We start from the raw sequence: 123,482 nt of genomic DNA, 5'->3' as shown, positions 1-123,482 counted from the left end.
AAACATCTACAACAACAGAGCCCTCCACAATCAAAACAACATCTACTGCAGAAACATCTACCACTACTTCAGCAGAAACATCTACAAGAACTACAGCAGAAACATCTACACTAGTGCAGAAGAAACATCTACAACAACAGAGACTTCCACAATTAAGAAACAACTCCAGTTGAAACATCCACCACTATCACAGCAGAAATATCTACAGCAACAGAGCCCTCCACAATCACAACAACTAGTGCAGAAAGAAACATCTACACCAGTGCAGCAGAAATGTCTACAAGAACTACAGCAGAAACATCTACAACTAGTGCAGCAGAAATCTACAAGAACTACAGCAGAAACATCTACCACCAGTGCAGCAGAAATGTCTACAAGAACTACAGCAGAAACATCTACAACAGAGACTTCAATAATAATTTACAACAACTCCAGTTGAAACATCCACCATTATCAAAGCAGAAACATCTACAACAACAGAGCCCCTCCACATCACAATAAACTACTGCAGAACATCTTACCACTAGTGCAGCAGAAACATCTATCACTAGTGTTGCAGAAACATCTACAACAATAGAGACTTCAATAATTACAACAAGTCCAGTTGAAACAATCCACCATTATCACAGCAGAAAACATCTACAACAACCAGAGCCCTCCACAATCACAACATCCACGCAGAAACATCTATCACTAGCGTTGCAGAACTCTACAACAAAAGAGACTTGACAATTACAACAACTCCAGTTGAAACACTCCACCATTAACACAGCAGAAACATAATACAAACAACAGAGCCCTCCACAATCACAATAACTCCTGCAGAAACATCTACCACTAGGCAGCAGAAACATCTTCAACAACAGAGATCTCCACAATCACCACAATCCTGCAGGAAACATCTATCACTAGTGTTGCAGAACATCTACAAACAACAGAGCCTCCACAATCACAACAATTAGTGCAGAAAACATCCTAACCACCAGTGAGCAACAGAAATGTCTACAAGAACTACAGCAGAAACATCTACAACTAGTGCAGCAGAAACATCTACAACAACAGAGCCCTCCACAATCACAACCAACTTCTGCAGAAACATCTATCACAAGTACAGCAGAAACATCTACAACAACAGAGACTTCAATAATTACAACAACTCCAGTAGAAACATCCACCATTATCACAGCAAGAAATATATACAACAAACAGAGCCCTCCACAATCACAACAACTTCTGCAAGAAACATCTATGACAAAACAGAAACTTCCCACGATCAACAACACCTTCTGCTGAAACACCCACTTCCATTGCAGCAGAAACATCTTACAACAATAGAGACTTCCACAATTCACACAACTCCTATAGAAACATCTATCACTAGTACAGCAGAAACATCTACAACAATAAAGACTTCCACAATCATAACAACTTCTGCTGAAACATTCACAACTAGTGTAGCAGAAACATCAACAACAACAGAAACTTCCACGTTCACAACAACTCCTGCAGAAACATTTACAAACAACAGAGCCCTCCACAATCACAACAACTTCCTGCTGAAACATTCACAACTAGTGTAGCAGAAACATCTACAACAACAGAGCCCTCCACAATCACAGCAACTACTACTGCAGAAACATCTACCACTAGATCAGCAAGAAACGTCTACAAGAACTACAGCAGAAACATCCACCATTAGTGCAGCAGAAACATCTACAACAGAGCCCTCAACAATCACCAACAACTTCTGAGGGAAACATCTATCACTAGTGTTGCAGAAACATCTACAACATAGAGGACTTCAATAATTACAACAAGTCCAGTTGAAACATCCACCATTATCACAGCAGAAACATCTACAACAACAGAGATCTCCACAATCACAACAACTCCTGTTGAAATAACCCACTTCCGTTGCAGCAGAACCATCTACAACAATAGAGACTTCGATAATTACAACAACTCCAGTTGAAACATCCACCATTATCACAACAGAAACATCTACAACAACAGAGCCCTCCACAATCAGAATAACTACTGCAGAAACATATATCACTAGTACAGCAGAAACATCTACAACAACAGAGATCTCCACAATCACCACAACTCCTGCAAAAACATCTATCACTAGTGCAGCAGAAACATCTACAACAAAAGAGACTTCGACAATTACAACAATTCCTGCAGAAACATCCACCATTATCACAGCAGAAACATCTACAACAACAGAGCCCTCCACAATCACAATATCTTCTGCAGAAACATCTATCACTAGTACAGCAGAAAACATCTACAACAACAGAGATCTCCCACAATCACCACAACTCCTGCAGAAACATCTATCACTACAGAAACTTCCACATTCACAAAAACTCCTGCAGAAACAGCTACAACAACAGAGTCCTCCACAATCACAACAACTCCTGCAGAAACATCTATCACTAGTGTTGCAGAAACATTTACAACAAAAGAGACTTCAACAATTACAACAACTCCAGTTGAAACATCCACCATTATCACTGCAGAAACATCTACAACAACAGAGCCTTCCTCAATCACAACAACTCCTGTAGAAACATCTATCACTAGTACAGCAGAAACATCTACAACAATAGAGACTTCCACAATCACAACAACTTCTGCTGAAACATTCACAACTAGTGTAGCAGAAACATCTACAACAATAGAGACTTCGATAATTACAACTCCAGTTGAAACATCCACCATTATCACAGCAGAAACATCTACAAAAACAGAGCCTTCCACAATCACAGCAACTCCTGCAGGAACATATATCACTAGTGCAGCAGAAACATCTACAACAACAGAGCCCTCCACATTCACAACAACTTCTACAGAAACATATATCACTAGTACAGCAGAAACATCTACAACAACAGAGATCTCCACAATCACCACAACTCCTGCAGAAACATCCACCACTAGTGCAGCAGAAACATCTATGACAACAGAGACTTTGATAATTACAACAACTCCAGTTGAAACATCCACCATTATCGCAACAGAAACATCTACAACAACAGAGCCCTCCACAATCACAATTACTACTGCAGAAACATCTATCACTAGTACAGCAGAAACATCTACAACAACAGAGCCTTCCACAATCACAACAACTTCTGCAGAAACATCTACAACAACAGAGATCTCCACAATCACCACAACTCCTACAGAAACATCTATCACTAGTGTTGCAGAAACATCTACAACAAAAGAGACTTCGACAATTACAATAATTCCTGAAGAAACATCCACAACTATTGTAGCAGAAACATCTACAACAATAGAGCCTTCAACAATTACAACAACTCCATTTGAAACATCCACCATTATCACAGCAGAAACATCTACAACAACAGAGCCCTCCACAATCACAACAACTCATGTTGAAACACCCACTTCCATTGCAGCAGAAACATCTACAACATTAGAGACTTCGATAATTACAACAACTCCAGTTGAAACATCCACCATTATCACAGCAGAAACATCTACAACAACAGAGCCTTCCACAATCAAAACAACTACTACTGCAGAAACGTCTACCACTAGTTCAGCAGAAACATCTACAAGAACTACAGCAGAAACATCTATCACTAGTACAGCAGAAACATTTACAACAACAGAGCCCTCCACAATCACAAGAACTCCTGCAGAAAAATCTACAACAACAGAAACTTCCACGATCACAACATCTTCTGCTGAAACATTCACAACTAGTGTAGCAGAAACATCTTCAGCAATAGAGACTTCAATACTTACATCAACTCCGGTTGAAACATCCACCATTATAACAGTAGAAACATCTACAACAACAGAGATCTCCACAATCACAACAACTCCTGTTGAAACATCCACCATTATCACAGCAGAAACATCTACAAAAACAGAGCCTTCCACAATCACAACAACTCCTGCAGAAACATCTATCACTAGTGTTGCAGAAACATCTACAACAAAAGAGACTTCGACAATTACAACAATTCCTGCAGAAACATCCACAACTATTGTAGCAGAAACATCTATCACAACAGAGCCTTCCACAATCACAACAACTTCTGCAGAAACATCTATCCCAAGTACAGCTGAAACATCTACAACAACAGAGCCCTCCACAATCACAACAACTTCTACAGAAACATCTATCACTAGTACAACCGAAACATCTACAACAACAGAGATCTCCAAAATCACCACAACTCCTGCAGAAACATCTATCACTAGTGTTGCAGAAACTTCTACAACAAAAGAGACTTCGACAATTACAATAATTCCTGAAGAAACATCCACAACTATTGTAGCAGAAACATCTACAACAAAAGAGCCTTCAACAATTACAACTCCATTTGAAACATCCACCATTATCACAGCAGAAACATCGACAACAACAGAGCCCTCCACAACCACAACAACTCATGTTGAAACACCCACTTCCATTGCAGCAGAAACATCTACAACATTAGAGACTTCGATAATTACAACAACTCCAGTTGAAAGATCCACCATTATCACAGCAGAAACATCTACAACAACAGAGCCTTCAACAATCAAAACAACAACTACTGCAGAAACGTCTACCACTAGTTCAGCAGAAACGTCTACAAGAACTACAGCAGAAACATCTATCACTAGTACAGCAGAAACATCTACAACAACAGAGCCCTCCACAATCACAAGAACTCCTGCAGAAAAATCTACAACAACAGAAACTTCCACGATCACAACATCTTCTGCTGAAACATTCACAACTAGTGTAGCAGAAACATCTTCAGCAATAGAGACTTCAATACTTACATCAACTCCGGTTGAAACTTCCACCATTATAACAGTAGAAACATCTACAACAACAGAGATCTCCACAATCACAACAACTCCTGTTGAAACACCCACTTCCATTGCAGCAGAAACATCTACAATATTAGAGACTTTGATAATTACAACAACTCCAGTTGAAACATCCACCATTATCACAGCAGAAACATCTACAACAACAGAGCCTTCCACAATCACCACAACTCCTGCAGAAACATCTATCACTAGTGTTGCAGAAACATCTACAACTACAGGAACTTCCACATTCACAAAAACTCCTGCAGAAACAGCTACAACAACAGCGCCCTCCACAATCACAACAAATCCTGCAGAAACATCTATCACTAGTATTGCAGAAACATCTACAACAAAAGAGACTTCGACAATTACAACAACTCCAGTTGAAACATCCACCATTATCACAGTAGAAACATCTACAACAACAGAGCCCTCCACAATCACCACAATTCCTGCAGAAACGTCTACCACTAGTTCAGCAGAAACGTCTACAAGAACTACAGCAGAAACATCTATCAATAGTGTTTCAGAAACATCTACAACAATAGAGACTTCAATAATTACAACAACTCCAGTTGAAACATCCACCATTATCACAGCAGAAACATCTACAACAACAGAGATCTCCACAATCACAACAACTACTACTGCAGAAACATCTACCACTAGTTCAGCAGAAACGTCTACAACAACAGAGACTTCTGCAATTACAACAACTCCAGTTGAAACATCCACCATTATCACAGAAGAAACATCTACAACAACAGAGCCCTCCACAATCACAACTACTACAGCAGAAACATCTACCATTAGTGCAGCAGAAACATCTATGACAACAGAGCACTCCACAATCACAACAACTCCTGCAGAAACATCTACCACTAGTGCAGCAGAAACATCTATGACAACAGAGCCCTCCACAATCACAACTTCTGGAGAAACATCTACCACTAGTGTAGCAGAAACATCAACAACAACAGAAACTTCCACGTTCACAACAACTTCTGCAGAAACATTTACAACAACAGAGCCCTCCACAATCACAACAACTTCTGCTGAAACATTCACAACTAGTGCAGCAGAAACAGCTACAACAACAGAGCCCTCCACAATCACAACAGCTTCTGCTGAAACATCCACCACTAGTGTAGCAGAAACATCTACAACAGAGCCCTCCACAATCACAACAACTTCTGCAGAAACATCTATCACTAGTACAGCAGAAACATCTACAGCAACAGAGACTTTGATAATTACAACAACTCCAGTTGAAACATCCACCATTATCACAGCAGAAACATCTACAACAACAGAGCCCTCCACAATCACAACAACTCCTGTAGAAACATCTATCACTAGTACAGCAGAAACATCTACAACAACAGAGATCTCCACAATCACCACAACTCCTGCAGAAACATCTATCACTAGTGTTGCAGAAACATCTACAACAAAAGAGACTTCGACAATTACAACAATTCCTGCAGAAACATCCACCACTAGTGTAGCAGAAACATCTACAACAATAGAGACTTCGATAATTACAACAACTCCAGTTGAAACATCCACCATTATCACAGCAGAAACATCTACTACAACAGAGCCCTCCACAATCACAACTTCTGGAGAAACATCTACCACTAGTGAAGCAGAAACATCTACAACAACAGAAACTTCCACGATCAAAACAACTTTTGCTGAAACATTCACAACTAATGTAGCAGAAACATCTACAACTAGTGCAGCAGAAACAGCTACCACTAGTGCAGCAGAAACATCTATGACAACAAAGACTTCGATAATCACAACAGCTCCTGTTGAAACACCCACTTCCATTGTAGCAGAAACATCTACAACAAAAGAGACTTCGACAATTACAACAACTCCCGCAAAAACATCCAAAACTATTGTAGCAGAAACATCTACAACAATAGAGACTTCTGCAATTACAACAACTCCAGTTGAAAAATCCACCATTATCACAGCAGAAACATCTACAACAACAGAGCCCTCCACAATCACAACAATTACTACTGCAGAAACATCTACCACTAGTGCAGCAGAAACATCTATGACAACAGAGCACTCCACAATCACAACAACTCCTGCAGAAACATCTATCACTAGTACAGCAGAAACATCTACAACAACAGAGACTTCTGCAATTACAATAACTCCAGTTGAAACATCCACTATCACAGCAGAAACATCTACTACAACAGAGCCCTCCACAATCACAACTTCTGGAGAAACATCTACCACTAGTGAAGCAGAAACATCTACAACAACAGAAACTTTCACATTCACAACAACTACTCCAGAAGCATCTATCACTAGTACAGAAACATCTACAACAACAGAAACTTCCACGATCAAAACAACTTCTGCTGAAACATTCACAACTAATGTAGCAGAAACATCTACAACAATAGAGACTTCAACAATTACAACAACTCCAGTTGAAATATCCACCATTATCACAGCAGAAACATATACAACAACAGAGCCCTCCACAATCACCACAACTCCTGCAGAAACATCTATCACTAGTATTGCAGAAACATCTACAACAAAAGAGACTTCGACAATTACAACAACTCCAGTTGAAACATCCACCATTATCACAACAGAAACAGCTACGACAACAGAGCCCTCCACGATCACAACAACTTCTGCAGAAACATCTACCACTAGTGAAGCAGAAACATCTACAACAACAGAGATCTCCACAATCACCACAACTCCTGCAGAAACATCTATCACTAGTGTTGCAGAAACATCTACAACAACAGAGCCCTCCACAATCACAACAATTAGTGCAGAAACATCTACCACCAGTGCAACAGAAATGTCTACAAGAACTACAGCAGAAACATCTACAACTAGTGCAGCAGAAACATCTACAACAACAGAGCCCTCCACAATCACAACAACTTCTGCAGAAACATCTATCACAAGTCCAGCAGAAACATCTACAACAACAGAGACTTCAATAATTACAACAACTCCAGTAGAAACATCCACCATTATCACAGCAGAAATATATACAACAACAGAGCCCTCCACAATCACAACAACTTCTGCAGAAACATCTATGACAACAGAAACTTCCACGATCACAACACCTTCTGCTGAAACACCCACTTCCATTGCAGCAGAAACATCTACAACAATAGAGACTTCCACAATCACAACAACTCCTATAGAAACATCTATCACTAGTACAGCAGAAACATCTACAACAATAAAGACTTCCACACTCATAACAACTTCTGCTGAAACATTCACAACTAGTGTAGCAGAAACATCAACAACAACAGAAACTTCCACGTTCACAACAACTCCTGCAGAAACATTTACAACAACAGAGCCCTCCACAATCACAACAACTCCTGCAGAAACATCTATCACTAGTATTGCAGAAACATCTACAACAAAAGAGACTTCGACAATTACAACAACTCCAGTTGAAACATCCACCATTATCACAGTAGAAACATCTACAACAACAGAGCCCTCCACAATCACCACAATTCCTGCAGAAACGTCTACAAGAACTACAGCAGAAACATCTATCAATAGTGTTGCAGAAACATCTACAACAACAGAGCCCTCCACAATCACAACAACTTCTACAGAAACATATATCACTAGTACAGCAGAAACATCTACAACAACAGAGATCTCCACAATCACAACAACTCCTGTTGAAACACCCACTTCCATTGCAGCAGAAACATCTACAACAATAGAAACTTCCACAATCACAACAACTCCAGTTGAAACATCCACCATTATCACAGCAGAAACATCTACAACAACAGAGCCTTCCACAATCAAAACAACTACTACTGCAGAAACGTCTACCACTAGTGCAGCAGAAACATCTACAACAACAGAGATCTCCACAATCACCACAACTCCTGCAGAAACATCCACCACTAATGCAGCAGAAACATCTATGACAACAGAGACTTCGATAATTACAACAACTCCAGTTGAAACATCCACCATTATCGCAACAGAAACATCTACAACAACAGAGCCTTCCACAATCACAACAACTTCTGCAGAAACATATATCACTAGTAGAGCAGAAACATCTACAACAACAGAGATCTCCACAATCACCACAACTCCTACAGAAACATCTATCACTAGTGTAGCAGAAACATCTACAACAATAGAGCCTTCAACAATTACAACAACTCCATTTGAAACATCCACCATTATCACAGCAGAAACATCTACAACAACAGAGCCCTCCACAATCACAACAACTCATGTTGAAACACCCACTTCCATTGCAGCAGAAACATCTACAACATTAGAGACTTCGATAATTACAACAACTCCAGTTGAAACATCCACCATTATCACAGCAGAAACATCTACAACAACAGAGCCTTCCACAATCACCACAACTCCTGCAGAAACATATATCACTAGTGTTGCAGAAACATCTACAACTACAGGAACTTCCACATTCACAAAAACTCCTGCAGAAACAGCTACAACAACAGAGCCCTCCACAATCACAACAACTCCTGCAGAAACATCTATCACTAGTATTGCAGAAACATCTACAACAAAAGAGACTTCGACAATTACAACAACTCCAGTTGAAACATCCACCATTATCACAGTAGAAACATCTACAACAACAGAGCCCTCCACAATCACCACAATTCCTGCAGAAACGTCTACCACTAGTTCAGCAGAAACGTCTACAAGAACTACAGCAGAAACATCTATCAATAGTGTTGCAGAAACATCTACAACAACAGAGCCCTCCACAATCACAACAACTTCTACAGAAACATATATCACTAGTACAGCAGAAACATCTACAACAACAGAGATCTCCACAATCACAACAACTCCTGTTGAAACACCCACTTCCATTGCAGCAGAAACATCTACAACAATAGAAACTTCCACAATCACAACAACTCCAGTTGAAACATCCACCATTATCACAGCAGAAACATCTACAACAACAGAGCCTTCCACAATCAAAACAACTACTACTGCAGAAACGTCTACCACTAGTTCAGCAGAAACATCTACAAGAACTACAGCAGAAACATCTATCACTAGTACAACAGAAACATTTACAACAACAGAGCCCTCCACAATCACAAGAACTCCTGCAGAAAAATCTACAACAACAGAAACTTCCACGATCACAACATCTTCTGCTGAAACATTCACAACTAGTGTAGCAGAAACATCTTCAGCAATAGAGACTTCAATACTTACATCAACTCCGGTTGAAACATCCACCATTATAACAGTAGAAACATCTACAACAACAGAGATCTCCACAATCACAACAACTCCTGTTGAAACACCCACTTCCATTGCAGCAGAAACATCTACAACAATAGAGACTTCGATAATTACAACAACTCCAGTTGAAACATCCACCATTATCACAGCAGAAACATCTACAACAACAGAGCCTTCCACAATCACAACAACTCCTGCAGAAACATCTATAACTAGTGTTGCAGAAACATCTACAACAAAAGAGACTTCGACAATTACAACAATTCCTGCAGAAACATCCACAACTATTGTAGCAGAAACATCTATAACAACAGAGCCTTCCACAATCACAACAACTCCTGCAGAAACATCTATCACTATTGTTGCAGAAACATCTACAACAAAAGAGACTTCGACAATTACAACAATTCCTGTTGAAACATCCACCATTATCACAGTAGAAACATCTACAACAACAGAGCCCTCCACAATCACCACAATTCCTGCAGAAACGTCTACCACTAGTTCAGCAGAAACGTCTACAAGAACTACAGCAGAAACATCTATCAATAGTGTTGAAGAAACATCTACAACAATAGAGACTTCAATAATTACAACAACTCCAGTTGAAACATCCACCATTATCACAGCAGAAACATCTACAACAACAGAGATCTCCACAATCACAACAACTCCTGCAGAAACATCCACCACTGGTGCAGCAGAAACATCTACAACAACAGAGCCCTCCACAATCACAATAACTACTGCAGAAACATCTATGACAACAGAGACTTCGATAATTACAACAACTCCAGTTGAAACATCCACCATTATCGCAGCAGAAACATCTACTACAACAGAGCCCTCCACAATCACAATAACTATTGCAGAAACATCTACCACTAGTGCAGCAGAAACATCTACAACAACAGAGATCTCCACAATCACCACAACTTCTGCAGAAACGTCTACAAGAACTACAGCAGAAACATATACAACAACAGAGCCCTCCACAATCACAACAACTCCTGCTGAAACATCCACCACTAGTGTAGCAGAAACATCTACAACAATAGAGACTTCAATAATTATAACAACTCCAGTTGAAACATCCACCATTATCACAGTAGAAACATCTACAACAACAGAGCCCTCCACAATCACAATAACTACTGCAGAAACATCTACCACTAGTGCAGCAGAAACATCTACAACAACAGAAACTTCACAGATCAAAACAACTTCTGCTGAAACATTCACAACTAGTGTAGCTGAAACATCTACAACAACAGAGCCCTCCACAATCACAACAACAACTGAGGCTGAAACATCAGTTACTACTGCTTCAGAAACATCTACAATGACAGAGACTTCCACATTCACAACTACTGCTGAAATATCCACTACTAGTGTAGCAGAATCATCTACAACATTGGAGCCAGTAAATGAAGTGAAAATTAAGCTGGAATTCCGCTCTAAAGATTCTTTCATAGATGACCTCAATGATCCACAGTCTCCTGCTTTCAAAAACAGGGCTAGGCTTGTTGAGGATATTGTGAGTTCAAACCCACATACTGTATTCACTATATAATCATTCAAATTATGAACGTATGAATTGTTTACATTTAATGAATTATAAATAGTTTCATCGTAACTTTCTGTACTTTATTACAGCTTACACTTAATTTGAAGAAGTTCCATTCCTTCCTCAGAGTCAATGTGCTACTATTCAGGTAAATACTGAATACTTCACTTCTGATCATTTTAAATGCAATGGCTTTGTGTATGTTTTCAAATGTGAGAGATAACTCATACATGCGATTAACCAATTTATTAGTCCGATATGACAGTATTTCTAAAAATGTATTTCAGCAAGGGATCGGTCATCACCACATCAGAACTTGCTTTCAACTCTATGCAGACTGTGCCATCAGAACTCCAAATTGCAGAAGCATTACTGAGTGATGATGCAACTCTCAATGCCCTGAACATAACTTCATTTTCAGTTAATAATACAGGTTTGTCTGACAATATATTTAAAGCAAAAGGTTTGAAAAACGTTGTATTGTACTTAGGTGAGACATTGAACAGACTGTAAAAAATTTCAGATTAGACATGAATTTACATAAACTTTGGTGTTTCAGAAATATTCTATTAAAATATGCATTCAAAATGTACACACAATTTATTTATTTTGTCTTTACTTTGGAGAGTACCTTCTAAATTGATAAGCATTTTTTATAAACCACAACAGAATACCTATCATTGACAACAACTCCTGCTACAACATCTAAAGCAACAACAGAGCTGTCCACAATCACAACTACTGCAACTGAAACATCCACTACTAGCGCAGAAGAAACATCTACAACAGCAGACACTTCCTCAATCACAATAACTCCTGCTGAAACATCTATCACTAGTGCAGCAGAAACATCTACAACAACAGAGACTTCCACAATCACAACAACTTCTACTGCAGAAACATCTACCACTACTTCAGCAGAAACGTCTACAAGAACTACAGCAGAAACATCTACCACTAGTGAAGCAGAAACATTTACAACAACAGAGCCCTCCACAATCACAACAACTCCTGCTTCAACATCCACAACTAGTGTAGCAGAAACATCTACAACAATAGATACTTCGACAATCACAACAACTCCTGTTGATACACCCACTTCCATTGCAGCAGAAACATCTACAACAATAGAGACTTCCACATTGACAACAGCTCCTGCTTTAACATCAACAACTATTGTAGCAGAAACATCTACAACAAAAGAGACTTTGACAATTACAACAACTCCAGTTGAAGCATCCACCATTAACACAGCAGAAACATATACAACAACAGAGCCCTCCACAATCACAACAACTTCTGCTGAAACATTCACAACTAGTGTAGCAGAAACATCTACAACAACAGAGCCCTCCACAATCAAAACAACTACTACTGCAGAAACATCTACCACTAGATCAGCAGAAACGTCTACAAGAACTACAGCAGAAACATCCACCATTAGTGCAGCAGAAACAGCTACAACAACAGAGCCCTCCACAATCACAACAACTTCTGCAGAAACATCTATCACTAGTACAGCAGAAACATCTACAAAAACAGAGCCTCCCACAATCACAACAACTTCTACAGAAACATCTATCACTAGTGTTGCAGAAACATCTACAACAAAAGAGACTTCGACAATTACAATAATTCCTGAAGAAACATCCACAACTATTGTAGCAGAAACATCTACAACAATAGAGCCTTCAACAATTACAACAACTCCATTTGAAACATCCACCATTATCACAGCAGAAACATCTACAACAACAGAGCCCTCCACAATCACAACAACTCATGTTGAAACACCCACTTCCATTGCAGCAGAAACATCTACAACATTAGAGACTTCGATAATTACAATAATTCCTGAAGAAACATCCACAACTATTGTAGCAGAAACATCTACAACAATAGAGCCTTCAACAATTACAACAACTCCAGTTGAAACATCCACCATTATCAAAGCAGAAACATCTACAACAACAGAGCCCTCCACAATCACCACAACTCCTGCAGAAACATATATCACTAGTGTTGCAGAAACATCTACAACTACAGGAACTTCCACATTCACAAAAACTCCTGCAGAAACAGCTACAACAACAGAGCCCTCCACAATCACAACAACTCCTGCAGAAACATCTATCACTAGTATTGCAGAAACATCTACAACAAAAGAGACTTCGACAATTACAACAACTCCAGTTGAAACATCCACCATTATCACAGTAGAAACATCTACAACAACAGAGCCCTCCACAATCACCACAATTCCTGCAGAAACGGCTACCACTAGTTCAGCAGAAACGTCTACAAGAACTACAGCAGAAACATCTATCAATAGTGTTGCAGAAACATCTACGACAATAGAGACTTCAATAATTACAACAACTCCAGTTGAAACATCCACCATTATCACAGCAGAAACATCTACAACAACAGAGCCCTCCACAATCACAACAACTTCTACAGAAACATATATCACTAGTACAGCAGAAACATCTACAACAACAGAGATCTCCACAATCACAACAACTCCTGTTGAAACACCCACTTCCATTGCAGCAGAAACATCTACAACAATAGAAACTTCCACAATCACAACAACTCCAGTTGAAACATCCACCATTATCACAGCAGAAACATCTACAACAACAGAGCCTTCCACAATCACAACAACTCCTGCAGAAACATCTATCACTAGTGTTGCAGAAACATCTACAACAAAAGAGACTTCGACAATTACAACAATTCCTGCAGAAACATCCACAACTATTGTAGCAGAAACATCTATCACAACAGAGCCTTCCACAATCACAACAACTTCTGCAGAAACATCTATCACAAGTACAGCTGAAACATCTACAACAACAGAGCCCTCCACAATCACAACAACTTCTACAGAAACATCTATCACTAGTACAACCGAAACATCTACAACAACAGAGATCTCCAAAATCACCACAACTCCTGCAGAAACATCTATCACTAGTGTTGCAGAAACTTCTACAACAAAAGAGACTTCGACAATTACAATAATTCCTGAAGAAACATCCACAACTATTGTAGCAGAAACATCTACAACAATAGAGCCTTCAACAATTACAACTCCATTTGAAACATCCACCATTATCACAGCAGAAACATCGACAACAACAGAGCCCTCCACAACCACAACAACTCATGTTGAAACACCCACTTCCATTGCAGCAGAAACATCTACAACATTAGAGACTTCGATAATTACAACAACTCCAGTTGAAACATCCACCATTATCACAGCAGAAACATCTACAACAACAGAGCCCTCCACAATCACCACAACTCCTGCAGAAACATCTATCACTAGTATTGCAGAAACATCTACAACAAAAGAGACGTCGACAATTACAACAACTCCAGTTGAAACATCCACCATTATCACAGTAGAAACATCTACAACAACAGAGCCCTCCACAATCACGACAATTCCTGCAAAAACGTCTACCACTAGTTCAGCAGAAACGTCTACAAGAACTACAGCAGAAACATCTATCAATAGTGTTTCAGAAACATCTACAACAATAGAGACTTCAATAATTACAACAACTCCAGTTGAAACATCCACCATTATCACAGCAGAAACATCTACAACAACAGAGCCCTCCACAATCACAATAACTATTGCAGAAACATCTACCACTAGTTCAGCAGAAACGTCTACAACAACAGAGACTTCTGCAATTACAACAACTCCAGTTGAAACATCCACCATTATCACAGAAGAAACATCTACAACAACAGAGCCCTCCACAATCACAACTACTACAGCAGAAACATCTACCACTAGGGCAGCAAAAACATCTATGACAACAGAGCACTCCACAATCACAACAACTCCTGCAGAAACATCTACCACTAGTGCAGCAGAAACATCTATGACAACAGAGCCCTCCACAATCACAACTTCTGGAGAAACATCTACCACTAGTGAAGCAGAAACATCTACAACAACAGAAACTTTCACATTCACAACAACTACTCCAGAAACATCTATCACTAGTACAGAAACATCTACAACAACAGAAACTTCCACGATCAAAACAACTTCTGCTGAAACATTCACAACTAATGTAGCAGAAACATCTACAACAATAGAGACTTCTGCAATTACAACAACTCCAGTTGAAACATCCACCATTATCACAGCAGAAACATCTACTACAACAGAGCCCTCCACGATCACAACTTCTGGAGAAACATCTACCACTAGTGAAGCAGAAACATCTACAACAACAGAAACTTCCACGATCAAAACAACTTCTGCTGAAACATTCACAACTAATGTAGCAGAAACATCTACAACAATAGAGACTTTGATAATTACAACAACTCCAGTTGAAACATCCACCATTATCACAGCAGAAACATCTACAACTAGTGCAGCAGAAACAGCTACCACTAGTGCAGCAGAAACATCTATGACAACAAAGACTTCGATAATCACAACAGCTCCTGTTGAAACACCCACTTCCATTGCAGCAGAAACATCTACAACAAAAGAGACTTCGACAATTACAACAACTCCCGCAAAAACATCCAAAACTATTGTAGCAGAAACATCTACAACAATAGAGACTTCTGCAATTACAACAACTCCAGTTGAAAAATCCACCATTATCACAGCAGAAACATCTACAACAACAGAGCCCTCCACAATCACAACAATTACTACTGCAGAAACATCTACCACTAGTTCAGCAGAAACGTCTACAAGAACTACAGCAGAAACATCCACCACTAGTGAAGCAGAAACATCTACAACAACAGAGACTTCAACAATTACAACAACTCCAGTTGAAACATCCACCATTATCACAGAAGAAACATCTACAACAACAGAGCCCTCCACAATCACAACTACTACAGCAGAAACATCTACCACTAGTGCAGCAGAAACATCTATGACAACAGAGCACTCCACAATCACAACAACTCCTGCAGAAACATCTATCACTAGTACAGCAGAAACGTCTACAACAACAGAGACTTCTGCAATTACAACAACTCCAGTTGAAACATCCACTATCACAGCAGAAACATCTACTACAACAGAGCCCTCCACAATCACAACTTCTGGAGAAACATCTACCACTAGTGAAGCAGAAACATCTACAACAACAGAAACTTTCACATTCACAACAACTACTCCAGAAACATCTATCACTAGTACAGAAACATCTACAACAACAGAAACTTCCACGATCAAAACAACTTCTGCTGAAACATTCACAACTAATGTAGCAGAAACATCTACAACAATAGAGACTTCTGCAATTACAACAACTCCAGTTGAAACATCCACCATTATCACAGCAGAAACATCTACTACAACAGAGCCCTCCACAATCACAACTTCTGGAGAAACATCTATCACTAGTGTTGCAGAAACATCTACAACAAAAGAGACTTCGACAATTACAACAACTCCAGTTGAAACATCCACCATTATCACAGCAGAAACAGCTACGACAACAGAGCCCTCCACGATCACAACAACTTCTGCAGAAACATCTACCACTAGTGCAGCAGAAACATCTACAACAACAGAGATCTCCACAATCACCACAACTCCTGCAGAAACATCTATCACTAGTGTTGCAGAAACATCTACAACAACAGAGCCCTCCACAATCACAACAATTAGTGCAGAAACATCTACCACCAGTGCAACAGAAATGTCTACAAGAACTACAGCAGAAACATCTACAACTAGTGCAGCAGAAACATCTACAACAACAGAGCCCTCCACAATCACAACAACTTCTGCAGAAACATCTATCACAAGTCCAGCAGAAACATCTACAACAACAGAGACTTCAATAATTACAACAACTCCAGTAGAAACATCCACCATTATCACAGCAGAAATATATACAACAACAGAGCCCTCCACAATCACAACAACTTCTGCAGAAACATCTATGACAACAGAAACTTCCACGATCACAACACCTTCTGCTGAAACACCCACTTCCATTGCAGCAGAAACATCTACAACAATAGAGACTTCCACAATCACAACAACTCCTATAGAAACATCTATCACTAGTACAGCAGAAACATCTACAACAATAAAGACTTCCACACTCATAACAACTTCTGCTGAAACATTCACAACTAGTGTAGCAGAAACATCAACAACAACAGAAACTTCCACGTTCACAACAACTCCTGCAGAAACATTTACAACAACAGAGCCCTCCACAATCACAACAACTTCTGCTGAAACATTCACAACTAGTGTAGCAGAAACATCTACAACAACAGAGCCCTCCACAATCACAGCAACTACTACTGCAGAAACATCTACCACTAGATCAGCAGAAACGTCTACAAGAACTACAGCAGAAACATCCACCATTAGTGCAGCAGAAACATCTACAACAGAGCCCTCAACAATCAAAACAACTTCTGAGGAAACATCTATCACTAGTGTTGCAGAAACATCTACAACAATAGAGACTTCAATAATTACAACAAGTCCAGTTGAAACATCCACCATTATCACAGCAGAAACAACTACAACAACAGAGCCCTCCACAATCAGAATAACTACTGCAGAAACATCTATCACTAGTACAGCAGAAACATCTACAACAACAGAGATCTCCACAATCACCACAACTCCTGCAGAAACATCTATCAATACAGAAACTTCCACATTCACAAAAACTCCTGCAGAAACAGCTACAACAACAGAGTCCTCCACAATCACAACAACTCCTGCAGAAACATCTATCACTAGTGTTGCAGAAACATTTACAACAAAAGAGACTTCAACAATTACAACAACTCCAGTTGAAACATCCACCATTATCACAGCAGAGACATCTACAACAACAGAGCCCTCCACAATCACAACAACTCATGTTGAAACACCCACTTCCATTGCAGCAGAAACATCTACAACAATAGAGACTTCGATAATTACAACAACTCCAGTTGAAACATCCACCATTATCACTGCAGAAACATCTACAACAACAGAGCCTTCCTCAATCACAACAACTCCTGTAGAAACATCTATCACTAGTACAGCAGAAACATCTACAACAATAGAGACTTCCACAATCACAACAACTTCTGCTGAAACATTCACAACTAGTGTAGCAGAAACATCTACAACAATAGAGACTTCGATAATTACAACTCCAGTTGAAACATCCACCATTATCACAGCAGAAACATCTACAAAAACAGAGCCTTCCACAATCACAGCAACTCCTGCAGGAACATATATCACTAGTGCAGCAGAAACATCTACAACAACAGAGCCCTCCACAATCACAACAACTTCTACAGAAACATATATCACTAGTACAGCAGAAACATCTACAACAACAGAGATCTCCACAATCACCACAACTCCTGCAGAAACATCCACCACTAGTGCAGCAGAAACATCTATGACAACAGAGACTTCGATAATTACAACAACTCCAGTTGAAACATCCACCATTATCGCAACAGAAACATCTACAACAACAGAGCCCTCCACAATCACAACAACTTCTGCAGAAACATCTATCACTAGTAGAACAGAAACATCTACAACAACAGAGATCTCCACAATCACCACAACTCCTACAGAAACATCTATCACTAGTGTTGCAGAAACATCTACAACAAAAGAGACTTCGACAATTACAATAATTCCTGAAGAAACATCCACAACTATTGTAGCAGAAACATCTACAACAATAGAGCCTTCAACAATTACAACAACTCCATTTGAAACATCCACCATTATCACAGCAGAAACATCTACAACAACAGAGCCCTCCACAATCACAACAACTCATGTTGAAACACCCACTTCCATTGCAGCAGAAACATCTACAACATTAGAGACTTCGATAATTACAACAACTCCAGTTGAAACATCCACCATTATCACAGCAGAAACATCTACAACAACAGAGCCTTCCACAATCACCACAACTCCTTCAGAAACATATATCACTAGTGTTGCAGAAACATCTACAACTACAGGAACTTCCACATTCACAAAAACTCCTGCAGAAACAGCTACAACAACAGAGCCCTCCACAATCACAACAACTCCTGCAGAAACATCTATCACTAGTATTGCAGAAACATCTACAACAAAAGAGACTTCGACAATTACAACAACTCCAGTTGAAACATCCACCATTATCACAGTAGACACATCTACAACAACAGAGCCCTCCACAATCACCACAATTCCTGCAGAAACGTCTACCACTAGTTCAGCAGAAACGTCTACAAGAACTACAGCAGAAACATCTATCAATAGTGTTGCAGAAACATCTACAACAACAGAGCCCTCCACAATCACAACAACTTCTACAGAAACATATATCACTAGTACAGCAGAAACATCTACAACAACAGAGATCTCCACAATCACAACAACTCCTGTTGAAACACCCACTTCCATTGCAGCAGAAACATCTACAACAATAGAAACTTCCACAATCACAACAACTCCAGTTGAAACATCCACCATTATCACAGCAGAAACATCTACAACAACAGAGCCTTCCACAATCAAAACAACTACTACTGCAGAAACGTCTACCACTAGTTCAGCAGAAACATCTACAAGAACTACAGCAGAAACATCTATCACTAGTACAGCAGAAACATTTACAACAACAGAGCCCTCCACAATCACAAGAACTCCTGCAGAAAAATCTACAACAACAGAAACTTCCACGATCACAACATCTTCTGCTGAAACATTCACAACTAGTGTAGCAGAAACATCTTCAGCAATAGAGACTTCAATACTTACATCAACTCCGGTTGAAACATCCACCATTATAACAGTAGAAACATCTACAACAACAGAGATCTCCACAATCACAACAACTCCTGTTGAAATACCCACTTCCATTGCAGCAGAAACATCTACAACAATAGAGACTTCGATAATTACAACAACTCCAGTTGAAACATCCACCATTATCACAGCAGAAACATCTACAACAACAGAGCCTTCCACAATCACAACAACTCCTGCAGAAACATCTATAACTAGTGTTGCAGAAACATCTACAACAAAAGAGACTTCGACAATTACAACAATTCCTGCAGAAACATCCACAACTATTGTAGCAGAAACATCTACAACAATAGAGCCTTCAACAATTACAACTCCATTTGAAACATCCACCATTATCACAGCAGAAACATCGACAACAACAGAGCCCTCCACAACCACAACTCATGTTGAAACACCCACTTCCATTGCAGCAGAAACATCTACAACATTAGAGACTTCGATAATTACAACAACTCGAGTTGAAACATCCACCATTATCACAGCAGAAACATCTACAACAACAGAGCCCTCCACAATCACCACAACTCCTGCAGAAACATCTATCACTAGTGCAGCAGAAACATCTACAACAAAAGAGACTTCGACAATTACAACAACTCCAGTTGAAACATCCACCATTATCACAGTAGAAACATCTACAACAACAGAGCCCTCCACAATCACCACAATTCCTGCAGAAACGTCTACCACTAGTTCAGCAGAAACGTCTACAAGAACTACAGCAGAAACATCTATCAATAGTGTTGAAGAAACATCTACAACAATAGAGACTTCAATAATTACAACAACTCCAGTTGAAACATCCACCATTATCACAGCAGAAACATCTACAACAACAGAGATCTCCACAATCACCACCACTCCTGCAGAAACATCCACCACTGGTGCAGCAGAAACATCTACAACAACAGAGCCCTCCACAATCACAATAACTACTGCAGAAACATCTATGACAACAGAGACTTCGATAATTACAACAACTCCAGTTGAAACATCCACCATTATCGCAGCAGAAACATCTACTACAACAGAGCCCTCCACAATCACAATAACTATTGCAGAAACATCTACCACTAGTGCAGCAGAAACATCTACAACAACAGAGATCTCCACAATCACCACAACTTCTGCAGAAACGTCTACAAGAACTACAGCAGAAACATATACAACAACAGAGCCCTCCACAATCACAACAACTCCTGCTGAAACATCCACCACTAGTGTAGCAGAAACATCTACAACAATAGAGACTTCAATAATTATAACAACTCCAGTTGAAACATCCACCATTATCACAGTAGAAACATCTACAACAACAGAGCCCTCCACAATCACAATAACTACTGCAGAAACATCTACCACTAGTGCAGCAGAAACATCTACAACAACAGAAACTTCACAGATCAAAACAACTTCTGCTGAAACATTCACAACTAGTGTAGCAGAAACATCTACAACAACAGAGCCCTCCACAATCACAACAACAACTGAGGCTGAAACATCAGTTACTACTGCTTCAGAAACATCTACAATGACAGAGACTTCCACATTCACAACTACTGCTGAAATATCCACTACTAGTGTAGCAGAATCATCTACAACATTGGAGCCAGTAAATGAAGTGAAAATTAAGCTGGAATTCCGCTCTAAAGATTCTTTCATAGATGACCTCAATGATCCACAGTCTCCTGCTTTCAAAAACAGGGCTAGGCTTGTTGAGGATATTGTGAGTTCAAACCCACATACTGTATTCACTATATAATCATTCAAATTATGAACGTATGAATTGTTTACATTTAATGAATTATAAATAGTTTCATCGTAACTTTCTGTACTTTATTACAGCTTACACTTAATTTGAAGAAGTTCCATTCCTTCCTCAGAGTCACTGTGCTACTATTCAGGTAAATACTGAATACTTCACTTCTGATCATTTTAAATGCAATGGCTTTGTGTATGTTTTCAAATGTGAGAGATAACTCATACATGCGATTAACCAATTTATTAGTCCGATATGACAGTATTTCTAAAAATGTATTTCAGCAAGGGATCGGTCTTCACCACATCAGAACTTGCTTTCAACTCTATGCAGACTGTGCCATCAGAACTCCAAATTGCAGAAGCATTACTGAGTGATGATGCAACTCTCAATGACCTGAACATAACTTCATTTTCAGTTAATAATACAGGTTTGTCTGACAATATATTTAAAGCAAAAGGTTTGAAAAACGTTGTATTGTACTTAGGTGAGACATTGAACAGACTGTAAAAAATTTCAGATTAGACATGAATTTACATAAACTTTGGTGTTTCAGAAATATTCTATTAAAATATGCATTCAAAATGTACACACAATTTATTTATTTTGTCTTTACTTTGGAGAGTACCTTCTAAATTGATAAGCATTTTTTATAAACCACAACAGAATACCTATCATTGACAACAACTCCTGCTACAACATCTAAAGCAACAACAGAGCTGTCCACAATCACAACTACTGCAACTGAAACATCCACTACTAGCGCAGAAGAAACATCTACAACAGCAGACACTTCCTCAATCACAATAACTCCTGCTGAAACATCTATCACTAGTGCAGCAGAAACATCTACAACAACAGAGACTTCCACAATCACAACAACTCCAGGAGAAACATCCACCATTATCACAGCAGAAATATCTACAACAACAGAGCCCTCCACAATCAAAACAACTTCTACTGCAGAAACATCTACCACTACTTCAGCAGAAACGTCTACAAGAACTACAGCAGAAACATCTACCACTAGTGAAGCAGAAACATTTACAACAACAGAGCCCTCCACAATCACAACAACTCCTGCTTCAACATCCACAACTAGTGTAGCAGAAACATCTACAACAATAGATACTTCGACAATCACAACAACTCCTGTTGATACACCCACTTCCATTGCAGCAGAAACATCTACAACAATAGAGACTTCCACATTGACAACAGCTCCTGCTTTAACATCAACAACTATTGTAGCAGAAACATCTACAACAAAAGAGACTTTGACAATTACAACAACTCCAGTTGAAGCATCCACCATTAACACAGCAGAAACATATACAACAACAGAGCCCTCCACAATCACAACAACTTCTGCTGAAACATTCACAACTAGTGTAGCAGAAACATCTACAACAACAGAGCCCTCCACAATCACAACAACTTCTGCAGAAACATCTATCACTAGTACAGCAGAAACATCTACAAAAACAGAGCCTTCCACAATCACAACAACTTCTACAGAAACATCTATCACTAGTGTTGCAGAAACATCTACAACAAAAGAGACTTCGACAATTACAATAATTCCTGAAGAAACATCCACAACTATTGTAGCAGAAACATCTACAACAATAGAGCCTTCAACAATTACAACAACTCCATTTGAAACATCCACCATTATCACAGCAGAAACATCTACAACAACAGAGCCCTCCACAATCACAACAACTCATGTTGAAACACCCACTTCCATTGCAGCAGAAACATCTACAACATTAGAGACTTCGATAATTACAATAATTCCTGAAGAAACATCCACAACTATTGTAGCAGAAACATCTACAACAATAGAGCCTTCAACAATTACAACAACTCCAGTTGAAACATCCACCATTATCACAGCAGAAACATCTACAACAACAGAGCCCTCCACAATCACCACAACTCCTGCAGAAACATATATTACTAGTGTTGCAGAAACATCTACAACTACAGGAACTTCCACATTCACAAAAACTCCTGCAGAAACAGCTACAACAACAGAGCCCTCCACAATCACAACAACTCCTGCAGAAACATCTATCACTAGTATTGCAGAAACATCTACAACAAAAGAGACTTCGACAATTACAACAACTCCAGTTGAAACATCCACCATTATCACAGTAGAAACATCTACAACAACAGAGCCCTCCACAATCACCACAATTCCTGCAGAAACGTCTACCACTAGTTCAGCAGAAACGTCTACAAGAACTACAGCAGAAACATCTATCAATAGTGTTGCAGAAACATCTACGACAATAGAGACTTCAATAATTACAACAACTCCAGTTGAAACATCCACCATTATCACAGCAGAAACATCTACAACAACAGAGCCCTCCACAATCACAACAACTTCTACAGAAACATATATCACTAGTACAGCAGAAACATCTACAACAACAGAGATCTCCACAATCACAACAACTCCTGTTGAAACACCCACTTCCATTGCAGCAGAAACATCTACAACAATAGAAACTTCCACAATCACAACAACTCCAGTTGAAACATCCACCATTATCACAGCAGAAACATCTACAACAACAGAGCCTTCCACAATCAAAACAACTACTACTGCAGAAACGTCTACCACTAGTTCAGCAGAAACATCTACAAGAACTACAGCAGAAACATCTATCACTAGTACAGCAGAAACATTTACAACAACAGAGCCCTCCACAATCACAAGAACTCCTCCAGAAAAATCTACAACAACAGAAACTTCCACGATCACAACATCTTCTGCTGAAACATTCACAACTAGTGTAGCAGAAACATCTTCAGCAATAGAGACTTCAATACTTACATCAACTCCGGTTGAAACATCCACCATTATAACAGTAGAAACATCTACAACAACAGAGATCTCCACAATCACAACAACTCCTGTTGAAATACCCACTTCCATTGCAGCAGAAACATCTACAACAATAGAGACTTCGATAATTACAACAACTCCAGTTGAAACATCCACCATTATCACAGCAGAAACATCTACAAAAACAGAGCCTTCCACAATCACAACAACTCCTGCAGAAACATCTATCACTAGTGTTGCAGAAACATCTACAACAAAAGAGACTTCGACAATTACAACAATTCCTGCAGAAACATCCACAACTATTGTAGCAGAAACATCTATCACAACAGAGCCTTCCACAATCACAACAACTTCTGCAGAAACATCTATCACAAGTACAGCTGAAACATCTACAACAACAGAGCCCTCCACAATCACAACAACTTCTACAGAAACATCTATCACTAGTACAACCGAAACCTCTACAACAACAGAGATCTCCAAAATCACCACAACTCCTGCAGAAACATCTATCACTAGTGTTGCAGAAACTTCTACAACAAAAGAGACTTCGACAATTACAATAATTCCTGAAGAAACATCCACAACTATTGTAGCAGAAACATCTACAACAATAGAGCCTTCAACAATTACAACTCCATTTGAAACATCCACCATTATCACAGCAGAAACATCGACAACAACAGAGCCCTCCACAACCACAACAACTCATGTTGAAACACCCACTTCCATTGCAGCAGAAACATCTACAACATTAGAGACTTCGATAATTACAACAACTCCAGTTGAAACATCCACCATTATCACAGCAGAAACATCTACAACAACAGAGCCCTCCACAATCACCACAACTCCTGCAGAAACATCTATCACTAGTATTGCAGAAACATCTACAACAAAAGAGACGTCGACAATTACAACAACTCCAGTTGAAACATCCACCATTATCACAGTAGAAACATCTACAACAACAGAGCCCTCCACAATCACGACACTTCCTGCAAAAACGTCTACCACTAGTTCAGCAGAAACGTCTACAAGAACTACAGCAGAAACATCTATCAATAGTGTTGAAGAAACATCTACAACAATAGAGACTTCAATAATTACAACAACTCCAGTTGAAACATCCACCATTATCACAGCAGAAACATCTACAACAACAGAGCCCTCCACAATCACAACAACTTCTACAGAAACATATATCACTAGTACAGCAGAAACATCTACAACAACAGAGATCTCCATAATCACCACCACTCCTGCAGAAACATCCACCACTAGTGCAGCAGAAACATCTATGACAACAGAGACTTCGATAATTACAACAACTCCAGTTGAAACATCCACCATTATCGCAGCAGAAACATCTACTACAACAGAGCCCTCCACAATCACAATAACTACTGCAGAAACATCTATCACTAGTACAGCAGAAACATCTACAACAATAGAAACTTCCACAATCACAACAACTCCAGTTGAAACATCCACCATTATCACAGCAGAAACATCTACAACAACAGAGCCTTCAACAATCAAAACAACAGCTACTGCAGAAACGTCTACCACTAGTTCAGCAGAAACGTCTACAAGAACTACAGCAGAAACATCTATCACTAGTACAGCAGAAACATCTACAACAACAGAGCCCTCCACAATCACAAGAACTCCTGCAGAAAAATCTACAACAACAGAAACTTCCACGATCACAACATCTTCTGCTGAAACATTCACAACTAGTGTAGCAGAAACATCTTCAGCAATAGAGACTTCAATACTTACATCAACTCCGGTTGAAACTTCCACCATTATAACAGTAGAAACATCTACAACAACAGAGATCTCCACAATCACAACAACTCCTGTTGAAACACCCACTTCCATTGCAGCAGAAACATCTACAATATTAGAGACTTCGATAATTACAACAACTCCAGTTGAAACATCCACCATTATCACAGCAGAAACATCTACAACAACAGAGCCTTCCACAATCACCACAACTCCTGCAGAAACATCTATCACTAGTGTTGCAGAAACATCTACAACTAAAGGAACTTCCACATTCACAAAAACTCCTGCAGAAACAGCTACAACAACAGAGCCCTCCACAATCACAACAAATCCTGCAGAAACATCTATCACTAGTATTGCAGAAACATCTACAACAAAAGAGACTTCGACAATTACAACAACTCCAGTTGAAACATCCACCATTATCACAGTAGAAACATCTACAACAACAGAGCCCTCCACAATCACCACAATTCCTGCAGAAACGTCTACCACTAGTTCAGCAGAAACGTCTACAAGAACTACAGCAGAAACATCTATCAATAGTGTTTCAGAAACATCTACAACAATAGAGACTTCAATAATTACAACAACTCCAGTTGAAACATCCACCATTATCACAGCAGAAACATCTACAACAACAGAGCCCTCCACAATCACAATAACTATTGCAGAAACATCTACCACTAGTTCAGCAGAAACGTCTACAACAACAGAGACTTCTGCAATTACAACAACTCCAGTTGAAACATCCACCATTATCACAGAAGAAACATCTACAACAACAGAGCCCTCCACAATCACAACTACTACAGCAGAAACATCTACCACTAGGGCAGCAAAAACATCTATGACAACAGAGCACTCCACAATCACAACAACTCCTGCAGAAACATCTACCACTAGTGCAGCAGAAACATCTATGACAACAGAGCCCTCCACAATCACAACTTCTGGAGAAACATCTACCACTAGTGAAGCAGAAACATCTACAACAACAGAAACTTTCACATTCACAACAACTACTCCAGAAACATCTATCACTAGTACAGAAACATCTACAACAACAGAAACTTCCACGATCAAAACAACTTCTGCTGAAACATTCACAACTAATGTAGCAGAAACATCTACAACAATAGAGACTTCTGCAATTACAACAACTCCAGTTGAAACATCCACCATTATCACAGCAGAAACATCTACTACAACAGAGCCCTCCACGATCACAACTTCTGGAGAAACATCTACCACTAGTGAAGCAGAAACATCTACAACAACAGAAACTTCCACGATCAAAACAACTTCTGCTGAAACATTCACAACTAATGTAGCAGAAACATCTACAACAATAGAGACTTTGATAATTACAACAACTCCAGTTGAAACATCCACCATTATCACAGCAGAAACATCTACAACTAGTGCAGCAGAAACAGCTACCACTAGTGCAGCAGAAACATCTATGACAACAAAGACTTCGATAATCACAACAGCTCCTGTTGAAACACCCACTTCCATTGCAGCAGAAACATCTACAACAAAAGAGACTTCGACAATTACAACAACTCCCGCAAAAACATCCAAAACTATTGTAGCAGAAACATCTACAACAATAGAGACTTCTGCAATTACAACAACTCCAGTTGAAAAATCCACCATTATCACAGCAGAAACATCTACAACAACAGAGCCCTCCACAATCACAACAATTACTACTGCAGAAACATCTACCACTAGTTCAGCAGAAACGTCTACAAGAACTACAGCAGAAACATCCACCACTAGTGAAGCAGAAACATCTACAACAACAGAGACTTCAACAATTACAACAACTCCAGTTGAAACATCCACCATTATCACAGAAGAAACATCTACAACAACAGAGCCCTCCACAATCACAACTACTACAGCAGAAACATCTACCACTAGTGCAGCAGAAACATCTATGACAACAGAGCACTCCACAATCACAACAACTCCTGCAGAAACATCTATCACTAGTACAGCAGACACGTCTACAACAACAGAGACTTCTGCAATTACAACAACTCCAGTTGAAACATCCACTATCACAGCAGAAACATCTACTACAACAGAGCCCTCCACAATCACAACTTCTGGAGAAACATCTACCACTAGTGAAGCAGAAACATCTACAACAACAGAAACTTTCACATTCACAACAACTACTCCAGAAACATCTATCACTAGTACAGAAACATCTACAACAACAGAAACTTCCACGATCAAAACAACTTCTGCTGAAACATTCACAACTAATGTAGCAGAAACATCTACAACAATAGAGACTTCTGCAATTACAACAACTCCAGTTGAAACATCCACCATTATCACAGCAGAAACATCTACTACAACAGAGCCCTCCACAATCACAACTTCTGGAGAAACATCTATCACTAGTGTTGCAGAAACATCTACAACAAAAGAGACTTCGACAATTACAACAACTCCAGTTGAAACATCCACCATTATCACAGCAGAAACAGCTACGACAACAGAGCCCTCCACGATCACAACAACTTCTGCAGAAACATCTACCACTAGTGCAGCAGAAACATCTACAACAACAGAGATCTCCACAATCACCACAACTCCTGCAGAAACATCTATCACTAGTGTTGCAGAAACATCTACAACAACAGAGCCCTCCACAATCACAACAATTAGTGCAGAAACATCTACCACCAGTGCAACAGAAATGTCTACAAGAACTACAGCAGAAACATCTACAACTAGTGCAGCAGAAACATCTACAACAACAGAGCCCTCCACAATCACAACAACTTCTGCAGAAACATCTATCACAAGTCCAGCAGAAACATCTACAACAACAGAGACTTCAATAATTACAACAACTCCAGTAGAAACATCCACCATTATCACAGCAGAAATATATACAACAACAGAGCCCTCCACAATCACAACAACTTCTGCAGAAACATCTATGACAACAGAAACTTCCACGATCACAACACCTTCTGCTGAAACACCCACTTCCATTGCAGCAGAAACATCTACAACAATAGAGACTTCCACAATCACAACAACTCCTATAGAAACATCTATCACTAGTACAGCAGAAACATCTACAACAATAAAGACTTCCACACTCATAACAACTTCTGCTGAAACATTCACAACTAGTGTAGCAGAAACATCAACAACAACAGAAACTTCCACGTTCACAACAACTCCTGCAGAAACATTTACAACAACAGAGCCCTCCACAATCACAACAACTTCTGCTGAAACATTCACAACTAGTGTAGCAGAAACATCTACAACAACAGAGCCCTCCACAATCACAGCAACTACTACTGCAGAAACATCTACCACTAGATCAGCAGAAACGTCTACAAGAACTACAGCAGAAACATCCACCATTAGTGCAGCAGAAACATCTACAACAATAGAGACTTCAATAATTACAACAAGTCCAGTTGAAACATCCACCATTATCACAGCAGAAACAACTACAACAACAGAGATCTCCACAATCACAACAACTCCTGTTGAAATACCCACTTCCGTTGCAGCAGAACCATCTACAACAATAGAGACTTCGATAATTACAACAACTCCAGTTGAAACATCCACCATTATCACAACAGAAACATCTACAACAACAGAGCCCTCCACAATCAGAATAACTACTGCAGAAACATCTATCACTAGTACAGCAGAAACATCTACAACAACAGAGATCTCCACAATCACCACAACTCCTGCAAAAACATCTATCACTAGTGCAGCAGAAACATCTACAACAAAAGAGACTTCGACAATTACAACAATTCCTGCAGAAACATCCACCATTATCACAGCAGAAACATCTACAACAACAGAGCCCTCCACAATCACAATAACTTCTGCAGAAACATCTATCACTAGTACAGCAGAAACATCTACAACAACAGAGATCTCCACAATCACCACAACTCCTGCAGAAACATCTATCAATACAGAAACTTCCACATTCACAAAAACTCCTGCAGAAACAGCTACAACAACAGAGTCCTCCACAATCACAACAACTCCTGCAGAAACATCTATCACTAGTGTTGCAGAAACATTTACAACAAAAGAGACTTCAACAATTACAACAACTCCAGTTGAAACATCCACCATTATCACAGCAGAGACATCTACAACAACAGAGCCCTCCACAATCACAACAACTCATGTTGAAACACCCACTTCCATTGCAGCAGAAACATCTACAACAATAGAGACTTCGATAATTACAACAACTCCAGTTGAAACATCCACCATTATCACTGCAGAAACATCTACAACAACAGAGCCTTCCTCAATCACAACAACTCCTGTAGAAACATCTATCACTAGTACAGCAGAAACATCTACAACAATAGAGACTTCCACAATCACAACAACTTCTGCTGAAACATTCACAACTAGTGTAGCAGAAACATCTACAACAATAGAGACTTCGATAATTACAACTCCAGTTGAAACATCCACCATTATCACAGCAGAAACATCTACAAAAACAGAGCCTTCCACAATCACAGCAACTCCTGCAGGAACATATATCACTAGTGCAGCAGAAACATCTACAACAACAGAGCCCTCCACAATCACAACAACTTCTACAAAAACATATATCACTAGTACAGCAGAAACATCTACAACAACAGAGATCTCCACAATCACCACAACTCCTGCAGAAACATCCACCACTAGTGCAGCAGAAACATCTATGACAACAGAGACTTCGATAATTACAACAACTCCAGTTGAAACATCCACCATTATCGCAACAGAAACATCTACAACAACAGAGCCCTCCACAATCACAACAACTTCTGCAGAAACATCTATCACTAGTAGAACAGAAACATCTACAACAACAGAGATCTCCACAATCACCACAACTCCTACAGAAACATCTATCACTAGTGTTGCAGAAACATCTACAACAAAAGAGACTTCGACAATTACAATAATTCCTGAAGAAACATCCACAACTATTGTAGCAGAAACATCTACAACAATAGAGCCTTCAACAATTACAACAACTCCATTTGAAACATCCACCATTATCACAGCAGAAACATCTACAACAACAGAGCCCTCCACAATCACAACAACTCATGTTGAAACACCCACTTCCATTGCAGCAGAAACATCTACAACATTAGAGACTTCGATAATTACAACAACTCCAGTTGAAACATCCACCATTATCACAGCAGAAACATCTACAACAACAGAGCCTTCCACAATCACCACAACTCCTTCAGAAACATATATCACTAGTGTTGCAGAAACATCTACAACTACAGGAACTTCCACATTCACAAAAACTCCTGCAGAAACAGCTACAACAACAGAGCCCTCCACAATCACAACAACTCCTGCAGAAACATCTATCACTAGTATTGCAGAAACATCTACAACAAAAGAGACTTCGACAATTACAACAACTCCAGTTGAAACATCCACCATTATCACAGTAGACACATCTACAACAACAGAGCCCTCCACAATCACAACAACTTCTACAGAAACATATATCACTAGTACAGCAGAAACATCTACAACAACAGAGATCTCCACAATCACAACAACTCCTGTTGAAAACACCCACTTCCATTGCAGCAGAAACATCTACAACAATAGAAACTTCCACAATCACAACAACTCCAGTTGAAACATCCACCATTATCACAGCAGAAACATCTACAACAACAGAGCCTTCCACAATCAAAACAACTACTACTGCAGAAACGTCTACCACTAGTTCAGCAGAAACATCTACAAGAACTACAGCAGAAACATCTATCACTAGTACAGCAGAAACATTTACAACAACAGAGCCCTCCACAATCACAAGAACTCCTGCAGAAAAATCTACAACAACAGAAACTTCCACGATCACAACATCTTCTGCTGAAACATTCACAACTAGTGTAGCAGAAACATCTTCAGCAATAGAGACTTCAATACTTACATCAACTCCGGTTGAAACATCCACCATTATAACAGTAGAAACATCTACAACAACAGAGATCTCCACAATCACAACAACTCCTGTTGAAATACCCACTACCATTGCAGCAGAAACATCTACAACAATAGAGACTTCGATAATTACAACAACTCCAGTTGAAACATCCACCATTATCACAGCAGAAACATCTACAACAACAGAGCCTTCCACAATCACAACAACTCCTGCAGAAACATCTATAACTAGTGTTGCAGAAACATCTACAACAAAAGAGACTTCGACAATTACAACAATTCCTGCAGAAACATCCACAACTATTGTAGCAGAAACATCTACAACAATAGAGCCTTCAACAATTACAACTCCATTTGAAACATCCACCATTATCACAGCAGAAACATCGACAACAACAGAGCCCTCCACAACCACAACTCATGTTGAAACACCCACTTCCATTGCAGCAGAAACATCTACAACATTAGAGACTTCGATAATTACAACAACTCGAGTTGAAACATCCACCATTATCACAGCAGAAACATCTACAACAACAGAGCCCTCCATAATCACCACAACTCCTGCAGAAACATCTATCACTAGTGCAGCAGAAACATCTACAACAAAAGAGACTTCGACAATTACAACAACTCCAGTTGAAACATCCACCATTATCACAGTAGAAACATCTACAACAACAGAGCCCTCCACAATCACCACAATTCCTGCAGAAACGTCTACCACTAGTTCAGCAGAAACGTCTACAAGAACTACAGCAGAAACATCTATCAATAGTGTTGAAGAAACATCTACAACAATAGAGACTTCAATAATTACAACAACTCCAGTTGAAACATCCACCATTATCACAGCAGAAACATCTACAACAACAGAGATCTCCACAATCACCACCACTCCTGCAGAAACATCCACCACTGGTGCAGCAGAAACATCTACAACAACAGAGCCCTCCACAATCACAATAACTACTGCAGAAACATCTATGACAACAGAGACTTCGATAATTACAACAACTCCAGTTGAAACATCCACCATTATCGCAGCAGAAACATCTACTACAACAGAGCCCTCCACAATCACAATAACTATTGCAGAAACATCTACCACTAGTGCAGCAGAAACATCTACAACAACAGAGATCTCCACAATCACCACAACTTCTGCAGAAACGTCTACAAGAACTACAGCAGAAACATATACAACAACAGAGCCCTCCACAATCACAACAACTCCTGCTGAAACATCCACCACTAGTGTAGCAGAAACATCTACAACAATAGAGACTTCAATAATTATAACAACTCCAGTTGAAACATCCACCATTATCACAGTAGAAACATCTACAACAACAGAGCCCTCCACAATCACAATAACTACTGCAGAAACATCTACCACTAGTGCAGCAGAAACATCTACAACAACAGAAACTTCACAGATCAAAACAACTTCTGCTGAAACATTCACAACTAGTGTAGCAGAAACATCTACAACAACAGAGCCCTCCACAATCACAACAACAACTGAGGCTGAAACATCAGTTACTACTGCTTCAGAAACATCTACAATGACAGAGACTTCCACATTCACAACTACTGCTGAAATATCCACTACTAGTGTAGCAGAATCATCTACAACATTGGAGCCAGTAAATGAAGTGAAAATTAAGCTGGAATTCCGCTCTAAAGATTCTTTCATAGATGACCTCAATGATCCACAGTCTCCTGCTTTCAAAAACAGGGCTAGGCTTGTTGAGGATATTGTGAGTTCAAACCCACATACTGTATTCACTATATAATCATTCAAATTATGAACGTATGAATTGTTTACATTTAATGAATTATAAATAGTTTCATCGTAACTTTCTGTACTTTATTACAGCTTACACTTAATTTGAAGAAGTTCCATTCCTTCCTCAGAGTCACTGTGCTACTATTCAGGTAAATACTGAATACTTCACTTCTGATCATTTTAAATGCAATGGCTTTGTGTATGTTTTCAAATGTGAGAGATAACTCATACATGCGATTAACCAATTTATTAGTCCGATATGACAGTATTTCTAAAAATGTTTTTCAGCAAGGGATCGGTCTTCACCACATCAGAACTTGCTTTCAACTCTATGCAGACTGTGCCATCAGAACTCCAAATTGCAGAAGCATTACTGAGTGATGATGCAACTCTCAATGACCTGAACATAACTTCATTTTCAGTTAATAATACAGGTTTGTCTGACAATATATTTAAAGCAAAAGGTTTGAAAAACGTTGTATTGTACTTAGGTGAGACATTGAACAGACTGTAAAAAATTTCAGATTAGACATGAATTTACATAAACTTTGGTGTTTCAGAAATATTCTATTAAAATATGCATTCAAAATGTACACACAATTTATTTATTTTGTCTTTACTTTGGAGAGTACCTTCTAAATTGATAAGCATTTTTTATAAACCACAACAGAATACCTATCATTGACAACAACTCCTGCTACAACATCTAAAGCAACAACAGAGCTGTCCACAATCACAACTACTGCAACTGAAACATCCACTACTAGCGCAGAAGAAACATCTACAACAGCAGACACTTCCTCAATCACAATAACTCCTGCTGAAACATCTATCACTAGTGCAGCAGAAACATCTACAACAACAGAGACTTCCACAATCACAACAACTCCAGGAGAAACATCCACCATTATCACAGCAGAAATATCTACAACAACAGAGCCCTCCACAATCAAAACAACTTCTACTGCAGAAACATCTACCACTACTTCAGCAGAAACGTCTACAAGAACTACAGCAGAAACATCTACCACTAGTGAAGCAGAAACATTTACAACAACAGAGCCCTCCACAATCACAACAACTCCTGCTTCAACATCCACAACTAGTGTAGCAGAAACATCTACAACAATAGATACTTCGACAATCACAACAACTCCTGTTGATACACCCACTTCCATTGCAGCAGAAACATCTACAACAATAGAGACTTCCACATTGACAACAGCTCCTGCTTTAACATCAACAACTATTGTAGCAGAAACATCTACAACAAAAGAGACTTTGACAATTACAACAACTCCAGTTGAAGCATCCACCATTAACACAGCAGAAACATATACAACAACAGAGCCCTCCACAATCACAACAACTTCTGCTGAAACATTCACAACTAGTGTAGCAGAAACATCTACAACAACAGAGCCCTCCACAATCACAACAACTTCTGCAGAAACATCTATCACTAGTACAGCAGAAACATCTACAAAAACAGAGCCTTCCACAATCACAACAACTTCTACAGAAACATCTATCACTAGTGTTGCAGAAACATCTACAACAAAAGAGACTTCGACAATTACAATAATTCCTGAAGAAACATCCACAACTATTGTAGCAGAAACATCTACAACAATAGAGCCTTCAACAATTACAACAACTCCATTTGAAACATCCACCATTATCACAGCAGAAACATCTACAACAACAGAGCCCTCCACAATCACAACAACTCATGTTGAAACACCCACTTCCATTGCAGCAGAAACATCTACAACATTAGAGACTTCGATAATTACAATAATTCCTGAAGAAACATCCACAACTATTGTAGCAGAAACATCTACAACAATAGAGCCTTCAACAATTACAACAACTCCAGTTGAAACATCCACCATTATCACAGCAGAAACATCTACAACAACAGAGCCCTCCACAATCACCACAACTCCTGCAGAAACATATATTACTAGTGTTGCAGAAACATCTACAACTACAGGAACTTCCACATTCACAAAAACTCCTGCAGAAACAGCTACAACAACAGAGCCCTCCACAATCACAACAACTCCTGCAGAAACATCTATCACTAGTATTGCAGAAACATCTACAACAAAAGAGACTTCGACAATTACAACAACTCCAGTTGAAACATCCACCATTATCACAGTAGAAACATCTACAACAACAGAGCCCTCCACAATCACCACAATTCCTGCAGAAACGTCTACCACTAGTTCAGCAGAAACGTCTACAAGAACTACAGCAGAAACATCTATCAATAGTGTTGCAGAAACATCTACGACAATAGAGACTTCAATAATTACAACAACTCCAGTTGAAACATCCACCATTATCACAGCAGAAACATCTACAACAACAGAGCCCTCCACAATCACAACAACTTCTACAGAAACATACATCACTAGTACAGCAGAAACATCTACAACAACAGAGATCTCCACAATCACAACAACTCCTGTTGAAACACCCACTTCCATTGCAGCAGAAACATCTACAACAATAGAAACTTCCACAATCACAACAACTCCAGTTGAAACATCCACCATTATCACAGCAGAAACATCTACAACAACAGAGCCTTCCACAATCAAAACAACTACTACTGCAGAAACGTCTACCACTAGTTCAGCAGAAACATCTACAAGAACTACAGCAGAAACATCTATCACTAGTACAGCAGAAACATTTACAACAACAGAGCCCTCCACAATCACAAGAACTCCTCCAGAAAAATCTACAACAACAGAAACTTCCACGATCACAACATCTTCTGCTGAAACATTCACAACTAGTGTAGCAGAAACATCTTCAGCAATAGAGACTTCAATACTTACATCAACTCCGGTTGAAACATCCACCATTATAACAGTAGAAACATCTACAACAACAGAGATCTCCACAATCACAACAACTCCTGTTGAAATACCCACTTCCATTGCAGCAGAAACATCTACAACAATAGAGACTTCGATAATTACAACAACTCCAGTTGAAACATCCACCATTATCACAGCAGAAACATCTACAACAACAGAGCCTTCCACAATCACAACAACTCCTGCAGAAACATCTATCACTAGTGTTGCAGAAACATCTACAACAAAAGAGACTTCGACAATTACAACAATTCCTGCAGAAACATCCACAACTATTGTAGCAGAAACATCTATCACAACAGAGCCTTCCACAATCACAACAACTTCTGCAGAAACATCTATCACAAGTACAGCTGAAACATCTACAACAACAGAGCCCTCCACAATCACAACAACTTCTACAGAAACATCTATCACTAGTACAACCGAAACATCTACAACAACAGAGATCTCCAAAATCACCACAACTCCTGCAGAAACATCTATCACTAGTGTTGCAGAAACTTCTACAACAAAAGAGACTTCGACAATTACAATAATTCCTGAAGAAACATCCACAACTATTGTAGCAGAAACATCTACAACAATAGAGCCTTCAACAATTACAACTCCATTTGAAACATCCACCATTATCACAGCAGAAACATCGACAACAACAGAGCCCTCCACAACCACAACAACTCATGTTGAAACACCCACTTCCATTGCAGCAGAAACATCTACAACATTAGAGACTTCGATAATTACAACAACTCCAGTTGAAACATCCACCATTATCACAGCAGAAACATCTACAACAACAGAGCCCTCCACAATCACCACAACTCCTGCAGAAACATCTATCACTAGTATTGCAGAAACATCTACAACAAAAGAGACGTCGACAATTACAACAACTCCAGTTGAAACATCCACCATTATCACAGTAGAAACATCTACAACAACAGAGCCCTCCACAATCACGACAATTCCTGCAGAAACGTCTACCACTAGTTCAGCAGAAACGTCTACAAGAACTACAGCAGAAACATCTATCAATAGTGTTGAAGAAACATCTACAACAATAGAGACTTCAATAATTACAACAACTCCAGTTGAAACATCCACCATTATCACAGCAGAAACATCTACAACAGCAGAGCCCTCCACAATCACAACAACTTCTACAGAAACATCTATCACTAGTACAGCAGAAACATCTACAACAATAGAAACTTCCACAATCACAACAACTCCAGTTGAAACATCCACCATTATCACAGCAGAAACATCTACAACAACAGAGCCTTCAACAATCAAAACAACAACTACTGCAGAAACGTCTACCACTAGTTCAGCAGAAACGTCTACAACAACAGAGCCCTCCACAATCACAAGAACTCCTGCAGAAAAATCTACAACAACAGAAACTTCCACGATCACAACATCTTCTGCTGATACATTCACAACTAGTGTAGCAGAAACATCTTCAGCAATAGAGACTTCAATACTTACATCAACTCCGGTTGAAACTTCCACCATTATCACAGCAGAAACATCTACAACAACAGAGCCTTCCACAATCACCACAACTCCTGCAGAAACATCTATCACTAGTGTTGCAGAAACATCTACAACTACAGGAACTTCCACATTCACAAAAACTCCTGCAGAAACAGCTACAACAACAGAGCCCTCCACAATCACAACAAATCCTGCAGAAACATCTATCACTAGTATTGCAGAAACATCTACAACAAAAGAGACTTCGACAATTACAACAACTCCAGTTGAAACATCCACCATTATCACAGTAGAAACATCTACAACAACAGAGCCCTCCACAATCACCACAATTCCTGCAGAAACGTCTACCACTAGTTCAGCAGAAACGTCTACAAGAACTACAGCAGAAACATCTATCAATAGTATTGCAGAAACATCTACAACAATAGAGACTTCAATAATTACAACAACTCCAGTTGAAACATCCACCATTATCACAGCAGAAACATCTACAACAACAGAGCCCTCCAGAATCACAATAACTATTGCAGAAACATCTACCACTAGTGCAGCAGAAACATCTACAACAACAGAGATCTCCACAATCACCACAACTTCTGCAGAAACGTCTACAAGAACTACAGCAGAAACATATACAACAACAGAGCCCTCCACAATCACAACAACTACTACTGCAGAAACATCTACCACTAGTTCAGCAGAAACGTCTACAACAACAGAGACTTCTGCAATTACAACAACTCCAGTTGAAACATCCACCATTATCACAGAAGAAACATCTACAACAACAGAGCCCTCCACAATCACAACTACTACAGCAGAAACATCTACCACTAGTGCAGCAGAAACATCTATGACAACAGAGCACTCCACAATCACAACAACTCCTGCAGAAACATCTACCACTAGTGCAGCAGAAACATCTATGACAACAGAGCCCTCCACAATCACAACTTCTGGAGAAACATCTACCACTAGTGAAGCAGAAACATCTACAACAACAGAAACTTTCACATTCACAACAACTACTCCAGAAACATCTATCACTAGTACAGAAACATCTACAACAACAGAAACTTCCACGATCAAAACAACTTCTGCTGAAACATTCACAACTAATGTAGCAGAAACATCTACAACAATAGAGACTTCTGCAATTACAACAACTCCAGTTGAAACATCCACCATTATCACAGCAGAAACATCTACTACAACAGAGCCCTCCACGATCACAACTTCTGGAGAAACATCTACCACTAGTGAAGCAGAAACATCTACAACAACAGAAACTTCCACGATCAAAACAACTTCTGCTGAAACATTCACAACTAATGTAGCAGAAACATCTACAACAATAGAGACTTTGATAATTACAACAACTCCAGTTGAAACATCCACCATTATCACAGCAGAAACATCTACAACTAGTGCAGCAGAAACAGCTACCACTAGTGCAGCAGAAACATCTATGACAACAAAGACTTCGATAATCACAACAGCTCCTGTTGAAACACCCACTTCCATTGCAGCAGAAACATCTACAACAAAAGAGACTTCGACAATTACAACAACTCCCGCAAAAACATCCAAAACTATTGTAGCAGAAACATCTACAACAATAGAGACTTCTGCAATTACAACAACTCCAGTTGAAAAATCCACCATTATCACAGCAGAAACATCTACAACAACAGAGCCCTCCACAATCACAACTACTACAGCAGAAACATCTACCACTAGTGCAGCAGAAACATCTATGACAACAGAAACTTCACAGATCAAAACAACTTCTGCTGAAACATCCCCCACTAGAGCAGCAGAAACAACTACAACAATAGAGACTTCGACAATTGCAGCAACTCCAGTTGAAACAACCACCATGATCACAGCAGAAACATATACAACAACAGAGCCCTCCACAATCACAACAATTACTACTGCAGAAACATCTACCACTAGTTCAGCAGAAACGTCTACAAGAACTACAGCAGAAACATCCACCACTAGTGAAGCAGAAACATCTACAACAACAGAGACTTCAACAATTACAACAACTCCAGTTGAAACATCCACCATTATCACAGAAGAAACATCTACAACAACAGAGCACTCCACAATCACAACAACTCCTGCAGACACATCTATCACTAGTACAGCAGAAACGTCTACAACAACAGAGACTTCTGCAATTACAACAACTCCAGTTGAAACATCCACTATCACAGCAGAAACATCTACTACAACAGAGCCCTCCACAATCACAACTTCTGGAGAAACATCTACCACTAGTGAAGCAGAAACATCTACAACAACAGAAACTTTCACATTCACAACAACTACTCCAGAAACATCTATCACTAGTACAGAAACATCTACAACAACAGAAACTTCCACGATCAAAACAACTTCTGCTGAAACATTCACAACTAATGTAGCAGAAACATCTACAACAATAGAGACTTCTGCAATTACAACAACTCCAGTTGAAACATCCACCATTATCACAGCAGAAACATATACAACAACAGAGGCCTCCACAATCACCACAACTCCTGCAGAAACATCTATCACTAGTATTGCAGAAACATCTACAAGAAAAGAGACTTCGACAATTACAACAACTCCAGTTGAAACATCCACCATTATCACAGCAGAAACAGCTACGACAACAGAGCCCTCCACGATCACAACAACTTCTGCAGAAACATCTATTACAGCAGAAGCATCTAGTACAGCAGAAGCATCTACAACAATAGAGACTTCGATAATTACAAAAACTCCAGTTGAAACATCCACCATTATCACAGCAGAAACAGCTACAACAACAGAGCTCTCCACAATCACAACTACTATAGCAGAAACATCTACCACTAGTGCAGCAGAAACAGCTACTACAACAGAGCCCTCCACAATCACAACAACTCCTGCAGAAACACCCACTTCCATTGCAGCAGAAACATCTACAACAATAGAGACTTCGATAATTACAACAACTCCAGTTGAAACATCCACCATTATCACAGCAGAAACATCTACAACAACAGAGCACTCCGCAATCACAACAGCTCCTGCTGAAACAGCTACAACAACAGAGACTTCCATGATCAAAACAACTCCTGCAGAAACATCTATCACTAGTGTAGCAGAAACATCTACAACAATAGAGACTTCGACAATTACAACAACTCCAGTTGAAACATCCACCATTATCACAGCAGAAACATATACAACAACAGAGCCCTCCACAATCACAACAACTACTACTGCAGAAACATCTACCACTAGTTCAGCAGAAACGTCTACAACAACAGAGACTTCTGCAATTACAACAACTCCAGTTGAAACATCCACCATTATCACAGAAGAAACATCTACAACAACAGAGCCCTCCACAATCACAACTACTACAGCAGAAACATCTACCACTAGTGCAGCAGAAACATCTATGACAACAGAGCACTCCACAATCACAACAACTCCTGCAGAAACATCTATCACTAGTACAGCAGAAACGTCTACAACAACAGAGACTTCTGCAATTACAACAACTCCAGTTGAAACATCCACTATCACAGCAGAAACATCTACTACAACAGAGCCCTCCACAATCACAACTTCTGGAGAAACATCTACCACTAGTGAAGCAGAAACATCTACAACAACAGAAACTTTCACATTCACAACAACTACTCCAGAAACATCTATCACTAGTACAGAAACATCTACAACAACAGATACTTCCACGATCAAAACAACTTCTGCTGAAACATTCACAACTAATGTAGCAGAAACATCTACAACAATAGAGACTTTGATAATTACAACAACTCCAGTTGAAACATCCACCATTATCACAGAAGAAACATCTACAACTAGTGCAGCAGAAACAGCTACCACTAGTGCAGCAGAAACATCTATGACAACAAAGACTTCGATAATCACAACAGCTCCTGTTGAAACACCCACTTCCATTGCAGCAGAAACATCTACAACAAAAGAGACTTCGACAATTACAACAACTCCCGCAAAAACATCCAAAACTATTGTAGCAGAAACATCTACAACAACAGAGCCCTCCACAATCACAACTACTACAGCAGAAACATCTACCACTAGTGCAGCAGAAACATCTATGACAACAGAAACTTCACAGATCAAAACAACTTCTGCTGAAACATCCCCCACTAGAGCAGCAGAAACAACTACAACAATAGAGACTTCGACAATTGCAGCAACTCCAGTTGAAACAACCACCATGATCACAGCAGAAACATATACAACAACAGAGCCCTCCACAATCACAACAATTACTACTGCAGAAACATCTACCACTAGTTCAGCAGAAACGTCTACAAGAACTACAGCAGAAACATCCACCACTAGTGAAGCAGAAACATCTACAACAACAGAGACTTCAACAATTACAACAACACCAGTTGAAACATCCACCATTATCACAGAAGAAACATCTACAACAACAGAGCCCTCCACAATCACAACTACTACAGCAGAAACATCTACCACTAGTGCAGCAGAAACATCTACAACAACAGAAACTTTCACATTCACAACAACTACTCCAGAAACATCTATCACTAGTACAGAAACATCTACAACAACAGAAACTTCCACGATCAAAACAACTTCTGCTGAAACATTCACAACTAATGTAGCAGAAACATCTACAACAATAGAGACTTCAACAATTACAACAACTCCAGTTGAAATATCCACCATTATCACAGCAGAAACATATACAACAACAGAGCCCTCCACAATCACCACAACTCCTGCAGAAACATCTATCACTAGTATTGCAGAAACATCTACAACAAAAGAGACTTCGACAATTACAACAACTCCAGTTGAAACATCCACCATTATCACAGCAGAAACAGCTACGACAACAGAGCCCTCCACGATCACAACAACTTCTGCAGAAACATCTATTACAGCAGAAGCATCTAGTACAGCAGAAGCATCTACAACAATAGAGACTTCGATAATTACAAAAACTCCGGTTGAAACATCCACCATTATCACAGCAGAAACAGCTACAACAACAGAGCTCTCCACAATCACAACTACTATAGCAGAAACATCTACCACTAGTGCAGCAGAAACAGCTACTACAACAGAGCCCTCCACAATCACAACAACTCCTGCAGAAACACCCACTTCCATTGCAGCAGAAACATCTACAACAATAGAGACTTCGATAATTACAACAACTCCGGTTGAAACATCCACCATTATCACAGCAGAAACATCTACAACAACAGAGCACTCCGCAATCACAACAGCTCCTGCTGAAACAGCTACAACAACAGAGACTTCCATGATCAAAACAACTCCTGCAGAAACATCTACCACTAGTTCAGCAGAAACGTCTACAAGAACTACAGCAGAAACATCCACCACTAGTGAAGCAGAAACATCTACAACAACAGAGACTTCAACAATTACAACAACTCCAGTTGAAACATCCACCATTATCACAGAAGAAACATCTACAACAACAGAGCCCTCCACAATCACAACTACTACAGCAGAAACATCTACCACTAGTGCAGCAGAAACATCTATGACAACAGAGCCCTCCACAATCACAACTTCTGGAGAAACATCTACCACTAGTGAAGCAGAAACATCTACAACAACAGAAACTTTCACATTCACAACAACTACTCCAGAAACATCTATCACAAGTACAGAAACATCTACAACAACAGAAACTTCCACGATCAAAACAACTTCTGCTGAAACATTCACAACTAATGTAGCAGAAACATCTACAACAATAGAGACTTCTGCAATTACAACAACTCCAGTTGAAACATCCACCATTATCACAGCAGAAACATCTACTACAACAGAGCCCTCCACAATCACAACTTCTGGAGAAACATCTACCACTAGTGAAGCAGAAACATCTACAACAACAGAAACTTTCACATTCACAACAACTACTCCAGAAACATCTATCACTAGTACAGAAACATCTACAACAACAGAAACTTCCACGATCAAAACAACTTCTGCTGAAACATTCACAACTAATGTAGCAGAAACATCTACAACAATAGAGACTTCTGCAATTACAACAACTCCAGTTGAAACATCCACCATTATCACAGCAGAAACATCTACTACAACAGAGCCCTCCACAATCACAACTTCTGGAGAAACATCTACCACTAGAGAAGCAGAAACATCTACAACAACAGAAACTTCCACGATCAAAACAACTTCTGCTGAAACATTCACAACTAATGTAGCAGAAACATCTACAACAATAGAGACTTTGATAATTACAACAACTCCAGTTGAAACATCCACCATTATCACAGCAGAAACATCTACAACTAGTGCAGCAGAAACAGCTACCACTAGTGCAGCAGAAACATCTATGACAACAAAGACTTCGATAATCACAACAGCTCCTGTTGAAACACCCACTTCCATTGCAGCAGAAACATCTACAACAAAAGAGACTTCGACAATTACAACAACTCCCGCAAAAACATCCAAAACTATTGTAGCAGAAACATCTACAACAATAGAGACTTCTGCAATTACAACAACTCCAGTTGAAAAATCCACCATTATCACAGCAGAAACATCTACAACAACAGAGCCCTCCACAATCACAACTACTACAGCAGAAACATCTACCACTAGTGCAGCAGAAACATCTATGACAACAGAAACTTCACAGATCAAAACAACTTCTGCTGAAACATCCCCCACTAGAGCAGCAGAAACAACTACAACAATAGAGACTTCGACAATTGCAGCAACTCCAGTTGAAACAACCACCATGATCACAGCAGAAACATATACAACAACAGAGCCCTCCACAATCACAACAATTACTACTGCAGAAACATCTACCACTAGTTCAGCAGAAACGTCTACAAGAACTACAGCAGAAACATCCACCACTAGTGAAGCAGAAACATCTACAACAACAGAGACTTCAACAATTACAACAACTCCAGTTGAAACATCCACCATTATCACAGAAGAAACATCTACAACAACAGAGCCCTCCACAATCACAACTACTACAGCAGAAACATCTACCACTAGTGCAGCAGAAACATCTATGACAACAGAGCACTCCACAATCACAACAACTCCTGCAGACACATCTATCACTAGTACAGCAGAAACGTCTACAACAACAGAGACTTCTGCAATTACAACAACTCCAGTTGAAACATCCACTATCACAGCAGAAACATCTACTACAACAGAGCCCTCCACAATCACAACTTCTGGAGAAACATCTACCACTAGTGAAGCAGAAACATCTACAACAACAGAAACTTTCACATTCACAACAACTACTCCAGAAACATCTATCACTAGTACAGAAACATCTACAACAACAGAAACTTCCACGATCAAAAACAACTTCTGCTGAAACATTCACAACTAATGTAGCAGAAACATCTACAACAATAGAGACTTCTGCAATTACAACAACTCCAGTTGAAACATCCACCATTATCACAGCAGAAACATATACAACAACAGAGGCCTCCACAATCACCACAACTCCTGCAGAAACATCTATCACTAGTATTGCAGAAACATCTACAAGAAAAGAGACTTCGACAATTACAACAACTCCAGTTGAAACATCCACCATTATCACAGCAGAAACAGCTACGACAACAGAGCCCTCCACGATCACAACAACTTCTGCAGAAACATCTATTACAGCAGAAGCATCTAGTACAGCAGAAGCATCTACAACAATAGAGACTTCGATAATTACAAAAACTCCAGTTGAAACATCCACCATTATCACAGCAGAAACAGCTACAACAACAGAGCCCTCCACAATCACAACTACTACAGCAGAAACATCTACCACTAGTGCAGCAGAAACATCTATGACAACAGAAACTTCACAGATCAAAACAACTTCTGCTGAAACATCCCCCACTAGAGCAGCAGAAACAACTACAACAATAGAGACTTCGACAATTGCAGCAACTCCAGTTGAAACAACCACCATGATCACAGCAGAAACATATACAACAACAGAGCCCTCCACAATCACAACAATTACTACTGCAGAAACATCTACCACTAGTTCAGCAGAAACGTCTACAAGAACTACAGCAGAAACATCCACCACTAGTGAAGCAGAAACATCTACAACAACAGAGACTTCAACAATTACAACAACTCCAGTTGAAACATCCACCATTATCACAGAAGAAACATCTACAACAACAGAGCCCTCCACAATCACAACTACTACAGCAGAAACATCTACCACTAGTGCAGCAGAAACATCTATGACAACAGAGCACTCCACAATCACAACAACTCCTGCAGACACATCTATCACTAGTACAGCAGAAACGTCTACAACAACAGAGACTTCTGCAATTACAACAACTCCAGTTGAAACATCCACTATCACAGCAGAAACATCTACTACAACAGAGCCCTCCACAATCACAACTTCTGGAGAAACATCTACCACTAGTGAAGCAGAAACATCTACAACAACAGAAACTTTCACATTCACAACAACTACTCCAGAAACATCTATCACTAGTACAGAAACATCTACAACAACAGAAACTTCCACGATCAAAACAACTTCTGCTGAAACATTCACAACTAATGTAGCAGAAACATCTACAACAATAGAGACTTCTGCAATTACAACAACTCCAGTTGAAACATCCACCATTATCACAGCAGAAACATATACAACAACAGAGGCCTCCACAATCACCACAACTCCTGCAGAAACATCTATCACTAGTATTGCAGAAACATCTACAAGAAAAGAGACTTCGACAATTACAACAACTCCAGTTGAAACATCCACCATTATCACAGCAGAAACAGCTACGACAACAGAGCCCTCCACGATCACAACAACTTCTGCAGAAACATCTATTACAGCAGAAGCATCTAGTACAGCAGAAGCATCTACAACAATAGAGACTTCGATAATTACAAAAACTCCAGTTGAAACATCCACCATTATCACAGCAGAAACAGCTACAACAACAGAGCTCTCCACAATCACAACTACTATAGCAGAAACATCTACCACTAGTGCAGCAGAAACAGCTACTACAACAGAGCCCTCCACAATCACAACAACTCCTGCAGAAACACCCACTTCCATTGCAGCAGAAACATCTACAACAATAGAGACTTCGATAATTACAACAACTCCAGTTGAAACATCCACCATTATCACAGCAGAAACATATACAACAACAGAGCCCTCCACAATCACAACAACTACTACTGCAGAAACATCTACCACTAGTTCAGCAGAAACGTCTACAACAACAGAGACTTCTGCAATTACAACAACTCCAGTTGAAACATCCACCATTATCACAGAAGAAACATCTACAACAACAGAGCCCTCCACAATCACAACTACTACAGCAGAAACATCTACCACTAGTGCAGCAGAAACATCTATGACAACAGAGCACTCCACAATCACAACAACTCCTGCAGAAACATCTATCACTAGTACAGCAGAAACGTCTACAACAACAGAGACTTCTGCAATTACAACAACTCCAGTTGAAACATCCACTATCACAGCAGAAACATCTACTACAACAGAGCCCTCCACAATCACAACTTCTGGAGAAACATCTACCACTAGTGAAGCAGAAACATCTACAACAACAGAAACTTTCACATTCACAACAACTACTCCAGAAACATCTATCACTAGTACAGAAACATCTACAACAACAGATACTTCCACGATCAAAACAACTTCTGCTGAAACATTCACAACTAATGTAGCAGAAACATCTACAACAATAGAGACTTTGATAATTACAACAACTCCAGTTGAAACATCCACCATTATCACAGAAGAAACATCTACAACTAGTGCAGCAGAAACAGCTACCACTAGTGCAGCAGAAACATCTATGACAACAAAGACTTCGATAATCACAACAGCTCCTGTTGAAACACCCACTTCCATTGCAGCAGAAACATCTACAACAAAAGAGACTTCGACAATTACAACAACTCCCGCAAAAACATCCAAAACTATTGTAGCAGAAACATCTACAACAACAGAGCCCTCCACAATCACAACTACTACAGCAGAAACATCTACCACTAGTGCAGCAGAAACATCTATGACAACAGAAACTTCACAGATCAAAACAACTTCTGCTGAAACATCCCCCACTAGAGCAGCAGAAACAACTACAACAATAGAGACTTCGACAATTGCAGCAACTCCAGTTGAAACAACCACCATGATCACAGCAGAAACATATACAACAACAGAGCCCTCCACAATCACAACAATTACTACTGCAGAAACATCTACCACTAGTTCAGCAGAAACGTCTACAAGAACTACAGCAGAAACATCCACCACTAGTGAAGCAGAAACATCTACAACAACAGAGACTTCAACAATTACAACAACACCAGTTGAAACATCCACCATTATCACAGAAGAAACATCTACAACAACAGAGCCCTCCACAATCACAACTACTACAGCAGAAACATCTACCACTAGTGCAGCAGAAACATCTACAACAACAGAAACTTTCACATTCACAACAACTACTCCAGAAACATCTATCACTAGTACAGAAACATCTACAACAACAGAAACTTCCACGATCAAAACAACTTCTGCTGAAACATTCACAACTAATGTAGCAGAAACATCTACAACAATAGAGACTTCAACAATTACAACAACTCCAGTTGAAATATCCACCATTATCACAGCAGAAACATCTACAACAACAGAGCCCTCCACAATCACCACAACTCCTGCAGAAACATCTATCACTAGTATTGCAGAAACATCTACAACAAAAGAGACTTCGACAATTACAACAACTCCAGTTGAAACATCCACCATTATCACAGCAGAAACAGCTACGACAACAGAGCCCTCCACGATCACAACAACTTCTGCAGAAACATCTATTACAGCAGAAGCATCTAGTACAGCAGAAGCATCTACAACAATAGAGACTTCGATAATTACAAAAACTCCGGTTGAAACATCCACCATTATCACAGCAGAAACAGCTACAACAACAGAGCTCTCCACAATCACAACTACTATAGCAGAAACATCTACCACTAGTGCAGCAGAAACAGCTACTACAACAGAGACTTCCATGATCAAAACAACTCCTGCAGAAACATCTACCACTAGTTCAGCAGAAACGTCTACAAGAACTACAGCAGAAACATCCACCACTAGTGAAGCAGAAACATCTACAACAACAGAGACTTCAACAATTACAACAACTCCAGTTGAAACATCCACCATTATCACAGAAGAAACATCTACAACAACAGAGCCCTCCACAATCACAACTACTACAGCAGAAACATCTACCACTAGTGCAGCAGAAACATCTATGACAACAGAGCACTCCACAATCACAACAACTCCTGCAGAAACATCTACCACTAGTGCAGCAGAAACATCTATGACAACAGAGCCCTCCACAATCACAACTTCTGGAGAAACATCTACCACTAGTGAAGCAGAAACATCTACAACAACAGAAACTTTCACATTCACAACAACTACTCCAGAAACATCTATCACTAGTACAGAAACATCTACAACAACAGAAACTTCCACGATCAAAACAACTTCTGCTGAAACATTCACAACTAATGTAGCAGAAACATCTACAACAATAGAGACTTCTGCAATTACAACAACTCCAGTTGAAACATCCACCATTATCACAGCAGAAACATCTACTACAACAGAGCCCTCCACAATCACAACTTCTGGAGAAACATCTACCAATAGTGAAGCAGAAACATCTACAACAACAGAAACTTTCACATTCACAACAACTACTCCAGAAACATCTATCACTAGTACAGAAACATCTACAACAACAGAAACTTCCACGATCAAAACAACTTCTGCTGAAACATTCACAACTAATGTAGCAGAAACATCTACAACAATAGAGACTTCGATAATTACAAAAACTCCAGTTGAAATATCCACCATTATCACAGCAGAAACATATACAACAACAGAGCCCTCCACAATCACCACAACTCCTGCAGAAACATCTATCACTAGTATTGCAGAAACATCTACAACAAAAGAGACTTCGACAATTACAACAACTCCAGTTGAAACATCCACCATTATCACAGTAGAAACATCTACAACTAGAGCAGCAGAAACAGCTACCACTAGTGCAGCAGAAACATCTATGACAACAGAGACTTCGATAATTACAACGACTCCGGTTGAAACATCCACCATTATCACAGCAGAAACAGCTACGACAACAGAGCCCTCCACGATCACAACAACTTCTGCAGAAACATCTATTACAGCAGAAGCATCTAGTACAGCAGAAGCATCTACAACAATAGAGACTTCGATAATTACAAAAACTCCGGTTGAAACATCCACCATTATCACAGCAGAAACAGCTACAACAAGAGAGCTCTCCACAATCACAACAACTCCTGCAGAAACACCCACTTCCATTGCAGCAGAAACATCTACAACAATAGAGACTTCGATAATTACAACAACTCCGGTTGAAACATCCACCATTATCACAGCAGAAACATCTACAACAACAGAGCCCTCCACAATCACAACAACTCCTGCAGAAACATTTACAACAACAGAGCCCTCCACAATCAAAACAACTCCTGCTTTAACATCCACAACAACAGAGACTTCTGCAATTACAACAACTCCAGTTGAAACATCCACCATTATCACAGCAGAAACATCTACAACAACAGAGCCCTCCACAATCACAACAACTCCTGCAGAAACACCCACTTCCATTGCAGCAGAAACATCTACAACAATAGAGACTTCGACAATTACAACAACTCCAATTGAAACATCCACCTTTATCACAGCAGAAACATATACAACAACAGAGCCCTCCACAATCACAACAACTTCTGCAGAAACATCTACCACTAGTTCAGCAGAAACATCTACAAAAACAGAGACTTCTATCATCACAACAGCTCCTCCTGAAACATCCACTTCCATTGCAGCAGAAACATCTAAAACAACAGAGACTTCCACAATTACAACAACTCCAGTTGAAACATCAACCATTATCACAGCAGAAACATATACAACAACAGAGCCCTCCACAATCACAACAACTTCTGCAGAAACATCTATCACTAGTACAGCAGAAACAGCTACAACAACCGAAACTTCCACGATCACAACTTCTGCTGAAACATTCACAACTAGTGTAGCAGAAACATCTACAACAACAGAGCCCTCCACAATCACAACAACTTCTGCAGAAACATCTATCACTAGTACAGCAGAAACATCTACAACAACAGAGACTTCTACAATCACAACAACTCCTGTTGAAATACCCACTTCCATTGCAGCAGAAAAATCTACAACAATAGAGACTTCTGCAATTACAACAACTCCAGTTGAAATATCCACCATTATCACAGCAGAAACATCTACAACAACAGAGCCCTCCACAATCACAGCAACTTCTGCAGAAACATCTATCACTAGTACAGCAGAAACATCTACAACAACAGAGACTTCTACAATCACAACAACTCCTGTTGAAATACCCACTTCCATTGCAGCAGAAACATCTACAACAATAGAGACTTCGATAATTACAACAACTCCAGTTGAAACATCCACCATTATCACAGCAGAAACATCTACAACAACAGAAACTTCCACATTCACAACAACTCCTGCAGAAACAGCTACAACAACAGAGCCATCCACAATCACAACAACTCCAGTTGAACCATTCACCATTATCACAGCAGAAACATATACAACAAAAGAGCCCTCCACAATCACAACAAATACTCCAGAAACATCCACTTCCATTGCAGCAGAAACAGCTACAACAACAGAAACTTCCACGATCACAACTTCTGCTGAAACATTCACAACTAGTGTAGCAGAAACATCTACAACAACAGAGCCCTCCACAATCACAGCAACTTCTGCAGAAACATCTATCACTAGTACAGCAGAAACATCTACAACAACAGAAACTTCCACAATCACAACAACTCCTGTTGAAATACCCACTTCCATTGCAGCAGAAACATCTACAACAATAGCGACTTCGATAATTACAACAACTCCAGTTGAAACATCCACCATTATCACAGCAGAAACAGCTAAAACAACAGAGCCCGCTACAATCACAACAACTTCTCCAGAAACATCTACCACTAGTGCAGCAGAAACATCTACAAAAACAGAGACTTCCACAATCACAACAACTCCTTTTGAAACATCCACTTCCATTGCAGCAGAAACATCTACAACAACAGAGCTCTCCACAGTTACAACAACTACTGCAGAAACATCTATCACTAGTGTTGCAAAAACATCTACAACAGAGACTTCTGCAATTACAACAACTCCAGTTGAAACATCCACCATTATCACAGCAGAAACATCTACAACAACAGAGCCCTCCACAATCACAGCAACTACTGCAGAAACATCTATGACTAGTGTAGCAGAAATATCTACAAAAACTACTCCAGAAACAATTATCACTATTGCAGCAGAAACATCTATGACAACAGACACTTCCATGATCACAACAGCTCCTGCTTTAACATTCACAACTATTGTAGCAGAAAAATCTACAACAATAGAGACTTCGACAATTACAACAACTCCAATTGAAACATCCACCATTATCACAGCAGAAATATATACAACAACAGAGCCCTCGACAATCACAACAACTACTGCAGAAACATCTACCACAAGAGCAGAAGAAACATCTATAACAACAGAGCCCTCCACAATCACAACAGCTCCTGCAGGAACATCTATCACTAGTACAGCAGAAATATACACAACAACAGAGACTTCCATGATCACAACTGCTGCTGAAACATCCACAACCAGTGCAGCAGAAAAACCTCCATCAACAGAGACTTCCACAATCACAACAACTACTGCTGCAGAAACATCTACCACTGGTGCAGCAGAAACATCTACAACAATAGAGACTTCTGCAATTACAACAAATCCAGTTGAAAAATCCACTATTATCACAGCAGAAACATATACAACAACAGAGCCCTCCACAATCACAACAACTACTACTGCAGAAACATCTACCACTAGTGCAGCAGAAACATCTATGACAACAGAGACTTCCATGATCACAACAGCTCCTGCTTTAACATCCACAACTATTGTAGTAGAAACATCTACAACAATAGAGACTTCGACAATTACAACAACTCCAATTGAAACATCCACCTTTATCACAGCAGAAACATATACAACAACAGAGCCCTCCACAATCACAACAGCTCCTGCTGAAACATCCACCACCAGTGCAGCAGAAACATCTATAACAACAGAGACTTCCACAATCACAACAACTACTACTGCAGAAACATCTACCACTAGTGCAGCAGAAACATCTACAAAAACAGAGACTTCAACAATTACAACAACTCCAGTTGAAACATCCACCATTATCACAGCAGAACCATATACAATAACAGAGCACTCCACAATCACAACAACTTCTGCAGAAACATCTACCACTAGAGCAGCAGAAACATCTACAACTACAGAGACTTCCAGAATCACAACAACTCTTGTTGAAACATCTACTTCTAGTGCAGCAGAAACATCTACAACAAAAGATTCTTTCCCAATCTCATCTCCTCCTGCAAACTCCACCGTTAGTACAACTGAAACATCAAAAACAACAGAGACTTCCACAGTCACAACACCTGCTGAAACAACCACCATTAGTGTAGCAGAAACAGCTACAACAACAGACACTCCCACAATCATAACAACTGCAGCTAAAACATCTACCACTAGTTCAGCAGAAAAATCTACAACAGGCACTTCCACAATCAGACCTGTAGTTGAAACTACAGGATTTTCCACAACATCTCCACAAACAACATCTACTGCAGTTACTTCTTTGATCCCCACTTCAACCACTATTGAAAGCAGCACTCTCAGTGTAGCCAAAACATCCACAACACCAACAGCTATAACAACACATTTTTCAACAGTGACATCAACTCCTGCTAGAACTACTACTGCAGTAGTTTCCACAACAGCACGACAGACAACAACTACTGCAGAATCTGTTGTGAGTGCTTCTTCAACTACTATTGAAACCACCACTGTGAGTGCAGCCACAACACCAACAGCTACAACAAATCATTCTTCAACAGTGACATCAACTGCTGCTGGAACTACTACTGCAGTAGTTTCCACAAAAGTGCCACAGACAACATCTACTACAGTTCCTTTAGTGAGTACTTCTCCAACAGCTATTGAAAGCACCACTGTCAGTACAGAAACAACATCAACAGCTACTACAACACATCCTTCAACAGTGACATCAACTGCTTCTGGAAATACTACTGCAGGAATTTCAAGAACAGCACCTCAAACAATATCTTCTGCAGGAACTTCTGTGATTCCCTCTTCATCCACTATTGAAAGTTCTGCCGTCAGTACAATCATAACATCCACAATACCTACATATACAACAACAGGGCCAACTACCACAACAACTTTTGCTGAAACAGCCACAACCAGTGGAATATTTATCACATCAGTGCCACAAACACAAACATCTTCTCATGCCTCGGCCACTGAATTTTCAACAGTTACAACATCATTCATACCAGGTTCTGCTACTAGTGGAGCAGTAACCATGACTTCACCACCAACTTTTATTTCATTCTCTCCATCATCAAATATCTCTGACAGCTCAACTGTTAGTAGCATTGAAACATCCGCAACAACATCAACAACAAACCGTTTCTCTGCACTAAAAACTGAAAGTTCTGTTTCTAATTCAGCAACTCCCTATTCAACTACCATTAACACTATGCCTGGTAGCACAGCTGGAACATCAACACATTCATTTGCAGCAACCACTAAAAAAACTACTCTCTCAACCAGTAATGCAACAAGACCCTCTACATTTATAGCGCCTACGACTACAAAATTTGTACCTGTGTATCTAACAGATCTGGTGTTCCGCTCTTTGGACATATTTATAGTGGAACTCAATGATTCAAACTCGCAGGCCTTCAAGTCAAGAGCTGAGCTTGTCAGATCTCAGGTGAGTTAAAATAAACTTAAAAGATTCACAGGTGACACACAAAAATATCTTTCCTGTATTTAAGAGTACAGACAGCAAACATGTTAATCCAAAGCCAGACATATACAGTGGTTTGTTTTGGGTATTGTTATTATTTAAATGGTTTAGTTTACCATTAATGAATGACAGTTTATGTGCATCTCAATCAGCTCCCTCATAAAGTATAGAAATCATCAACATTAATAAATAAATATTTAATACATCTAATGATCATGGTTGTGATTGCCTGGTATTGTATGTTACAGCTTAGACCAGTCTACAGAGCAAAATATCCTTCCTTTATTGAAGTGATTGTCTTGCGTTTCAGGTAAATATGGAATGTATGTGCTTTATGTGTTTAAAAAACAAACAAGATGATGCAGTACACTTATTTTATATTGGTAATATGCTCATATTAAAGGAAGACTCCACCCCAAAATGAAATTTATTTTCATTAATCACTTACCCCCATGTCATCAAAAACATTTAAAATCTGTGTTAATTTTCGGAACACAATTTAAGATATTTTGGATGAAAACCTGGAGATTTATGACTGTCCCATAAACTGCCAAGTAAAATACACTGTCAAGGTCCAGAAAAGGATGAAAAGCATCGTCAGAATAGACCATCTGTCATCAGTGTATCAACCATAACGTTATAAAGCGATGAGAATACTTTTTGTATGTGAAGAAAACTAAAATAACAACTTTATTTGTATTCTCTGACTCTCCCCGCACCATCCTAGCACCATTTTGGAGAATATGAGCTGACACAGGCTGTGTACGCTCTTCTGTGTCAGCAGCAACAGAAGACAGAAAACAGAAGAGCCTACGCTGCCTGTGTCAGCTCATATTCTACAAAATGCCACTACGGTGATGTGGGCAGAAACAGAAAAGACAAATTGTTGGATAAAGTCTTTATTTTTTTTTTCTTCTCATAATGTTCATAAAGTTAACGGCTGAACCATTGATGGCAGGTTGACTATTCTGACTTTTTCATACTTTTCTGGACCTTTACAGTGTATTTTACTAGGCAGTCTGTGGGACAGTTACAAAGCCTCCTGGTTTTCATCCAAAATATCTTAAATTGTTTTCTGAAGATGAAGAAGCTTTTATTAGTTTGGAACAACATGGGGGTAATTGATTAATAACAAATTTTTCTTTTAGGGTGGAGCTACCCTTTAAGGAATATTATGTGACATTCTTTCTATATTTTCCAGACCAGGGTCAATCATCACCGAAACACAACTAATTTTCAACTCCACACAATCTATTCCAACCATTCAAGAGATTTCAGACACCCTCTTTACAGCAGTGATAAAAGGAGATGTCAACCCCCTGAATATAACTCCTTATTCAATTTCAGTCAATGGTTCAGGTAAGTTTGCTTGCATTTCAGAAAACATCATGAAAATTCTGAAAGTCTTAGAAAAACTGTGCCTATCAGAGATATCACAGACCAAGTATGATCTCTGTACAAGCTTATAAATCCTTGGTGACCCTTGCCTTTAAGTCATGACCAGGACACTTAAAAGCATGTGCGGTGGGATACAGTGTCAGCTTCTGGGAAATGAAGTAAGCAATCAAAGGGATGCCTGAAGTATGGCACTGAAGTATGGCTTGTCATTCTCTTGGGGAAACATGGTTACATGCGTAACTTAGAGACGTTCCCCTTCAGGAACTCGAGCTGAATCAGAATGCTTTTGGATTGAGTATGCCCATGCTGCCAGACTTACAAATCCCTGCCTAGTGTAGAAGAGCACAGCTAAGGCATGAGAAAATGAGCCAGGAGTGGCACAGAATGCAGGTAGGCAACTGATAAATTAAGCAGGGTGGACATCCCACAGCATCCTGAAGACCAACTTCTGAAGGACTGAGCCTTGACCTCCAAAGGAGAGGGGAGATCAGAGGACTCAAGGCTATGGAATACAATCCCGATTCACCGCTTAGCATAATTAGACCTTATGTAGGCCTTTAAGGTGGAGTGGGTCATCCCTGCAGAGAATCGGGCCTGCAGGAACTCCAGTAATGTACCATCTGGCCAGTTACTGGGTAACTGAGAGGATTTTCTCTTGGGAAAACACAAGGATCTGGTGCACCAGCCTGTAAAAGGGGTGCAAACGCAGACCTCCTTTGTGGTTGTTATAATAGACCACTGCTGTGTTGTCGGTGCGCAACAACACATGGTGATCTCTTAGGAGGAGTACAGTAAATGTTTCAATACTTAAAACATGGCCAACATCTCCAGGCAGTTGATGTGATGGTGACCACTCCACAGACTGTGGGCCGAGCAGCTACTCGTGTGTCCGTTGCTAACATTATGCGGTGACAAGGTGCTCCCAGCATGTCTAAGCCCAGCATTTCCCCACATGTCTAAGGCACGAAGGCATAGCCACATGATTTTGAGGATGTGGAACGGGTTTCCCCTCAGGCAGAACCCCTTGGACTTGAGCCACCACTGTAGTGTCTTATGTACAGCAGGCCAAAAGGTATCATGTTTGAAGCAGCTGCCATCAGACCCAGCAGTTGTGCTTGACATTGAGTGACTGGCCTTCTCTCATTCTCCCGAGTGCAGTAAGGATCGACTCGATCCGAGCAGGAGACAGACATGCCTGCATAGTGGTCAAATCCAACACCACACCCAGATAACTGGTTCTCTTGGGCTTGAAAATGAAAAAAAAAAAAATTAATCGGTTCACTCTGAGCAGAATCGATATTGATTAATGTTTCTGTTTCTGCGTTCCTCTGATATTATTACATTTTCAGAAATCGGTTCGGGTGGAAGAAATACCGGTTAATATTGTTATTTTTGTTATATTTTCCATATAATTTGCCTAATGATAATAAAAGTACAGCATTTTCTTTACTCAAAAAGGAAAAGATAAAAAAGAGAGATCTGCTAACGTTAGCCAATAACCCTCTGATTTAAGTTACAGCCAACTCCTTCTTTTCTAGATTTTGGCCAAATGTATACAGGCTACTAAAGAAACAAACAAACAAAAAATCTCTCAACACTTTAAAGACATTAAAGTATCTGGATGCTAAAATATGATTTATTATATAGTGTTTGTACTTTCATCGACATAAAACATCGTCCTTCACATCGGCTATATCAGCACAGTGAGGCACAGTCACGCTGGATGCATCAAATTTTGTACAATGGAGCACTGTAACTTTTTTATTTATAAAGAAAGATAGTTGCAACAGCAAGCTCTCACTCAAGGTGGAGAAGAGACTGCAGCGCGGGCTTCTGAACCTAGAGAGAGAGAGAAAGATCTAGATCTAGTGAATGTGGTTGGAGAAGGTGAACCTGTCTCCAACCCATCCAATAGATCCATGTGCGATCATGGATCTCAATCGCTGCTGTGCCTCAGCAGCAGTGGGACCGGAACTGCTAGATTACAGGCATGAACACTGCAGGACGGGCTTCCAATCCCAGACAGCGGGCACTGGATCTGGTGTGCAAGCAAGATGCACCCATCTCCATTCCCTCCACCAGATTAATCTGCAATCCCCACGAGTGCAATCGCTACTACCCCTTGACCCAAAAAGCAGGCACAGCAGTGCGAGCAATGCTAGTAAAGTCTCCCTCCTCAAATGACAATAAATGGACAAACAACACCATATTAGACTTGCAGAATTTACAGGTGCATCTCAAAAAGTTAAAATATCATGGAAAAGGTATTTATTTTTTGTAACTGGATTAAAAAAGCAAACTTTCTTATATCCTAGATTAATTGAACACCATTTTGATGGTTATGACTTATCTTTGGGAAAAAAAATTAAGAATCAGTATCTCAAAAAATTAGAATATTCCATTTTGAGCTTGATTAATTTGATTTTGAGTATAAATACTGGGTACCTCTTGGGCTCAAGGAGGGTAAGCCACAGAAGGTCAATGGAGAGGCACAGATTCCAGGGTCCAGTATGAAGTGTCTGAAGTCAGTGATGATTTGGGATGCCGTGACGTCTGCTGGTGTTAGTCCATTGTGTTTTATCAAGTCCAAAGTCAGTGCAGCCATCTACCAAGAGATTTTGGAGCACTTTGGAATTTCATTTTGCAGCAGGACTTTAGTACCTGCCCACAGTGACAAAACCACTTCCAATTGGTTTACTGACCATGATATTACTGAGCTTGATTGGCCAGCCAACATGCTTGACCTGAACCTCACAGATAATTTATGGGGTATTGTGAAGAGGAAGATAAGTAACATATGACATACAACACAGAGGAGCTGAAGGCCACTTTTAAAGCAACCTGGGCTTCAAGAATGCCTCAGCAGTGCCACAGGCTGATCGCCTCCATGCCACGCCATATTGAAGAATTAATTCATGCAAAAGGAGTCCCAACCAAGTATTGATTGCAATCTTGAACATTTCTGTTTTGTAAATCTTTTATTGATTGGTCTTTGAGAAAATATTCAAATTTTTGGAGAATTTTCCTAAGCTGTAAAGTGATAACCATAAGAATTAAAAAAAACTTTTGAAATATTTCAGTTTGTGTGTAATGAATCTAGAATATAAGAACGTTTGCTTTTTTTTTTAATTAAATTACAAAAAATAAAGAACTTTTCCATGATATTCAAATTTTCTGAAATGCACCTGTATAATATAGTACTAGTCTCATGTGTATAGAATGACACACAAACAACACCGTACATTAAAACTATAATGAAACAAACAAAAAGGTTTTTGACATATTTTATCAAATATTTTCATCTTCTTTATTACAGTTATAAACATGACTACTTCAACTACAGCATCAACAACAACAACAGCAAGGACAGTGATGACAACAACAACAACAACAACAACAACAACAACAACAACACTGATGACAAAAAGACCCTTGACATCTACAACTAAAGTGCCTACAACTACAACTACACAATTTATACCCGTCTATCTTACATCTCTGGTGTTTCGCTCTTTTGACATATTTATAGTTGAACTGAGTGATGTAAACTCTCAGGCCTTCAAGTCAAGAGCTGATCTTGTCAGATCTCAGGTGAGTTAGAATAAACTTACAAGATTTACAGATGATACAGATAGAAGATATGATGACAGATGAAGATACAGACTGCCTGTTATTATACGTTTCAGCTTGAACCAATCTTCAAAGCAAAATATCCTTCCTTCATCAGAATAATTGTCTTAAGTTTCAGGTAAATATGGAATTTATGTTCATTGTTTTAGTACAAACACACACACACACACAAACATACAGTGGGGAAAATATTAATTTGATCCCCTCCTGATTTTCTAAGTTTGCTCACTTACAAAGAAATGAAGGGTCTGTAATTTTTTATGTTAGGTTTATTTTAATAGAAACAGAATACCAACCAAAAAAATCCAGAAACAATATATACAGGTTAAAAATTGATTCGCATTTCAGTGAGAGGAATAATTATTTGATCCTTGAGCAAAACATGACTTAGTACTTAGTGTAGAAACCCTTGTTGGCAAGCACAGAGGTAAGACGTTTTTTTGTAGTTGATCACCAGGTTTGCACACATCTCAGAAGGGATTTTGATCCACTCCTCTTTACAGATCCTCTCTAAATCCTTAAGGTTTCTTGCCTGTAATTTGGCAAAAACAGGTTTTTAAGCTTCCTCCACAGATTTTCAACTTTTAAAAGTGGCAGTACTAATCTGTGTTCCACAAGGGCACATAACCAATCTGTGAGAGACAGAATTCTTGCTGGTTGGAACTGGGTCAAAAACTTATTTCACTCACTGAAATACATGATGGGTTGATATTCTGTGTCTATCCATTAAATTAAACCTACCATAAAAATCCCAGACCATTCATTTATTTTTAACTGTGCAAACTTTTCCCCACTGTGTGTGTGTGTGTGTGTGTGTGTGTGTGTGTGTGTATGTATATATATATATATATATATATATATATATATATATATATATATATATATGATATGTTCATATTAAGGAATCCTATTTGACATGCTTTGATTTTTTTTCCAGACCTGGGTCAATCATCACGGATACAGAACTAGTTTTTAATGCCACACAAGCTCTTCCTACCGTTCCAGACATTGCAAACGCTCTCTTGACAGCAGTGGTAACAGGATCTGTCGATCCACTGAAAATAATCCCTATAACAGTTTCAGTCAATGGTTCAGGTTAGTGTGATTGCATTTCAAATCATATCTTGCAACATGTTCTGAAAGTATTACAACAACTGCACCTAGCACTTTTGCTCAATAGATATTGTGGAATTTCTAACCTTTTTTAACATTAGTCACTAGTTGATTATATGTATATAAGAATAACAAGCAAAACATACAGTACATTTTGTCTGAATGAAACAAAACAAAAAAGTTTAATTGTTCATCTTTTTCTCTCAGTTATAGCTACGACTGCGGCTGCAACTACAACTACAATTGCAGCTGCAACTACAGCTTCAAGTGGACTGAAGATTGAATCCAGCCTTCTCCAAGCAACATGGCTCATTTTTATGGCAAAAATATTAAAACTTTTCCTATAGATCCCTTAACAATGATTGCAAGTTGCGAGAAATACAAGGCATGTGCACGGCACGAATCATACTTGTAAATTAAAATATTTTTGTATTAGTATGTGTATTATGTTTATTTAGTATTGTAGCACACTCTCAAAATAATGGTGATGGCAATATAAAGTTTAAAATATGATAAAATAAAAAGGTATTTATATATAATACTGATATATATCAGAAAGTTGTAGAAATCAATCAAAAAATAATAATTTCCCCATTTTAAATGTAATGCTTTTGTTCACTTTTCTGCAGGTTAAAGACTGTTTATACTGTTATCTTTCTTCTAGTATGTGTTAACATTGCAAGATCATAATATATCTTATTGTATTCAAATAAACATATTTATTAAGTTCATATCGTCCAATATTGCATGATTGATTGAAGTATTTACATTTATTTAAAAAGTAAAGGGTTTTCTATTAATTGAATTGAATGAAGTCTTAATGCAACTTTATCCTTCACAATTCTTCCATTGCAAACACTTTAAAGCTCATTTGTCAAAACTGGCCATTTAAAATATAATCACAAATTCAGGATAGTATGATTAATGAGGCCTATTTTGTTCTTAATTACATTGCAACATGACAAGTAATGAAGACACATTTGGTATCAATGAGTTTTACTAAACAAAAACATTTTTTTTTTTTTTTTTACTGAAATGTCACATCTGATAGCTGGGTGGCCAACATACTTTGCATAATAATATATGCAAAGTATGTTGTACAAGTTTATTTGTATAGCGCTTTTCACTATACAACTGCTGCAAAGCAACTTCACAGAAAATTAAGTTTCTACAATATTTAGTAGTAGCTTATCAGAAATGACTGTCTGTTAACGTACATATCGCAGAAATGTACAGAAAATTAAAGACGTAATCACAGACAACAGACAATGAACACTATTAACAACAAATATTATATGATGCAATCAAACTTATAGCAAAATTGGGTAGTTCTGTACTTTATGTTGTTTCAGGGGCATCATCTGAGGTCCTCTGAATGGTTGGCATCATCTCTTCTCAGGTGTTCTGGATTCAGAATGAAGCTTGTGTAGATCCTAGTTACCATGGGATGTAAATGCTTGGCAAAAACAGATAAACAAATACAGACATTATTAGTGTAGCTGGTGTTCCACCCAAGCAAAATTATGCAATTTTCGTCAGCTATAACCGCAGTACAAGATTATGAGATGCATTATTTGAATTTACCCTAGATTTGAACAGAGAAAGTGTGTCTAAACCCTGAATGTTAATTTGGGAGCCAAATACAAAAAAGTTTTACCTCCTTTTTAGTGGACTTTGCTATCCTAGGTAACACCAGAAGTCCAGAGTTTTGCGACCTAAGGGAGCGTGATGGATTGTAGCATGGTAGGAGATTAGTTAAGTATGCAGGAGCTAAATCATTAAGGGCCTTTTGGGTAAGTAATAATATTTTGGAACATGGGAAATATGATTTTCAAAAGACAAGTTACTGTCTAATATAACATAACACCCAGATTTTGACTGTAAATGGGCAGTCTAATGGTTAGAGAGTTGGACTTGACCCTGAAGGTCACAGGATCAAGTCTCAGTGCTGGCAAGAGTTGAAGGTTGGGGGAGTGAATGAGCAGCGCTCTCATCCACTCTCAATACCCATAGCTGAAGTTCCCTTGAGCGAGGCTCTGAACTCCCAATTGCTCCCCGGGAAGCTGGAAAAAATAGCTGTCCACTGCTCTGGGTGTGTGTTCACGGTGTGTGTGTGTGTGTGTGTGCTCTTGTTTTTGTGACATATCAGGACACAACTCTGTATAATGACATGGGTATGACACAGGTATTAATTACAAGGAGAGGATGACTTATGAGGACAGGGATAGGATGTTGATTGTTTCCAAAAACTGGATCTAAAGCATTTTTCACTTGTCTCTCAATAAAATTTACAATATCAATGAATTTAGCTCTATGTCCACTTCTTTCTTGCAGATCACATGCAGTATTCCTCCATTTTTTTTAGTTTGTAATGAAGTTTTTAAATGATACTCCGCATGTTAGATGGTAAGTCCAGCTCCCTCATATACATTACTTGTTCTGTTAGGTTTGAACATCCTCAGAGAAACAAAGAGAATGATTGCAATCATTTTACATCTTCACCTTTAACGGATGTCCAGTTAAATATTTTTCCATGTAAGCAGATGTATTCCACCTTCAGCTTGTATTCCATCATTAATGCATCCTGTGTCGATAGATTCCTTTGGCTGTATGTATGGATAACCAGCCTTAGACAGCCACTCCTTCACATCTTCAATAAATGCATGACATGATTTCATCTTCTCCTCAAAGTTTTTAGTTTAGTGATAAGTATTTGTTCACTGTGTCTGTATTTTATTTAATTCTATTAAGGCATGGATTTTATCCATAAACTTTTTAGCCTTTCCCACTTTGATTCCGGCCTCTCCACATCTGACATTTTGTTGCAAACTTATAGCCTAATTGTTTATTATATAAGTGAATTTTCACAATCGGGCAACAAGGCTAGCAAAAGAAGGCAATGTTTATTGAAACAACTTAGTTTTAGAAATCAAATCCTCTTCATCCAAACAAGGGCACACTGCACTGGCTTTATATTTTTTTATGAATATAGACCACCCGATGCCTCGATAATTCAACAAGTGCACAGCCAATTAAAGCAGTCCAAGTTTTAGGTTCATGTAACTTTTCATGAAACCGTTTTCCCATAAGACATTTCTAGCAGTACATACCACCTGGAGATTTCTTAGCTCAGATCCGGCCTCTGTCTCATGCCAGCAGATACTCCATGAATGCTGATTAAAACAATTGCATGCTGATTTTCAATCGGGTATCCCAATAATATCCGAAACGAATTCCAAGAATATTCTCACTTGGTAAAATCAGGTTCTGCGGTACAAGCCACCTCCTACTTCCTACCTATATTTACCTTAACCTGTGCCCACTACTGCCCTCAGGTGTCTAACTCAAACATTGTAGTTATTAAATTAACCAAAAATAAAAACTAAACATATAAATAAAAACAATTAACTAAACAAACAAACAAAATAATATTACCAGAATATATATTACTAATATGAGCAAAATCATAATAGTAAGCAAATTAATTAACAGAATTACCACTACCGAAAAAACTAATGTAGCTCAAATATATAAATAAATAATGTTCAGTTTCACATCAGTGTGTCATCACAAGTCGCAGGGTTTAATTTGGTTTTATTTATTTATTTATTTTATTGTATGTTTTAGCCGTGATTCCCATCCACTTCCATTATAAGACTGACAGTCTGCAATGGTTTGAGTTCAAAATCTCTGTCTGTGTTGTGTTGTGGTGGACTATATCTGTTTCAATATCAGTGTTTCAATATCAGTATTACAGGTGCTAATAAGACATGAAAGGGTCCGGGGAAGTCATGTCCTAGTGGTTAGAGTGTTTGATGACTCCTAATCCTAAAGTTGTGGTTTTGAGTCCCAGACCAGCAATACCACGACTGAGGAGCAATGCACGGAACCCCGTGTGTGCACTTTGGATGGGTGAAATGCAGAGCATGAATTCTGAGTATGGGTCACCATACTTGGTTGTATGTCACTCACTTTCACTTTCAAGAATATGTAGTCAGGATATTTAGACAAAAGCAGCATTTTACAGCAAATTCAAGCCTGCCATCTGCCATCTTTTTTTTTAAAGCCCAAGAGTAGGACATATGAGGGACAGAGAGTCAGCGAGTAACTGGGGCATGCTGACACATTTCTGCAATTTTGTATCAAAAGTGCAAGTAGTGAATGTCATAAATAATAACACTGCTGATTAATTTAAGGCTATGTTATGGTGATATGTTAAGCTGTCACTGGGGTAGTACCCTTTAAAAAGGTACGGATATGTAACAATCAGGTATTAATATGTACAATTTAGGTACCCTTTTGAAAAGGTACTGTCCCAGTGACAGCTTTTGTGCCTTTTTGATGGAGAGTGTAGAATATTTGCTCAGAAAAGTTGCAATGATAATTTTTCTTCAGAAAATTCTAATCTAAAACGATGTTCTTTCGTTGATTAGCAATAATAGTTGATTTATTTTCTGCATTAGTTCTTACAGTCTTCCAAGTCCACCTGCACTGTGCCAATTTCGCCAGTAGATGGCCCTTTTGCTCCCTGAATCTCTTTTAATCGAGCCATGTACGTGGGTATGTTGGTGGGTGGAGCAAAACAAATTTGATCAAAAAAGAAAATTAATATAGAAAGAAAATTAAGATACAGTTTATATGAGTATACTAATCATCAAGTTTTATATTCTTCTTATTCTTTTTATTCAGTATTTATTTATTTATTTTACTATTGAGATTTTGAATCCAGGAAGGAGGAAGAAAGCCTTTTTTTAATTTGATTTGAAATGTCAGTAAATGTCTGCATTGGAATTACTATAATAAATTTAAATTAAACACCTACATCCAGAATGAGAAAGAGAAAAACTCCACATCTATTGGACAATGGCTGCCATGGATGAAAGCAAATAACTATGCTGATTAACAATCTTTTCATGCTGTTATCCAGAATCCACTGATCATTTAAATTATTTTCTTAACAAGGCAAACATGATTCCACATTTATTTCTTTGCTACAGTTTAACTATAATTAGACTGTATAAGGCTTTTTCAAAAAAAAAATTAGCATATTTCATAATACAGTTTTTATCATAAAAATCATAAAAATAATCCATTCAGACCAGCAAGTAAATGCAGTAGGTGGCACTATGCCTTTTTAAACGCTTACTTGCATATATTTGTTTATCAAGAGACTATGAATAAATTATAGCATCACCTGATTTTTAACCCAAGGGTGGGATAAATATAGGATAGAATATGTGTTGGGTTAATTTTACACAGCAAATTGGTTTATTTAACCCATAATGGGTTGATGTAACCCAGCTGATGGTCTGATTCATTTTAGAACTATAGCCTAATTATTTTATTTTTCATTTTTTTATTTTTTTAACTTTATATATGAAATTATGTTTACAGAATAACATCAATTGTAAAACAAATGACAGGATTGGTGTTTTTTGTTTGCCTGTCATTTTGTTTTGTTTTTTGTTTGTTTGTTTTGTTTGTTTGTTTTTTTGATTACAAGCATCACTGAACAGTTTCTGTGAATATAGTGTTATATAATGGGTTAACTTCTACCACACCACACCCAAGGATTCATTTCTTAAACTTGATTGTAATGTCGGGAATGACAACAATTTCACTTATCTTGATTATCAAAGAGGGCTCTTAAGATAAAATGACTGTACTTATGCTATAGCCTACTTATGCCTATAAGTACTTATTTACTAGCATAATTATAAATAAATAAATAATATTTTGGTTTTTTTCTATTATAACAAAACACATTTCAAGAAGATTCTTTAAAAACATTAATTGTCTCTTCGATAAAGTAGCCATAATTATAATATAAATATAAATATAATTTTCTGGTAGTTGTTGAGCTCGCTGAAACCCACCCGCACCACACAGCCACAGAAATGTTCAATAGCCCTAACGATTTTATCGAAAAAAAATCAAAATAGGTCGCAACTGAAAACAAATTACGTGAAACGAGCACAGCAGCAAATATTACTGATCAGTCATCAAAAATACACATTAAACTATTGTGTATTGAAACATCAGAAGTTCCACTGATTTGTTTTTCAAGGTTTCTACTTTTGTTAAGAAAAAAAAAACCACGTATCCTTTTATTTCAAATAGTTAAGCAGATTCAATTATAGCCTATTGTCCGTCTGAATTATTATAATAGGTCTAAAATACCTATATTGTATACTATCTTTCTTTCTTGTTATTGGTATTTTTGACGCGAAACCGTTGAATTTATAATGTGATCCGCGATGCTTATCGGCAGGAAAATAAATATGTAAGGGAACAGGTTCATTCTAAATATGCGCGTCTCGGCACTACGAGTTCAGTTGTTGAGTAGGGCTAGTGACGACTGAGGCGAAACATTCTCAAAAACGTCAAAGAGGCCAGTGAAACGAAGTCTCAGTATGCAAAGAATGCATGGGAAAACCTAGTGTCTTTTGTGACGGTCTCTTTTGACATCTAACGTGTGGTAATCATGATCAGTTGACGTAGGATTCATACGAAGATCATGAGCTCCATGATGATCTGTCTATGGTCACAAAAATTATTAAACTCATAAGAAGCTGTATGTTTGATGTTGTAGGCTATTTTATTATTTATTTATTTTTAACTGCTAATGCCATTCTATTCTCTATTGTTTCAACAAGCATCCATGAAGTAATATCTACATTAAGAGATGTATTATTTATTATTAATGTGTCCTCAAAGAAATCGTTCTATCCCGCGAATTTTGGGTACATTTAAAATAATTTCTTAAATTAAACAATTATGTCATGTAAGTTGCATACGCCTATAAATTAAAAAAGTGCAACTAGGCTATGTGGCTTTATCGTTTCACTTAACAGTTTCTATAAATAAACACGCCTATAATAAATTGTTGCACGCGACAGACACTTAAGGCACAATACAAAAGATAAACGCAAAAAAAAAAAAAAAACATTCCATATACCTATCAGTGCGTATCAATGAAGTAACAAACCACAAATCAGCACGTCACTAAGTGGTATTTAAGAGGCAACGCCAGTCCTCACCATTCAAGAGAAGTGGAAGAACTGGAGCATTGAATAACTCTTGGACCACTGAAACAACAGCGGATTACCGGTCAAGGTGTTGAATTATTATTTGCTCAAGGATTGGTAAGGGCGTTTTATTTCACAAAATATATTTGTTTTAATTATATGTATATGATAAAGTATTTTAATTGCTGGGAATATTGCACCTAGGGCATAATAACAAAGCATTACTATTTTAATATAATTTAAATATATGATACAATTTAAATTTTTGTCATTTTTGAAGTTTCTGTGTTCTATTACTGGTAAAAAAAATTTTTTTAATGAAACGTATGTAGTCAGAATATTGAAGCAGTCACAGTAAATTGCAGTCACAGTATAACATTCTGTTCACAAAGTAATTATAATATAATTATTTAAAATAATTCTATACTTATAATAATAAGTAATTATTTATCTATATACAGCACATTCCTATTATCAAGGACCTCAGTTCGTTTACAAAACCATTTGTGTTAAATATTAAGGAGTGATAATAAAATAATATTTAGTGGAACTTGATTTTAGTTTTGTGAAATCTAGTGATAATTTTAACTGGACTAATCATGATTTAAAAATGTATGGTGTCCAGTTTTTTCCAGATGGAGTAGATAATTTAGTTGATAACTTAAATCAAGAATGCAAGCTTTTGCATGGTACTTTGCTGAAACCATGAAAATAATGTCTGTAGATTAGGTTTATCCTCTTCCTCTTCTGATGCAGGTATCTCAATATTATTTGGATGCATTGATTGTTTATATATATATATATATATATATATATATATATATATATATATATATATATATATATATATATGAATGTTTTCTTTTCTTTATTACTACATTATTATATAATACTGGTCAAAAGTTTGGAAATATTCCGTTTGTTCATGTTCTTGAAAGACATCTTCTATGTTTTTGAAGAATTAAGTGACACTAAAGACTTGAGTAATGGATGCAAACAAAAACTTTAGCTTTGCATTACAAAATTACTGTTTTACTGTTTTTATTATTATTATTATTATTATTATTATTATTTTACATTAATCAAATAAATTCAGATTTGGTGATAGGTGGCTTATCAACAACATTATAAAACGTTTACCTGATATATTCATGTATATGTGTGTGTATTTAAACTTTATGTTTATTGCTTCCTTTGCAGTTTCTAATTATCACCATTGGATTCTTTCCAGAATGGAGGGAAAAGCTTTTATTATAATGTGCATTTTTATTGGTAGGTGAATCAAATGTAAAAAACTAATCCTACAAGAACAACAACAATAATACCACATTTCACTTAAATAAAGTATATATATATATATGTTCAGAATACGTACTTAAACACCACATCAATGTTTTGTCTTCTCTAGCAACAACGTATTCAACAACCACTACAAATCTTGCTGAATCATCAACTAGTACTGCAGGAGTTACCACAACAGCACAAGAAACTACTGCTACAACAGCTGAATCCTCCACAACAGCTACAACAACAGCAGTGCCCACAACAACCTCTACAACTCTTGCTGAATCATCCACTAGTACTGCAGGAGTTACCACAACAGCACAAGAAACTACTGTTACAACAGCTGAATCCTCCACAACAGCTACAACAACAGCAGTGCCCACAATAACCTCTACAACACTTGCCGAATCATCCACTAGTACTGCAGGAGTAACCACAACAGCACAAGAAACTTCTGTTACAACAACCGAATCCTCCACAACAGCTACAACAACAGCAGTGCCCACAATAACCTCTACAACACTTGCCGAATCATCCACTAGTACTGCAGGAGTAACCACAACAGCACAAGAAACTACTGTTACAAAAACAGAATCCTCCACAACCGCTACAACAACAGCAGTGCCCACAATAACCTCTACAACACTTGCTGAATCATCCACTAGTACAGCAGGAGTTACCACAACAGCACAAGAAACTACTGTTACAACAGCTGAATCCTCCACAACAGCTACAACAACAGCAGTGCCCACAATAACCTCTACAACACTTGCCGAATCATCCACTAGTACTGCAGGAGTAACCACAACAGCACAAGAAACTACTGCTACAACAGCGGAATCCTCCACAACAGCTACAACAACAGCAGTGCCCACAACAACCTCTACAACTCTTGCTGAATCATCCACTAGTACAGCAGGAGTTACCACAACAGCACAAGAAACTACTGTTACAACAACCGAATCCTCCACAACAGCTACAACAACAGCAGTGCCCACAATAACCTCTACAACACTTGCCGAATCATCCACTAGTACAGCAGGAGTTACCACAACAGCACAAGAAACTACTGTTACAACAACCGAATCCTCCACAACAGCTACAACAACAGCAGTGCCCACAACAACCTCTACAACTCTTGCTGAATCATCCACTAGTACAGCAGGAGTTACCACAACAGCACAAGAAACTACTGTTACAACAACCGAATCCTCCACAACAGCTACAACAACAGCAGTGCCCACAATAACCTCTACAACACTTGCCGAATCATCCACTAGTACTGCAGGAGTAACCACAACAGCACAAGAAACTACTGCTACAACAGCGGAATCCTCCACAACAGCTACAACAACAGCAGTGCCCACAACCTCTACAACTCTTGCTGAATCATCCACTAGTACAGCAGGAGTTACCACAACAGCACAAGAAACTACTGTTTCAACAACTGAATCCTCCACAACAGCTACAACAACAGCAGTTCCCACAACAACCTCTACAACTATTGCTGAATCATCCACAAGTACAGCAGGAGTTACCACAACAGCACAAGAAACTACTGTTACAACAACAGAATCCTCCACAACAGCTACAACAACAGCAATGCCCACAACAACCTCTACAACTCTTGCTGAAGCATCCACTAGTACTGCAGGAGTTACCACAACAGCACAAGAAACTACTGTTACAACATCTGAATCCCCCACAACAGCTACAACAACAGCAGTGCCCACAACAACCTCTACAACACTTGCCGAATCATCCACTAGTACTGCAGGAGTTACCACAACAGCACAAGAAACTACTGTTACAACAACAGAATCCTCCACAACAGCTACAACAACAGCAGTGCCCTCAACAACCTCTACAACACTTGCCGAATCATCCACTAGTACTGCAGGAGTTACCACAACAGCACCACAAACTACTGATACAACAACCGAATCCTCCACAACAGCTACAACAACAGCAGTGCCCTCAACAACCTCTACAACACTTGCCGAATCATCCACTAGTACTGCAGGAGTTACCACAACAGCACCACAAACTACTGATACAACAACCGAATCCTCCACAACAGCTACAACAACAGCAGTTCCCTCAACTACCTCTACAACTGTTGATGAATCATCCACTCGTACTGCAGGAGTTACCACAGCAGCACAAGAAACTACTGTTACAACAACAGAAACCTCCACAACAGCTACAACAACAGCAGTGCCCTCAACAATCTCTACAACTGTTGCTGAATCATCCACTAGTACTGCAGGAGTTACCACAACAGCACCACAAACTACTGATACAACAACCGAATCCTCCACAACAGCTACAACAACAGCAGTTCCCTCAACTACCTCTACAACTGTTGATGAATCATCCACTAGTACTGCAGGAGTTACCACAGCAGCACAAGAAACTACTGTTACAACAACAGAAACCTCCACAACAGCTACAACAACAGCAGTGCCCTCAACAATCTCTACAACTGTTGCTGAATCATCCACTAGTACTGCAGGAATTACCACAACAGCACCACAAACTACTGTTACAACAACTGAATCCTCCACAACAGCTACAACAACAGCAGTGCCCACAGCAACCTCTACAACTCTTGCTGAATCATCCACTAGTACTGTAGGAGTAACAACAGCAGCACAAGAAACTACTGTTACAACAACTGAATCCTCCACAACAGCTACAACAACAGCAGTGCCCTTAACAACCTCTACAACTGTTGCTGAATCATCCACTAGTACTGCAGGAGTTACCACAACAGCACAAGAAACTACTGTTACAACAACAGAGACCTCCACAACAGCTACAACAACAGCAGTGCCCACAACAACCTCTACAACTCTTGCTGAATCATCCACTAGTACAGCAGGAGTTACCACAACAGCACAAGAAACTACTGCTACAACAGCTGAATCCTCCACAACAGCTACAACAACAGCAGTGCCCACAACAACCTCTACAACTCTTGCTGAATCATCCACTAGTACAGCAGGAGTTACCACAACAGCACCACAAACTACTGTTACAACAACAGAAACCTCCACAACAGCTACAACAACAGCAGTGCCCATAACAACCTCTACAACTCTTGCTGAAGCATCCACTAGTACTGCAGGAGTTACCACAACAGCACAAGAAACTACTGTTACAACAGCAGAATCCTCCACAACAGCTACAACAACAGAAGCGCCCACAACAACCTCTACAACTCTTGCTGAATCATCCACTAGTACAGCAGGAGTTACCACAACAGCACAAGAAACTACTGTTACAACAGCTGAATCCTCCACAACAGCTACAACAACAGCAGTGCCCATAACAACCTCTACAACTCTTGCCGAATCATCCACTAGTACTGCAGGAGTTACCACAACAGCACCACAAACTACTGTTACAACAACTGAATCCTCAACAACAGCTACAACAACAGCAGCGCCCACAACAACCTTTACAACTCTTGCTGAATCATCCACTAGTACTGCAGGAGTAACAACAGCAGCACAAGAAACTACTGTTACAACTGCAGAATCCTCCACAACAGCTACAACAACAGAAGCTCCCTCAACTACCTCTACAACTCTTGCTGAATCATCCACTAGTACAGCAGGAGTTACCACAACAGCACCACAAACTACTGTTACAACAGCGGAATCCTCCACAATAGCTACAACAACAGCTACAACAACAGCAGCTCCCACAGCAACCTCTACAACTCTTGCTGAATCATCCACTAGTGCTGCAGGAGTTACCACAACAGCACAAGAAACTACTGTTACAACAACAAAAACCTCCACAGCAGCTACAACAACAGGAACTTCGACACCAACAGATTCATCCACAGTCTTAACATCTATAACTGGTACATCCACCAGTAGTGAGGCAGTCACCACAAATGTGACACAATCTAAACCTGTGGTGTCTACAGCTGCAATAGTTTCTAATTTATCTACCGCTTCTACAGAATCTAAAACATCTGCAACCTCTACAGCATCTACAAATTCTACAACATCTATAGCCTCAACAGCATCTACAACCTCTACAGCATCAACAAACTCTACAAAATCTATAGCCTCTACAGCATCTACAACCTCTACAGCATCAACAAACTCTACAAAATCTATAGCCTCTACAGCATCTACAACCTCTACAACATCTAAAACCTCTACAACATCTATAGCCTCTACAGCATCTACAACCTCTACAACTTCCACAGCAACTACTGCAAAAATACCAACTGAAGTGCTAACAAATCTAGAGTTTAGCTCTAATGAGACATTTATCAGTGCACTCAGTAATCAAACCAGTGAGGAGTTTAAGAGTAGATCTAAACTTATCAAGGATGAGGTTAGTTAAACTAGAACACACTTTTGACAAACAACTCAACTAGATTCTCAAACTATATGATGTATCTAATTATTTGATATTTATTCCAGCTTGAGCCTGTCTACAAAACTAAGTATTCAAACTTCCTCAGATTGATTGTCCTAGGATTCAGGTAAATACAGTGTATTGCAATATTGATTATTTTCCCTGTTTGTGTGTGTGTGTGTGTGTGTGTGTGTGTGTGAGTGGTCCTGGTGTGCTTTAATTATGGGAACCAAATGTCCCCACAAGGATAGTAACACCAGTAAAATTTAAACCTTTTTTGGTCCCCATCAGAAAACTGTCTTAAATCATACAGATTATTATCTGTAAAAAAAAACTACAGTAGTAGAAAGTATTTTGTGAGGGTTCATAATAGGGTTAGGGTACGGTTATAGAAAAGTATAAAAATCATAACACCTATGGAATGTCCCCAAAACATGGAAACATGTGTTTGTGTGTGTGTCTACTTGACCATATTTTGAAGAGTCCACTGAGTTCTTAATCCAGGCCTGCTTAGAGTTAGTTTACAGGATTGAAAACTAGCTATATTATGCTATCCTCATTTAGATAGCTAAGTAAACGTGTGTGTGTGTGTGTGTGTGTGTGTGTGTGTGTTTGTTTGTTTGTGAAAGAGGGGGGAAAAGAAACCTGCAATAAACAGAATTTTTAAAGGTAACATTTATTAATTTTTAACTTTTTTATATTCTAGACCAGGCTCAATCATCGCATCAACACAACTAGCTTTCAGCTTGAACGAAACTATCCCATCCGTTCAAGATATTTCAAAGACTCTCTTGACAGCAGTGGCAACAGGAAATGTGACTCTATTGAAGATAATCCCCGAATCAGTTTCAGTCAATGGTTCAGGTAAGATGTACTACACACTAGATTTATAGTCTTCTATACCTGTAACTAGTCTATAGCTATGAATCTATAGGGATGTCCAGCTAATTTGCTAATGTTTTTATTAATGCTTCAGCTACAACTGTTGCTCCTGCAGCAAGTACAGCAACTACAACAACCACAGCAACCACAGCAAAGACAGCAATCACAGCAACTACGGCTTCGAGCGGATTAAAGATAGAATCCACTCTTTTCCAAGCAATATGCCTCATTATTATGTCTAAAACTTTAAGCTTTTTCCTATAGATCCCTTAAACATATATCAACCAAACATGAAAACTGTAACAATGTAACAAATTTATTTAACATAAAATGTATTTATTATTATTATTAAATGGTATTTAGTGTTTCCCATTTTAGCACACACAGCAGGCTGTTTTCTGGGAGGGAGAAGTAGATCTTTTCACTCATGCATTTCCTTTAAATATAAACATTGTGAATGTTGTTTAACCATTTTTATGTTAAATACTGACTATCCTACTTCTTTTTGTTTGTCTAAGTTCTAAAATTGTAATGTGTACTATTTTACTAAATAAAAATATTTATTAAATATTACTATGTTGTTCAAAATATTTTGCTTTCATGAAAAGAAACTTCAATAAATACTATAAACCTATCTTTTTATGGCGTGTTTATTGTTGTCTCAATTATATTGAAAGTGACCTGACATGATATACAGCCAAGTATGGTGACCCATACTCAGAATTTGTACTCTGCAGTGAACAGCCATTTATTCTGCAACACCTGGGGAGCAGTTGGGGTTCAATGCCTTGCTCAAGGAAACTTAAGTAGTGGTGTTGCTGGCCCATGACTTGAACCCACAACCTTAAGGTTAGGAGTCATACTCTCTAACCACTAGGCCCAACTTCCCCTCAGGGCGTGTCCAAATCCACTTTTGCTATTTTAAAGTTTTTACATTTTTATATTTATGTAGCCTACAAAATCATATTCTTTTACACAGTAATCCTTTAGTTTTTAATATTTGGCATATTTGTGTGATGCACATTGCTGTGTGTAATAAGCAAAGTCAACGTGCTGACCCGCCCAGATGTGCATTTTTCTACCAACGCATTCTTTAAATAACAAAAAAATATTGACTTTAGACTTTAGACCAGGTTTGAGTTGGTCTATGGCGCAGTCTATTTTCAGCTCCTTAAAATAGCAATGTGCCAGCAATGTGCCTGAACACACCTCTTTTTTAGACCAGCACACCCCTGGATGCACAAATGGGCTCAAATGCATTTGCTAATTAAACGACGTGGTGCTGGATGGGAAAATGCAAATGGCGCAGGACTAAAACTAGCAAACACATTTGTGCTGCCCCTTGAGTCGCATTGCATGAGGTCCAGAATTTTGTCCAGTGGTGTGATAAACATTTCCTTAGTATTAACACAAAGAAGACAGTGGAGATGATGTTTGATCCTAAATCCACCGGAGACCACTCACCAGTGGTCATTAATCGTCAGAATATAGCCCAGGTGGACTCTTACAGATATCTGATATAGCAGCAGCTATACTGTGTGTCCAAAACAAACTTCCTTCGGGACAATAAAGTTTATCTCATCTTATCTTATTGTGCTGGTTGTATGATAGGGCCCTTTAACTGAAAACAACTAATAAAAAAGATGCAATATGGATAAACAAATGATAAAGCTTTGCTTATTGAATAGCAGATCCCTTTCTACGAAAGCACTTTTTGTAAATGATATGATCACTAATCATAATCTAGATGTGCTCTGTTTAACTGAAACCTGGTTAAAACCTGATGATTTAATTATTTTATTGTTATTATTATTATTATTATAATTATAATTATTATTTGTTTTTATTCTACCCCCCAAGATTACTGTTATAAACATGAGCCGCATCCAAAAGGTAAAGGGGGAGGTGTTGCTTCAACTTTGAACTTCCACTTTATTTATTTGTAAAGCACATTTTAATATAATTTTGTTGCCCAAAGTGCTTCACAAAATAATAGAAAGCATATAAAAAGATTAAAAACAATAAAATCGAACACAATTAAGAAGAATAAACAACCAACCAATGACAACTACCCTGTATCCTTTGTGAAAAGGTCTCTACAAAAGCTAATGTAAAAAGATGAGTTTTCAACTGAGACGTAAAAACTTCTCAGAATCAGAATCAGAATCAGAATGAGCTTTATTGCCAGGTATGTTTACACATACGAGGAATTTGTTTTCGTGACAGAAGCTCCGCAGTACAACAGAATGACAGCGACAGAACATAAAACACATAATAAAAGAATAAAAAATACAAATAAGTAGATAGTGAATGACAATATACAAATGACAATTGTAGGCAGGTATATTACAAATGAAGTTATGTATGTACTTATATATTGTGTGCAAAATTTAAGTGTATACTAAGTATGTGTGTTAGATAAATAAAGTGTGTGTGTATATAAATATAAAGTGTAGTGTGTTCGCTGTTATTATCAGCTGTTCATAAGATGGATTGCCTGAGGGAAGAAACTGGTCCTGTGTCTGGTCGTTCTAGTGCTCAGTGCTCTGTAGCGTCGACCAGATGGCAACAGTTCAAAGAGGGAGTGTGCTGGATGTGAGGGGTCCAGAGTGATTTTGACAGCCCTTTTTCTCACTCTGGATAAGTACAGTTCTTGAATAGATGGGAGAGTTGAACCGATGATTCGCTTAGCAGTCCGGACTACCCTCTGTAGTCTTCTGAGGTCAGATTTAGAAGCTGAGCTGAACCAGACAGTTACTGAAGTGCAGAGGATGGATTCGATGATGGTGGAGTAGAACTGTTTCAGCAGCTCCTGTGGCAGGTTAAACTTCCTCAGCTGGCGAAGGAAGTACAACCTCTGCTGGGCCTTTTTTCAATGGAGTCAATGTGATTGTCCCACTTCAGGTCCTGAGAGATGGTGGTGCCCAGGAACCTGAATGACTCCACTGCAGTCACAGGGCTGTTCATGATGGTGAGTGGGGGGAGTGCAGGGGGGTTTCTCCTGAAGTCCACGATCATCTCCACTGTTTTGAGGGTGTTAAGCTCCAGGTTGTTGAGACTGCACCAGACAGCCAGCTCTTTTACCTCCTGTCTGTAAGCAGACTCGTCACCGTCCTGAATGAGGCCGATGAGTGTGGTGTCGTCTGCAAACTTCAGGAGCTTGACAGAGGGGTCCTTAGATGTGCAATCGTTGGTGTAGAGGGAGAAGAGCAGTGGGGAGAGAACACAGCCCTGGGAAGCTCCGGTGCTGATTGTACGGGTGCTGGATGTGTATTTTCCCAGCCTCACTAGCTGCTGCCTGTCTGTCAGGAAGCTGTTGATCCACTGACAGACGGAGGTGGGCACAGAGAGCTGATTTAGTTTGGGCAGGAGGAGGTTTGGGATGATCGTGTTGAAGGCCGAGCTGAAGTCCACAAACAGGATCCTCACATAAGTCCCCGGTCTGTCTAGGTGTTGCAGAACATAATGCAGTCCAATGTTTACTGCATCGTCCATAGACCTGTTTGCTCTGTAGGCAAACTGAAGAGGATCCAGCAAGGGCCCAGTGATGTCCTTCAGGTGGGCCAGCAACAGTTTTTCAAATGACTTCATGACTACAGACGTTAGAGCCACAGGCCTGTAGTCATTTAGTCCTGTAATTTTGGGTTTCTTAGGGATGGGGATGATGGTGGAACGTTTGAGGCATGAAGGGACTTCGCACAGCTCCAGCGATCTGTTGAAGATCTGTGTGAAGATGGGGGCCAGCTGGTCAGCACAGGATTTCAGACAGGCTGGTGTAACACAATCTGGGCCTGGTGCTTTTTTCCTTTTCTGCTTCCGAAAGACCTGGCGCACCGCATCCTCGCTGATCTGAATTGCAGGTGTGGGGGAGAGGGGGGATGCAGGAGGTGAGAATGGTGAGAGTGCTTGATTGGAGAGGTGTTCAGGATGGGTTGCAGGAGCTGTTAATGTGTGAACGGTAGTTTGGAGAGGCATTCAGGGCTGGTTGCAGGAGTTGTGAAGGGTGTGAATGGTTGTGTGGGGAGGCGTTCAGGGCAGGTGATGGGTGTTCTTTCAAACCTGCAGTAAAACTCGTTCAGATCGTCTGCCAGTCGTTGATTCTCTACAGTGCAGGGGGGTGGTGTCTTGATCTCCTTTTCCAATGTGTATTTAGCCTGTTTATACAAGACATTGTCCCCCTTCACGTAAGCATCTCCTTTGGCCTGACGGAGCTGTCTGAGTTTTGCAGTGAACCACGGTTTGTCTTCAAAAACACTCCAATCAGTGAGGTCAAAACAAGATTGTAAATCCTGCTCTGCTTCATTAGTCCATCTTTTTACAGTCCTTGATACAGGTTTAGCTGATTTTAGTTTCTGCCTGTAGGACGGTATAAGATGAACCAGAAGGTGATCAGAACGTCCCAAAGCTGCTCGTGGAACAGAGAGATATGCATCCTTTATTGTGGTGTAACAGTGATCCAATATATTACTGTCTCTTGTGGGACAAGTAACATGCTGTCTGTATTTTGGCAGTTCACGGGACAGATTGGCTTTATTAAAGTCCCCGAGAATGATTAAAACAGAGTCCGGGTGTTGTTGTTCTGTCTCTGTGATCTGATCAGCGAGTTTCTGTAAAGCTGAGCTCACATGCGCTTGAGGATGGATGTAAACACTGACCAGAATGAACGAGTGAAACTCCCGCGGCGAATAGAACGGCTTGCAGTTAATGAAGAGTGTTTCGAGATTTGAGCAGCACGTCTTCTTTAACACAGTTACATCTGTACACCACCGTTCATTGATGTAAAAGCATGTCCCGCCGCCGCGCGATTTCCCAGTGGATTCTGATTCGCGATCCGCTCTGAACAGCTGAAAGCCCGGCAGATGGAGCGCGCTGTCCGGTATGGTGTCATTCAGCCAGGTTTCCGTGAAACACAGAGCAGCAGAGTGTGTGAAATCCTTATTTGTCCAAGAAAGCAGAAGGAGTTTGTCCGTTTTGTTGGGTAGAGAGCGGAGATTTGCCAGATGGATGCTAGGCAACTGCGTTCGAATCTAAGGATGGAGCCTGTGGGATATGAAGTGGAAGACTCTTACACAATTTGGGGACCACAACCATAAATGCTCTATCAACTTTGGACTTTCTTTTGGAGCGAGGAACTGCCAGTAACAGTTTATCTGCTGATCTCAATGTACTAGCCGATGTATGGTACTTTAAAAGACTGGTAATATAACTTGGGGACATGTTATGAAGCACTTTAAAAACCATCAATAAAATCAGAAAATCGCTCCTGTACTGAACTGCTTCAATTTATAACAATGTACTCTGTATTTCTCAGAGGGCGGCTTCAAGTATAACTTGTTTGAAGTTATGGTGCTTCATATAACATTATCCAGAGAAACAAATGTTACTGATAAATCCCCTGTGATGTTTGTATTGGCTACTGTATACAGGCCACCGGGGCACCATACAAACCTTATTAAAGAGTTTGCTGATTTTACATCTGAGTTAGTGCTGGCTGCAGAAAAAGTTTTAATTGTTGGTGATTTTAATATCCATGTTGATAATGAAAATTTATAGAAATTCTGACAACACGTCTCAGGACCTACTCATTGTCAAAATCATACTCTAGATGTAATACTGTCACATGGAATTGATATTGATGGTGTTGAAATTATGCAGCCAAGCAATGATATCTCAGATCATTATTTAGTTTTGTGCAAATGTCATATAGCTAAAACTAAATTCTACTTCTTTTCAAAAGTATGGTAGAACTAGAGCTGTAGTCATGTCCAGCTTTGTCGAGTCCAAGTCAAGTCCAAGTCCAGGACTAGTCGAGACCGAGTCAAGACCGAGTCCAAAGAGGTTCGAGTCCAAGTCAAGTCCAAGTCCAAAAGTTTCGAGTCCAAGTCAAGACCGAGTCCAAATAAGAGAAAAAAGGGTCCTCTTCAAGACCACATACTTAACTACTGATAATGTATGTGATGCGAGAGACAGCATATCTCCTATTCTAAGAAAAAAATTTTACATTATTATTTGTAATGATCAAAAAGCATGTGCAAAGTAACAACTCTGTAGGACAGGGATCTCCAAACTAGATCCTGGAGGGCCAATGTCCTGAAAAGTTTAGCTCCAGCTGGCCTTAACACACCTGGAAGATTAGTGTGTCTAGTAAGAGCTTGATTAGCTGGTTCAAGTGTGTATAATTAGGGTTAAAGCTAACAGGGGCGTTACACAAGATCCCGGGCCCTATGCATAGGCAGTCCTGATGGGCCCCCATGCCCCCCACCCATGAAAATATCCAGGTAAAATAAAATATATTTCAGATGCATACTTTTCAAAGGCCCTCTCTTCCTTTGGGGCCCTGGTAATGAGTACTGGTTTTACCCCCAGTCTGACCCTGGGAGCTAAAGTATAAAGGACACTGTCCCTCTAGAACAAAGTTTGGAACTGTAAGGTCAAATAATTTTTATGTACTTTATTTTCATTTTATTTACTTAATAATGCTGCTTTTGCTGACATTATGTCTGTGGTCAGAAATGAATATGACTGATGCCTTGGCACAGTGCATAGACACACGCAAAGCTCGGGATATGACAAATGCGCACAGCAAGGCTAGAAGGGATACGTTTGGCTCTACTGCACATGCGCACATAAATACAGCGATATTTTTGTCCTACTCTGCTAGTGCTTGCATAGACTACTTGGCGCTGTCGGAAACAATCGACTACTCCAGCATGCATAACCATAATGCATACAAAGTGTTTGCAAATACGACGTGAATTTTAGAATAACAATATTGCGTGGAGCTGTTACTAGACCTTATCTATGTTGCATGTAAAAAATAAAATATGTAATGTAATAATTAGGGTTGTGCCTGAAGCCAAATACCTTATTCGGAATGGCACGGATAATGGCTTAAAAAACGAATAACGGACAAGGAATAATTCTGCCTGAATACTCGGCTGAAGCTGACACAGTCTGGTGTTTGATAACAGCGTGATAACAGGTGAGCCAGGGGATCAGCGCCAGAAGTGAATGAATGTAAACTTTATGAATGAAAAGAGCGCAAATCAAACACCGCATTGTTGTCGCCTCTCTGTGCATCTCTCAGAAATCAGAGCATTGCAAGAGTAATTTTACCTTTAATAATACATTGTACACGTTATAGTATTTGTATATATTTAAAAGGCAAATATTTAAAGCTTAGGCTACGATATGATACGAATGAATGGAATAAGCACAGCGCGCTGACCAATCAAACAGCAGTGTTGCGCGTCTCAGTCTCTCAAAAAACAAATCAGTTATCTCTCAAGAGTAGGCTAATAATCAGCTTAGATACGGATACATTGTATACTTGTCCAACATGTTTACATCTTTATGTCAGCGATAACAACGAAAAAATATATTAAAAAGTCTTAACAGTCTTATCAAGTAACGATGTTGAATCCGAATGCAGATAGGAAAAATGTTGTGACTGTTACAGATACAAATAACAGATAACTGGCTGTTACATGACAATTTAAATATGTAATGTCATAATTATAAAGTTTTAAAAATTTGCACATGTAATTGTTGCATAAGGCTATTCATTAATACGCGTTTATTGATAAAAAAAACTATTTAATGTGTTTTCATTTACAATAGCATGAACCACGTGTAGCCGAGTAACTCAAGGATTTTTTTATTAAAAAAATCGACTAGTAGAAATCAGTAGTCTTGCAACCCCTATACTGTACAACAATAATGAGTATTTCATTATTGTAAAGGGTACGTTTAAGGCTATCTAGGTGTAGATGTAAATAAAACACAATCTAACAGGTAGAAAATTAAATTAGAAACAATTAAACTTTTCAGGCCGCAGTAAGTGCACCGCTGGTCATGCACATCCTTTCTAGGAACAATACTGAAAGATAAAATGGAGAAACAGATGATCATAGCTGTATAAGGATAGCGATTTTTTAATGAATCTATTAGCAGAGCTACTACAAGGGATGTTTAGTACTGGAAATCAATTTATTCTTTGCTGAAACTTCTGCGTCTTCACGGAGAGCGGGTCATGGTTGCCCAGCAACAGAAGACGCCACTGGAGCACGAGCGTAGAGTGCAGTCTACAGGGCTACAGAGTGCTTTGGAAAAAAGGAGAGCGGCACGCCTAGCGTTTTCCAAACTTTTTCAGTCGCGACATCATGCAAATGTGGTTTTGTTTTGAAGGAGAATTTTTTTATTTTTTTGCTGGACTCAGTCGAGACCAACTAGAAGACTTGGCGAGTCCAATGGCCAAGTCCGAGACAAGTCCGAGTGCAAATGCAAAGAGTTCGAGACAAGTCCGAGACGACAGAAAAATGTCTCGAGTCCGGACTCGAGTCCAAGACCGGACTCGAGTACTACAGCCCTAGGTAGAACCATCACTTCTACCACAAAAGACTGCTTTGTAAGTTATCTTCCTGATGTATCCCAATTCCTAAGCACATCCAAAACCTCAGAAAAACTTGATGATGTAACAGAAACTATGAACCCTCTTTTTTAGCATTTTAAAAACAGTTGCTCTAAGGAAAACATTCTGACACCATGGTACAATAAGCACACTAGCACCCTATAGAGATCAGCCTGGAAAATGGAGCACAGCTGGAGGAAAAGAAAACTAGAGGTATTTTGTATTGCTTGGCGGGAAAGTAACCTATCCTACAGAAAAGCATTGTAAACTGCTAGATCTGATTACTTTTCATCTCTTTTAGAAAAAACCAACATAACCCCAGGTAATTATTCAATACAGTGGTTACATTAACAAAAAAGAAAGCCTCAACAAGTGTTGAGATTTCAGAACATCACAGCATTAATGACTTTATGAGTTACTTTACTTTTAAGATCAATACTATTAGAGATTAAATTGTAACCATGGAGCTGTAAGCTACAGTATCGCATCAGACAGTGCATTATTGACCCCCTGAGGAACAGTTCCACTCATTCTCTACTATAGGAGAGAAGGAATTGTATAAACTTGTTAAATCATCTAAACCAACGACATGTATGTGTGACGGTGGGATGAAGGAAAGGAGGAAGCAATTGTGAGTAATGGTTATTTAATGAAATAGAATAAACAAATAAACACAAGGGAACAACACAGCTGAGAAGACGACACTCCGAGATGGTGGTGAGGAGGTGAGGAATCCAGATGATGACGGTGAGTAGGCAGCAGGAGACGATGGCACAGGAACTGCAGGGAATAGAGCCGTAGGTAAGTGTTTGTAGCTGAGTGGTGGTGCGTAGAGTGGATGAGGTTCTGGGGAAACACAGACATCCAACGTAGACGACACTAAAGCAGACAAACAGGATACATGACATTAAACAACAATCTCACAAACACTAGACGTGAGACAAGCCAATATAAAGGAAATGAGTAATGAGTGACAGCTGTTGCTGATGACAATTAGCGGAAACGCCCACAAACTAATCAGTGCAGACGCGAAACACACAGACTTCACCACAAAGTGCAAACACCCCGAGATCACGGTTTACCAAGGTTTACCAGAATGGTTGTCTAACCAACCCATTAGTTCTACTTATCCCTCGGTGACAAGCTACATTAGAACAATGACCCCACTGGACAACCTCGGACCTCGGACCAACCTCCACCACGAACTGCTGTGTGGGATCAGGGGCCACAAGGATGGGAGCCGAAACGAAGCAGCACTTGAGATTAGCGAACGCAGCCTCAGCTGCGTCCGACCAACTGAACGGAGTACTGGGGGAGGTCAAGGCTGTCAGGGGTGAGGCTAGTTGGCTGAAATTGCGAATGAAACGCAGATAGAAATTGGCGAACCCCAGAAACCGCTGTAGGGCCTTGCAGGAATCTGGAGATGGCCAATCTATCACAGCCCTAACCTTGTCAGGGTCCATACGTATTCCCTCGGATGAGATGATATACCCTAGGAAGGGAACAGACTGTGCATGGAATACGCATTTCTCTGCCTTGACAAAAAGCCCATTCTCAAGTAACCTCTGGAGCACTCGTCTGACGTGTTGAACATGTTCCTGGAGAGATGAAGAAAAAATCAGTATGTCATCCAGGTAAACATATATAAACTGATCTACCATATCTCTCAACACGTCATTAACGAGTGCTTGGAAAACCCCGGGCAAGTTGGAGAGCCCGAACGGAATAACCAAGTATTCAAAGTGCCCTCTAGGGGTATTAAAGGCAGCTTTCCATTCATCCCCCTTCCTGATGCGGACCAAATGATAAGCATTACGTAAATCCAGTTTTGTGAATATGGATGCTCCCTGCAACCTCTCGAAAGCTGAAGACATGAGTGGTAAAGGATAGGTGTTCTTTATCGTGATGTTGTTCAGCTCTCGGTAATCAATGCAAGGTCACAGGGAACCATCCTTCTTACCCACAAAAAAGAATCCCGCCCCCACTGGAGAAAAGGAAGGACGGATGAACCCAGAGGCAATGGAATCAGAAATGTATTTCTCCATGGCCTCCCTCTCAGGAATAGACAGAGAATATAACTTGCCCTTAGGCGGAGACTTACCTGACACTAAATCTATGGCACAGTCGTAGGGACTATGCGGAGGAAGAGAAGCAGCACGGGACTTACTGAACACTTCCTTCAGGTCCAGATACTCTACGGGCACGTTTGGCAACACCATGTTCACATTCTGAAAGACAGAAACAGGGACAACAGGACAAGCAGAAACCAAACAAGACTCATGACAACTTTCACTCCACAATGTGACAGTGTTTGAACCCCATTCCACTTGTGGATTATGTTTGATTAACCAGGGGTGACCTAACACAATGTGAGCAACAGGGGAGTCCATAAGAAAAAAGGATATGGTTTCGCGATGGTTTCCAGACGTGAGCGGTGTGAAGGGTTCAATATGGTGAGTGACGTGAGGCAGTTCCTGGCCATTGAGTGCAGTGACATGAATGCGGAGAGACACAAGATGGACAGGAATGTTCAAGTGAAGTGCCAGTGAAGAATCAATGAAGTTACCTTCGGCTCCGGAGCCCAGAAGGGCGTGACATTCATGAGATTGATTCCTCCACCGCAGTTTCACCGGAAGGAGGGTCGATGATGTAGTTGAGGACTTCCCAGCGGAGATCCCACCCGATAGTAGCCTCAAGTTTACTAGCGGGCTGGCTCTTTTAACCGGGCATGAGTCGATGTTATGAGCTGAGCCTCCACAGTAGAAACACAGTCCTTGGGACCTCCGCCGTTCCCTCTCCCTCCGGGACAGCCGAGCTCTACCCACCTGCATGGGCTCGTGGTCGTCGACGGGACCGACCGCGTTCTCTCGACTCAAGTGCCCCCTGGCAGGAGAGATGGAAGACCGTGTAGGATTGGGTTGGCGACCCAGGCGGTTAATCTGTGCGTCTACTCGTAGACCCAAATCTATGAGTCCATTGAGTGTGGGGGGCAACTCTAGGAGGTAGATCTCCTTATGAACACGGTCGGCTAACCCATGCAGGAATCGATCCCACTGCGCGGCCTTGTTCCACTGGCACGCGACCGGCATATTTGTAATTTTAAGATTATAATATAAAGACAACATGCACTTGCACATTATGTGACTTTTTCTGCCAGTTGCAAACAGCAACTGAGTCCAACTGGAACAAACCCCATCTTACAAGGCACAATCTGTCATCAAAACCAAATTCATTCATAATCAGCCTGACAGTGGTTTAGTCTGTTCTCGGCTTTAGTCACACCTGTTCTGTTTCGCCTCTCACTAGTTTTGCATACCTAGTCCTCACTTTGTGCTCTAGTTTGTCCATTATTATTATTATGTTGGTTGCTCTGTTTTTGCTTGTAATAATTAGTGTTTTGTTTTCACTTGAGTTCATTCAATAAAAACTGCTGTGCCTAAATCCAGCTTTTACTACACCCTGCTGCAACCTACATGTGACACATTTACTCACCCTCATGTCATTCCAGATATGATAATTAAACCAATTAAAGTCAACTGACTCTTAAAAATATCATCCTTTGTGTTCCACAGTTTGGGTGCACTTTTTGTTTTTTTCTTTTGTGTTTTCTAATTCCCCTTGTTCAAAGTTGTGTCCCATATAACCAGTGTTGCATAAAGGAAGTTAAACTAAAGGCACTTTTTTATGAAAGGTGAATATGTATATATATATATATATATATATACATATATATATATATATGTATATATATATATATATATATATATATATATATATATATATATATATATATGTAACAGACACGCCAGGCTCCAACACCAACCAATCACAGCGCACACCCTATTTACTAATCCTAAATACTAATACTAAAGGGTGGGCTGAGTACGCACCGAACTCCCTACGACAGCCTACCACTGGACTCACTCCATTCCAGTGCGTACTTGGCTACCAGCCACAACTCTTCCCATGGTCAGGAGAACCCTCGGACATTCCTTCGGTCAACTACTGGTTCTGAGAGAGCGAGAGGGTCTGGGACGCGGCCCACCACCAGTTACATAGATGCAGGATGACAGCCGACCTTCGCCGCTCTGAAGCCCCAGCATACGAACCTGGACAGAAGGTCTGGCTGTCAACCTGAAACATCCACCTGCGTCTACCATGCCACAAACTGAGTCCCAGATTCATTGGCCCATTCACCATCGCAGAGCAGATCAACCCAGTCACCTTCAAACTCAACCTTCCCCTTCAGTATCGGATCCACCCCAAATTCCATGTGTCACTCCTTAAACCTCACCATCCTTCTGTCTCCCTCTCCACAGAGCCTGGCATAGCCCAAGCCCCCCTGCCACTCATCCTTGATGATGGAGCTGCTTGCAAGGTTAGTGACATCCTGGACTCCTGGTGTCATGGTGGACAGCTTGAGTATCTAGTGGACTGGTAAGAATATGGTCCAGAGGAACGCTCATGGGTCCCACGCAACGACATCCTGGATCCGAACCTGCTAGAAACCATCCATTCCAACCACCCTGACAGACCTGCTCCATGGGGAAGAGGACATCCACCACGTCATCGAGGTCCCCGGCCCTCAGGAGCAGGCCGTGGGGAGGGGGGTACTGTAACAGACACGCCAGGCTCCAACACCAACCAATCACAGCACACACCCTCACTGGAATACTAATCACACCCACCTGCTCCTCATCCACGTACAATCAACCACCACGAAAACCACACACACACACTCAGTCACCGTCTGGTTTCGTTCGCAACTAGGTCAGTACCTACCTGCTAAATCTAAGGACTAACCTATTACCTAGCATCTCCATCGTGTGTGTTTGTGTGTTTGTCAGCTATCTCCAGCGTCTTGTGTTCCTACCCTCCGGATCAACTCACCTCTCCAACCTCCAGCACCATATCCTCACTATTCACTACCTGCTCCTCTGCTTGTGCCTTAATCAACCGTGTTCTCCTGTTATTCCAGTCTCCTGTCCCTGATTACCATAACAATATATATATATAAGCAATAAATTATCAAAAGCACAAGTTAGTGCATAGAATAAATAATGACAGCTCAGCATAGCTGTGGCAACGTAGGCAACAGTGGTATAACATCTGGTTATGCAGGTGCATATGGGCCCGGGCAGATTGGGGGTCTGCCGAGAAGAGAGGAACTTTCCCAGCAATTCCCCAGAATTTCCCTTTTCTGTCAGTTTATCAGAATTCTCAACTATGTTTGGAACATTTTATGTTTGTTAAATTCAGGTTTTTGTTTTGACCAAGAGGCCAGCGGCAGACAGTGGGTTGAGCAGGTGTTGGATCAAATCAACCTTCTTAAATCAACACACGCTTTGCCTAAAATAAACTTTATAGACATAAAAAAACTTTGTGCATTTCACAGCATTAAACATTACTTTTAAACAGAAAAAGATGGAATATTTATCTACATATTTACATCTAGTCTATTCACATGGCAGTCTCTTTTTCCAGACCTTTTTCCAGAAGGTTAAACTCATTTATTCAATATTGTTACTGTGTATGCAAGTATTACAAGAACTTGTCCTATCCCTTTAAACTAGACCAAATTTTTTTAAGTAACGTCAATAATGTTTGATTGAAATTATGAAATCAATGAAAACGATAAAAGACAATCAAGAATAAAGTAAAAAATGTTCAATAATATTACATTAGACAGCTCTAAAGTGTGAGAAACAAATCCTCAAAGAATCTGCCATACGGACATTCCATTTACCTTCTCCGATTTCATTGGTGGGGGGGCGGGGGTGCCAGGACATTACTGCATGCTATTTAAGAGGTAAGCATTGCCACAGGTGATTGAGAAGAAGTGAAAAACTGGAGCAACTGAAGAAACAGCAGATTACTAGTCAGTGTGTTCATAATAAAATACCTGCTCAAGCATTGGTAAGGACATTTCAAGAGACTAAATATATTTGTAATAATTATATTTATAATGTAAATTATAGTTTAATTGCGGCAAATATTTTTGCAAGTTTTACTAAATTAAATTAAAATACTAAATGATTTGAGATGTTGCATGTTTGTGTGTGTGTGTGTGTGTGTGTTTGCTTTTTATTTGTTTGGAAAATGTTTTTTTTTTTTTTTTTATGAAAAAAAATATCAAGCAGCACAACTGCTTTCAAAAATAAATAAGATAATAAATAAGAATATTAGAATGAGTGTTAAAGGAAGCCAGTGTGATCAGGTTTTAGGATGTGACAAATCTTTGACAATTCCCGTGTCATAATCATAATTAGTTAATCATAATTAAATCATAATTAAAATAAAGGTATGTTTGTTTTTTAACTCTTATTTTTTATTTTATTTTCCACAAAGGAAGTGAACATAGTTTTGTAATATCCATAAAATAATATAGATAAACTCAGATTTATTCATAAACCTGTAAGCATTTTATCAAATTTTGGCCAGATTTTGAAAATTGCCATTACTGTCTGGAAATTAATGAAAACCATGAGATATAAATTGATGAATGACCTAAAACGAAGTATATATGGAAACATTTAAAGGTATGTTTAACAGTTGTGTAACTGCGCAAAACAGACAATTTAGATGGTTCTAATTCAAAAAAGAAAAGAAGTTAAAAAAAAAGAAGTGAGAAACAAATCTTTACGGTATCTGCCATAGGACATTCCATTTAGCTTATTTTAATTCATTGAAGGGGATAAAAACACCAGGACATTACTGCATGCTATTTAAGAGGTAGAAATGCCCACAGGTGATTCAGAAGAAGTGAAAAATTGGAACCACTCAAGCAACAGTAGATTACTAATCAGTGTGTTCAGTGTAAAATACCTGCTAAAGGATTGGTTATGAGAAACCATTATGCTAGTGTGATAAATATAGTAACATTGGCTTAGGAGTACTTTGGAAATCCATTGTCACTTGACACAGTCATTGCACCAAAATGCAACTTAAATCTCTGTTACACAAGGAGAAAGCCATACATCAGTGCTACGCTGAACTGCTGTCGAGTTCTCTGGGAGTTCTCATTCCACAAAATGTCCAAAATTTGCTGGAAGTGGGGTTGTTATTATTGTTCTAGAAAAGTTAATGGTTTAATGGTGTTAAAAGATTACTTATATATATATATATATATATATATATATATATATATATATATATATATATATATATATATATATAGAAACACACATTAACTCTTCAATAATATATTGCCTTGCAGACTCTTATCACCACTGGACTCTTTCCAGGATGAACAAATATTTTTTTATTATTTTACATATTTTGTTCGGTAGGTGAATCAGTGTAATTCCTTATAAAAACAATCAACTTATGAATAAATGTATTAAGTATAAAAAAATATGTCTATAAAAACAAAACAATTCTTTGATTAACCAATATGTCAAATGTTAATGTAGAAAATATAACTGTTTCAGCAACCACAGAAAATGCTGCAATTCAATCCACAACAACAGACTCAACATCATCACCATCATCTTCTTTCACAACCACTGCACTTAGAGTACCTGCCAATGTTTCTTGGACAGTGATTGAGCTCCACTCTTCAGACACATTCATACCTGAATACAGTGATTCAAAATCTCAGGCTTTCCAGGATAGGGCTAAGCATGTTAAGGATGTTGTGAGTTAAAACCCACTTTACTGATTAACTACCAAGACATTTTACATTTACATTTTACATTAAGTTCAGTCATAAAAACACATCATATCAAATTAAATGTACTTATTGGAACTGCATGTTAATTTGTTACAGATTGAGACAATCTACAAATTGAAATATCCTTCCTTCATAGGAGTTCTTGGCTTAAGTTTCAGGTAAATATAGAATATGTTAATGTTTCATATTGTGTGTGTGTGTGTTTGATATTGATATTTGATAGTATAAATCATATTAAATTATATATTCTTTCTATAAGGGTTAGGTTTAAGAGTGGTTAGGGTTAGGAGAATTCAAAGTTTGTACAGTATGAATTTCAATATGTCGATGAAGAGTCCTCATAAAACACAAACACCCAGTATGAATACAGTATGAGATTGTTTCTGAAAATTTAATTCCAGAGCTGGGTCGGTCATTACCACAACAGACATCGTTTTCAACTCTACAGAGATTCTCCCATCAGATCTCGAAATTGCAGGAACATTACTGAATGAAATTGAAACTCTCAATGTTCTGAACATAACTTCTATCACAGTTAATGATGAAGGTATATTTTTTTTTAAATCTTGTTTTGTACATGTCTGAGACTTTGTACCAACCGGACAAGGTTCAGATTAGACATGGTTTCGCTTAAACTATAGTTTTTCATAAATAATTTGTAAAAACACACATACAAAATGTACACACAGTTGTTTATTTATTTATTTATTTTTGTCATTGCTTTTGTAAGTGCCATCTAAACTGAAAAAAAAATTTCTTATGAACCAACAACAGAATATTTATCAGACATAACAATTCCTGCTTCAACAACGAGAGCAACAACAAAGACTTCCGCAATCACAATAGCTCCTGCTGAAACATCCACCACTAGTGTAGAAGAAACATATACAACAACAGAGACTTCCACAATCACAACAAGTGCTACTGAAAAATCAATGATTAGTTCAACAGAAACATCTACAACAACGGTGGCTTCCACAATCACAACAAGTGCTACCGAAACATCCACCACTAGTTCACCAGAAACATCAACAACAACAGAGACTCTCACAATCAATACAATTCCTGCGGAAACATCCACCACTAGTGCTGCAGAAACATCTTCAACAACAGAGCTCTCCACAATCACAACGAGTGCTACTGAAACATCAACGACTAGTTCACCAGAAACATCTACAACAACAGACACTTCCACAATCACAAAAACTCCTGTGGGAACATCCATCACTGTTGCTGCAGAAACCTCCTCAAACACAGGGATTTCCACAATCACAATGAGTGCTACTGAAACATCAATGACTATTTCACCAGAAACATCTTCAACAACAGAGACTCCCACAAATGCAAAAACTCCTGCGGAAACATCCATCACTGGTCCTGCAGAAATATCTTCAAGAACAGAGACTCCCACAAACGCAAAAACTATTGCGGAAACATCCATCACTAGTGCAGCAGAAACATCTACAACAACAGAGCCCTCCACAATCACAGCGAGTGCTATGGAAGCATCAATGACTAGTTCACCAGAAACATCTTCAACAACAGACACATCCACAATCACAAAAACTCCTGTGAAAATATCCATCACTAGTGCAGCAGAAACCTCTTCAAACACAGAGACTCCCACAAATGCAAAAACTCCTGCGGAAAAATCCATCACTGGTGCTGCAGAAACATCTTCAACAACACAGACTTCCACAATCACAATAAGTGCAACTGAAACATCAACGACTAATTCACCAGAAACATCTTCAACAACAGAGACTCCCACAATCACAAAAAGTGCTACTGAAACATCAACGACTATTTCACCAGAAACATCTACAACAACAGAGCTCTCCACAATCACAACAACTCCTGCAGAAACATCTATCACTAGTGCAGCAGAAACATCTACAACAATAGAGCTCTCCACAATCACATCAACTCCTGCTGAAACATCCACCAATGGTGTAGCAGAAACATCTACAACAACAAAGACTCCCACAATCACAACAACTCCTGCTGAAACATCCACCACTGGTGTAGCAGAAACATATACAACAACAAAGACTCCCACAATCACAACAACTCCTGCGGAAACATCCACCACTAGTGCAGCAGAAACATCTACATCAACAGAGCTCTCAACAATCACAACAACTCCTGCAGAAACATCTATCACTAGTGCAGCAGAAACATCTACAACAATAAAGCTCTTCACAATCACATCAGCTCCTGCTGAAACATCCACCACTGGTGTAGCAGAAACATCTAAAACAACAGAGACTCCCACAATCACAACAACTCCTGCTGAAACATCCACCACTGGTGTGGCAGAAACATATACATCAACAGAAACTCCCACAATCACAACAACTCCTGCTGAAACATCCACCACTGGTGTAACAGAAACATCTACAACAACAGAGACTCCCACAATCACAACACCTGCTGAAACATCCACCACTGGTGTAGCAGAAACATCTACAACAACAGAGATTTTCACTATCTCAACAACTCCTGCTGAAACATCCACCACTGTAGTAGCAGAAACATATACAACAACAAAGACTCCCACATCCACAACAACTCCTGCTGAAACATCCACCACTGGTGCAGCAGAAACATCTACAACAACAGATACTCCAACTATCACAACAACTCCTGCTGAAACATCCAGCACTGGTGTAGCACAAACATATACAACAACAGAGACTCCCACAATCACAAAAACTCCTGCTGAAACATCCACCACTGGTGCAGCGGAAACATCTTCAACAACAGAGACTTCCAGAATCACAACAGGTGCAACTGAAACATTCACCACTAGTGCACCAGAAACATCTACAAAAACAGAGACTCCCACAATCACAAAAAGTGTGACTGAAACATCAACGACTATTTCACCAGAAACATCTACAACAACAGAGAATCCCACAATCACAACTCCTGCTGAAACATCCACCACAAGTGCAGCAGAATCATCTACAACAACAGACACTCCCACAGTAACAACAACTCCTGCTGAAACATCCACCACTGGTATAGCAGAAACATCTACAACAACAGAGACTCCCACAATCACAACAACTACTGCTGAAACATCCACCACTAGTCCAGCAGAAACATCTATAACAACAGGGACTCCTACAATAACAACGACTCCTGCCGAAACATCCACCACTGGTGCAGCAGAAACATCTACAACAACAGAGACTCCCACAGTCACAACAACTCCTGCTGAAACATCCACCACTGGTGCAGCAGAAACATCTACAACAACAGAGACTCCCACAATCACAACAACTCCTGCTAAAACATCCATCACCGGTGCAGCAGAAACATCTACAACAACAGAGACTACCAAATTCACAACAACTCCTGTTGAAACATCCATCACCGATGCAGCAGAAACATCTACAAAAACAGAGATTACCACAATCACAACAACTCCTGCTGAAACATCCACTACTGGTGCAGCAGAATCATCTACAACAACAGAGACTTCCACAATCACAACAGGTGCAACTGAAACATTCACCACTAGTGCACCAGAAACATCTACAAAAACAGAGACTCCCACAATCACAAAAAGTGTGACTGAAACATCAACGACTATTTCACCAGAAACATCTACAACTACAGAGAATCCCACAATCACAACATCTGCTGAAATATCCACCACTGGTATAGCAGAAACATCTACAACAACAGAGACTACCACAATCACAACAACTCCTGCTGAAACATCCACCACAAGTGCAACAGAATCATCTACAACAACAGACACTCCCACAGTAACAACAACTCCTGCTGAAACATCCACCACTGGTGTAGCAGAAACATCTACAACAACAGAGACTCCCACAATCACAACAACTACTGCTGAAACATCCACCACTGATGTAGCAGAAACATCTACAACAACAGAGACTCCCACAATCACAACAACTACTGCTGAAACATCCACCACTGGTGTAGCAGAAACATCTACAACAACAGAGACTCCCACAATCACAACAACTACTGCTGAAACATCCACCACTAGTCCAGCAGAAACATCTACAACAACAGAGACTCCTACAATAACAACGACGCCTGCCGAAACATCCACCACTGGTGCAGCAGAAACATCTACAACAACAGAGACTCCCACAGTCACAACAACTCCTGCCGAAACATCCACCACTAGTCCAGCAGAAACATCTACAACAACAGAGACTCCCACAATCACAACAACTCCTGCTGAAACATCCACTACTGGTGCAGCAGAATCATCTACAACAACAGAGACTCCCACAATCACAACAACTACTGCAGAAACATCCACCACTGGTGCAGCAGAAACATCTATAACAACAGAGACTCCCACAGTCACAACGACGCCTGCTGAAACATACACCACTGGTATAGCAGAAACATCTAAAACAACAGAGACTCCCACAATCACAACAGCTACTGATGAAACATCCACCATTGGTGTAGCAGAAATATCTACAACAACAGAGACTCCCACAATCACAACAACTCCTGCTGAAACATCCACCACTGGTGTAGCAGAAACATCTACAACAACAGAGACTCCCACAATCACAACAGCTCCTGCTGAAACATCCACCACTGGTGTAGCAGAAACATCTACAACAACTGATGGAATAGGTATGTCTTTTACAAGTTTTCCATTCATCTCTTCTCTATAGGGTAGCTCCAGCAGCATTGTCTGGTACAGGTACAGGTAGGGCTGACACAGAAGAGACTATGCTGCTTGCGTCTAACAGATATTCTCCAAAATGTTGCTACTGGGATGTGAAGAGACACAGAGGAGACGAATTGTTGAATAAAGTCATTATTTTAATTTTCTTCGCATAAAAAAGCATTCTCTCCATTTTATAACATTTTCAATTATGGGTTAACCACTGATTGCAGATGGACTGTTTTGTTGATGTATTTCATACTTTTCTAAACCTTAAAAGTGTAATTTACTTGGCAGTCAATGGGACAGTGACAAGCCTCACTGTTTTCATCCAAAATATCTTAAATTGTGTTCCAAAGATGAACAAAGCTTTATGGAACCCTTTAAGTGCCCTGTCTGAATGAGGCACCTGACATTTCCCTTTCACTGGCATTGGTTTGTAGAACTTGGATTCAGGTTCTTCACACACTGTCCACAAAAAGTTATCTGTTGATCTTAAGGCTGAAATGGTAGATTCCTCTTCAGGAACTCGAGCTGCGTCAAGAACGAATGGGGAACGCGTCCAGCGTGACGTCTCTGAATAATGTGTATATTCAGTCCAATGGAAGGGCAAGACATCATAGGCGGGTGACGTCAGAGACCAGGAAGCATAAAAGCATGAGCGGCGAAGCCGGTAATCAGCCTTGTGTCTTCAGCAAGCACTCTCTGTGTGTGTCAGTCGCTATCTGTTTGTGAGTCTTATTTAGTGTCGTTTGTCCACTGATAAACTCCATTGTCAAAGCTTCAATCAAAAGCTTGTGAGCCTTTTCTTCACTCTCAGAAGGCTCTCTTTGAGGAGAGAGCTTTCACTGGCGTTTCTCGCAGAGCCAGCCCCGCTTTCGCAGAGGCAGAGCGGTGGTTGTGCTCGCAGGATTGCTTTCGGATCTGCTGGAAGGAATGAAAGACGGGCAAGTCCATTTCTTCTTTCTTAGCCACCAGATCCGGCGCCCGCTCTTGGGGGTTCAGAAGCCCGTGTTTGCGGTACTTTCTCCCCGATGAGAGGGCACGACGCGCTGCCTGTCTTTCTCTGAGGAGATTGATGTGGAAAGATGTCAATGAGCTCGCATGTTGCAGGAGCATCCGTTGCCAAGCACCAGTTTCACAAACATATTATGTCTAATATTATAATAAGCAGCAATGATGAAGAGTGGAGCTTGCGCAGTCGGCTCTCGGGGGGCTGATTTTGCTTTTCTCGCTGTTAAGCGCTCCGCTCTCGCCGGGCACGCTCCGAGGAATGTGTCCGTGCATGTGATCTTGCTGTTACGGTTGCACTGGTGCTGATGCACGCCGGCGACCACGATAGCGGGAATCATACATGATCTGGCAAGTGGGTTGGAGACGGCTCGTCCTATCTCCACCCGTCTTCACTAGATCTAGAGTTCGTTCTCGAGGCTTGGAAACCAGCGCTGTGGTTTCTTCACCCTCTGAGACAGCTCGCTGCTGCTGCTACATGCTCTCTCGCCGGGCATCTCTGAGGAGTGTATCCGTGCATGAGATCTTGTAGTTGCGGTCACGCTGTTGCTGAGGCATCTAAGGATGTAATTTATTGTGTGAGAACACATGTGTACCGCTCTTCCTCTGAGGAGGTTGAGGCGGTCAGGGGCTGCTGGGCGGAGCAGTCACAACCATGTTCCAGCCCCTCATGCCAGGGGGCTGGAACATGGTTGTGCTCTGCAGACGCTAGAGTCAGAATGGCGCTCCCAGGCCAAAGACTTCTAGTGGAAAGCAGTTCTACGGACCATTGTTTTTGCTGGTTAGCCTTCATCATAACGTCCTGACGCTTAAGGCCTAGGACATTTTGAGGGCCAGCTCCCTCTGGGGAAGAGTGGTGTACACCCCATTACACGGTGTCCGTCCCTCCTCAGTGCCCTCAGGAGATCGTTCTGCCAACCCTGCCGGTGTTCCAGGGTGCAGCGATCTCCGGGGAGCGCTTCTCTCAGTTACCGTCCAGAAACGTAGTGGTGCTGAGAGGCTCGCTACCTCTATGGAGGCCTCAAGAGCAGCTAGTACGGTCGTCCCCTGCCGGTCCGCCACTTCAGGGCACCGAGCTAGTGGCTCTAGGCACACCAGATGCCAGTCTCGCGAGACTGGTTCCCTTAGGAGGTCACATGGCGGTGTGGGAGCCCCTGCCAAGTGTACTTCACTTGGTCCTGCCCCGAGCAGGCTCTGGTCTAGTCTTCCTAGCAGACGACGTTGGTCTGAGGACCGTAGTTTTTAGGAGACTTCAACTACGAGAGTCCTGATGCTGCGGATCTAGTACGGTCATCCCCTGCCGGTCCGCCGCTGAGCTAATTTACTCCGATGCCACCAGTGATCAGTCTTGAGAGGCTGATTCCCTTAGTAGACTATTTGGCAAAGTGAAAACTAGTGCCAAATGTGTCTCAGTGGGTCCTGCACACTGTAGTGAGAGGCCACAGAATCCAGTTCTGGTGGGCCCCAAGCAGGCTCTGGTATATGAAACAGAAGTAGACTCTCTCTGAGGACGGAGGCAATCGACGTGGTCCCTCCTTGGGTTGCAGAGTCTGTGCTTTTTGAACCGCTCAGTTCGAGAACTGGTGTGTCACGATTAGGGATGCACCGAATATGTTTATGTGTTTATATGAGGAGGAACAAGGCCTGACAGTTCGCGCTAAACTAAACTGTTCAGGAATCTTGAGCGGCTGGGACGATTTATACCGTAGCAATACACAGCCAGCCAATCACATCTGGTGCTGACGTTGAGATAAGCGTTTTTTTTTGGTGAGCATTTGATTCCTCTTAGAGAGGACCTCTTCAGTGGTGGAAGACAAACCACTGCTGGCAAAAATGGCAAAAATCTACCTCTGTGCCCAGTGAAAGACTTTTCAGTAGCCTACTGCTTGGGACATTCGTTCCCACACTCGCAACCGGCTGTCACCTCTTAATGCAGAACGTCTTGTTTTTTTTAAATGAAAATCATTTTATGTGAAAGATTAGAGGGTTTCACGTTATTTTAATTATGATGCAGGAGATGTGTGTGATCTTCCGTAATATTTTTCGAAATATTTGGCTACTGTTCTAATCGTAGCCTATCCTACTGTTATAAATGAAAACTAAACAGCCTGCTATACATGTTTATTGAGTTAATGTTCAATTACATTAATTTCAGTTACCAAACATATTCTGAATTTTAAAAAGAAAAAAAAACTTTTCTTTGCATTGCCGCACTTTTATTGAACGGTTTTGGTTGTTTACTTGGGTAATCATAAGCTTGGTAATTGTCAAAAAAGTTTTTCTCACTTGTCATCCTGGCATAATGTTGCCTATTCTTTTTTTTACAGTTAAAATAAAATAAAATTAAAAATACATTGCTGTGGACGTTGTTTACTTCATTAATGTGTTTTACTGTGTTAATGGAATAAGGATGTGAGTAGGATTCGGTATTCGGTTTCGGTATTCGGCTGAACCCCAAAAATCTGGATTCGGTGCATCCCTAGTCACGATCTATCAAAAACATCTTCATCGGAAGTTCCTGAGGTTTGCTTTTGAGGTCAAAAGCCTACCAATGCGGATCTTCCACTGGCCTTGCACTCTCACCCCTCACTTTCACGACTCGAACACATTGACGATTGGTTGATATCAGCTCAATCTGAGCAGATGACGGTTCGGCACCGAGGTGTCGTTCTCGCTCACATGAAAGAGCTGGGGTTAAGACTTAATGTCAAGAAAAGTGTTCTTTCTACAGTAAAGAGAAACACTTATCGGGGCATGGTGTGGGATTCGACCACGCTGCAGGCATGTGGATCGAGTCAATCCTCACTGCAGTCGCGAGAGCGAGAGAAGGCCGGTCACCCACTGTCAAGCAGTCATGGAGATTGCTGGGTCTGTTGGCAGCTGCATCCAACGGGAATACTATTGGCCTGCTGTACATGAGACCCCTATAGTGTTGGCTTAAGACCGAGGGGCTGTTAGTACCCCTGTTCTGGCCAGGCCGGGTATGGTTCCTGGGCCTGATTTCTCTTTTTGACAGCACTCCATGGGAGGTTCCCATCAGGAGAGATCTCCTCTCGCAGCCGGAGGGTGTGCCCCGCATTGGAGCTTAGAGGCTGTAGGTGTGGTCTCTGAGGAGGCACAACTCTTAGCTCCCTCAACGAGGAAACTTTATGCCTTGAAGTGGAAGCTTTTCACTTATTGGTGCGGAGACCACCAGCTCAACCCAGTTAACTGCCCGGAGGGTACAGTGCTGGATTTCCTGCAGGCTCTCCGCAGGGTTGACCCACTCCACCCTGAAGGTCTACGTGGCGGCCATGGTGGCCTACCGTGGCCCTCTCGGTGGCCAGTCAGTGGGCAAAAACCCTCTGGTTACATGTTTCCTCCATGGTGCACTGAGGCTGAGGCCTCCGGCCAAAAGAAGCTTATGCTAAGCGGTGAACAGGATGCTATCCTAAGCCTCGAGTAGTCTGATCTCCCCTCTCCTGGTGGTCAAGACTCACTCCTTCTGAAGTTTGGCCATTGGACGTGTTGTCCCTGATTTCTGTCAGGCTCCTTCTCCTTCTCTTGCTTTAGCTGTGCTCTTCCACACTAGGCAGAGATTTGAAAGTCTGGCGGCGTGGGCATTCTCGTTCCCCATTCATTCTCGACGCAGCTCTAGTTCCTGAAGAGGAACGTCTAAGGTTATGTATGTAACCCTGGTTCCTCGAAGCAACGAGATGCTGCGTCACAGTGCCACACTTCCGGCATCTCTGGCCAGTGCTTGCTTCATCCTTTGATGCTGATTACCGGCTTCGCTGCTCATGCTTTTATGCTTCCTGGTCTCTGACGTCACCTGCCTATGACGTCTCGCCCTTCCATTGGACTTATTATACACGTTATTCAGAGACGTCACGCTGGACGCCTTCCCCATTCGTTCTCATCCTTAGACGTTTTCCATTTTAAGTGCAAGGTTCAATTTACACAATGTACTAAGCTCACCTCTTTCAAAACACCAAAAAGTGCTAGCTCCAGCGTGTGAGCAATACAGTGAATTTTTCTCAGTTTTGAAATGTCCATTCTCAGTTTTGCAACAACACCTAATCCAGCATCTAATCCAAATTTTGTAAATCAGTCACTGCTTTCATGTGATAAAGACTAGATTAATTACTTGCAACCCATTATATGAATACCTGACATAGGTTTATTTTCTGTCACAGAAGAATATGTTGCACCACTTATCATGACTGATATGTGACATGACATTCAGCCAAGTTTGGTGAGCCATACTCAGAATTTATGCTCTGCATTTAACCCATCCAAAGTGCACACACACAGCAGTGAACACATACCCAGAGCAGTAGTTGGACTCTTTCACTTTATTTGACTCCATGTCCTGTAAATCTTCTGCAATATTTTAAAGGAGTTCAGCACATTGGACATCATTGTCAAATATTGGGAATATGTCCAGACCATTTTTTCTTTTCTGAAGCAGAATTAGTGGCTTAACCTGAGTGTAACTCAATTCCTCCTTTGAGATGCTGCATTCAAAACAACAAATAATTTAAAACAACAGCAAAAAACATAGCACAAACAATGCTTGTCCATTTTTCCTTTCCAGTTTTATCAACTGTGAGGACAAAATGTTCACTTGATGCATTATATATCCCTCCCACTAACAGGTGCCGTGAGGAAGAGATACTCAGTGTTATTCACTTCACATATCAGTGGTCATAATGTTATGCCTGATTGGTGTATATATACTATATAGCTATATATAAATACTATATCAGTCTGGTGAGTAAACAAAAAAAATGCACTAGCCAATGGCGATCTTTTGCTAAGGTGAGGGTTGAATGTACAGTCTTACAGAAGTAATGAAAGTACAAAATAAATGTAGTATTAGCTAAACTATTAATTAACTGAACATGATACAGTGACTTAATTTATCTGTTTATTTATTTATTTATTTATTTGTCAGTCAATGTTGACCTAACCTGAAAATCCTCAATAGTCATGACACCTCTTGCTGGAACTTCCACGACCAGTTCAGCAGATACCACAAGAGCATCAGAAACAACACTGTCCACTCCGACCACTCTCTCTTCAACTGCTTTTCAAAGTACAACTATTAGTACAGTTGAAACATCCACAACACTAACAACTTCAATACCAACAGGTTCTTCCACAGTCCCAACAACTCTATCTGGAATATCCACCAGTAGTGCGGCAATTACCATGAAAGCACCACAATCAACAGCTTCTACCTTGGTTTCAGTCAATTCCTCTTTATCAACCTTTGACACATTCACCACTAGTGCTACAACGGTCATTCCTTCTACAGATTCTAAAGCCTCTACACATTCTCCAGCATCTACAGCATCAACAAATGTTACAGTATCTACAGCTTCTACAACGTCTACATCTTTTGGAAAAACTTCTGCAAACTTAATATCTGGGGTGCTAACAGATCTGGAGTTTCGCTCTACAGACACATTTATAGATGCACTAAAAGATGTAAACTCTGCAGAGCACAAGAATAGGGCTAAGCTTGTCAGGGATGAGGTGAGTTAAAATCCACTAACTGTATTTACTGTAACACAAGATACTTTTTTATTAAATTAGGCATTTTATTAATTACACTGAGATATTTTTACTGATGTCTGCAATTGTTTGATATCTGATCCAGCTTGAAGCAGTTTACAGACCCAAGTACGCTAACTTCCTCAAAGTGATTGTCCAAGGATTCAGGTAAATACGGTACATTGCAATGCTGCTTACATATATATGCATGCTGTCTGCATGTGTGTGCGCGCACGTGTGCTTGTGTATTTCAGGTATTCCTTATGCTGTGGGTCCAAATGTCTCCTAAAGGATAGTAAAACCTGACGTTGCATAGACAAAATTTCAACCCTCAATGAGAATTTTTTTTTTTTATATAAATCCCTCAACATTTTCTGAAAGGATTAGATGTAGGGTTAGAATATAGAGTTTGTACTGTACAGTTTGAAAATTATTATGTCTATGGAGCAGTGCTTTAAGTGGGCCGGTACGCACCGGTACTCAGTATGGCCACTTCCAAATATAGCTCTTGAGCGTACCGCCACCTCTCCATGCGCCCAGAACGTGCTTTTAGCATACCATTTAGCGTACGCTCATTTGGACATCTGTTTTAATAGAGGTTTTAATCCTTTGCCTGCGCTTTTCAGAGCACCCTTCACAATGCACGCTTCCTAATTCGTCCCACCGAGAGCAGAGACTACATTACCCTACATTACACCCTTGAGTTTTACTAGTGAAAAGCGCATGCGTCACTTTTCCCACTGTCAGTAACAACTCAACGTGGCCGGAGATAGTGTGTGAAATGCGCACACTCGGCTCTGTAAAAAATCAAATACAGTGAACAACACTTAACATACTCTCCTGGCTTCTAACTCTGAGTACTAAAACAATACGGTCAGAATCAGATGACTCGCTGGCTAATACCCCACCGAGCCTGAAAGAAATCGCTGCAGGTCAGACGCAAGCTAATGAAGTAATGCAGTAGCTCTTTCAGGTAGGGTGACCAGACGTTCCGAAAAATTCGGGACAGTCCCAAAATCTAAACTGCTTTCCCGAAATCTGGCCCAAATTGTCCCGAGAATTATACTAAAGCAAAATCTTGAGTAGTTATTGTCTGATAATCATTAAAAACTGTCTGCGGAGGTTGAGTCGTCCTGCAACCAGCCCCCGCCGGCTGCTCATTGGCTGCAGCATCTTTTTAAGTTTAAAAAAAATACCGTAGGCGGCTAGACATGAATTCAGATATTCATTTATCTAATTAATCTGTATGCACAAAGATATATATATATATATATATATATATATATATATATATATATATATAGGCTATAATAGAATACCGGCACCTCTTCTGGTCCACTTAAAGCACTCCTATGGAGCATCTTCGTAAAACACAAACAGCCAATGTGTGTGAGAGAGAGAGAGAAAGAGAGAGAGAGAGAACATTCAATAAACTGGATTTTTAAAGGTAACATATATTAATTTAAACATTTACTTCAGACCAGGGTCAATCATCACATCAGCACAACTAGTCTTCAGTTTCAACCAAACTATTCCATCCATTCGAGAGATTTCAACCATCCTCTTGAGAGCAGTGGAAACAGGAGAAGTCAATCAACTGAATATGATTCCTCAATCAATTTTAGTCAATGGTTCAGGTGAGCTCTAATACTCAGTAGATTTATAATCTTCTATACCTGTTACTTTTCTATTAATATAATGATTTATGTACAACTTATGCATCAGAGAAACAAGTATGCAGTCATCTCAAGGGGCTGTTCACATTGAATGGTAACTTTTTAGTTGATGGCAACATGGCAGAGGAAGCACTGTTATTTTATGTTCCTGCATCATGTCTTAAATGCACATCTTGAGACCATCATGTTCTGTGCTGTTAATTTACTTATTGTAGTTTTAACGTAAGTTATGCAGAGCATTCTAATGTTTGAAACGAAGGTCAACAAATGTAAGTAGACTAGGAACATTTTAAAATAAGCAGTTCATTCATAAATCCAGAACTACCTTCATCCTGTGGAAATACAAATCCGTAGACCAGAAGATAATGGCTACATATGGTCTAAAGGGATATCCAGATAATTTGATTGTGGTTTTATTACAGCTTTAGATACAACTGTCACTCCTGCAGCAGCTACAGCAAGTACTGCAAGTGCATTAACTAAAGGAACCACATCAACCACAGAAACTACAACTTCAGGGGTACTAAAGATTGAATCCAGTTTGCTCCAAGCAACATGCTTCATTATCATGTCTAAAATATTAAGGCTCTTCCTATAGATCCTTTAAACATATATATCCAGCACACATGAAAGTTCCAACAAGACATGCTGTAACCAAATTAATAAACAGCAAAAAGCATTTTCTTATTACATGGTACATAGTATTTTCTGTCACTCAAATAATGGTATGGTGTAATATTAGCTATATATAAATATATTGCATTGTTCTTCAGTAGACAGTAGACTATTTAAGAAAATTTGATAAATGTGTTGTATTTTGAGATACGTCTTAAGGGTAAATGCTGGTTATACTTATTTTTTATTTTTTTCTTGTATATTCTAACATTGCAATATGTCATTTTATTTTAATCAAATAAAAATATTGTCAAAAGTATTATTATGAAAAATGTATATGATTAAAAACATTTGCTTTCATCAAAATACTTCAGATTAATCAATGTTCAAATGCACCTAGACCCAGTGTACTCAGCCTTTAGTCAACATTTCTTTATCCAAAGTGTACTTTTTACCTAGGGAATGTTGAGGTACAAGTATATCCAGATGCCACTGTCTATACACCTCATAAAACAAGATATTCAGTGGCCCCTGCAAAACTGTGAGAATATCCGAACCGTGAGAACATACATTTTTGCAATACATTAATTGGATAACAAAAACACACACACACCAACGTGCAAATATTTAAACCAAGTGCAGCATATTTTAGGTTACCTGACATTTTTTGTGTTTTGCCATTTTATGCATAAAGAATTTATTAGATGCTTCACATCCTATACATTACAGCTATCTAGAGAACTTAGAAACTCCTCTTATTTTTACAGTCATAAAACCAAACTAGTCCAGTTACTCTTCAAGTTTATGTTAAGTGTTCCGTTTATGTTGCAATTATATTATTTTATTGTGAATTGTTCTTTTTTTTTAAATTTAGCATTATTTTACTTTACATAAGAGGTATTGTACTGGGTCAGAAACAACCCGGGAACAATGTGTGCCCTTTGCTGGGTTAAATGCAGAGCACCATACCTGAGTATGGGTCATAATATTTGGCCACGTCACTGTACTGTTACAGATTTTCTTGATTGCTTAAGCACATTTCTTGAAAAATATTTTATGTACATTTCTTGAATTCTTTTTTTACAAAACTGTAAAACAAATACATAACTTTTTACTTGATTAGTCAAACTTTATATATTCAGGTTAGGGTGAAGCTCTCCACTCAAAACAACTCAATCTTGCTGAAAAACCACACACACACTACAACTCAGTCTTACACACTGATGAGATAAATTCAAAGCAATACTACAAAATCCAGTAATAAATTATGTTGCTTGTGGTTTCTCAAGTGTTTGAAAAATTTCATCTGAGGCTGCTTGTCTTCTTGCCCTTAGCCTATCTATTCCTCTTCCATGTTGTCATCCTCCTTCTTCTTTCCTCTTCATCTTCCTCCTTTTTCTCCTCTGAGAAATGTAGGGTTTTGGACTAATGGTTTTGGTTTAGCTAGTGGACTAATCAGACTATAAATGTCTTCTGCCTGGGGTTAAAATCAGAGATTACAACGACAATAATCCGGGGTCAAAGAACAGTGTTAAAAATCAAAGGTGTCAACTTGTAATTTCTTTGGCATAGCATATGGATTATCTCTAGCTCTTAAACTGGCATATAATGTGTAATTCTACTGGGATACAGATTTTATAAACAAAGTGATTTTTGAATTATTTAAATACCGTTGAAACAAAAAAATTCTGTAACATTTTCTAGTATGAAGCCCGTATTTACAATACATTATAAGGGTTATCTTAAGGCATTACAATTAATGCATTATAAAAATCTGATGCTACTTTACTTAAAGCAGTCAAAGACCACTTATAAGGAGTAATTATAATAATAATAATAATAATAATAAAATTGAATGATGAATGTGTAATATAACACATTTGCTTTGTATCTTTTTTATTGTAATATCAGTTTGATTATTTTGATGGTAACCTTTAGACAGATGTTGATAAGTAACTCTGCAAATACATATCAACTAGCGGTCATTAGAGTCTGCTACTGTAAATAAATGCTAACACTGTATTATAATGATCAATGAGTCTTTGCAAGTATGTCAACTTATTGAGCATATTCTTGAGCATACTGATATTGAGAGTTAGTTGGCATGTAGTTACAGAGTTGCTTATAGACGATTGATAAAGGGGACCATCAAAATAAAATGTCACCATATAAAACATATAATTTTTTTTTTTTTTTCAGTTGGAGTATTAAGCTCACATCACTTAATTGACATTAGCTCCACAGGAAACACTCAAATAATACTCAATATCTAACCACTCAGAAACTGTAGTAAGATACTGTGCAGATCTTAAATAAACAATATCAAGATATGATACAGTCCATTATACTGTAAATGAAGTAGATTTAATATGGTGTTCATTGTGTGTTATAGATAATCATAATCTTAAACTTATAACCACAAATACAAAAGTATTAAGGTGTATTATAATTGTTGTTATGATTATTCATGAGTTGTATATATATATATATATATATATATATATATATATATATATATATATATATATATATATATATATACATATATATTTACACAACACATTATAAGGTTTTATAATGTAGTATGGATTCATTATAATGCTTTAAGAATACCCTTATAAAGTATTATAAATACAGGCTTCATAGAAAGTGTTACCACAAATTCTATTAAATACACTATATCTGCTCTCTAATCACAATCAGGTACAAATTTTGTATAGTCCTACTGTATGTTCTGTAAGAGTAGTATTGTGCTGAATATTGAATAGTTCTAAATTTTTGTATATATTCTCAATTTTTGTACTGAATTTTTGTTAATATATTGTATATATTAACACACAGTTCATGAAACAATTCACCATTTTCTCACAACTATAAACAATCTCAAAACTACACACCAACTTGTGCAAACTTCAGACTTCCAGGTCAAAATCAAATACAATTTACAGTACAATTACAGTACAGTCTGGCTCCCACTTCCAGGATTCATTTTCCAAAACACATAATTACTTTTGCTCCTGTGCATATCATCCTAAGATTCTGACCGGTGTTTCAACAGTTTTGCAACTGAATGTTCTCACGTGGATAAATGTGTGCTGTTTGAGTTCATTTTTTGATGCTTGAGGTAATTATATTATGTATTTGAGTTTTCTGAATGGTTAAACCTGTGGAGAATGATGGCATTTTTTTGTGTAGAGTTTGGCCAATCTGTTAGTGTGCTAGCAATCGAGAAAAACTGCAAAGGCCAGAAAAAGGTAAAATAAAACTCTAAATGAATAGCATGTTACAGAACACTCTGTTATACTGTAAACAATTCTACAATAAGGGTCAATTAGAGATCCATTCATGTCTTTGGACTTGAGTCCGGCCTAACGACTGTCCATATTACAAGTAATGTTGCCTTTTTTGCTAGACAAAAAGAAAAAGACCCTGCGGTCGAACAGATCCTGCCTTGATAACACTCTCTAAACATTACTCGTTCTTTCCCCATCCTGCATTCTTACACTCTTCCTCCTCTCCTTCTCAGATAGTTTCCATCTATTGTTCGTATCATCATTCAGTCACCTGTGCCACTTGTGAACTCTGAACTGGCTCATATTTTGTACAGTCATTTTGATCACATCAATAGAAACAAGTGTGAACAATGACAACTGTGCTTAAGTTGTGTTTAACTTTTGCCACTTATGTTTAGCATTCTGCAACATAAAGTGCATCACAATATGATAAGTGTGAGAGTGTGTTTAGAGTTTTGCAAAATGAGTGCATGAGATTTGCAAACAGAGCATAGCTGCCTGAACGTATTTAAAGTTTAGCAGAAAGAGCGCTTTATTCAACAAACTGGTTTAAGCTAGTGAGAATTTGGTTCAGATATTAGTGTTTTTGCAACTCATAAAAACTGTATAACAGCCTGCATCTTTCCTGTTCAAAACCTGTTGCACAAAACTATATATAAATATAAAATATTGAAATAGGCTATATTGTGTAACTTATTATAAGGCAGTAATACATTTCAGAAAGTTTTACTACATGTATAGGTACTGAGTGTAAGTAGAAATATATAACATAGGCCATTTCTGTACAATATATATGAGAATATGAATCTATGTATTGTGATATATACATAATATTTAAATATATAAATGTTTGTGTGTATGTGTGTGTGTGTGTGTGTGTGTGTGTGCGTGCGTGCGTGTGTGTGTGTGTGTGTTAGCATGACTTTAAAAGACATCCACTTGTCTACATAACCTAACATTTTTATTTTTCTTTCAGGACATTTTTATTATTCATTACACATATTTTCATAAGCCTATGAAATATTTAACTAATATGCAAGCCATAAAGTGAGATAAAATGGTGTTAATATGTTTCAGCTTTATGTAAACATGTTAGCTCATACAAGATAAATAATTCAATATAGCTATTACATAAAAGGAGTTTTTGTTTAAATTGCTTTATATTTTTATAGCAATATTTACATGGTCCATGCATTTATTGCAGTATATATTTAAAACCATCCCTTATATGGAAATGTATCATTAATATATTGCATTATATTTTCCAGTTTATTCTCATGTATTTTTTTGTTTCCGTAAGTGCAGTGCATTCTCAGAGACTGTAGATCATAATTCAGATTGAATTACAGTAAGGTGTCTGGTGAAGTGGGAGGAGGATGACTGTCAGTTTGTTGGTTGTCACAAAAAGTGCTTTATGAGTCTCACAGCTCGAGGGAACTTTCAAAAAACAGACAAGGGTGTGAATAAACAAAGAGATCTGCTTCCTTATGCTAACTGCCATCTTTTTGCATAGTTTAGTGCAAAGAGAGAGGGCAGGAATTTTGGACATTTTGTTTTTCACTGCTGTCTCTACTTGTTGGCTGTAGTCTCATTCTTTTATTTATGATTTCCGCATTCTTGTTTATATAAATACTGTCTTATCCAGTAATCAAGGTGATATAATGTAATCAGAAATGAAACTGAAACCTGTTTGACTATTTCCTCTGTGAGGAATGCAATTCTGAAAAATATTTTGGCCACTATTTTTATGTAATTTAAATTATTTTATATAGTTTGTTAACTTTGTTTCATATAACAATATTGAATGCTAGGGTTTTCTAAATGACCATGTGGTGTAAGAACTGAGAAATGTAGGGTTTTAGACTAATGGTTTTGGTTTAGCTAATATAAACTATAAAAAGCTCTAACTATAAAGCTCTTCTGTCTGCGGTTAAAATCAGAGTTTATAATGAGGATAATCCGGTCGAAAGAACAGTTTGAAAAGACCTAGAGCGTTTACAATTTTCAGAGGTGTCAACCTACAATGTCTCTGGCATAGCCTATGGCATATCACTGACTCTTAAACTGAGATAAAGATTTTCTAAACAAAGTGATTTTTAGTGATTTAAATACAGGTGAAACTAATAAATTCTATTAAATATGCTATATTTGATTTCCTTATCATTTAAAGGGGAATGTATGGTGTTTTTGTCACCATGACAGCAGCAGCAACAAACTGCTTCACAACAAGCTTTGGAACGCATAATATGTCATAAATAAAACACCGCACGTCACGTCTGCACTAATTATCACAGCCTGCATCATTCCTGTTCAGACCTGTTGCACAATCTGTGTCCCATGACTGACAATATTGTAATAGACTATACTGCTATATATATATATATATATATATATATATATATATATATATATATATATATATATATATATATATAATCAAAATATAAGGAATTGTCACTTTTTATGTCTTGTAAATTGTGATTATATATTTCCTTAACATCATGTATGTAGTTTTATAATCAATATAACATTTCACCAAGTTTCACTGCATGTAATACATAGTGTGTATGTACAAAAATATTTTAACATATGTACAATATATATGAGAACATATATGTATTGTAATAATATTTATTGTGATATGTCCACAAAATGAATATATATGTGTGTGCATGTGTGTATTTGTGTGTTATCATAACCTTAAAAGACTTAATATTTTATCACATTTTCTTATATACATGAAACATATTTTCATAAGTCTGTAAAATGTGTAACTATGCAAACAATAAAAACGAATATAAAAATGCATGAATATGTTTCAGCTTCATGTAAATGTATGTGCTAACTCATAATTCAATATAGCTATTATGTAAAAGTATAGCAGTTTTTGTTTTTAATGCTATTTATTTTTATATCAGTATTTACATTTTTTTCTTTTTCATAAGTGCAGTTTCATAAGTCACATAAAGTGCTTGATTAGTCTTATAGCTTGAGGAAACTTTCAAATGGCAGAAAAGTATGTGAGTAAACGTAAAGAGAGATGCTTCCTCATGCTATCTGCCATCTTTTTGCATAGTTCAGTGCAAAGAGAGAGAGGCAGGAATTTTGGACTTTTTGTTGTTGAACGCAGTCCCACTATTTTAGGATTTCTGCAGTCTTGTTGACATAAATGTTTTTTTATGGTGAATAAGGATTTGGCTGTGAACTTCCAAAATTACAACTTGTTTTTACCTATTTTATTTCATATGAAAGCATTTTATTCAGCATGTGTGCTATTTTTATTTTTATTGAATTCCTTTGAAGATATGATCGTTTTGTGAGACGCTTTGTGATGTCATTATATGTCATGAGAGAAGAATGTGAACTGATGTCTGAACAAACCGTTCTTTTTACTTTAAGCCTTTATTGTGTCATTGAAACTTTTCAATGAATCAGCTGATTTTTGTATTATTATTATTATTATTATTATTTAAAAAAATCAAACCTGAAAATAAAAACATGTTTATTTTGCAACTTCATAAGCCTTCATCTCAAATGAGAATATTTCATATGTATGCCATTTAAAATATTTCACACACAAACACAGCTTTTTCACCCCTTAACTGTCAACCCCCATTTTCAACATAAACATGAAAGTGCACCGACCAAACTTAGAATTCATAATCCAACGCTTTGGAATACAGACACAAGTTCCGTCTATTTTAAAGGAGAAAATCAGCAGATTATTGCAGAAGTCATTAAAAAAATGGAAAAATAAAAAAGTTATATAATTGATGCATTTTCCTGTCACAAATATTAATATAAAATCCTGAGACTCAGACCTTTCCATCTATGTGTCTTTTGTCAAGATTATAAAAAACTTTGATTGTAAAAGACCATAATACATTTTGTAATATGATACTTGACACCGCCCTGTAAGGTGGAGGAGACTGCTAAAATATTTTAATGTGCCATTTCCATGGTAAAATTAAATTTCTAAATGGTTTTCACAAGATAAATTTTGAGTAATTGAATTTTCACTAAAATAGGAGGGGGGGGGGGGGGACAACAAAAATAAAGCACCAAGCATCCACCAGTGGGACAGTGACAGTTTAATGAGGAAAAATATTCTAATAATCATGATAACACTGTACAGCATTCATAAATTTCCTTCTTTTTTTTAAGAAATCTAACATTCCTATTTTATTTCGAAATGTCATTATGGTTAAGTTTTAACTCCCTTACAACTAGAAGAGTAATAGATTAAAATATTTATTTCTACCTATGTCCCAAGACTCTAATACAGTCCTGTCCTGTGATTATAGGACAAGCGGTTTGGGCAGTGGATGGATGGCAAATCCAGTCCAGTGCTTCCTGATTGAGAGTGCTCAGCTGTATTAAGCAATATGAGACTGTGATGTCATGTATTACACACACCTTTGCTTATCAAATCTCAAGAAAAGACCCAACAAACCACGGGCATCTATTACGTCCTTAATCTCCTGATAAGAGGTTTCTGACAGGTGGCATACTTTCAAGATCAGAGAAATGTATAAAAATACAACCATGCATGACACACCCAGTCTCTCAGTCCTCGTTGCGTCACATGACTGTACACAAACTGTCCAAACAAGCAAAACAGCAACATTCTGACCATTAGAGACATAGATTGAATTTTTTTTGTCTTGTTTTTCTTGTCATGTGCTGCTGTGACACCCTGTGTGTCATCAGGTTTCAGTTAAGGAAACAGGAAGTTTACTAAACGCTGTAATAAATATGGGTATTATATGTATCATATGGTGAGAAATTCACAAATGATATCAATCATATGACAATCATATCATTTGACTTTTCAGTCATGAAAAGGTTTTCAAATACACTAGCAACTACATAAAAAATAATTATATAATTCTATAACTCTATTTATTATTTAAATAACATGAAATTGCTTCTCTACATTGTTTTAATTGTAAATGTAATTGTAAATTTTTTACTTTTTGTAAAAAAAAGAATCATTTTTTTTGCTAGATTAAACAATTGAATAAAAGCTAAACAAAACAAGTAAATAATATTTAAAATCATTTGAATTATTAATAATCATATTTTTTACACTGGTGTTATCAATGTAAAAACTTTACAAAAATTATATGATTTATTTCCATGGTCAAAGTTCAGAATATTTGAATTCAAGTTTATTTGTACAGTGCTTTTCACGATACAAATTTTTGCAAAGCAGCTGTACAATGTCTTTACAATATATTTAGTAGTAGCTTATCAGTGGTGACATATGTTATCAGTTAATGTACATATGGCAGAAGTGTACTTAAAGCTAAATTTGGTAATTTGGTAAAGAGATCATCATATCTTCTCTGGTGTTCTGGATCAAGACTGACCCACTGGATGTCAATCCTGAAACAGAAACAGAGAAACAAATAGAGACAAAAGAGCATAGCTGCTATTCCAACCAAGCAAACTTGATTTGTTGAACCCAGGCTAAAGAAAATTAATGTGCATATGATCAGATATAACTGCAGTCCAAGATTATGAAATGCATTATTTGAATGCTTGGCCGAAGAGGGCTTGTCTCTTTAATCTCTGTCAGTTTTGTCTTTAATCTAGATTTAAACATAGAGAATGTGTCTGAACCCTGAACGTTATCAGGAAGGCTATTCTAGAGTTTGGGAACCAAATGCGAAAAAGCGCTACCTCCTTTAGTGGACTATTTTCTATCCTTTGCTATCAAACAGGAAGTATGATAAAGCTGATGGTGATTTCCCACTGTGTTGAAGAAAACAAATAAAAACTTTTTTGCATTGTTTTATTTAAACATATAATTGGTGTTTAAATTTAATGTTTCTGTGGAAGATTTATTTAAAAAGGATTTTGTGTTATAATATATATATATATATGATATCAAAACCTTAAAAAAAAGATTAGAAAATTACAAATAACGAGTTACAACCCTGTAGTTATTCATGAAAATAAAATAATGGATTAAACTCAGTTTGTCCTTCATGACAATGACAAGGTTAAGAGAAAAACCATTAATCAATTTACAAATGTCCTACATGTGTGTATTGAATAAATATTTTCTGAACGTATTAACCAGGTCACCTCATGATATCCACATGACAAAATTTTTTATTTCCTGTTCAACAGGAAAGCATGCATCTGTGTTGGAGCAACTTAATACTCTTTGGAAATCTGAAGCATTTGTGACATTTGTGACTCATCCCATAACATCAAGCTCAAATGCAGTTTCCTTATATGTGATTCCCTGCACTGTTTTTCTAGTCACGCCTGTTTAGAAATGTCCAGTTATTAACTCAATCATGCAGTGTTTACCAGCAATGCATATTTGAATTTGCATAAGAGTGAGAAGTGGCTCTGATTTATTTAACTGGGAGAATTTAGGTTTGCAGGTGAATAGCCACCATGAATGTGAGCCTGAATCATCTGCATTGGGCAAATCCCTTTTAATTAACAGGAACTTCCTTCAATTCTTTCCCATGCTAGAATCACTCTTACATACATCCACTGGTCTACTAATTTTAGAAATATGATTTAAGACATTCAAGTTAACTTTTAAATAAAAAACTTAAGATTTAAGAAACTGAACATTGCATAAATTTTGCAAATGTATTTTACATTTCTAACTGCAGACGATCGAGCAAACCAAAATTAGAGAGACATGCAAATCAGAATTCACATATGCTTTGATCCTCACAAGAAAGGCATAATTGTTTATGAAATTTGTAACATAGTAAATAAATCCAAATATATACATTTCAATTTATTAAGAAAAATAACAAAAATTGAAATCACATTCATTTTAATATAAGAAATTTTCAGTTTAAAATTGAAAGTGTGTATTTGTATAAAACATTAGAAATCTATGGACTACAGACATTTGAAAAGTAGTGAACATAATTAATACTCACATAGCAGACGGACTTGATCCACATGTGGCCTCAAGGTGGCACTGCTGGCCTCCTGTCGGCAATGACATGTACCCTTTCAGCCAGAGCTGGGTCATGTGTGGCAATGATGGCACGGCTGGGATCCGGAAAACAACATGAGGGCCGCTCTCTGGTGAGAGGAGTGTGGCCCAGATCAGTCGGGTGATATGTGGCCCAAATCAGGCTAAGATCTGGCAGCATATTATGTGACCCCTGATGAACAAGATAATACAATATTGCATGATAATGGTTAAATGATCACATACATTTTAATGAAGTGTAGTATTGTCAAAAAGTAGTCTTTGGCAAGTCAAGACAGAATTAAACATTATAATTTAAAAATAAAGCAAATCAGTCAATTATAATTGTATTAAATTTTATATTATTATTCTTGGTGCAAATAATCTTAGAATCCTTACATGAAAAGAAAGAGAGAGAGAGTATTTAACCGTTATCATGTAATATTTATTTGGTTTTCTATGGGACACACACTGATCTATAACAGAGAGTGGGGACACATCATTTTTATTAGTATGCTGTCATGCACAAGCATTAAATAAAATGATCATGAAAGTATTTAATTTTTATTTAAATCCTGTATCCATTTGAGGCTTGGTGTGAGGAACAGATCCAAATTCAAATGCATTGATTGGCGTATCTCCTGTATCTCCTTCCTCTGTAGCTATAGTAACTATTTAAAATGGGCCGTTAAGAAGTTTTACAAGTTTTACGGCAGCGATATCAAACGCTCATTGGCTCTCATCTACTGCTCTTTGTCACATCTGTAATAAATTATTATGATTAAGTTACATGTTTCTATCTGTTATGTTTCTCTTATAGACTGTATATTTTATACACTCACTCTTTATTGGTTGATTTGTTCTTTATAAAAAAATAAATAGAAAACCCAATGCAATACATTTTTTTATTGCACAGTACATGATGTGAGAGTTTTAAGTCTGATTTTCTATTTTATAAGTAGAAATGTATTCTATGTATATAATTACATCAATTAAACATCAATTACATCAGCCCAGATCCGGCCCACATCTGGTCCACGTGAAATCCATTCGGGCCGGATCTGGGCTGACACTGCTAGCTGTCTGGGTTGGGTCTGGACTATTTCAGGCTCTGACTGGGGGATTCTGGTTTACTTAAGGCTGAGAATTGGCACCAATAATAAAACCTGTTTTGGGCCAGCTAAGGCTGATTAACTGGCTGAGATTCGGGCCGGTTATGGCCTATGGTTGGCCTGAGTCTTCAATCCAGTTCTGGGCCACTTCTGGGTCGTCATTCTTTGCGGTACTTGGGCAGGGGGAAAAGTCATTGTGTGGCCCAGACCTGGACCGGAAGACATTTGCTATGTGGGATGATAGCATGGTTAATAATAATAATAGTATTACCAATATGGTGTTAGTATTCTAAACAAGTTTAAAACTGCTAGTTCAAATAAACATAAGTGCCATTAGAAGAAACACCCACACAGAGCGTAAAAGTGTCCATATTGTTGTACATTACTGCATGCAGCCATCTTCAGGCATGATTGTTCAGAGGTTGAGGGATATTTAGTCAGCTGTTCGTATTTGTGCCTGTATAAGAGGGACACCTTGTGGTTCAATACTTTTTTGCACAAATGTGTCATTTAGCTTTTTGATGACAGGAATCGCCCCAAATATCTTCTTGCAAGGAACTCTATAAAGGGCTATTGCTGATTAATATTATACCTCAGGTTAACTTAATGTATGTGGTTTTTTTATTATTAAATCTATAATTCAGACTACGATACTGAATAAATTAATATTTAGATTTTAGTCAATAAGCTAAAATATTTCACGTTTATAAAATCAATGCATTTTAACAGTTTAACTGAATCAAACTGAATAAACTACAAAAAAATTACAAAGTAATCAAATTGCAGAAAGATACATCTCATCGACATTTTTGTCTTAAAATAGATTGAAAAACGAAGGCAGTAACAATAGCAACAATAACGGTGAATAATAAAACTTTTTTATTATTTATTTATACTTTATTATTGGAATAACTAAATGATAATTTAGCGTTATCGTCTTAAGGTCATCTTAAGGACTCATATTTCACTTATTTCATTTAACGTACCGGTGTTCTGTCGATTTGTCCTACGCTGTCAGATTTTCCTACCTCCCACTAAAACAGTGGGTACAACGAAAAATGCTACTGTAAAGTTATGATTTATTAATGTCTACACCTACCACAACCCTAATCATACCCTTACAGTACTGCAAATACAGTAATTATGTGTTATATTCGCGGTTGTAGCTAGAAGGGATACAGTTACAGGAAACCAACAATAAATATTAGTTTCTACCAATTAAATTGCGTTTTTATTAAAGTCTACACCTAGCCCAACCCTAAACCTACCCTTACAGTAATGCAGATCCATTAAATATCGTTGTTTAGCATGAGACAAAGGACGCGATATTGATGTGCGCGTGCGCAGTAAACCTCGGTAGGAAAATCTGACAGGGTAGGATAAAATGTCAGGACACCTGTTGTTCATTTTTATCCAAAGAGCAATTTTAAACATTAACTGTAGAGGTCGCCCTAACATCATAGTTAGTTCATTCGCAGGAAAAGAAGAGAAGTCTTTTATAATAATAAATACTAAGACTTATCTGCACTTATATGCTATTAGCTACCCTGAATTAACAATAAACAGTACTTTAAATATACATTTAAATATACCTCAATTTGGCGTGGCATGGAGGTGATCAGTTTGTGGCACTGCTGAGCTGGTCTGGAAGCCCAGGTTTCTTTGACAGTGGCCTTCAGCTCATTTGCAGTTTTTGGTCTCTTGTTTCTCATCTTGCTCTTAACAATACTTCATAGATTCTCTGTGGGGTTCAGGTCTGGGTGAGTTTGCTGGCCAGTCAGGTACACCAACACCAGTGTGGGCAGGGGCCAAATCCTGCTGGAAAATGAGGTCAGCATCTTCAAAAAGCTGGTCAGCAGAAGGAAGCATGAAGGGCTCCAAAATTGCTTGGTATACGGGTTCAGTGATTTTGGATTTCAAAAAACACAATGGACCAACACCAGCAGATGATATTGCACCCCAAATCATCACCGACTGTGGAAACTTAACACTGGACTTCAAGCAACTTGGTCTATGATCTTCTCCACCCTTCCTCCAGACTCTAGGACCTTGGTTTCCAAATGAAATACAAAACCTGCTCTCATCTGATAAGAGGACTTTGGACCAATGGAAACAGTCCAGTTCTTCTTATCCTTAGCAAGACGCCTCTGATGTTGTCTGTGGTTCAGGATTGGCTTAACAAGAGGAATACAACAGCTGTAGTCAAATTATTTGACACGTCTGTGTGTGGTGGCTCTTGATGCCTTGACCTCAGCCTCAGTCCATTCCTTGTGAAGTTCTCTAAAATTCTTGAATCCAGTTTGCTTGACAATCCTCATGAGGCTGCCGTTCTCTCGGTTGGTTGCGCATCTTTTTCTTCCACACTTTTTCGTTCCACTCAACTTTCTGTTAACATGCTTGGATACAGCACTCTGTGAACAGCCAGCTTATTGGCAATGCATTTTTGTGACTTACGCTCCTTGTGAAGGGTGTCAATGATCGTCAGAGACCATTTTGAAGGCTCAGGAAACCTTTGCATGTGTTTTGAGTTCATTAACTGATTGGCATGTCACCATATTCTAATTTGTTGACATAATTAATTGGCGGGTTTTTGTTAAATGAGAGCCAAATTCGTCACAATTAAAAAACCACAGATTTAAACTATTTTAGTCTGTGTGCATTGAATTTATTTCATACACAAGTTTCACAATTTGAGTTGATTTACTGAAATAAATAAACTTTTCCTCGACATTCTAATTTAATGAGAAGCACCTGTATCTAGCACATAACAATTCATATCACTGGAGTTGCCATGATATGTTTCTTGCTATCTACAACCAACAAATTATACTCTGATACTGCAACCTAAAATGATCATGTGAAAGAGAAACTTTGATTTGGAATTCACCTGTCTAACCTTCTATTGTGGCACTAATAAACACACCCAGCCCTCCAGATTCTCAACAAACACATGATTTACCAGAAACGAGAGCTCAGCACTGCCACCAAACTGACCACGTGTTCACATGACCGAAATGTTAAGAGATACAGGCCTGTGAATGAAAGATTCCTTGAAATCACAGCACTTTGTCTCATTGTGCTTTACAGTGTTGATTTATTTATAGCCTGTTCGGTGCACAATGACTAAGGATCAAACTTACAGGTGATACTATGAAGTCTGATGATAATTATTAGATCAGCCATTTTGTTGTGCCGTTCATGGATAATTGTATTAGACTGGTCATGTTATCCCTTTCTCCAGAAAGCAAAAGTGGTTTGTTGTCAATATGGGCTACAACATCCATGTATTCTAGCTTCACAAACCCTTCCAGTTCAGTTACAGATCACAAAAAAAAGTTCCTTTTTTTATTTATTTTATTATGTTTATTTGTTGGTACAGTATTTATTGCAGTCAAGTTCAATATCTGCTCATACATTAACATGACCCAAAACACGATTGCTTTCAGTTTATTTGCTTTTTTTACACTTATATGAGCTGGGCTTGTACAATCGTTGTTTTTTATTGATGTTTTTCTCATTTGAATAGTAAACTTAAAACTATGAAATTACAAATAAACAAATAAAAAACAGAAACGTATAAATTACACACACACAAAAAAGAGAGAGAAAAAAAGAATTTAGGCATCAAAATACAGTACAATGTTTCCAAAACTTTTATGATATATATATAAAATAATAATAATAATATGATACATCATATTAGCGAACGGTAGCCTAATGTAAGATGGTACATTGTAACATATAATCAAGGTGCTTTTCCTGTCCGGATTGTGAATTTTTATAAATGATAATGACAAAAGTAAACGTACTTTAGATAAGAAAGACAACAATAATAGTATTTTTTAACCTCCATGGCACTTCTGGTAGATGATGAATGTGGCTTCTGGCTTCACCTGGAGCTCAGAGAGCTTCTTGTTCAGCTGAACTGGTTTACCATTGTAGACCAGATTTCCACATCCTATAAGTTCTGGTCTGAGCTTCTGCACCTTCTTCTGCAGTTTTGCGATGGTATCGATGCTTCTCACAGTCACAGACACCTTTGTGCCATTAGAGCCATTGAAGACATTCACTGGAAAACTTTTAGTAGCTGGTGAGATTGGCTTTTGAACCTGGAGAACGACGTGGGTGTTGTTTGCCAACGGTTCAGGGAGAGGAACAGGGTCACCTTTGGGATGTATGGGATCTCCTGTGACACACTGCTTGGGTCCACATGCTTCAGGCTGAAAAAGGATTGGAGCCTGAAAGAGAGGATATTCAGAAAATGTCACATTATAATTCACAGTATTTTCATATGGCCATACACCATTCCAAGGGTCTTCAAGCAGGAGTCCACCAAATTACTCTTTTTTTCAAAAGTATTTTTTCTTTGAATTATTAAAACATCCGTTAAAAACCATCAGTTGATACTGCAATGATATTATAGACCAAACAGATTCAACCAACGCGTTTTTTGAGTTTTGAAGAAGGTGAAGTGTTCCCGTTTACAGTGTGTTTTGCAGCAATATATAGCCAATCACAGACTTGTTTGTTGATCTCTTGAACGCATTGTCCAATCAGAGGTGTTTATAAGGCAGCATCCGCTCACCGCAGTTCACCACAGTTTTTATTCAGTGTTGTATTATGCTCGCACTCGCGAATCCTCTCTCATTATTAACCAACAACGACACAATGTAATCAAGAGATTCATTATGCATTGTAGACAACTATAAATAATAGCTTATTACAAAAATATTCGAATCAATATATATTTTTTATTTCATTCCATTTTTTTTTTTTTTTTTTGTAAAAGTAATGCTTCGTACAAAATCGTGAATGTCTCACTGTGCATTGCTTACACATTTTATCTGCACTTTAGTTAGTTTCTATTCGGCCATTAGGCTTAATATGTTTCTCTGTTTGGCACGTTTTGAATCGGGGTCCATGCCCTGAAAAAAACAAAAACAAAAACGTTCTGTTCTTATTACAATGTATTTTGAATTATCTTACCAGTGCTGGATAAACTTCTGTAGTCATGCTGCCTTGAGCTGCCAAGCATCCACAATCCAAACATATGATTTCTTCCCGTACAAAGACCTCCCATTTATAGTGACATTTTGGGAATGTACCTGACTTTCTGTGTGTTGTTGTTGCTCTAGTAAAATGCATGCCCAGCCCTGCCAGGCTGATTTTCTTTCAACATGAGATTTACAAGAACCACCACAACATTTTGAAAGCATTCAGATATGGGAATCACCGTACTTTATCTGCGGTTCAAAACAACTATCGTTTTATTTCATTTTCATTTTATGCAGTGATAGTTGATTAATGTGCAATATGTGGTGATGGAAACATGATTAAGGATAAGTCAAAGAATCAAACCTATATATGATAGAAGAACTTAGTTGTCTTGAGATTATTTCACACATTTTCTTGCAAAAGCAAACACTTTCTTTTGTGTTGTAACCATAGACAAATATAAAATAATTAGCCAAATACATGCCCAACTACACACAGGTGTGAAAAATATAAAACACTATTCTTGTGTGCCTTTTGCTTGTTCAGAGTGCAGTTGAGTTTGTCATAGCACTTGCACACATATGCATATGCACATATACACTATATATACAGTATGTATGTACTGATTAATTTTACACAATTATGCAACTGAACTGATTAATGCTGAACTGACTTGAGCTGCAAAAAGACACTATTGACTTGTTAGAGCTGTTTTATAGCATCTGTATTGTATAAAGCGCTTTAGAAATAAAGTTGACTTGGCTTTTATGCATATTTAGTGTATGTACATATATACAAATAGTATTAAATCATATATACAATGTACACAGAAATGTAAGGGAGAAAACAATATTTTTTCTCAAAATCCTGGGTTTTGATATCTAAGTGAACAAATGATGTGTAAGTGTTTTCACCCATGATCACTGGATGTAGGTCATCAGTAAATGAGTGCCATTTAATGCTGTTAGTTTCGAATGATGTGTGTAATGTAGAGTACTATGTTTTGCATAAAGTTTGTTTTATAATAGCAAACAGTTTAAAGCACATTATGTGCTTATAGTTTTGCAGACTTGGTCTAATGATTAGATATATGAGTGAATGGTTTCACTGAGTGGGCCTCAAGTACCACTTTTAGTGTCTAAGCAATTAATAAAATAATATATAGTGTTTATATATATATATATATATATATATATATATATATATATATATAATAGTGAGTGCTAAAATAACCCCTATTAGCTATTTAAATGTAAACAAAGAAATGGTGTAAATGTAAGAAATATTTAAAATTATGCTCTATTTCTTTGTGACATTAATCATGTGATTCTTTGTATACAGACGGTCAGATGATCTTGCTTCGAAGCTCATTATCTTCATATCCCAGAACAACATTATTATTATATTTATCAATGCAGATTCTC

At 38.7% G+C, this 123,482-nt stretch overlaps 5 protein-coding genes across 5 annotated transcripts; all 5 read left to right on the top strand.

The window, feature by feature from the left end:
- Positions 1-16,392: 16,392 nt before the first annotated feature.
- On the top strand, positions 16,393-35,177 carry LOC113108977 (cell wall protein DAN4-like; the record flags this gene model as incomplete). The annotated part of the gene is made up of 3 exons (XM_026272430.1): positions 16,393-16,624; positions 16,706-16,956; positions 35,085-35,177. Coding segments are annotated over 3 exons (576 nt in total), but the record flags the coding sequence as incomplete, so codon positions are not given.
- A 7,637-nt stretch (positions 35,178-42,814) lies between these two features.
- Positions 42,815-44,279, top strand: LOC113109796 (location of vulva defective 1-like; the record flags this gene model as incomplete). Its single annotated transcript, XM_026273565.1, has 2 exons — positions 42,815-43,919; positions 43,968-44,279. Coding segments are annotated over exons 1-2 (1,116 nt in total), but the record flags the coding sequence as incomplete, so codon positions are not given.
- Positions 44,280-52,086: 7,807 nt separating this feature from the next.
- On the top strand, positions 52,087-55,718 carry LOC113108970 (cell wall protein DAN4-like; the record flags this gene model as incomplete). Its single annotated transcript, XM_026272418.1, has 3 exons — positions 52,087-52,569; positions 54,565-54,630; positions 55,569-55,718. Coding segments are annotated over 3 exons (699 nt in total), but the record flags the coding sequence as incomplete, so codon positions are not given.
- Positions 54,641-63,145, top strand: LOC113109557 (mucin-5AC-like). The gene is made up of 7 exons (XM_026273188.1): positions 54,641-56,349; positions 56,634-56,695; positions 57,587-57,744; positions 61,100-61,374; positions 61,470-61,531; positions 62,351-62,508; positions 62,734-63,145. Exons 1-7 carry the CDS (start codon positions 55,936-55,938, stop codon positions 62,871-62,873), a joined length of 1,269 nt encoding a protein of 422 aa, XP_026128973.1. The 5' UTR covers positions 54,641-55,935; the 3' UTR covers positions 62,874-63,145.
- A 39,782-nt stretch (positions 63,146-102,927) lies between these two features.
- On the top strand, positions 102,928-106,059 carry LOC113113100 (uncharacterized). Its single transcript, XM_026279556.1, has 4 exons — positions 102,928-103,391; positions 103,516-103,577; positions 104,889-105,046; positions 105,508-106,059. Exons 1-4 carry the CDS (start codon positions 103,065-103,067, stop codon positions 105,681-105,683), a joined length of 723 nt encoding a protein of 240 aa, XP_026135341.1. The 5' UTR covers positions 102,928-103,064; the 3' UTR covers positions 105,684-106,059.
- Positions 106,060-123,482: the final 17,423 nt, after the last annotated feature.

This window comes from Carassius auratus, chromosome 1 (assembly GCF_003368295.1).
Source record: "Carassius auratus strain Wakin chromosome 1, ASM336829v1, whole genome shotgun sequence".
NCBI classification, from domain to species: Eukaryota; Metazoa; Chordata; class Actinopteri; order Cypriniformes; family Cyprinidae; genus Carassius; species Carassius auratus.
Note: the sequence above shows the minus strand (reverse complement) of the source record. Positions and strands in the feature narration are given on the sequence as shown.

Coding starts and splice junctions, on each gene's coding strand:
- LOC113109557 (XM_026273188.1), top strand. CDS start 55,936: ATGACTTCACCACCAACTTTTATTTCATTCTCTCCATCATCAAATATC. Junction 57,745..61,099: donor AATTTCAGTCAATGGTTCAG/GTAAGTTTGCTT, acceptor TCTTTATTACAG/TTATAAACATGACTACTTCA. Junction 62,509..62,733: donor AGTTTCAGTCAATGGTTCAG/GTTAGTGTGATT, acceptor TTTTTCTCTCAG/TTATAGCTACGACTGCGGCT.
- LOC113113100 (XM_026279556.1), top strand. CDS start 103,065: ATGAAAGCACCACAATCAACAGCTTCTACCTTGGTTTCAGTCAATTCC. Junction 103,578..104,888: donor GTGATTGTCCAAGGATTCAG/GTAAATACGGTA, acceptor CATTTACTTCAG/ACCAGGGTCAATCATCACAT. Junction 105,047..105,507: donor AATTTTAGTCAATGGTTCAG/GTGAGCTCTAAT, acceptor GTTTTATTACAG/CTTTAGATACAACTGTCACT.